The sequence below is a fragment of the Mus caroli genome, unplaced genomic scaffold (assembly GCF_978045245.1).
Source record: "Mus caroli unplaced genomic scaffold, Mus_caroli_1 scaffold_6, whole genome shotgun sequence".
NCBI lineage: Eukaryota > Metazoa > Chordata > Mammalia > Rodentia > Muridae > Mus > Mus caroli.
This window is the reverse complement of record NW_028227261.1, coordinates 110,593,450-110,735,260: the sequence shown is the minus strand read 5'-3', so window position 1 is coordinate 110,735,260 and position 141,811 is coordinate 110,593,450. Positions and strand designations below refer to the sequence as shown.

Sequence of the window (141,811 nt, the reverse complement as noted above, 5' to 3'; positions counted from 1 at the left end):
ACGCCAGTAGGATTTGCTGAAGGAGGCAGAGGCAGAAGGATCACAAGTTCGAGGCCAGCCTGGGCTACACATTTTTGCCAGGCAGTGGTGGCACATGCCTTTAACCCCAGCACTCGGGAGGCAGAGGCAGGCAGATTTCTGAGTTCGAGGCCACCCTGGTCTACAAAGTGAGTTCCAGGACAGCCAGGGCTACACAGAGAAACCCTGTCTCAAAAAAACAAAAAACAAAAAACAAACAAACAAACAAAAAAAAGATCAGTAGCTAATTCTGATGCTGAACCAGAGGGGACTTGTCTGGGGTAAGACTTATAGCTTGTCAGGAGATCTAGCCAGGGACTGGGGCTGGGATAATGATGCTGAGTGCTTAGTTAGACACACCTTTGCTTCCATTCAAACCTAAACCAAATGTTAGGATCCTCAGATGGACTGGGGGCCGGAGATCGGCATAGACTGCTTCCTTCTTCCCGGTGTGACCCACTGATTCAGTCTCCTTTTTTCTGTGATGCATGGGTGGGAATATCTTCCTTTCATCTTGGTCCGGGTGCTTCATCAATCTGTCAGCCTTGGACAGGGGACACAGTGGAGCAGCCAACACACAAGGCTGAGAACCTTCTGTTTTTTTTTTTTTTTTTAATTTTTAATATTTTTTATTACATATTTTCCTCAATTACATTTCCAATGCTATCCCCAAAGTTCCCCATAGCACCCCCCGAACCTTCCATTTTTATAGCATCCTGGACATTATACCCACGAGAAGAATTGATGCACCTCACCAGGCACTTCTGTTCTCTCTTCTCTTCTGGAGAGGCCGGGAGAGCCCCACAGCAAGCCCATGCTCGTAAGGAGGTCATTGCTGCTGGGACGTCCTTCTCCTGCTTTTCAGAGAGAAGACGTTGAGCAAAAAAGAAATAATCCCGGAGCCCACAGGTTAATCACACTAATAAAAACAACAACGAAGAAGCAGAGAGAACCACAGGCTCGTTTTTCTTGCTAGCTCATAATCAGAGCTCCAGTACTGACAGAGCCAGAACTGACAGGCTTCACAAGACAATGGTAACTCTATTTGCTTAGTGATGGTGGTGGGCAGGGCTTCCCTAAGCTGAGTATAGTCCGCTGAGCTACACCCCAAGGCCCGAAGTTCTTAAATTTTTTAAAGATTTATTTATTTATTTATTATGTAACTACACTGTAACTGTCTGTCCTCAGACACATCAGAAGAGGGCATCCAATCCCATTACAGATGGTTGTGAGCTACCATGTGGTTGATGGGATTTGAAATCAGGACCTCTGGGAGAGCAGTCAGTGCTCTTAACCACTGAGCCATCTCTCCGGCTCTCACTACAGTCCCGCTCACTCCGGCCCGGCTCAAAGTTCTTCAGTGAAACAAATCCAACAAAAATTGATGAAACTGGTTAGGAGCTGGAGTCAGGAGAATAAGGAGTCCAGGCCATCCTCAGCTACATGGCTAGTTTGACGTGAGCCCAGGCTAGATAACAAAACAGAAATTGGGTTAATCTCTTCTCTTGGTGTCTGATCTTTGTTAATGGCTTGTGTCTGGTCTCTGTCTGCTGGCTAAGGCATTACCTTCCTCTGCAGCCTCCCAGTTGCCCTTAGTAGAAATCAGCTTTAACGGCACTTCAGTCGATTTGGCACACTACCTGCATGCTGCTGGCAAAACCGGTGGACAGAGCACACGGCACACTAACCATAGACTGTACTGCCCAGAGGCAGGAATTTAGCCTAGCCAGATCTCCAGCCCGCTCACTCACCTTCTGGCGACACTTCTGCACATGGTGTACGTTCCCCCGATGTTTGTCCTTGCGGTTCCTCTGTGCTCAGATGTCTCCTTAGGGCCTTGCAGTTCTGGATCCTCTGAAATAGCTTTCTAGAGATTCTAGGTGTGACAGGGACTTTTCCTGGGTCATTTGACTATTCCCATCGGAATTTGTCGGCAAAATGGAACAGAGAATTGAACACAGAGTCGGAATCCCAACCCAGCACTAAAAGCTCGTTTAAGTCAGATGGGTACCAGTATCCACTCGACTCCTGCTTGGAAGTGCTAGGAGGCGGGAAGTATATTTGCTGGCCATGGAGAGGGGGAATGGCTGGGGGGGGGGGGTGCGTTTAGCTCTGCGCTAACCTACTGGATACATCTGAACTCCGTACTGCAGGGTCTGGCCAGATGTGGTGGTACAGACCTGACCTACAAATGGGAGGTACACGGAGACTCGTCTGACAAACAATAACCTAAAAGTAAAATGCATTTACATTCATAGAAATATGTACTGCTGGGGGGGGGGGTGTCACAGCACTAGGGAGGTAGAAGCAGGAAGATCAGAACTTTAAAATCATTCTCGGCTATGTAGGGCGCAAAGGTAAAGCCTCACTATTTAGACCAGGCCAATCTTAACCCACAGAGATCTGCTTGCTTCTGTTTCCCAAGTGCTAAGAGTAAAGGCATGAGCCACCATGTCTGGCCCAAATAAATGTATCTTTTAAATATATATGTATCCAGGGAGGGGGAGGCAAAGCGTCCTTGTAATCTGTGAATCATTAACTTTTTATGGTGAGAAAAATGTGTTTTGAATTAACCATGGGGTCTCCGTTTAGATGACGCCAACATGTGGGGGTGCTGGATCCAAACTCAGGTGGGGAATTTGGGTTGGTCTCAAAGGCAGTGGGGTTCAAGAGGATAGGTCCAAGTCGGGCAGCGGCACCACCCTGGGGCGGTTGGAGTTGGAGGGCCCGAAATTGTTCAGTTACAACCTGGGGACGCATAGCGGGACAGGGTCCTAAGAAGCTGCGGTTGGAGCATGGTGTCACTGGGAAGGGGAAGCAGAACTTTGGGGATCTGGGAGGGGGTGGTGTCGCCAAAGACTGAGTCTGGGAGGTTACCGACCCCTGGTGGCGCCGGAGGGAACCGTACCTCACCAGGCCTTCTCGAGGCGTCGGTCGCGCGGGAACCGTGGGGAACTACAGGGAAGGCGTGGACGCCCCTAGGTTTTGCGCGCGCACTTTCTGCTCTAGGAGACGAGGCACGCTCAGAACCAGCATCCGTATCCACATCTGGACCGCCCTAGCCAGCGGCGGAATCCCACCCGGCCAAATGAATTCTAGGGGTGGCCCCCCGCGTCTCCGCCTGCAGCTGCCTTTGCCTTATAAGGCGGGGCCGGGCGGCGCCGGGGGAGTGGCTGTGGCCGCCCCTGCCCCTCCCGGCCCCGGCCAGCTGCTGGGACCCCGCTAGCCAGCGCAGCGCAACGCAGCCGCAGCGGAGCGGAGGAGCGCACACAGCAGGCCATGGGCAAATCAGGTGAGCCACCCATATGGCTCGCCGGGGAGCGGGGATGACGCCTAGACCCTCGCCGTCACCCTGCCCCATCTGGGGCATGATCCCCTGGGAGCCCCTGGAAAGTCCCTGTCACTCTTGCTGCAATGCGGGATCCCTGGGTGCGGGATGGAGAGCGCGCATAGCAAAGTTCCGAGGAGCGGCTGTTCAACCAGGGGGTGGGGTGGGGTGGGTGGCGCGGAGGTAGCGGTAAGAACACCGGCTAGGAGAGAAAGAATGAGGGGAATGAGATGGAGGGTCCCTTTGGCTGCGAGCCAGGGATTGCGTCAGCGAGGGTTTCTAACCGCTGATGAGGATAGCTGAGTCTGCCAAGGCGTGGCTATGCTTTGTCTAGAGGAAGACAAAGTTACAGTGGGAAAAAAGACACCAAACCGTGGCAGCATCCCAGGCTGCGAAGCAACTAGTCTGGTTCCACCCAACTAAAGGCAGCTCTGAGACTCCTTTTCGTCTCTTTCTCGCTCACCTCCTGAGTCCCTTCCGTGCCAGGCTGGGTGCTGTGCAGAGCCGCTTCCCCTGTGATCTCTGCCCTGCTGCCGCCCACCCTCACTCCTGTGGCTGTAAAGTTTACGTTTCTGAAAAGCCGTTTTCCTGTCGCTCCCTGTTTTTGCCACCTTCCACCCCATTGTCAGGCCCTCTGGCCACTGACAGCACCCCCTCTGCCACACAGCTGCGTTGGCTGGCAGGCAGGCACTCAGGTCCTTTCCCCTCAGTGTCCGGTCCAGTCTTCACTACTCCCATCATCCAGCCTGAAACCCTCCCCATCCTTCTGTGTTCAACTCCTGTGCAGGGGGTCCCATCCATAATCTCTCCCTCCTCCTTCAGAGGGACAGCCCACACCCTGTGTCATTTGTTGTCACTCCTGCATAGATAAGGGACAGGTGGGCAATAGATCTTCTTGCCTCAGTTTCCTCCCTCGTGGGCATCAAGGTTTCCTATTTATTAGTACATCATTTCTGCCTCATGGGAGGCTCTCAAGCAGTGGCTCTCGACTTTGCTAGTGCTACAACCCTTTAATTCAGTTCCTCACCTTCTGGCGACCCGCCTTCCACCATAAACTTACATTGTTGCTACTTCATAACTGTAATTTTGATATTATTATGATTCGTAATATAAATATTATGTGATGTGTGGCCCCCAGGGGGCAGTCACCAACCCCAGAGGGTCGCAGCCCACAGGTTGACAACCACTCAGTGGAGTCAGTGGGCTGTCAGCCTCAGGTGAGGATGGCTGAGTCTCTTCATGGAGCTGTCTATCCTCCAGGACCTAGACTCAAGAGATGCATGGGGTGTGTGGTCTTTCGTGACCTGGTCCTAACTTGCTTTTCTTCCAAGTGACATGCCTGGCTTTCGATGCTGGACCTATTGATCATTTGCTATGTGATATTAAGCATATTTTTTCCTTCCTTCATGCCTCAGTTTACCCATCTGTACAAAGACAGTGTCCCATATGATCCTTTGTAATGGGAAAAAAAATGCCGTGTAATTAAAAGAGCAAAATGAAAGGGGGGGATGGGGCAAGTGATAGCTACCCTGGGAAAGCCTTATGAGAAATAGCCTACTTGAAAAATTAACTCCTCCAAAAAAAAAAAAAAAAAAAAAAAAAGACAAAAAGAGCCGGGCGTGGTGGCGCACGCCTTTAATCCCAGCACTCGGGAGGCAGAGGCAGGCGGATTTCTGAGTTAGAGGCCAGCCTGGTCTACAAAGTGAGCTCCAGGACAGCCAGGGCTATACAGAGAAACCCTGTCTCGTAAAAACCAAAAAAAAAAAAAAAAAAAGAAAGAAAAATTAACTCCTTCCTCTCCAGACTCATGAGTCGGCCCAGGGATTTTCTAAAGCTATGTTTCACTTGATTAATATTTATTGTTACTATTATTACTTTAAGACATGGTTTCACTATGTAACTCTGTCTAGCCTAAAACTCACTAGGGAGACCAAACTGCTCTCAAACTCAAAAAGAATCACCTGCCTCTGCCTCTCTGGTGCCGGGATTTAAAGATCACCCCTCCCTGCCCCAACCCACTCTAAAGCTACATAGTTTCCAGCTCCTGCTCTAAGATACACTTTCCTAGAATTGAGCATGTGGTGACATCCTGCTACTGCTCTCCCCCATTTCTCTCTGTGTCCCCTTCCTCTTACCCTCTGTCCTCTCTTCCAAACTGTGGGCCCCGTGTAGTGGAGGGACAGCCCGATCTTTAGGAACGTTCATTTGAGTTGTGAAATGAGTAAATGAAACTGATTGGGGAAGAGAGTCAGGAAGAGATGGGCCAGGGTCTGCAAGTGAAGGAGGGCTCAGGAAACAGGAAGCACAGGAGAGAGGCCTCATCTAGAGGCTCACCAAAGGAGCCTGAAGAAAGTGACCAGATCTAGAGGGTTTGGGGAAGTTCTGAGTTACTGGATAGGGGATGCAGGGTGCCACCGAAGAGGACAGGACCAGTGTGCAGCAGAGAAGAGGATCAGAAGGGGGAAGCTAGAGCTAGCAAGTGGAGAGATTGCCTCAATACAGACGACAGTACTGCAAGCACCTAGGGCCATGCTTCTTAAACTTTGTCTATTTGTGAAAGAAAGCCCTGCCCTGGATTGTTACACAGCTCCAGGTGTATGGGCTTAAACTAGCATAAAATCAAATGTTTACTGTTAACAGTTCATACGGAAATTCGTTTTATTACTGTGTGCGTTCTGTGTGTTCCTGGTGTCTTCCCCAGTCACTCTCTTCCTTTTCAGACAGGGTCTCCTTCTGAACCTGGGGCTGGCTGATTCAGATGGACTGGCTGGTGGTCCAACCCCAGAACCCCAGGATCTTCCTCCCTGCCTTTCTAGCTCTGGGATTATACAGGCATGGCTGATGTGCTCAGTTTTATGGTTTGGTTTTGGTTTTGTTGTTGTTTTTAAACAGGAATCCAAACTGAAATCACTATGCTTGTGTGGCAAGTATTTGCCAAAAGACACTTCCCCTGCTCTAAGAAATTTATTTCAAAAGTTCTTTAAAGACAGACAGGCACACACACACACACACATTTGAGACAGTCTCACTATGTAGCCTTGGCTGTGTAGGAAGGATAGGCTAGTCTCAACAAACTCATAGAGATCCACCTGCCTCAGCCTCCTGGGTGCTGATATTAAAGACATGTGATATCATATCATTTATCGTTGGAATTTCTGTCCTAACTCGAGCCAAAATCTGTTCACTGATTTGTTTGTTTATGTTGCTGGGAATTGAACACGGAAGTATTCTACCACTGACCTACATCCCTACATCTTCCGAGACTTTTGATTGCTCTCGACTGAGTAACTCAACAGCAATTTTTAAAATCAAGCATTCTTGGGCCCACAGGATGGGTCAGTGGGTAAAGGCGCTTGCCGCCAAGCCTGAGGACTTGAATTGGCCTGCATGGTAGACGGAGAGAGTCAACTCTCACAAGCTGTCCTCTGGTCTCTGAACACAGACCATGGTGCTCACACACAAAATCTGAAAGAAAGAAAAAAAAGACAAGGAGGAGAAAGAGGAGGAGGGAGGAAAGGAAGAGGAGGAAGAGGAAGAGGAGGAGGAGGAAAGAGAAAAAACTTAGCATTCTAATAAGATAGAATCCAAAGCCATACTAATTTGACTGAGAAATGACAGAAGAAAAGTGTTTTCAGTAATTAAACCATTGTGTTTCTATAAGAGCAGAACATTTCATGTGTGCAATAAAAACACGGATATCCATAACAAGTGAGCTACTAGGAGAAGTGCCTGGTGTGAAGACACGTACCTCTGAACCTCCTCAGAACTTAGGCTGCAGAGAGACGGCAGCACAACCTGGCTGATCACTAGCAGAAATACCTCAGAGCCGTTCTCATGCTTTTAAATCAAGTTTTGGCGGTTGTGCATCCAGAAATCTTTTACTGTTGCCAAAATGTTCACCACCTGTGCTTTCAGTGATGTGCACACCTAGGCTCTTACCCCACAGTTTACGCAGTTGTGGCCTAGGACAAGGATGGGAGCCATCGGGGAGGAGGAGGTCAGAGGCATGAGTCTGCTGCAAATGGTGCTGATGCAGGTTGCAGAGAAGAGGGAACAGGGAGCAGGAAGCAGGTTCTAGCTGGCAGAACCCAGTGTCACCCCTGCAGACCCCAGACTCGCTAGTATTCTAGTCCAGCCACACATGTCTGCCTCTTCTAAGTTCTCAAAAGACAAAGTGACTTTGCTGGATAACTCAGACCCAGTAAACCTTGTATACAAGTCCAACCTTAAAAATCCGGACCACCTGCCGGGCGTGGTGGCGCACACCTTTAATCCCAGCACTCGGGAGGCAGAGGCAGGCGGATTTCTGAGTTCGAGGCCAGCCTGGTCTACAAAGTGAGTTCCAGGACAGCCAGGGCTATACAGAGAAACCCTGTCTCGAAAAAACCAAAAAAAGAAAAAAAAAAAAAAAATCCGGACCACCTTCAGGGAGGTGGCTCTCAGAGATAAGGTTCAAACTCGGAGGGCTTGGGCCAGTGTTGGAAGATCTCAAGGTCCTACCCACAGCCCCATTCCCCTTCCTGGCCTTCAGTGTGCAACAGGTGTGCTGGCGCCTAAGAATGAGGTAGCTTTTTGCCTCAAATGATACTGATGTCCAATCATGCAGCTTCTTGTTGTATGATAGGCAGCAGGGTGAAGTATTTTACATTACTAACCTTTTAAATAACACAAAAGGCCATTATTGTCAATCTGTTATATAATGTCTGGACCAGTAAGTGTGTGTGTGTGTGTGTGTGTGTGTGTGTGTGTCTGCAGAGCCTAGCTTTTTGACTTCCAAACTCTGCTTCCATAGCACGCTGACCACATGCCCTCACCCCAGTCCCCATCCCAAATGGATTCCGGCTGTTGGGGGTCTCTCTCTCTCTCTCTCTCTCCCTCTCTCTCTCTCTCTCTCTGTCTCTCTGTCTCTCTCTGTCTCTCTCTGTCTCTCTGCCTCTCTCTCTCTCTGTCTCTCTCTCTCTCTCACACACACACACACACACACACACCCCAGAATCATCTCTAAGAATCTTGGTGTTCTAGACACTGGACTCTTAATACCAGAGAATACGCGAGCAGAAGAACAGGAATTTTCTACCAGGTGGGAGCCTAGGACCTATGCAGGGAGAGGCCATGTGGGCCAGGGCAGCCCCAGCAACTCCAGTTCAAACTTCTTTTTCCCCCTGCTTTGGGGCCATCTTGAAACTGCAGCTGTCATTTTCTAAGCACAGAGGAGAGCCTGGGGCCCATGGAGGCAGAGACTTGTCACTAGACCAGTGTTTATCAACCTGTGGGTCGCGACCCCCTTTGGAATGGAACAATCTTTTCACAGGGGTGTCTAAGATTATTGGAAAGCACAGATATTTACACTGCAGTTCTTAGCAGTAGCAAAATTACAGTTTTGCAACAAAACAAAGTAGCAACAAAGATAATTTTATGGTTGGGGGTCACCACACCATGAGGAACCTGATTAAAGATCACAGCATTGGGAAGGCTGAGAGCCACTGCTGTAGGCTGATCTTCATACTTGAGAAGCCTGAGCAGGCACTGCGGACCGACAGCTTCAGTCATTCAAGGACTGTGCATTTGGCGTCATCTTTCCAACAGCTCTGCTTGCAGAAGGACCTCACTCCGAGAAGTGGATTCCTTGCCCATGGGCCACAAAGAAACTCTTGGTTGCTTGTTCTCACCATCAAGAGGGGATATTGGCTGTGAAATAGCAAGTGAGGGCAGGAAAGGAGGGTGGGAAGGGTGTACTTACGTGGCTTTTACCCTGCCCGGCCTGCTGGGTCTGAGTGACCTGAGGCAATTCATATGCTGTCCCAGAGGTGACTTCTCCATCGGAAACAAGGACAGGGATCTAGTCCTGGTACTGTCTCTGTACCTGGTGGGAACAACTTATTCATTTGTCCGTCCACTCACTCAGTGAATTTCCAGGCTTGGAAGAACTCAAAGATTCCTTAAGAAAATTGTTTTCCCTCCAGTTATCGGCTTCCTACTCTTCTTGAAGATGCAAAACCAGTTCTTTCCGGAGCAATTTGCTTTTCAGCCTCTTGTCCAGAGGATGGAGGGACCTGTTCACATCTTTTGTGGGGAATCCGGAGAGGGGAGCAGAACAGGACAATGAAGCCTCGGAAGAGAGTACTGAGGGAAGATGCCCTCTGCCAAAGCATGGCGGGGGGGGGGGGTGCTGAGGACATCCCTCCACTTTCTGCAGGCCCCTAAAAGATCTTAAAGGACCTGGAGTGGCCCCACCCAGAACACCCAGTCTTGCAGCTGTCCTGCCACCGCCCTTTGTTCTATGCAGCCTCCATGGTCTCCTGCAGCCCCAAGATGGTGGAGGCCTCCCAGGCAGGCCTACCCAGCTCTGAGGAGACTCTCGAGAAATGTTCTTGTTTCTTCCCCCCTTCCTTCCTCATCTCTCCTGTGAGAGACTGGAGGCAGCTGCCAGTGTGGAATCCTTTCTCCTGTTGCTCACTTCAGTTGTCTCTCTGAAGCCTGAGCATCACTTAGGTGACATCTCTACCACTCCATGTGGTGACCGGTGGGCTACGGCTGAACTTTAGAACAGAGCTGATGGCTCCTGATGGCACCCCTGGACCAGCAAGGGAAATTGGGCCGGTTCCTTCCCTTGCAAAGCACATTCTTCTAGTCTAGTCACGAAGGTGGGTAGGGGAAGGATGCTCCAAGAGGTGGTGAGTGGTTAATGAGATCTCCATGGCTCAGTGGGAGACAAGCAAGAGAAAGCCTAAGCCCAGCCCAGGGCAGATGAGTCTGCCTGCCCCTCCTCTAGCTCCTTAGCAAAACTAAAAGTGGATCCCTGCCCTTCCCCCACCACGGGGCTGCTGAGGGCCCTCTCTGCCTGCCTGTGGGCGGGAGATTTTACTTTGACTTTATCTGTGTTCCTGGGTTTTTCTACAGAAGCAGGGTGTTCCCCTGGCTGGGTGTGGTCACCAGTGATAACTTGTCTCCGAAGACTCTTGCCCTGCTCAGAGTGAGAGGGGACTCCTAAGAGAACCCTAAGTGGCTGGAGGGGCCTCAGACTTCCAGCTAAGGGAACTGAGAGAGCCCTCCTCTCTGGAGACTTGGTGATCCCCTGCAGAGGCCCTGGCTGAGGGAGCCTGGCCCTGCTGGCTCCTGGCGCTGATCTTGTGTTGGTTCAGGAACTTTCACTTCTGTCCCTTGGAGCTTCCCCCATTCGGGAAGTGCATTGACCTAGTTTCTAAAGGCCTGATAGTCTCTGCTGAAGAGCCTGAAGGACCTACAGCACAACCTGCCCAGTACAGACTGACCCCAACCCCCAAACTGCTTTAATGTGGTTCCCTTTTTCCTGGGTCCCTAATAGCCTGGCCCTTTCTGCACCCTTGACCTCCCCCCTCCCCGACCCTCCCCTCCCCCCTACACCCCCTACCCCCATCCCTCCACCCCACCCCCCCGCCCCACCCCGACCCCCGTCTCCTGATCCCGAGACACTTTTCCAGGGAGCTCTCATGACAGCGCAAGTGTCACCGAGTCTCAAGTGTCTCTCAAGGTGTCCCACCAGACTTGCCCTGGCCTGTCTGAGACATGGAAACTGTAAGTTCAGGATGGCTCTGGCTGTGCCAGTTACTGAGACAGGGTGCCTTCCTCATTGTGACCATGTGGCTCATTCAAGCCCTTGTTTTTTTACCCTGCCTATTTACTGAAGGGCAGGGAAACTCATGAAGTTGTAGGTCAGTTCTCCATCTCTCTCAACCACATCCACGGAACTTGGAAAGGGATGGAGACTAACTTGCTTGGTCACTTGCCACTTTCCCGGGGGGTGGGGGGGGGGGAAGTCTCCTCTGTCTTCAGAAAGCTTTTCTCACAGTCCTGGCAGAAGCACATATTTCCTAAAGAGAGATACAGGTGTCAGATATCAGACTACTGGGACAGTGGACCCAAGGAACTGGAATGTCCCAGGAGTCTCCTGCTAGGGGAAGGAAAGGGCTGCAGCCCCAGTGCCAGCCACAGGGAGGGACTTGCCTTCCAGGAAGAGTCCTTACAACTTGAAAAGAGCTGACATGTGGCCCAACCTTGGGCAGAGCCACTTCCTTATACACACCTTGCCTGCCGTTTAAACCCAGACCTCAATGTGGCCACGTTGTCACCTTTCTCTGCTTCCTCACTATTCTCTTGGAATTCTGAAGACAGACATGGCTGTCATGGAGTACTGAAGATGGGGTGGACCCTCACTTCTCAGGGCTCCAGTAACATTTCCACTGGGAGAGAGGACCTTCTTAGTCCTGCCTGAACTGTCATCCCGCCCTGTCTACCCACTAATTCCAGCTTTGTCTGTAGGATCCCAGAATTCACCAGAGCACCCCCACCCACGGGCACCCTCCAGTCTCATCTCCAGGATAAAGAGTCCGGGGCATGCTTATTCTCACAGGATCCCACTTCTAGCCTCCTGCACACACTTCTGGCTCTCTCTTCTCTGCCTCTTGTGCAAGGCAGGGTGGAGCACCCTTGGCCTAGGGGCCTGCGGTTCTGGTTACCACATCTTCCCGCTGGCTCCTTAGCTCACTGCAAGAGACCCAACTTGTGACTTGTGTCCAGGAGTTGCCCTCCTTCCCATTACCCCACTCCCGCTTCGTGTCAGATGGATTCACACTGCCCGTGGAGCAGCTCCAAGATCTTTCCACTTTGCAAATTCTATACTTATTAAACACCTTAAGTTTCCTCTTACCTCAGGACACCTGATCTCTGTCTTTCTTCTCAAAAGGGTGTGGACCTTCTCTGGCCCCAGGATGTGAGGATTTCTGGTTGTGGCTCCACCCTCTGCACTGCTACCATGTTGCCTTCTCTTCACATCCCCACCCATTACCCCGAAACTCACAAATAGGTTCAGAGTCCCTTTCAACCCTGCCCCCGAAACTCACAAATAGGTCCAGAGTCCCTTTCAACCCTGCCCCACCACCTGCTCCTGAGACTGGATCTCCTACCCAGCCTTGTTGGACCCTAAAGCCCTCAAGGGCCATCTACTTCCTCTGTAACTTGTCAGAAAGTCCTAGGATGCCATGATCACCAACCATGCTCTAGCAGATGGGACCAGTCTGGTGCTCACTCATAGACCTGCCCTGCACCCCAGGTCTCCAGAGGGGCTTGGATTCATAAGTTCCCAAGGCTGTTCATGGTGTGTGATCTTATCCTGGCCATTTTGCTCCAGGTTCCTCTTGCATCATTACTAGTTTGCTTTACATGACCGTCACCATTCTCTGTCTGCGTCGTGGGGGACAGTGCTCAGGGAGCAGTTGAGTAGACTTGCGTTGGACTGAATTGATGATCAGTCCTCAGGTGCATTGTGCATCTGTGAGGAGTTGGTGGATGGGTAGGTGTTGGCGGTGGAGGAATGAATGTACAGATGCTGATGCTGGAAAGATGGAAAGCGGATGGATGCTTGGTGCATGGTGGTTTGTTGGAGGGACTGATGGATGGGTTGGGATAAGCGTTGAAGAGAGGAGAGATGCCGGAAGGATGGGGTTGCCTCAGATCGGAAGTGGTGTGGGTTTTGTCCACTCTTGACCTTCCAGTGCTCCATCCCCTGTTTCCCTAAGCCCAGTCCTCTGGATGTTAACTTTGCTGAATTCATAATTCAGGTGGGCACAGGCTCTTCCCTCTCCACAGCCTCACCCTGCTGATTCTGTCCTCCTTTCCTGTGACCACGGTGTCCTCTTCCCTAAACTCTCAGTCCATCCCTCAAGGCTGCTGCCATTGAGCCTCTTGGTTAGCACTATCTCATTCTCTCTCTCTCTCTCTCTCTCTCTCTCTCTCTCTCTCTCTCTCAGTCTCCTCTCTCTGTCTCTTCTCTCTCTCCTCTTTGTCTCTCTCTCTCTCTCCTTTCTCTGTCTCCTCTCTCTGGCTCTCTGACTCTATCTCTCCTCTCTCTCCTCCTTGTTTCTCTGTCTCTCTCTCTCCTCTCTCTCCCTCTCTCCTCTCTCTGTCTCTCTGACTCTTTCTTCTGTCTCCCCCGCCTCTCTCATTTGCTCTCCCTCTCTCTCTCCTGTCTGTGTCTCCCTGTCTCCCTTTCTCCATCCACCCATGCCTCTTGTATTTACTGGTCCAATACGGTACCACCCACTCTAGCTAAGCTCCTTCCTTCTCCCTGAGCTCCCAACCCCAGCTCTCCCCAGACTCCATTGGTCTAGTCTGAAATTATCCAGCCACCTTCAGACATTTTCCTCTAGCAATGTCTGACCAGCTCTGCTCCTTCCTCAATGCCCCTCAGCAGCCAGCAGCAGCTTTCTGAATCTGTGTAGTCCCCTGTTTTTGTTCAGTCGTCTCCCATGGCCTCAGATAAAGATTCAGGTCCCCATCACGGCCCAAAAGATCCTAATCTACAGAGCTCCAATCTGCAGAGGGTGATGGTGGTCACAGAGGCAGAATGAACACTGGTGTGGAACAGGACTGGTATGACCAGGATGAAGAGATAGGGAGGGGCCAGCTGTCTCTGTGTCCTGACGTGTGCCAACAGACCTCTGGTGGTCTCCCCTCTGCAATGAGCTGTTGTCTGTTCCTCTGTCATTCCAGCTTCCAAACAGTTTAATAACGAGGTCCTGAAGGCCCACAACGAGTACCGGGCCCAGCACGGTGTCCCGCCCCTGAAGCTTTGTAAGAAGCTCAACCGGGAAGCCCAGCAGTGAGTCCCCAGCAGCCATTGGCTCAGGCCCTTTGTGGAGCTGCTTCTGCAGTCATGAGGGCCCCTGGGTGGTTGAAGGGATGGATGGGGGTTCAGATATAGCTAGACGTAAGGACCCACTCTTTTGCTGGCCCAGGCAGGCCCCTTTGCTCAATTTTCTAAAAATGGGATGGTCGGGAGGCCCAGGCTATACAGGACCTGTGTTTCTGTTATCCCTCTGATGAACCCAGATAGGGAAGGAGGCTCAGCAGTACAAATCTCAGACGTTGGATGTTGGATGGTGTGTGTGTCAGGGATGGAGGTGGGGGTTTCCCCGGGCGGGGCCTGCTCTGAGGAGACACATTATGCAGGTATTCGGAGGCCCTGGCCAGCACGAGAATTCTCAAGCACAGTCCAGAGTCCAGTCGTGGCCAGTGTGGAGAGAACCTTGCGTGGGCGTCCTATGATCAGACAGGTAGGACACTCTCAGCTCCTCCCCACTCTGCTCTGCTAGATCTAAGATGAGGCCTCTGAGTGCTCCTCCTGGCACTGCCCTTCATGGTTCAATGATGGTGGAGCCACAGTCCCAGGAAGGGAAAGAAAACCCCTGAATTCTCTGCATCTGTTGCTGGGCTGACCTCAGTAGCTGGCCCACAGCCAGTAGGCTGGGAGCCTGAAGAGAGATGAGTCAGAGGAGACAGCTCGGGTGCAGAAGTCAGAGGCGCGGGCGCCGGAGACTACAGCATCTGTATCACTTCAGCCGGCTGTGGGCACCGGAGCGTCCTGTGCTTTGCTAAATTATTTATTTTTGCCCTGTAAATGTATTGCTTTCATAATCAGCAAGGAAAAAAAAAGAATTGAGCATTTTTTCTTTTCTTTAAAAAGAAAGAAAGAGAGAGAGAGAGGGAGAAGGAAGGAAGGAAGGAGAGAGAGAGAAGGAAAGAAAGAAAAGAAGAGAAGAGGAGAAGAGAAGAGAAGAGAAGAGAAGAGAAGAGAAGAGAAGAGAAGAGAAGAGAAGAGAAGAGAAGAGAAGAGAAGAGAAGAGAAGAGAAGAGAAGAGAAAAGAAATGATTTTTCTGCCCAGGGCCTGGGAGGGAGTGACCCCACCCCCACTGGACAGACATTCTTGAATCTCTATCTCCTGCAGCCCCGAGGTAGCTTTTTAGGAAAATAGTAAGAGCTGTCACTATCTCTGGGGCTTTCTCCAAAGCCCAGAAGAGAATGACTCCTTTCCCTCCCCAACCTCACATTCCTGGGAGCTCCCAAGGGGATTCCCCAAATGCCTGGCTTCCCTAGCATCATCCCCTCCCCCACCTGCCCCACCCCCACACCAGCTGTCCTCTCCCCCAAAGCTACGTGCCTGGAAGGCAGCTGATGGTGGGGCCTCTGAGCCTCTTCCTCAGCCTACAGACTCCCGGCCCAGGCTCAGCTTCTCCTGACTGGGAGAAGGGTGCTGGGTGGACGCAGACTTGATAGGATCCCCGGGGTGCTGCTCTATCCAGGCTGACCTTATGCTGGATCTCAGAGCATCATGATCAAGCCAGTTCTCTCTCTCTCTCTCTCTCTCTCTCTCTCTCTCTCTCTCTCTCTCTCTCTCTCTCTGACCCAAGTTTAAGTATCTCATAGTTACATGCTAGACTCTTTTGGAGAGTTTAGAATACTTCCCAACCCCTGGGTCTCTCCTCTAGAGAAATCAATACAACTGATCTCAAAACGGCCCAGGCCTCAGCTTTTTTTCATTGGCCACCAGGGTGACGTCTTGACATCCATGTCCTGATTGGAGCTATGGCTCTGAGATCAACAGATCCTAGGAGATGCCACGCTGACAGTGGATGCTCAAGATGGAGGCCCCTTGGCCTACTGGCTCAGCTCCCTTTATTCCTATGGGTATTTTAGAAATGGACCCCAGGTGGGATGAGGACAGGCTCCCAGAAATTCAAAACATGGCTAGAAGATCCTTGGGATTCACTGAGTCCAACCTTCTGCTGCAGAGGTCCAGAGCAGGGAACACCTTGTCTAGAATGCCACAGTGGCTCAGTGGCAGGATGTAGGCCACCTCATCTGCGGACTCTTGACCCCAGTGCTCAACCCACCCAGAGAAGGCACTGGGTGCCTTCTTCCTGAGTCCTCAGGACTCTGCAGGTACTCCCTAATGTTTCACCTCGCCAAGGCTTTGTCAGACATCCAATGTGGAATGGGGGTTGGGGGTTGGGGGAAGAAGCCAGAGGGAGGGGGTGTATAGATTTTATTGCTGAGCTCTTACGTGTCTTTTCTGTACAGGAAAGGATGTGGCTGATAGGTGGTACAGCGAAATCAAGAGCTACAACTTCCAGCAGCCTGGTTTCACCTCAGGGACTGGTGAGTGGAGGGGCCTGGGCTAAATGTCAGTCAACACGGTGGTCTGTCTCCCTTCAGAAAGTTCGCTCTTCCCCTCCTGCACTGCTTCAGCCGTCCTTCACTGGTTTAACCCTGCCCAGAACACAAAGCTTTCCCTTCCCATCACCTGCCCACCTCACCCCCCCACCACCACCATTCCAGACCTGTAGCCTTTCTTCATCCTGACCCCAGACACCACATCCCCAGGCAGCTCAAAGTTGGGTGTGTACCGGCAGTGTTTCCTTCTTGAGCTGATATTTGAGCATATATGACCAACCTGCTCATCCTGCCTCTGGTGTCTCTCCTGCCTCAGCTGCTCTCCTAGTTACTCTGCTGTGGCTCCCTGGGGACAATTCAGAAAGAGTCAGGCTTGTCTTCACCTCCCGCCTCTACAGACACACATGCACACACGCACACACAGACACAGACAGACAGACAGACACACACACACACACACACACTACTTCTCCCCATTTCTCAGGACTGGGGCTTCCCTTGCATCATGGGCTGTGGCTCAGGTGAGTCTAAGAAGATTCAGAAAAACGCAGGCTCTTGGCTCTGCTGTTTGTGTGTTGTGGGAACTTGAGTCATTCTTTTTACCCTATCCAAGGACATGGTGGGAACCTCTCTGGTGCTTCTGGGAGCTGTCGATTCAGAAACAGGGAAGATCACCTTTCTTATAGGCCGTGTGTGTGTGTGTGTGTGTGCTCACTCTCAAATGTGTATACAGATACATGTGTTTGTGCATGCAGATACACACGTGTGTGCTCATATAAATGCATGTGTGTCCACATGAAGATGCTCTGTGTGTGTCTGTGTCTGTGTGTGCGCATCTGCGTGTATGTGTGTATATACACGTGTATAGATACATGAGTGTGCATAAGGAGACCAGAGGTTGATGTCTAATGTCCTCCCCAGTTTCTCTCCACCTCATTTTTTGAGACAGGGCTTCTCGCTGCGTCTGGAGTTCTGCAATTTAACTAGACTGGCCAGCCAGTGAGCCCCATCCCTCCCCCACTCCACCCTTGAGGGAGCTGGGGAGGTTACAGAGATGCTGGGCAAACCTTTTTGCACCAGACTAAGGAAGAGCCCTTTCTCCAGCCCTGAGCAGCAAACATTTATCTTACTAAAGTCTGGCCAGCTTTTCTGGGCTCTGAGGTCCTTCTGCCCCGTTTGCTGCCCCCCACCCCTACCCCTTGTCTTTTCTCAGAAGTGACTCAGACCCCTCCTGAGCCCAGGACAGGCTAGGAAGGAATGTGTGTCTGACTCAAAACACCCGAGAAACTGAAAGGGGGAGTTTTCCTCCTCACTCCAACCCCTCCCCCATCATCCCATCTACTGTAGAGCCATCTGAGGCCTGCCACCCCCTGGAGAGTTTCTTCAGAGGCAGGAAATGACGTGTTCTTACTATTTCCTGTGGCTTACTGCTCACCCTGTCCAGGAAGGGTTCTTGCAACCTTAGGTGCAGATCTGGGACATTTCTGGTTCAGTTAGCGCCCCGCCCCCTCCTCCACCCCCGGGTTGCGAGGCTGAGGAGCAGCTAGCTGCTGCCTGAGCTTCAGATGGCAATGACCCTGCCACTGAGTGAGGAGGAGGGAACAGGGATTTCGGATGTGTGGGCAGAGCCTTGGCTCCTTTTAACAGTGTCCACAGACTTTCACTTCATAGCTTGCTTTTCCTGAGTGAGGTTCTTGACCAACCGGACACATGCTGGATTTTGGAGCTGCACATAGCGTTGCTTGATGGTTATTAAGTGACTGTATCCACACCAGCCTCCAATGGAGCTAAAAGCAGGGCTTTATTCTGCCCATTTAGCAAAGGAGAAGTCTGAGACCTACAAAGAGAAAGGCTTTTGTTGTATCTTCTGCTCATACCCAGTGCCCTTTCCATGGTCCCTGCACCAAGGGATGGTGCCTGCACCAAGGGATGGTGCCTGCACAATGCTGGGGACAAATGACACTCCACACCCGAGCCTTTGGTGTTGTGGAGCTGTGGCTTCAAGCCTTGAGGATTGCCAAGCCCACCCTGCATGAGTCTCTCAATTCCTGGCTTCTTGCTGCATTGTTTTCTGGGGGCTCCCCAACCTGAGCTTATATAGGTGAAAGGCCTTTGAGATACCTTATTATCTACTTGGACTAACAGCCCCTCCCTCAGTCAGCTTCTTGCAGTCTATCGAACTGTCCCTACTATTCTTTATAATTGCTTTGTTCTGTCCTATTTAAATGAGTAAATTTGTTGATTCTAAATGAGACATGACACGCTGTCTGAAAATGATGCAAGCTCATGGTTTCTTGTGTATCATCCTAAAGTTATCCTGAGTTTTATGTGTGTGTGTGTATGCGTGTGTGTGTGTGTATGCATGTGTGTGTGGTGTGTTTATGTGTGCATGAGTATGTGAGTGTGTGTGTATATATGTGTGTGTGTAGTGTTTGTGTATGTATGGGCATGTGTGTGTCTGTGTGTGTCCTCTTTTGCACTGTCAGAGATTGTCTATATCAGTATAGAAAGTTGTCTCATTCTTTCTTCTCTTTGTACACTATTACTTTGCAAGGATCTACTACTGTAGTTGGTTCAGTGTAGTTTTCAAAGGTATATTCTAGGAAATTCAGTTCACAGCCAGAAAGAGGATGTGATCCCTTTAAGGGGTTCAGACAAAGAAGAAAAGAAAAAGGAACTGTTGTTGGAAGTTAATATTAGAAACCAGTATGTTATCTGAGGTTGCTAAGGAAGTTGTGTCCCTTAATTCAGCTCTGAATACCGTAATGGGATTACCCTGTGCAGATGGAAACCTCACAGACTGCTCAGTGACCTCCCTTAAGGAGCAAAGTTGCACACACGTCATCGCTGATGAGCACTTTCTGTCCGGCCAGTTGCTTGGCAACCAGTGGATGATGGCTGCTTCCTCCTCCTTTGGGAAACAGAAAGATGGTCAATGGCCAAAGCCCGTGGCCATGGTTACTTTAGGAAGCCTGTGGGAGAAAGGGCTTGAGCCCTGGCCAAGAGTCAGCCAGGGAAGCAGGGGTGCCTGGCAAGGTTGCCCAGTGCCTGGAGCTGAGAGCCACAGCAGACCAACCACAGAAGACCAGGCCAGAAGGGCCTCTGTTCAGAATTGAAAACCAGAGTTTATAGAGCTGAGGTCAGTACAAGTTTAGAGATAAATAAAGATGTAGAGTCATACCTAGGCAGTCTTTCTTTTGAAAAAAATTAATCTTTGAGATAGGATTTCTTTGTATAGTTTAAGGAAGTTTGAAGTTGCTGTGTACTCCAGGTTAACCTGGAGCTAAGGTTTCACGATTTAAAAGTTATGGGCCTGTGAGCTGGTTCAGAGTCACTTGCCACTAAGATGACAACCTGAGTTTAGGTAGGAGGGGACTGACTCCTGAAGTTGTTCTCTGACCTTCACAGGGGTGCCAAGGCATGCATGTGCCCCCCACATACAAGTGCGCGCAAACACACACACACACACACACACACACACACATTCTTAGACAAATGTAATTTGTGTTTTGTTTTTGCTGTCGTTTTTCAAGACAGGGCTTCTCTTTGTAGCCCTGGCTGATCTGTAACTTGCTCTGTAGACCAGGCTAGCCTCAAACTCAGAGATCTGCTGGCCTCTGCCTCCCAAGTGCTGGAACTAAAGGCGTGTGCCACCAGGCCCATCAACAAATGTAATATTAAATTTAAAAACATTAAGCATGAACCAGGTATGGTGGCTTGGGGCTGTAAGACCAGCCCTTGGGAGAGTTAGGCAGGAGGATAGCCTCAGTCTTTGAACTCAAAGCCAGTGAGGTCCAAAGAGTAAGAAAGACCAGAAATCAGTGGGTAAGGATACAGCTCAGCTGGTAAAGTACACACCTAACATGCCTGAGGCCCTGGGTTCAATCCCCAGCACCACATGTGCTGGGTGTGGTGGTAGGGGTGCCTGTGTAACACACACACACACACACACACACACACACACACACACACACACACACACGAGGCCCTCAGTTTAATCCCCAGCATGGCATTAAAGCTGTATGCTGCTGACACGTCCTGTGATAGCAGAGGCGAGGCTGGATGATCAGGTCGTCAAGGGTATTCTCCCTATATATTGGATATGAGGCAGCCCTGACATACGGAGACCCTGACTTAAAAAAAAAAAAAAAAAAAAAAAACAGTGCCTGCCTTTCTAGGCCAACAGCATAACGTTTCCTTTTTCCCCATCTCTTTCTTGAATAGCAGCTGTATTTGCTGACTGTGACTCCCCCGGAGAGACCACGCCCAGGCTCGAATGTCTTGGATGCGTCTGGCTTCTTTCCTATGACTTTCTCTTTAGAAGCCTATGCTCTTGAGTATGCCTTGGTTTCTTCTAGACTCCTCCCTTTCCTGATTATCATACGTGCATAAGCCTAACTTAAAATATCTTTAATAAAAGAACAAGTTTCCTTTGCCGTGTGTGTGTGTGTGTGTGTGTGTGTGTGTGTGTGGGGTGTGTGTGTGTGTGTGTGTGTGTGTGTGTAGGGAGTCATAGGTGAAGGACAGTAGGAACAGAGAGTGAAAAAGATGGGGTGTGGTCAGGGTAGAGAGGGAGATGTTTGGTAAATGAAGGGGTGATTCTGTAAGGCTTATTTAAACAAATGTTACTCAGTCAGAGACCCAAGGGACGAGAATCTGTTGGCCAATGGAAGGCTCCCGAGGTTGGGAGTCTACAATGGTGGAGTGCTTACTGGGGTGCACAGTCTTGGGTTCAATTCTCAGTACTAAAAAACAGACAAGAACATCCAGACATAGGCTAATTGAGCAAGGGTTTATTCCCAACAGGATCTTCAGTCAGGAGCAGCCTGCTATGCTCAGGGAATGGAAGCACCAGGCCGAGGTATTAGCTTTCATTCCGGGTGCAACCAGCAATGAGTGTCCGGTTTTTACTTGAGGAAATTACATAGATAGGACTGGTGCCTCAGCATGATCTCTCTAATTCATTGACTTGCCGATTCATTTTTTTTTTTTTTTTTCACAGTGACAATGAATTAGAGAGGACAGAAGTGGATTCCAAGGACAGTCAGGAGATGTTGCTGTGTTCCAAGGGAGAAAGCTGAAGGAAACCAAGGTTTTGGAAGGACATAGGTTGGAGTTAGCGTTTAGACTTGAATTCCTCAGGAACTAGTGGTAGGTTATGGGGAATTTCTAAGAGGGAGAAGAACGCAGGCTCATCCCAGGAGCACGAGCACTAAGACGCTGTTGCTACAGAAGGGTCAGCAGAGGAGCAGATCTGGGGAACCACAGTCAAGAGTGAGGTTTGGATAGATTACATCTGTGAGTCACAGATGTAATGTGGAAATGTGTGGTGTTTGCTTTGGGAACCGAGACTGCAGATTTGAGCTGGAGAAATCCACCTGGGAGCCAGGAAAAGATGAGATTGGCTGAAGAATAGAGTGTAGCAAAAAGAAGAGCCTTAGACTGAGAAGGATTCAGAGGGAGTAAAACCAGGATGCAGGCTGGGGATGGAGGGGATGCTAAGAGTCTAGTGTCCCGGAACTCAGCGAGGGAGAAAGCTTGAAAAGGAAGGACATTGACTGTAGTAATGTTCCTGAGAGATCAAATAAGACACAGATAGAAAGAAAGAAAGAAAGAAAGAAAGAAAGAAAGAAAGAAAGAAAGAAAGAAAGAAAGAGACTAGAAAATAACAGAGGGATGTTTAAGAAGTTCAGCTTTGGGGGTCTGGAGAGACAGTTCAGCAGATAAAAATATTTGCTTCTGTTGCAGAGGACGCAGGTTCAGTTCCCAACCCCCATGTGATGGTTCACACCCACTCAGAACTCCAATTCCAGGGCGTGTGACACCTTCTTCTGACTTCCCAGGGAACCATAAACATTCCAGCAAAACATTCATACACGTAAAGTAAAATCTAAAAATCTGAAAGAGAGTTTCATTTAGGGGGCACTGTTTGGGGTGGGTGCCTGGTAAGCTGGTGTCATAGTTGCTGGGACCCCTGTGCTTTATCACAACCTCAGGAAGACTGGGAGAAAGTGTTGGGTCGGCTGCAGTCCGTGAGACTGATTGGCGGCGTGTGCTTTACAAATCCAATGTGTTCTGTTTCTTCCTCATGATCTGCATCTGCAAATGCCACATAGCCAGAGCTGGAGAAGAGAGCACAGGGCTTAGAGGGTCCCTTAAGCATCCTCTCCGGTTCTGTGGATTTCACCGGCTCCTCCCTCGTTTCCCACAGGGCACTTTACAGCTATGGTATGGAAGAATACCAAGAAGATAGGCGTGGGGAAGGCATCTGCGAGTGACGGGTCCTCCTTTGTGGTGGCTAGATACTTCCCAGCAGGGAATATTGTCAACCAGGGCTTCTTCGAAGAGAATGTCCCACCTCCAAAGAAGTAGCTCATGCCACCAAATGTGACGAGATGGGGATGCATATATGAAGTGCCTATAGAACCACAAAACGCCAGCGAGTGTCAGTCCCCGTGGGTGTGTGTATTTATGTGTTTACCTGTGAGCATCTCTCGTGACAGTTGCACCTGAGCTCCTTCTGACTGAAGGATGGCCATCCGAAACATTTGTCCAGAGGGTTAGCTAGACCACAATTGGGTAAGATTAGTTCTAAAATCTTTTTTCTGTTTTTGTTTTGTTTTTATTTTTGTTTTGTTTTGTTTTTTTTGTTTTGCTTTTATTTTTGTTTTGTTTTTTCAAGGCAGGGTTTCTGGGTGTAGCCTTGGCTGTCCTAGAATTTGCTCTGCAGACCAGGCTGGCAGAGATGCACCTCCCTGTGCCTGGTTTTTGTTGGTTTTGTTTTTGTTTTTTAAAGCAGATTTCATTTGAAACTTTCTTCCTTCTAATATCCATCCTTGGGCTTTGAAGATTCTGAATATTTGCCATTCTGAGAAGTGAGGTCTTTCCTAAGCCCTTCCTGCACTGTAATCTTCTTGTGGTAGATACTGAAGGGATCGACACGTCCTTTAGGTGTGACATAAAGCAGCTAGTGTTAGAAACATGTGGCCAGCTGCATTTCACAGGATCAGTGAGAACTCTCAGTCTCAGTTGGAAGACATGATATCATCCTGCATCCTCCAGGAATCTCTAATAGAATTGCCAAAGAACAAACGGAGATGGAAAAAAAGAGCCTTACATCCTTGAAGTTTTTCAACCTTTAAAGAGCAAATACCACAGCTACTAGCACCTCTCACACCTCACATGTGGGTTGTTTGTTTGTTTTTGTTTTTTGTTTTTAAGTTTCATTGCTCACAGCCCTACTCTGGCTTCTGGGGGGCGGGGCTAGGTCTGGAATGCAGCCCTGCACCCCAGTCATCTCAAGCCTCCCCTCTCCTTGTCTGGGCTCCTGGCCAAGGCCTTGGACTATGATGAAGTCAATAGAGCAGAGGTGAGGGTGAGCTTCACTTGGGGGCCCTGGAGGAAGCCCCAAAGCCTCTGTCCTTCCCCAACCCTGCAGGCGGTGACCACCCAGGCCTGTCCCCGGCAGCTGTGGCTACAGCTGCGTCTTGGCTTCCTCTCGGAATGTGTGACAAGCCCAAATGCTCCAGGGAGGAGGCCCAAACAAGGAGATTAGGAACGCTAATTTGATCCTGTGTTTTGCCTCAAACTATACACAGTTTCCTCTGAAAGAACTGATTTAACCAGGTCTGCCAGGGAGGGATCAAGCCAGAGGTTCAAAGGTGGATCCCTGAAATGGTGGTATCTCCTCCTGCAAGGAGATAAAAGGGTTGTTGGCCTAATGACAGCAAGGCTGGCTGGTCTTTGTTACACTGTGAACAGTCCCACACTGCTGCCACTTGGTTCATTCAGGGATAGCAACAAACAAATGAGACAATAAAATCCTTTCCTTTTTGTGTAACTTCTTCCTCTAATGCGATTCGTGCTTAGTTTATGGCTGAGGTGATCTGGGACTCTGAACCCATCTTGAGCCACTTCCTCCTCCCCAGTCCCTCCCCTGGGGACCACACTGCCTAAATAGCTACTTTAGGAAGCATGTGACCCAGTGGCTCACAGATGAGTAGACTGCCTGATCCGAGGGCATACCAGCGACAAGGAATGTGAGCTCAGACACGTGGAGAGAATTTACTGGCGGAACTGAAAACGTACCAATGGTGCGAGTTTAAAATAGAGGCCCAGCAAACCTAAGCTATATGTTCTGTAGTCCAGTTATTAATGGTAAAGGCAGGTGAGCCTAGAATCCTAGCTATTCGTAAGATGATGGGAAGTTCAAGGCCAGCCTGGACAACTTATTGAGAATCTGTCTGAAAGGAAGACCAAGAAGCTATACTGAGCTTCCTGCTTGTAATTCTGTATATCTTTGAAAATGCCCTAATTATCTTTAAGGGTTTGCAATACGATGATGTCAACCTATAAAAATTAGAATATTAGGGTCTCCTTCCCAGGAAAATCCCATAAATGGAAAATGCTGATCAGGGCAGGAGGAAAGTGGGAGACCGGGCAGGAGCCCTTTCCTGGCTGAACCAAGCAAACAGCCATTGAACTTCCTGCCCATCCCTAGGAGTACCAATGTCTGCATAGAACCAGGTGGCGGGAGCTGGCGTGAAGCCACTCTCGAAGCTGGCGTCTGTTCCACAGTTGGTTGGGACTAAGGAAAAAGCTGCTTTCCAGGACTGGAGAAGAGCCAGCGAGCAACGCTGGCTGAGCAGATGGGCACAAGCACACCCACCTTCCTTTGCAAATTCTGTCAGTCTCACAGAGTAGCCCTGGCTGTCCCAGCACTTGCTAGGTAGTGGACTAAGCTGACTCCAAACGGGCAATTCTCCTGCCCCAGGCTCATTCCTTCTTTAACTATAAAGAACATTTTATTAATCAGGCGTAGGGGTGCACACCTGTAGTTTCAGCACAGGCAGACACGGACAGTTCTCCATGAGTTCCAAGCCAGCCTGGGATACCTAACAAGTTCTAGAATAGGCAGGGCTACATAAAGAGACCCCGTGTTGTAGGTGTCTTATTACTGTGGTAAAACACCTTGACCAAAAGCAACCTAGGGAGGAAAGAGCCCTTGCATCTTACACTTCCCGTAACAGTCCCTCACCCAGGAGGGCAGGGCAGGAATTTAGAGGCAGGAACTCAAACAGTCGAGGGAGGAGTGCTGTTTACTGGCTGTCCAAGGATGACACCAGCGACATGAGCTTGGCCCTCCCCCACTGATCATGAGACAAGCAACACCTACCTCCCAGACTTGCATACAGGCCACTATGAGGTTATTTTTCTCAGCTAAGGTTCCTTCTTTCCAGATGCATCTCTAAACAAAACAAAACTACATATAGCGTGTGCAGGTGAGGGGACAACTTTGCCGGCTCTCCGTGTCCGACTACCTTTGTGTGGGTTCCAGGAGTTGAATTTGGGTGGTCAGGCTTGCTGGGCAGGCATTCTGCCTGCAGAGAGACCTCAGCAGCAGCTGTGCAAACACCTCTTTTGTTTGTTTGTTTTTTAATCTCAAGTAGTCCAGGCTGGCCTAGAATTTAAAGACTATGTATCTAAAGGGGACCTTGAACTTCCAATCATCCTGCTCCTATCTCTTGAGTGCTTGGATTAGAGGCATGTCTCACTATTCCAAGATGGCATGGTTCTCGGGATCCAACCTACCGCTCTGTGTGACAGGCAAGCATTCTACCCACTGAGCTTTGTCCCCAGCCCAGGTTAATGAGCTTTTACATTTTTAACTTTGAGACAGTCAGTCTACTATGTTGCCCCAGGCTGGCCTAAATTTAGGCCTTCCGCAATCTGAGACACATATGGACTACTGTACCCCCACTTTTTGTTTAATTTTAAGGTCTACACATGTGAAGCACCACACCCCAATTTTTGTTTTGTTTTAAGGTCTATGTTGCCCAGGCTGACCTGAAACTTTGGAGCTCAGAGTCCCTCCTGCTTCTGCCTGCCGAGTAACTTCTGCCTGCCTAGTAACCGGGTTCGGAGCTTTGAGTCTTGAGTTTGTTGAGGATGGGAGCTTTGCAACTGAGATCGGAAACTGTGGCAAATGATCTCCAGTTGAACAAGCCTCTTCCCTCCAGGCCTTAGTCAGGTCTGTCAGATCCTCCCAGACCTCCATGATCTCCAGCTGGAGGCATACGGTGAGTGAGCTCATGTCTGCCCTGGTGTTCTGGGATCTGATGACCTTCTGCTTCTGGTAAATGTCCCAGGAAGTGGGGTCTGACAGTCAGGATGCCACTGGATTCAAGCATCCTTATCAGACAGATTCACGATGCTTCCTCTGGCCAAGTGGCCCCTGTTTCTCAGGTCAGGAGCTGAAATTCCCTGAGAGAGAGAGAGAGAGAGAGAGAGAGAGAGAGAGAGAGAGAGAGAGAGAGAGAGAGAGAGAGACTAGGTAGTGGGGAATTGAGCTCAGCCACATGGGGAGTTCTCTGAAGTGGGGCTGGAACATAAATACTCCAAGCAGGGAGACAGAAGTTCTAACCACTTCTCAGGCATCACATCCAAAGAGACTATCTGCCCCGGAAATCGGGTATCAAGTGTGTAACTTCACTATTAAAGTATAATTGTTTAAAAAATAAACTTCAATTAATCCCAGCACCTTCGAGGCAGAGACAGGTAGATCTCTTGAGTTCAAGGCCAGCCTAGTTTACAGAGCGGTTCCAGGACAGCCAAGGCTACCCAGAGAAACCCTGTAACAAAAACAAACAAGCAAACAAACAAACTTTAAATTACCAAATTCCTAGATAAGGTAAAGGCTAGGTGTGGGATGGAAAGATGAATGAGAATCCAAGCCAGCAAGAGGGCTGGAGAGTGGTGGAGATGGAGCTGACAGTCTCTCTGGGAGGGGCATTCAGGAGGACCAGAAGGTCTGGAGTGAGGCTTGGAGCCCACAGTGGAGATCGGGGTCTGCAGTCAGGTCCTCCTGACCAGTACAAGTGACCATATGGCACGGTTCTTCCTAAGAGGTCCCAGGATGGCTTTGGTCATACACCATTGCCAGGCTCTGTCCACAGCTGTAAAATGAGAACAGGTGTGGGTCTGCCACACTGTGAGCCCCGGGTCCAGACGTGTGAGTTTCGGAGTCGCTCCTACACAAAGGAGCCCTAGGCGGGACAAAGCAGGCAGAAAGGGACACCCCCACCCCACACCCCACCCCCGGGGAGAGCGAGTTTCTTCTCTAAGCCATTGGAGAGGCTGAGCACGGAGGCGGCGTGCTTCTGGCCAGGAGGTGACCCTGCAGCGCCACCGTGCGGCCGAAGCAGGCTCCTACAACCCGTCGAGGGCTTCGGAGATGCCCACAGCTGCGGTTTTATCAACTAAGAAACAAGAGCTGGCATTTATTGGAACGTTTGCTGTAAGCTAAGCCCTGCGCCTGCTGCACTTTGAAGCGAGTATTCTCATCTCACAGAAGAGGAATCTGAGGCCTGAGTGAACTGGTCGCAGTAACTCGGAGTGGAGAGGCCGGATCAGGCACTTCCCAGCATTTTACTAGATACTTGGAAACCTGGAGCAGGGCGTTTCCAAGTCCTCCCATCTTCCTAGGGCTGGCCGGCCCCTCCATTTCTGCTCCAGTGTCACCCACTTCTCCATTCTTAATGAAAACGGTATTCTGACTACAGAGATCAGAAACCACAGGGTTTGTCTTCTCAGACGTCCAGGAACCTTGGTAGAAAAAGGGGCCTTCAGGGCCTAAGAATTGAACCATGAAAACTGTCTGGTCCCCATTTCCCGAAGGGGTGAAAGGGTTGTAACGCCCCACACTGCAGGAGTTCCAGGTTTGCTCTGCCTCTAACTGCCTCTGTGACAGGGGGAGTCCTTCCTCAGCAGGACTTCAGCCTTCTGGTTAAAAGGGAGGCTTCTAGATCATGGTGACCTCTCCTCCCACCCTAAATTTTCCCTCTCCACAGCTGCTCTCTGCCCCACCCAAACCAGTTCGAACATTCCCGGCGAAGCCCTGGACTGTGGCTTGAAAGGCCCGGGGGTGGGGGGCGGACACCGTGGCCCCATCCCAGAGCTTCCTCTGAAGCTCCGGGGAGAGAAAGGCCTAGGGGCGGGGAGGGGGCTACATTATGATGACCTCATCCATTCTATGACGTCACCCTCTCTCCCACGCCCACTCCTCTCTGGTCAGCTGCTCTGCAAACAACCATCAGTACAAACCCCAAAGGCCTGAAAAAGTCTGCCCTCCGGTACCTGCTACAGACCTTCTGTCTCGGCCAACAAGAAGCACCATGAAACTGGAATTCACAGAGAAAAACTACAACAGCTTTGTGCTGCAAAACCTGAACAAACAGAGGAAACGCAAAGAGTACTGGGACATGGCCCTGACTGTGGACCATCATGTCTTCTTCGCACATCGCAACGTGCTGGCTGCCGTCTCTCCACTAGTGAAAAGCCTCATCGCCAGCAACGACATGAAGACCACCGATGAACTCTACATCACCATTGACCCCAACTACCTGAGCCCAGCCACGGTGGACCAGCTCCTGGATTACTTCTACAGCGGCAAAGTGGTGATCTCAGAGCAGAACGTGGAGGAGCTGCTCCGGGGCGCGCAGTATTTCAATACCCCACGCCTTCGGATTCACTGCAATGACTTCCTTATTAAGTCCATTCGCCGCGTCAACTGCTTGCGCTACCTCTTCTTGGCTGAGCTGTTCGAGCTCAAAGAAGTATCAGACTTGGCCTACTCTGGCATTCGTGACAACTTCCACTTCTGGGCCAGTCCCGAGGGTTCTATGCACTTCATGCGCTGCCCACCCGTCATCTTCGGTCGCCTGCTCCGGGATGAAAACCTCCACGTGCTCAACGAGGACCAGGCTCTCAGTGCACTCATCAGTTGGGTGTACTTCCGGAAGGAGGAGCGGGAAAAATACTTCAAGAAGTTCTTCAATTACATCAATCTCAATGCGGTCTCCAACAAGACGCTGATGTTTGCCAGCAACAAGCTGATTGGCTTGGAGAACAACTCTGCCCATGCCACCTTGATCGAAAGTGTCCTGATGGACCGCAAGCAGGAGCGCCCGTGCAGCCTGCTGAGCTACCAGCGGAAAGGGGCCCTGCTTGACTCGGTGGTCATCCTGGGTGGCCAGAAGGCCCACGGTAAGTTCAACGATGGAGTGTTTGCCTATATCATCCAGGAGAACCTGTGGCTGAAGCTCTCAGAGATGCCGTACCGGGCAGCCGCGCTCAGTGCCACTGCTGCTGGCCGTTACATCTACATATCCGGTGGCACCACTGAGCAGATTTCAGGACTGAAGACAGCGTGGCGGTATGACATGGACGACAACTCCTGGACCAAGCTGCCTGACCTGCCCATTGGGCTTGTCTTCCACACCATGGTGACCTGCGGGGGAACAGTTTACTCAGTGGGTGGGAGCATTGCCCCACGCCGGTACGTCTCTAACATCTATCGCTATGATGAACGCAAGGAAGCCTGGTGCTTGGCGGGGAAGATGAGCATTCCTATGGACGGGACAGCAGTCATCACTAAGGGTGACCGGAACCTGTACATTGTCACTGGGCGATGCCTGGTGAAGGGCTACATCTCCCGGGTCGGTGTAGTGGACTGCTTTGACACCTGCACGGGGGAAGTGGTCCAGTGTATCACCTTCCCCATCGAATTCAACCACCGGCCCCTGCTCTCGTTCCATCAGGACAACATCCTCCGTGTACACAGCCACCGGCAGAGCGTGGAAATCAACTTACAGAAGATCAAGGCCAACAAGTCGACAACCTCAGTACCTCTGTTGCCCAACAGTTGTCCCTTGGATGTATCCCATGCTATCTGCTCCATTGGAGACAGCAAGGTCTTTGTATGTGGGGGCGTCACCACAGCCAGCGATGTCCAGACTAAGGACTACACCATCAATCCTAATGCTTACTTGCTGGACCAAAAGATAGGTGAATGGCAGACCCTTGCCTGCCCACCTGAGGCACTGGACTGTCCTGCCTGCTGTCTAGCCAAGCTGCCTTGCAAGATTCTTCAAAGAATTTAAACAACTTTTTAAGTGGGAGAATAAGTAAATGCATTATTATTCACAATTTAATGACGGAAAGCAAGGGAGGAATGTGGCTTTGGATTCCTTTTAGTGGGGGGGTCAATGCTTGGGGCTACCCATGTTCCTGATGGATAGGATAGGATTCAGGGTTAATGTCTCAGTGGAGGTAACTAGCAGAGATGGAGTCTCTGGTTGGTGGTCTACAGTGGGTAGATTAATTAATTAACTAATTAATTAATTTTGTTATCCCAGCACTGGAGGTCTCTAAACTGAGTCAGGAAAAAACAATCCTTGGTGGTTGTGGATTGAAGTTCCTCCCAGACTCTGGGCTAGGGGATGTTTGAGTGCCCCCCCCGCCCCCACCCGATCCCTGTACTCACCTCTCAGGGATCTGCTAGCATAGTAATCTCTGCTCAGAGTGGTGATGGCATGGGCTCTTCCAGCATGTGTTTGCTTCAGGTCTTCTTGGGAGACAGGAAATGACCTATCCTAAGCCCAGGAGAGTAGCCTTGTAGGCTGGGGAGGAAGGAGGTGCGTGGGCAAGTCCAGGGACAAGCAGGGTCGATGGCCTGTTGTATTTGTGTCACCTAGGGTGGTTTATGTCTCATCTGGGGGGAAGTTGAGGATTACTTACAATGGTCACTGCTTCTAGTTGGAGAGGTACACAGAGAACGTTCTCAGGAATGTGAGGTTTGAATCAGGGGTGGACAAGCTACAATAAAGGGAGAAGGGAGAAATCCAGGTTGGTAGTGGAGCGAAGCTGTAATGGGGATCAGGAGGTAAACTCGGGTACCAGCTCAAGAACCCACTAGCTTATCCTGGGTAAATTAACTTATATCTCTGTGCCTTCATTTCCTCTTCCGTAACAGAGATAGTGAGACCACCCAACTAATAGTTTAAGTGTGGAATGCCCAGGACAGATAGTCCCCTGCATACACTGTGCTGAGGACACACACACACACACACACACACACACACACACACACACGACTTCTGTCACAGGATCCTATTCTGTAGCTCAGACCCCTTGGGAACTCACTGTGTAGCTGAGACTGGCCCGGAAGGATGATCCCCTGCCTTTACCTAATGCCTCTTTTGTAGCTTCTAGTGCTGGGATCACAGGTGTGTGCTCCCACAGCCAACTCAGAATGACCCTGTTAAAGGATAAGCCTTGCTCCATCCAAAGATTCCCAAGATCCATTGCTTCAGGATGCCTCTGAAGGGTAAAACCAGGTGTCAAGAAGGTCCTCCTATAGAAACCAGTTACCAAAAGGATCCCCGGTCTTTTTCTAAATTTCTCCTTTAGATATCAGGTATAAAGTCTGGAATTCAAAATTGGAATATTTTGGTCCAAATTGTATTATTCAGAAATGCAATAGAATTGTTTTTTAAAAGCTTTATGAGAAATAATTTATACTCCCAAAATGGACTTATTTAAATATACAGCTTAGTGGGACACGTGGCTCCTGCCTATAATCTCAGCAGTCAAGATGAGCCAGGCTTACACAATGAGTCTCAGGCCTGGCTGGGCTGCAGGGGGAGTCCCTGATTCAGAAGGGGCTGAGGGCTGGAGAGACAGCTCAGTGGTTAAGAGCACTGGCTGCTCTTGCAGAGGATCCAAGCTCGATTCTCAGCACCTACATGGTGGCTAACAACCACCTGTAACTCCAGACCTAGGATCTGATTCCCTCCTTCTGGCTCCAATGGTCACTGCATATGATACACATGGTGCACAGACAGACACACGGACATGCAAGCAAAACACCAATAGGCATAAAACAAAACAAAAGCCCAGCAATTAATCAAAAGGTATGCAGCTTTCGGGGTTAGGGGTGCACACCTGTAAGGCCAGTGTTTCCTGGAGATGAGTGGATTGGAATTTCAAGGTCCTTCACAACAATTCCATAGCAAGTTTGAGGCCAGCCTGGACTGCATGGGGACCCTGTCTTAAGAAAAAAATAGCTTGGCACAGTGGTAAATGCTTTTTATCCCAGTCCTTGGGAATCAGAGGCAAGTAGATCTCTGAATTTGAGGCTAGCCTGGTGGTCTACATAGTTCTAAGCCATCTGAGATTACAAATAATATATATATTTTAAAAATATGCAACTGGGACTGGAGAGATGGCTCAGCGGTTAAGAGCACTAACTGCTCTTCCAGAGGTCCTGAGTTCAATTCCCAGCAACCACATGACGGTTCACAACCATCTGTAGGGGGAATCTGGTGCCCTCTTCTGGTGTGTCTGAAGAGAGCAATAGTGTACTCATATACATAAAAATAATAAAAATGAATCTTTTTTTTTTTAAGTATGCAACTAATATGGTTCTTAGTTCCTCACAGAGCCTTGCAATCACCATCGAAACTTTAGAATATAGTCTGTCTCAGAAAGAAACCCTGAGCCCTGGGCATCATGCCTCACACCTGTGGTCTAGCATCCCCAACACTGAGGCAAGAGTTTGCCAGGAGTTCAAGGCCATCCTGACCTACCTAATTCTAGGTTAGGTAGAGTGAGACTTTGTGTCAAATAACCACCCCCCAAAAGACCTGCCACTCTCACCTCTTTGCTGGGACTGCCAACCTCACCTCTTCAGCCCTAGGCAGCCACAGGTCTATTTTCTGTCATTCTGAATCTCCCTGTTTTGGACAGTTCACATATGAGATGTTCGTGTATCTGATCTGGCATCTCCGACTTAGTTTTGTGTTTTTGATGTTCATCCGTTATAAGGCATGCTATGCATCTTATACCATCATGGCTGATAAACATTGGATGATTTCTACTTTGAAATCATATGACTATAATGAATGATATTGACTTGAACATTACTATACACATTTTTATGACAGCTTATGTTCTCATTTCTGTTGGGTGAACACTGAGGAAGGTATGTCCAGGAATTCTGGGTCTAGGCAATTGAGGAAATGATGGACTTGATTCCCATAGCAACTGCTGTCATTTCCCACAGCAAGGATGAGGGCTCTGAGGGCTCGGGTCCCCTAGGCCTCTGCCCACACATACTGTCTGATTTGCATTTCTCTGATAGTTAAAGACAAAGAACAGGGCTGTCTCTGGCTACAGTGCCTGCCTTTGAATCCCTTTCCCTGTCTGCCACAATAGAAGAAGATGCCTTTGTCTTACTGCAATGTGTGAGTCAAGGCTTTGATATCCATGGGAGGCCTCCTCTTTTCAGAGGAGAAAGGGAGGAAGGGGAGGAGGAGAGGAGGGGAGGAGGGGAGGAGAGAGGGAGGGACTGGGAGCAGAGGAGGGAGGGGAAGCTGTGATTGGAATGTTAAAGGAAAGAATCAAAGACAATGAACACTTTTTCTTGAGTTTATTGGATGAAAGTTAATAAACTTACTTTTTCTGTACTTAACTGCTATCGGAGAAATTATTTCTATCAAAAGGGTTTTATCTGAGGCAGGATCTTGTTATGAAGTTGGTCTTGAACTCCCTACTTTTTGAGTGGCAAGAAAGGTTTAAAACAGGATAAAACAAAGATAACAGCTGAGACTGAGGCTGTAGTGTATCAGCTCAGACCACAGAATAATGAAGTCTGTCTGTCAGCCTCTGTTAGATTATCCCAGACTTGCTAAGAGTGTGTTATAAGCCAATCCTGGTGACGTACACACGCGCACTGTGGGAGTCATAGAGAGCCATCTTCAAGAGTCAGTTTCCTTCTTCCTCCATATGGGTCCCAGGAACCAGTTAAGTTGTCAGACTTGGCAAGCACCTGCTGAATTTAAGGTTAAAATCTCCAGTGATGGCCAGGCTGGACCTGTAATCCCAGACCTTGGGAAGTGGAGGCAAGACCATCAGGAGTCAGAGGTCATCCTTGGCTGTATAGGGAGTTCCAGGAAGGCCTAGCCTGCAGAATGAGATCCTGTAGACTGTGGTTTCCCAGGGCTGGGGGCGGGGGATGTTGAAGAAGCTACTGTCAGAGGGTATGATCTTCCTCTGGAGATGATGGGAATGTCCTAACAATTGTAACTGCACATCATTGGTGGGTTAAAAAAAAACAAACCCTTTGAATATATATGAAACATGTAAATCCTATCTCATTAAAACTGTTTAAGAATTATCATGGCTTCCATCTTGCTCATCCCCACTTGCCTCCCTCACTCTGAGGAAAGCCAAGTTCTGTGTTGTCTGACTCTTGTCCTGCCTCAGTGAAGTTTTCAAGAGCTGTGTCTCTGGTCAACAGCTTGACTTCAGCTTAAGGAGAGCTCCTGAGCCAAGCCACCTGGCTGTGCTCACCCAGAGCTCTGGCCTTAGAGACCACATACGATGATGTTTGTAAAGAAGAGTTCTGAGATGGTCGGTACACAGCAATAGACAACACAGGCTACCTATCCCTGTAAGGAATGTCTGTGTAAATTACATATCAGAGCTACTTGTTATAACTTTTCTGGCATATTATGTGCCTCTGCTAAAATGTAAGTGGAGATGTTGTGGGCTATCTAAGAGAGAAGATGGCTTGAACATGGGTTTAAGCCAGTAGCAAATCTCTATTAGCTGGCCAGCAACTACAATGGGTGTTCAGGATCACAGTGTAGCCCTGAGTCTTTCTCAGGGTGAGCTTTTAAACACAAAACCATGTTCTGGGTTGATATACTACAGTTAACAAGAGTAGTTAGCCAAACACAGAGCAACAGAAGCCAAAAGGCAAGGTTAACGCATTTAGAGACTTCCCCAGAACCATGAACTCTGATGGGTTAGGTAGGTCTTTGCTTTTACTCTGGCTGGTGGTTGTCTATGTGCTGAGTTTTACTGCCTGAATGGTGCTTCCATCATGGAGTCAGTTGGGCTAAGGTCTGGGGCCTACTAGTTACCTAATGAAAGTGGATCTAGGGCAAAAGGTTTTTATGGTTCTGGGATCAAATCCAGGACCTTGCAATGTATAAATTGCAATCTCTGGCCCCTACCACACACACACAAAATTAACAGTTAGAACCTTATAATCACAAATATTTTTTTTAAAAAAAGGATCAATAGATCATGGTGGTTAACACTGGTGATCCCAGCAATCAGGAAGCTGGGGCAGGAAAATGGGCTTGAGGTCAAGACCAACCTGGGCCATAGAGCTGAGATACTCTCAGACCACCAAAAAAAAAAAAGTGTGTGTGTGTGTGTGTGTGTGTGTGTGTATGTGTGTAGGATGGGTCAGTAACGGTCAAGTAAGGCACACAAACATTCTATTAAGACAGAATTCAGGGGCAATTACATGGCAGGAATCTTTGTTCTCAATTTAAATGATAGTCCAATTGTATCCTTTGACTGGAGGTAAAACTTTCTTCTAGGTGGTTTTCTTCTGACAAAGGGTAAGATCAACTTTTGCTGGTATCTGTACGTCTACGTGCACCTCATCATCAGAGAATGATGGCTTTCAGTCCATGCAGAAGGTCTCTGGGCAATCACTTCTCTGTTGTTAAACACTTTTTGAGCTACCTCCAGGAACTGGAATCTGTTTATACATTTAAATTTTTCTAACCTTGTTTTTTTTTCCTAATATCTGGAACCGACTGGGTGACAAAGGAAATCTTTTTAGCAGTTACCTGTAAACCTTCTAAAAAAGACCTAACAAAAGTTTCAAGTTTCAGACGTGGTCGGTGTTAGAAGAGAAAAATCCACTCTATTCAGGCTGCATCGTCCAGCAGCAAATCTTTCCACCTGGCCCTGGGGAGGTTTTCTTTATTTTCACAGAATGGTAGGTTTTGAGTTTTCCAATAATATGGATCATTGGTTGAAAAACAGACATAAATCACAAAAGATAAAGTAGGTCTTCCGCCTTCCCCCTTCCCTAGGGTTACTTAGAGCAGACGGAGGGGCAACGGTATGTGTGTATGCATGCATGTGCGCACACACACACTCCACTTCACTGGCAGGGGGCCTTGGATGAGAGGCCCAGCCCTCCCCACCTCCACAGGAACATGAGCAGGAGTCAAACAACAAACAAGCAAGTGTCCCCGCCCTGAGATTGGAACAGGTGCAAGTTTTTTGTATTTGTTTGTTTGTTTGGCTGGTTGGTTGGTTGGTTTCTCTGGGTGACCTGGCAGAGTCAAAAGGATTCGGGTCCCCAACAAGAGGAGGCACAGCTCTTAAGCCAATCACACCAGAGAAAGCCACTGGTCAATACAGGGAAACAGAACTAACAGAAATACATAGAAAGACACACAGAGACACACAGTAAAGACCACCATTGGTGGCCACGTTCATGTACCTGATCAGCTAGGGGAATCCAGTAGCATCTCACATGGGTCCTGGATGTGGGTCAGCAGCCACATCTAACCTCCCCTATGTCTCCAAATAGATGTCTTAACTAGACTTACCGCCAGAGGTGACAGACTTTGTAATTTGTTTCCTTTTGGGTGGATGTGTCAGACTTCTCAGGGTCAAGGTTGATCCTGGGGATCTGGAACATTCCAGGATCCTACCCTGGAGGAGTCCTTGGACCACTTTACTCTTCACCACTCCAAGGGCCTCTGAGACTCCCAGTATCTCTTGGGATCTTGGTGAGACCCTCCAGAAATGTTGTGTGGTATCCACCAGAGCAGACTGCTTAGACATGTATTTAAGCCAATAGAAAATCTGGCAACTACACTGGGTATTTGGGATTGAAGTGTAGTCCTGAGCCTTTCTCAGAGTGAGGTTTTTTTTTTTTTTTTTTTTTATAACAATTTATTTATTATATATGTAAGTACACTGTAACTGTCTTCAGACACACCAGAAGAGGGTGTCAGATCTCATTACAGATGGTTGTGAGCCACCATGTGATTGCTGGGATTTGAACTCAGGACCTTCTGAAGAGCAGTAAGTGCTCTTAACCGCTGAGCCATCTCTCCAGCCCTCAGGGTGAGATTTTAAGCATAAAAACAATGTTCTGGGTTGACATACTTCAGTTTGTTGGGGCTGAGGCATTGCCTCACAATCCATAGGACCACCCATCTCATTCAGACAGGGATAGCTTATTGAACATTCGCTCCAGGACCGATTGATCAGGGCTGCAGGACAGACTCAAGAGTTGGCTGTGACCCTAGGTCAAGATCCTATAGGGCTTTTAAGCCTTAAGTCCATAAACATCTGTGTCAAGTTATTCCACCAATCAGGATTTAGGAATAGGGGGTTTCCTTAGGGACTTGTCCTGCTCCCATTGGTTGGGGTATTCAACTGTGGCAGGGGACTTGCCTTGCCTAACATTCATGTCTTAACTTGCCAATCAGGATGTCAGTTACCCAAGGACATATTTCTTTCTGCCAACTAGGATGTCAGTACCCGGGAAGTCTTGGGAACTTAAACTTTATTTGACCCCTACTCAAAGTGGAAATCTTATTCCAAATAGCTTCTTATATTGGGGCAGGAGCTTCTCTTATGTTAGGGTCCATCCCAAGAGCAGCTTATAAAAGCAAAAACAATAAAAGCTCACACACAGGAGCAGGAAGTGCTGCTTGGTGGTTGGTTCAGGTCCAAGCTTATTGTGCTAACTCTACAAAGCAGATCTGACTTCTGCTGTGATTGGTTTCCAAGAACACCAAAGCACAGAATATAACAGAATATGCAGTCAACTTAGGCATGAGATAGTTTCCTAGTAATGGCGCAAAATGGTAGGCTAGACAGGCAACTGTTACCTAGGCCTTAACACGTTACCTAGGCCTTGACACACTTAACAAGAACAGTTAGCCAAAAGTGGAATTACATTGACCAAAAAAAAAAAAAAAAAAAAGGCGAGATTATTGCATTTAGAGACATTCCCAACTATGGACTTTGATGGATTGGGCCTTTGTTTTAGTTTTGGCAGGTGGTACTGTCTATGTGCTTTATTTTACAGCCTAACTGGAATTGCCATCATGGAATCAGATATGCTAAAGTCTGAGGTCTACTAAAGTCTGGGGCCCTGTTACAATGCCATAACCCCTTCTTATATCCTTAACTCTAAACCAAGAATGGTGTGTCTGAGTCTGCAAAGTTCTGTTGTTTGTTGGGGTTGGAACATGATCCCCATCTTCAATTACATCTGCATCAACTTCTGTTTTTGATGGTTTCCTTCACTGCTTAAGCTTTTCCTTAATTCCTGCTCACAGGTTGGAAACTTAGCTGGGTGGGATCTTGGCCTGAGGTCACCACTCCCTTTATTCCACTTAGCATCAGGCTTTTTTTTTTTTTTTTTTTTTAAGACATAATCTCTTTGCATCCTGGATTTATTTCCTGGTGTTCCTTTCCTCTTCAAGCTGCACACTTTGTATTTTTCCTTGTTCAGCTTCCTCCTTTCCATAATATACCTGTATAACAGTGATCACTAATAACCATATGACACAGTCAATACTAGGCTGTCTTGAGATCTCACCTGCCAATGCTATTAAGCAAAAACTCTTCACTTTAGTCTCAGACAGATTTCTTTGGTACAAAAAAATCCGCATATTTCTCCAAAATATCTCAAAGCCATTTACTAATATTCTTTTCCTCTGAAGCCTCTTGAGCTGGGCCATCATAATCTACATTGCTCTCAACACTACTGTTGTCCTCTACATTCATACTAGTATGGCCATTAAGCACTGCTTAAGGCATTCATCCACTTTCCTAATCTAAAGTCCCAAAGTCCACATTCCACCAAAAAGCAGCATGATCAGTCCTGTCACAGCAATACCCCACTCCTGGTACTAACTTCTCTCTTGGCCAATGTTCCAGTGCTTTGAGGAGACACCATGACTGTAACAACTCTTATAAAGAGAAGCATTTAATTAGGTTCTACTTTCAGTTTCAGAGGTTTAGCCACCACCTCATAGAAGAAAATTTGCCTAACCTAAAGGAGATGCTCACCATACAAGAAGCATACCGAACACTAAATAGACAGGATCCAAAAATAAATTCTCCATAACACATTATAATAAGATAACTAAACATTCAATATAAAGAAAGTATATTAAGAGCTGCAATGGAAAAAGACCAAGTAACATATAAAGGTAGACCCACTATTTTATTAACACCTGATTTCTCAATGGAGACTCTAAAAGCCACAGGGGCTAGAAAGATGTTCTTCGAACTCTAAGAGACCATAGATGGTAGCCCAGACTGCTATACCCAGCAAAACTATCAATCAATAGAGAACAATAAAGCCAAATTTAAGTTGTATCTGTCTACCAATCCAGCTCTACAGAAACCACAAGAAGGAAAATTTCAATCTGAAGAGTTAACAACAACCAAGAAAATACAAAGAATACATAACCCCAGGCCAACAAATCAAAAGAGGAAAAAAAATCCACACCATAACAACAAAATAGTAATAGGATCAATAAACAGTGCTCACTGGTAATTTTCAACATCAGTGGTCTTAATTCCTCCAATAAAATGACACAGACTAACTGATTGGATACAAAACCAGATCTTTCTCCTATATTTAAGAAACATACTGTCTTAGTCAGGGTTTCTATTCCTGCATAAACATCATGACCAAGAAGCAAGTTGGGGAGGAAAGGGTTTATTCGGCTTACACTTCCATACTGCTGTTCATCACCAAAGGAAGTCAGGACTGGAACTCAAGCAGGTCAGAAAGCAGGAGCTGATGCAGAGGCCATGGAGGGATGTTCTTTACTGGCTTGCCTCCCCTGGCTTACTCAGCCTACTCTCTTATAGAACCCAAGACTACCAGCCCAGGGATGGTCCCACCCACAGGGGCCTTTCCCCCTTGATCACTAATTGAGAAAATGCCTTACAGTTGGATCTCATGGAGGCATTTCCTCAACTGAAGCTCCTTTCTCTGTGATAACTCAGCTGTGTCAAGTTGACACAAAAATAGCCAGTACAATTGACCCCTTGTCAACTTGACACACAAACACATCACTAGTAAGCCTCAACCCTTACATTCTTATTCATCCCCAAGATCTAAATAACTTTAAAAGTCCCACAGTCTTTACATATTCTTAAAATTTCAATCTCTTTAAAATATCCATCTCTTTTAAAATCCAAAGTCTTTTTACAATTAAAAGTCTCTTAACTGTGGGCTCCACTAAAACAGTTTCTTCCTTCAAGAGGGAAAATATTAGGGCACAGTCACAATCAAAGCAAAAATCAATCTTCAACCGTCCAACATCTGGGATCCAACTCACGATCTTCTGGGCTCCTCCAAGGGCTTGGGTCACTTCTCCAGCCATGCCCTTTGTAGCACACACGTCGTCCTCTGGGCTCCAGATGCCTGTACTCCACTGCTGCTGCTGCTCTTGGTGGTCATCTCGTGGTACTGGCATCTCCAAAACACTGCGTGACCCCTTCAGTCCTGGGCCTTCAATTACAACTGGGGCTGCACCTTCACCAATGGCCTTCCATGGCCTCTCACAGTGCCGAGCCTGAGCTGCTGTGTGACCCCTTCATGCCTTCAAAACCAGTGCCACCTGGGTGACCCTTACACATTACCAAGTCCCACTGCAGAAGGAGTACAACCTTGCCTATCTCTGGAACACAGCCTCTTTGTGCTTTCAGAAAACACTTCCCAGAAGATGTCACCTCAACGATGCTGGTCTCTTCTTAATCACCGCTAATTTCTTAGCTCCAGCTAACCAGCATCAATAGTCCCAGTAATGCAAAGTTTTTGCTTTAGTAGTTCTGGTATCTTGTTAATCACAGCTGATTCTTCAGCCCCAGCTAACCAGAACTACAAAATCTTCACAATAAAAACAGCAATGGCCCTGAAGAGAGTCTTTAATTTTCCCTCTGAAATTTCACAAACCAGGCCTCCATCTTCTGCACTGTTCTCAGCATTATCTTCCAAGCTCCTACACAACATCTGACAGAGCTCTTAACAACGAATGGATCTTCAAGCCCAAAGTTCCAAAGTCCTTCCACAGTCCTCCCCAAAACATGGTCAGGTTGTCACAGGAATACCCCACTCTGCTGGTACCAATTTGTCTTAGTCAGGGTTTCTATTCCTGCATAAACATCATGACCAAGAAGCAAGTTGGGGAGGAAAGGGTTTATTCGGCTTACACTTCCATACTGCTGTTCATCACCAAAGGAAGTCAGGACTGGAACTCAAGCAGGTCAGAAAGCAGGAGCTGATGCAGAGGCCATGGAGGGATGTTCTTTACTGGCTTGCCTCCCCTGGCTTACTCAGCCTACTCTCTTATAGAACCCAAGACTACCAGCCCAGGGATGGTCCCACCCACAGGGGCCTTTCCCCCTTGATCACTAATTGAGAAAATGCCTTACAGTTGGATCTCATGGAGGCATTTCCTCAACTGAAGCTCCTTTCTCTGTGATAACTCAGCTGTGTCAAGTTGACACAAAAATAGCCAGTACACATACTTTAACATCAGAGATAGACATCATCTCAGAGTGCAAATGAAAAAGTTATTCCAAACAAATGAACCCAGGAAACAAGCTGGTGTAGTTATTTTAATATCTGAAAAAATAGCCTTCAAGCCAAAACTAATCAGAAGATGCAGGGAAAGACACTATATACTCATCAAAGGGAAATCCACCAAGAGGACATTTCAGCTCTAAACATCTATACACCAAACACAAGGAGTTCCTAAAAGAAACACTACTATAACTAAGATCACAGTATTGACCCTCACACAGTGATAGAGTGAGAATGCAATACCCCACTCTCTCAAAAACAGACAGATCATTCAGACAAAAACTAAGTAGAGAAATGCTGGTGTTAATTAATGCCATAATCCAAATGAAACTAGAAGACACTTACAGAACATTTAACTCAATACAAATAACTCAATATACGTTCTTCTCAGCATATCATAGAACTTTCTCTAAAACTGACCATTTACTTGGACACAAAACAAGTATTTTTTGTTTGTTTGTTTGTTTGTTTTTTGTTTTTTCGAGACAGGGTTTCTCTGTGTAACCCTGGCTGTCCTGGAACTCACTTTGTAGACCAGGCTGGCCTCGAACTCAGAAATCCACCTGCCTCTGCCTCCCAAGTGCTGGGATTAAAGGTGTGCGCCACCACGACAAAACAAGTCTTAACAGATACAAGAAAATTGAAATAATACCCTGAATCCCACCTGACCACCATGGATTAAAGCTGAATAACAGCAACAAAAGTTGTTTGGTTTTTTGTTTGTTTGTTGCTTGTTTGTTTTTGAGACAGGATTTCTCTGGGTAACAGTCCATCTTTTAGACCAGGCTGACCTCAAACTCACAGAATCTGCCTTTCTCTGTTTCCTGAATGCTGGGATTAAAGATGTGTGCTATCATTCCTGGATAGCAACAACATCAAATTTAAAAACTCTTGGAAGTTGAACAACTCACTGAATTAAAAAATGGATTAACCCATAAATTAAGAAGGAAACGAAAAACTTTTTAGAATCAACCTAAAATATAAAAATAAAATCACAACACAAACAAATGAAGGTGATTCTAAGAGGCAAGTTCATAGCACAAGTGCCTACATAAAGAAAATTAAGAGATCTCTATAGTAACAACATAATGTCACACCTGAAAGTCCTAGAACAAAACGAATAAATAACACCCAGTAGATGGTAAAAAATGATAGAACTCTGGGCTGAAATCAATAAAATAAAAACAAACTTTTTTTTTTTTTTTTTTTTTTTACATAGACTCAATGAAATGAGTTGATTTTTTTTTTTTTTTTTCCCGAGACAGGGCTTCTCTGTATAGCCCTGGCTGTCCTGGAACTCTGTACACTTTGTAGACCAGGCTGGCCTCGAACTCAGAAATCTGCCTGCCTCTGCCTCCTGAGTGCTGGGATTAAAGGTTTATGCCACCATACCCGTCAAGAGTTGATTATTTGAGAAAATCAGTAATACTTATAAACCTTCAGCCAAATTAACTAAAAGGTAGAGAAAAAAAGATTCAAATTAATAAAATTAGAAACAAAAAGAGGACAGAGGAAATCCAGAGAATCATAAAGACATACTTTAAAAATCTGTATTACACCAAACTAGAAAACCTAAAAGAAATGGATAATTTTCTTGATATATATCACCTACAAAAGTTAAGTCCAGATCAGATAAGCAATCTAAACAGACACATAATCCCAGGAAAATAGAAGCAGTAACTAAAAGTCTCCCAAAGAACAGCAACAAAAAATAAAACAAGGGGGCCTGCAACGTCGGCCTGAATGAGGGGGACGCAACGGAGGCATGTTGGAGCCCCTGCCGTCGCGATGACCCGCGGTAACCAGCGAGAGCTCGCCCGCCAGAAGAACATGAAGAAGCAGAGCGACTCGGTTAAGGGAAAGCGCCGAGATGATGGGCTTTCTGCTGCCGCCCGCAAGCAGAGGGACTCGGAGATCATGCAGCAGAAGCAGAAAAAGGCAAACGAGAAGGAGGAACCCAAGTAGCCTTGTGGCTTCGTGTCCAACCCTCTTGCCCTCCGCCTGTGTGCCTGGAGCCAGTCCCACCATGCTCGAGTTTCTTCCTGTAGTGCTCACAGGTCCCAGCACCGATGGCATTCCCTTTGCCCTGAGTCTGCAGCGGGTTCCTTTTGTGTTTCCTTCCCCTCCCTCTGGGCCACTCCTGGGGGTGAGGGGGTTACCCCTTCCCAGTGTTTTTTATTCCTGTGGGGCACACCCCAAAGTATTAAAAGTAGCTTTGTAATTAAAAATAAATAAATAAATAAATAAAACAAAACAAAAAATTCAGGGCCAGATGGACTCAGTGCAAAATTCTACCAGCACCTCAAGAAATAATTAATGTCAATACTTCCCAAAGTATGTCGCAAAAGAAAGACAGAAGAAGCACCATCTAATTTTTAAATGAGGCATAATTACCCTGATACCTAAACCACACAAAGACCCAACCCCCCCAAAAAAAAATACAAACCAATTTCCCTAATACACATAAAGAACTAACCAAAAAGAAAATTACAAACTAATTTCCCTGATGAACATACAGGCAAAGTTCTCAATAAAATACTTGCAAACAAAATTCAAGAACACCTCAAAAATTTCACCCACCATGATCAAGTAGGCCTCATGCAAGAGGTGAAGGGATTATTCAACATTTGTACAAAATAAATAAAACCCACCATATAAACAGACTAAAGAAAAAAACCTCATTGCAGAGAAGGCCTATGACAAAATCCAATATCTTTCCACGATAAAAGTTCTCGAGAGGGGCTGGAGAGATGGCTCAGTGGTTAAGAGCACTGACTGCTCTTCCTAAGGTCCTGAGTTCAAATCCCAGCAACCACATGGTGGCTCACAACCATCCATAATGAGATCTGATGCCCTTTTCTGGTGTGTCTGAAGACAGCTACAGTGTACTTAGATATAATAATAAATAAATCTTAAAAAAAAAAAAAAGTTCTCGAGAGATTAGGCATCAAAGAGACATACCTTAACATAATAGAGGTGATTTACAGCAAGCCTGTAGCCAGCATTAATTTAAGATGAAATAGACTCAAAGCATTTCTCCTAAAATTAGGAACAAGACAAGGTCATCTGTTCTCGCCATACCTATTCAATATAGTACTTGAAGTATTTCCAGCTAAAGCAATAAGACAACTGAAAGAGATCAGGGGATACAACTAGGAAAGGAAGAAGCCAAAGTATCTTTGAATTCCACCTAAAAATTCTACCAGGAAATGTCGTCTACAGCTGAAGAACACTTTCAGCAAAGTAGCAGAATACAAAACTTACACGCAAAACCCAATCTCTTTCCTATATACAAAGGTCAAATGGACTGAGAAAGAGACCAGGGAAACAGAATCTTTCTCAATAATTAAAAAAATATATATTTTAGGGCAACGAAACAGAATCTTTCTCAATAATTAAAAAAATATATATTTTAGGGCAACTCTAACCAAGCAAATGAAAGACTTGTGTAACAAAAACTTTAAGACATTGAAAAAAGGAATTGAAAAGGATATCAGAAGATGGAAAGATCTCCCATGCTCATGGATTGGTAGGCTTAATATAGTGAAAATGGTCATCCTATCAAAAGCAACCTACAGATTTAATGCAATTCTCACCAAAAGTCCAACACAATTCTTCACAGACAACTTTTCTCAGGATGATTTCCAGCTTCATATGGGAACACACAAATACACAGGATGGTTAAAATAATCCTGGATGATGAAAGAACTGCTGGAGGCCGCAGCATCCTCAGTCTCAAGTTGGACTACAGCGCTATGGTCGTACAAACAAAGCAGGGTGGGCACAAAAACAAGCATGATGAACAGTGGAATCAAACTAAAGACCCAGACCTAAAGGTACAGACCCATGAACACCTGATTTTTTTTTTTTTTTTAACACCTGATTTTTAACAGACCCAGAAATACTCACTGGAAAAAAGACAGCATCTTCAACAAAAGGTGCTGGTTAAACTGGATGTCTGCATGTAGAAGAATGCAAAGTGATTTGTGTCATGTCTATCATCGAGGACCTCAACACAAGGCCAGATACCCTAAACTCGATAGACGACAAAATGGGAAACTCTATTGAACTCATTGGCACAGGAAAAAGACTTCCTGAGCAGGAACATCATTAACACAGGCGTTGAGATCAACAATTGATGAATGGAACCTTATGAAACCGAAAGCTTCCGTAAGGCAGAGGACACTGTCATTTGGACAAAGAATTAGGCACAGAATGGAAAACGATCTTTACCAGTTACACATCTGACAGAAGGCTAAAACCAAAATATGTAAAGAATTTAACAATTTCTACCCCCAAACACAACCACCTCTCCCTGAAAATCAAGACGACAAATAACCCAATTAAAAACGGGGCACAGAATAAATACCGTCTCCAAAAGATGAAACATAAATAGCATCTTTAATTTCTTTAAAATTAAATATTCAACATCCTTAGTCATCTGGGAAATGCAAATCAAAACTACTTTGAGATTTCATCTCGCACCAGTAAGAATAGCCAAGATCAATAAAGCAAATAACAGCTCACGGCGGTGAGGATATTGGGTAAAGAAACTCTCACCTACTGATGGTGAGTGTTGGAATAATTTTTTTGTATACTGTGTGAAGGTGTGTTTCTGTCCTCTTTCATCTGCCTAAAGCATTCTCTGATTGGCTTTAATAAAGATCTGAGAGCCAATAGCTGGGCAGGAAGTAGAAGGCGGAACTTCCTGGTAGAGAGACAGGGACTGTGGGAAGACTCATGCGGGAGGATCCGTGTGTTGCAGAGTTGGAAGGATTACGTGCTAGGTCCGAGAGAGAGGTAAAGGCCACGTGACAGATGTAGATAGAATAAACGGGCTAATTTAAGTTAGACAAGGTAGTTGGGAGATACCCAACTATAATGCCTGTGGGTCGCAACCCTCTTGAGGTTGTTGAATGACCCTTTTTACACGGGTTGCCTAAGATCATCAGAAAATGCAAATATTTATATTACAATTCATAACAGGATCAAAATTTCAGCTACGAAGTAGCAATGAAAAGAAGTTTACGGTTGGGTGTACCACAGCGTGAGGAACTGTATTAAAGAGTCGCAGAATTAGCAAAGTTGAGGACCACTGTCCCACAGAGGCACTTGCTCAGCCGTGTTCGTTGCTGTTCTACTCATGATAGCCAGCATCACAGGGTAGTTGGTGATTGTACATTGACATCCTGTGTGTTAGCAAAACAGGAAAGCCTACAAAGGTACAGCATCTGTGAGATGCAGTTGTGTCTGGAAGAGATGCAGTTTGGGTGTGCCTCTACAGGCCTAGATAGATAAGAATGCTAAAGAATTGAAAGTTCCCGCCCATTTCAGGGCAAATTGCTTGGGTGAGGTCTGTGGTCTTTGCTCTATGACCTGAAGCAAAGTCAGCTGGATGGCCTTGAGCTGTTCCACTGTACAGGTGAAATGGTTTGGCCCCCACTGACTTGGCTTGGAGCCACCACCACCACCATGTCCGTGACTCTGCTCAGCCTGGCCAGGGTGTAAGGAGGAGCTAGAGACTTCTTTTTATAGCAATGGACCTTTGAGAGAGCTCTGCTCACTTGGACTTTTGGGTTCTCTCTCTTTTTGGCTTGGCTTCATAGAAGGAGATCCAGGTAAGGTAGGGATTCGTTCTTTGGACTAGCAGGAACCTCAGAGAACCAGCTGGCAGGACATAGGTGAAACGGGATTCTAGGAAAGAACTAAGGAGCCCTCTTGGGTTTGGAGGAGCTCAAGAGAAAGATAGATTAGCTCAGTAGAATGACACAAATAGAAAGATTTCTAAGGAGCTAGCAGTTTATTGTAGACTCAGGCTTGTAAATAGATCTTTTGTAGTTAAGAAAGTAAAGTTACCTTGCTGAGCTAGTGGGGTCTTACCACAGCTCCTGCCTCCAGTGTTTTTATAGGTATAAATATTAGGTAAATTTAAAAAGATAATTATTACAAGCCAGAAATTGGAAACACCCTTGATGCCTGTGTTAGTCAGGGTTTCTATTGCTGTGAAGAGACACCATGGCCAGGGCAATTCTTATAATAAAAATGTTTAATTGGGGCTGCCTTACAGTTCAGAGGTTTAGCCCATTATCATCATAGTGAAAAGCATGGCAGCACCCAGGCAGGCATGGTGCTGGAGAGCTGGCTGAGTGTTCTACACCTGAATTTGAAGGCAGCAGGAAGAGACAATGAGCCACTAAGCCTGGCTTGAGCTTCTGAGACTTCAAAGCCTGCCCCCTCAGTTAACCACTTCCTCTGAAAATGCCACACCTACTCCAACAAGGCCACACCTCTCAATAGACCCAGTCCCTAGGAGCCTATGGGGCTATTTTCTCTGCCTGCCTGCCTGCCTGCCTTCCTTCCTTCCTTCCTTTCTTTTTCTCTCTCTCTTTTTCTTTCTTTTTTCCTCTCTCGAGCTCAGTCCAATGGTTGGCTTTGAGTTTCTGCCTCTGTCTTTGTCAAGCACTGGCAGAACCTCTCAGGAGTCAGCCATATCAGTCTCCCATCCGCAAGCACTTCCCAGCATCCACAATGAAGTCTGGGTTTGGTGGTTGTATATGGGATGGGTCCCCAGGTGGGGCAGTCTCTGGATGCCCTTTCTTTCAGTCTCTGCTCCACACTTTGTCTCCATATTTCCTCCTGTGAGTATTTTGTTCACCCTTCTTTTTTTTTTTTTTTAAATTAATTTTTTTTATTTATTATATGTAAGTACACTGTAGCTGTCTTCAGACACTCCAGAAGAGGGTGCCAGATCTCGTTACGGATGGTTGTGAGCCACCATGTGGTTGCTGGGATTTGAACTCTGAACCTTCGGAAGAGCAGTCGGGTGCTCTTGCCCACTGAGCCATCTCACCAGCCCCTTGTTCACCCTTCTAAAAAGCACTGAAGCATCCACACTTTAGTCTTCCTTCTTAGGTGTCATGTGGTCTGTGAATTGAATCTTGGATATTCCAAACTTTTGGGTTAATATCCACTTATCAGTGTGTGCATACCGTGTTTGTTCTTTTATGACTGAGTTACCTCACTCAGGATCATATTTTCTAGTTCCATCCATTTGCCTAAGAATTTCATAAAGTCATTTTTAATAGCTGAGTAGTATTCCATTGTGTAAATGTAACACATTTTCTGTATCCATTAATCTGTTGAGGGACATCTGAGTTGATTCCACCTTCTGGCTATTATAAATATGGTGGCAATGAACATAGTGGAGCATGCATCCTTATTACATGTTGGAACATCTTCTGGGTATATGCCATCCTTATTACATGTTGGAACATCTTCTGGGTATATGCCCAGGAGTGTTATAGGTGGGTGTTCAGGTAGTACTATGTCTATGGGGCCATTTTCAAACTACCACGATGCCCATCAATACATGAATGGATCAGGAAAATGTGGTATATTTACATGATGGCATATTATTCAGTTGTTGAAATCATGAGATTTTTCAGGTGAATGAATAGAAGTAGAAAAAAATCATCTTGAGTGAAGAAATGGAAAATTCAAAAATCAAATATGGTATTGAGATGCTTTGAGTGAGCATAACCTATGTTTGTATGTTTAGTTCCCAGCTGATGAATCGTTTAGGAAGGATTAGGAGGTGTGGCCTCCTTGTAGAAAGTGTGTAACTGGGGATGGACTTTGAGGTTTCAGAAGCGTACACCAGGCCTAGTGTCTCTCTCCTTGTCTGTCTGCTGCCTGTGTGTGGATCAGGATGTGAAGCTCCCAGCTACTGCTCCAGCGCCATGCCAGTCTGCTCCCTGTCCATGGTAAATATGAACTAACCCTCCGAAACTGTAAGCAAGCCTTTAACTAAATGCTTCTTTTTGTAAGTCACCTTGGTCATGGTGCCTCTTCACAGCAATAGAACAGTAACTAAACCAGGTGTGTATTCTTTTATAGGTGGATATTACTGTTAAGCCTTTCAATAGGCAGGTTACTATATGAACAACTATGGAGGTTAATATGCAGTGAGGAACTAGAGGGGAGGGAAGTAGTCCCCAAGGAGGGGGAAATAGAATACATAGAGAAAAACAGCGGAGAGGAGGCTGGAACAGATTAAGTGGAGAGAGGAGGAAGATTGGGTAAGGAAGTATAGGGAGGGAGAACTAACAGTGGGCCATTTGAATGGGTCATGGAACCTATTATAGTAGACGCTTCTGAAATAGCGTCCATTGTACTGGAAGGCACTCTATACTCTACCAGAGGAACAAGGTAATCACCAACTCAGCTACAAACCCCTTTACCGACATTGGTGACTCTCTTGCATGGTACACTGGTACAACAGTGGCATGGATGTTTTTGGAGTAACCAACCACCAGCCAATTGGATCTAAGGCCCACACCATGAGAAAGAACCCATAGTCTATCATAATCTCTAAAAGTTCAAAGTCTCTTCTGAGATTCGTGCAATCTCTTAACTGTAATTCCCTATAAAATTAAAATAAAAAAGCAGATCACACACTTCCAACATTACAGGATATACATTACCATGCCAAAACATCATAATTAGGAAATACTGGGCTAAAACAAGACCAGCTGAGTAAACCCCAAACTCTGCATCTCCATGTCTGATATCCAACTCCTTTCAGCTTTGTTGACTGCAACACAATTCTTTCTCTTGGGCTCGTTCTACTCCTTGTTAACAACTTTCCTCAGCAGCTATCCCATGGCTTTGGCATCTCAAACAACTTAGGGTCTCCAAGGCAACTTCAGTTTCACAGCTTCTCGTTCTAATGTCTGGAATCCACACATGCTCTTCTGGAGCCCTGCAAAGGGCTTGGGTCACTTCTCCAGTTCTGCCCTCTGTAGAAGTCTAGGATCAGGTTGATCCACTTCACTGCTGCTGCTGTTCTTGATAATCATCCCATGGTATTGGGGTCTTCATATATACTGGGTTCTTCCACTGCAATTAGGCTGCACTTTCACTAATAGCCCCTTGTGATGGTTTGTATATTCTTGGACCAGGGAGTGGCACCATTTGGAGGTGTGGCCTTGTTGGAATAGGTGCCTGGTTGGAGTAGGTGTGTCACTGTGGGTGTGGCTTAAGACTCTCACCCCAGTTGCCTGGAAGTCAGTCTTCCACTAGCAGCCTTTGGATGAACATAGAACTCTCAGCTCCGCCTATGCCATGCTTGCCTGGATACTGCCATGTTCCCACCTTGATGATAATGGACTGAACCTCTGACCCTGTAAGCCAGCCCCAATTAAATGTTGTTTTTTTAATAAGACTTGCCTTGGTCATGGTGTCTGTTCACAGCAGTAAAACCCTAACTAAGAAAGAAGTTGGTACTGGGAGTGGGGTATTGCTGTGATAGGCCTGACCATGCTTTTATTTGAAAGAATGTGGATTTTTGGACTTTGGATTTGGAACTCAATGGAATGCTCTAAATGGGGCTTAATGGGTCATCCTAGTAGGAATATGGAAGACTTTGTTGCTGGGAGTAATTTGAACTGTGTTGACCTGGCCCAAGAGATTTCAAAGGAGAAGAATTTCAGTATGTGGCATAAAGACTGTTTTTGTGGTATTTTGGTGAAGAATGTGGCTACTTTTTACCCTTGTCTGAAAAGTCTGCCTGAGGCTAAGGTGAAGAGACTTGGATTAATTGCATTGGCAAAGGAAATTTCAAAAAGCCCAGCAGAGACTTTGTTCTCTGGTTAAATCTCACAAAGAGAAGTTTGAACAAGCATAGCAAGCTTAGAAAGGCAAAATATAAAATATATGGTTCGAGTATTAAAGGCATACCAGGAAGTGAAATGGAACAAAATCCTGTGTTCTAGAAAATAACAGATTAAGGGAGTGGGACCTTGGGGCAAGACCCTACCCAGCTGAATTTAGAACCAGGCATGGTGGTGCACACCTTTAATCCCACGAGACAGGCATGCTGATCTCTGCATTCAAGGTCAATCTACAGAGCAAGAACCAGGATAGCGAAGCTTAGGCAGTGAAGGATTTAGAAAACATAAAGCTAGTGATAATGTAATAGTACAAGGGGATCATGTTCTAGTTCCTGTAAGCAGCAGAACTCGGCAGCTTCAGCCATGTGGCTCTGGCTCTAGAGTTAAGAATGGAAGGAACTACTGGACAAATGATGCTGGTTATCTGGAGCTAAGACATTAGCAATGATTAAGAAGAAACCAGCATCACTGAGTTGAAATCTGGGAGTTGTTTTCTGGGAGCACAAAGAAGCTGTGTTCCAGAGATAGCCAAGGTTGTACCTCATGCTGCAGCTGAACTTGGTAATGTGTAAGAGTCACCCAGGTGGTACTGGTTTTGAAGGCATGAAGGTGTCATGAAGAACAGCTGAGGCTTAGCACTGTGAGAGGCCAGGGAAGGCCATTGGAGAAGGTGTAGCCTCAGCTGTAGTTGATGGCCCAGGACTGAAGGGGTCAGGCAAAGGATTTGAGGCTTGGCACCATGAAGAGAGCCTATGAGAGGCTATTGGTGAAGCCTTGTTGGAGTGGAACACCCCAGTGTATTGGAGATGTCAGTACCATGGGATGATCACCAAGAACAGCAGCCGTAGTGGAGTGGATCAACCTGAGCTTAGAGTGCTACAGAGGGCAGAGCTGGAGAAGTGATGCCAGCCCTTAGGAGGAGCCCAAAAGATCAAGTGGAATCCAGACACTGAAACAAGATGCTGTAACATTGAAATTGCCTCGGAGACTCAAAGATATTAAAAGATGCTAGAGCCATGGGACACATGCTGAGGAAAGCTGCTAACAGGGAGTGGAACTAGTCCAGGAGAAAGCAGTTTGTTGCAGTCAACAAGATGAAAAAGGAATGGAGATCTGAAGACTGCTTTGACATCAGCCATGGAGATGCAGAGTTTGGAGTTTGCCCAGCTGGTTTCCTGCCTTGCTTTGGAGATTACAGTTAATTAGTTGAGTGAATCTCAGAAGAGACCTTGAACTTTGGACTTTTAACATTGTTGAGACTGCTATAGACTATGAAGACTTTGAAAGTTGGACTAAGTGCATTTGCATTTATGCTATGTTTAAGTATGGCCCCCATAGACTCATGTTTTTGAACAAATCTATGAGGGCCAGGGAGTGGAATGTGATGGTTTGTATATTCTTGGACCAGGGAGTGGCACCATTTGGAGGTGTGGCCTTGTTGGAATAGGTGTGACCTGGTTGGAATGGGTGTGTCACTGTGGGTGTGGCTTAAGACTCTCATCCCAGTTGCCTGGAAGTCAGTCTTCCACCAGCAGCTTTTGGATGAAGACATAGAACTCTCAGCTCCTCCTACGCCAGGCCTGCCTGGATACTGCCATGCTCCCACCTTGATGATAATGGACTGAACCTCTGACCCTGTAAACCAGCCCCAATTAAATGTTGTTTTTAATAAGACTTGCCTTGGTCATGGTGTCTGTTCACAGCAGTAGACACCCCTCATAGGTTCTCTTCATGGTGCTGAAGCCTTACTTCTTTGCATGACCCCTTCAGTCCTAGGCCTTCACCTGCCACTGAGTCTACATCTTCACCAATGGCACTTCCTGATCCCAAATAGTGGGTTAAATGTGTTGATCTGGATCAAAATTGTGTGTCATCCCATCTCAATATCCGGATCAAGGCATGTTGTCTTCCTGCTTGAAGATCTGGATTGCAGGTGCACCCTCCATTTCTAGACTGGAGTTCATTCCAGATATAGCCAAGTTGATAATTGGGAATACCCATCACAATCCATCCCTCGTCAACTTGACACACCATCATATCTCCTTATGTCCAAGTAAAAACAATAATCAGGTTATAATGATACCTAACATGATATAACTCCCTCATTCAATGCGAATGCATAGTAAATTTAGATTAGGTGGCAATGTCCCTTTTTCAACATTCTTTTCACAAGATGGAAGCTTAGCTGGATGGGATCTTGCCCCAAAGTCACCACTCTCTTAATTTCACTTAGTATCTTTAATTTGTTTATCTACTTGAACACAAGATTTAGCTCCATTCCACTCCTTTAATCCTTGAATCATACATTTTGTATTTTCCCTTTCTAAGTTTGCTACACTTGATCAAAATGTTCTTCATAAGAGGGAACCACAGGGCAGAGTCTATAGCAGGCTTTTTTTTTTTTTTTTTTTTTTTTTGAGACTTCCTTTGTCAATGCAATTAATCTGAATCTTTTTGCCTTAGCATCAGGCAGACTCTGCAGACACGGGCAAAAAGCAGCTACAGTCTTCACCAAAATATCAAAGAACAGTCTCTAGGCCCCATATTAAGATTCTTCTCCACTGAAACCTCTTTAGCCAGACCCCCACAGTTCAAGTCATCCTCAGCACCCCGTCTTCATGCTTCTGCTAGAATCGCCCAAGAAGCCCCGCTTAAAGCCACTGCTTTCCAAAATCCACGCTCCTCCAAACAAAAGCACAGTCAGGCCTATCACAGCAACACCCGAGTCCCTGGTACCAACTCCTTAGTTAAGGTTTCCATTGCTGTGAAGAGACAGCATGTCCAAGGCAGCTCTTATAAAGGAAAACATCTCCTTGGGATTCGCTTACAGTTTCCGAAGTTCAGTCTGGGAAGCACGGCAGCATCCAGAAAGTGGTCCTGGAGAACGAGTTGAGAGTTCTATGTCTTTGGAGATTTTTTTTCTTATACTGCTTTGTTTGGTTATGCTTTGGGTTTTGTTTGTTTTCTTATTTTCTTTTTTTAACCTTACTGGTCTTTTGCTTGTATAGTAAGGTTTCCAATTTTGAGTTTTTATGGGTTTTCTCTCTCTCTCTGTTTTCCTTGTGCTCTTAGTTTAAATTTTATTAATCTGTTCATTTTATTCTTGTTTATCTTCATTTTCCAGGGTTTTTTTTAGACTTACTATGTACACAGTGTTTTGCCTACACTTCAGAAGAGGGAACCAAATCTCACATTACAGATGGTTGTGAGTGAGCCACCATGTGGTTGCTGGGATTTGAACTCAGGACATCTGGAAAGACAGCCAGTGCTCTTAACCACTGAGCCATCTCCCCAGGCCTGTCCTATTTGTTTTTTGGGTTTTTTTTTTTTTGTTTTTTTTTTTAAGAGAGTGAGAAAGGAATGGAGTTTGAAGGGTGGGGAGATGGGAAAGATCTGGGAGATGAGGAAAGGGAACCATAATTGAAATACAAAATTGAAATAGTATGAAAATAACTATATTTGATTAAAAATGTAGAAAGAGGGGTGCATTACAGATTTGCCTAACAGAAGCATTTTCTCATTCTCCAAATGACTCTAGCTTGTGTCAAGCTGATATAAAATGCGTCAGCACAGCAGCCGGAGTCGTCTCTCCCTGGGGCCTTCTCATGGAGGTCTCTACTCGTTTCACAGGGACGGTCCAGAGATGACTGAGGAAAATCTTCATACATCATTACCTTCTTTGTTTTGGTTTTTGGACATCATCTGCGCCAGTATCTGCCTTTTCTAAGTAGACCACACTGGCCTCAAACTCATGTCTTGGTTTGTTTATTTATTTATTTATTTTAGGGTTTGTCCTAGTTAGGGTTTCTATTGCTGCGATGAAACACCATGACCAAAATGCAAGTTGGGGCGGAAAGGGTTTATCTGGCTTATGCTTCCACATTGCTGTTTATCATTGAAGGAAGTCAGGACAGGAATTCAAACGCTGCAGAATCCTGGAGGCAGGAGCTGATGCAGAAGCCATGGAGGTAGACAGGGTAGGGATGCTGCTTGCTGGACTTGCTTCCCCTGGCTTGTTCAGCCTGCTTTATAATAGAATCCAGGACCACCAGCTGACAGGCCCTCCCCCATCAATCACTTATTAAGAAAATGCCTTACAGCGGGATCTTATGTAGGCATTTTCTCAATTGAGGTTCCCCCCTTTCAGGTAACTCTAGCTCGTGTCAAGTTGAGAGAAAAAGACTAGCCGGCATGCTCCTGCTTCTGCCTCCAGACTGCTGGCTTTACAAACGGGCATTAACTTTTCCCAAACTTTTCTATAAATTGTTTTTACACTCATCTTGTGTGTACTGTGTTGTCTGTGTGTGCAACAGCATATTTGATTATGCCATGGTAGCCAACTCAGGTCATCAGGCCTGCAAACAACATTTTTACCTGCTAAGCCATGTTGCCAGCCTTCTAAACTTATTACAGTCTGTGCTTAGGATGGTTTTTACAAGGCCAGTGGAGTTCACTGGTAGAGAGCTTTGCCTTCTGCCCCCATTCAACAAAACAAAAGTAGTTTATGTAGTTACTTAAAAAGTAACAAACAAACAAAAAAACAAAACCAACCAAAGATATGTGTATTAAAACACACAGGACTGGCAAGATGGATGGATAAAGGTGCCTGTCACCATGCCTGGTTACTCAAGTTCCACCCAAGGGACTCACATGGTAGAACTGCCTCCCAACAAGTTGGTCTCTGATCTACACACACATTTTTAAGTAACTATAACTAAAAGAAAAAATAGAACTCACATTTTTACCGTCCTTACTATTTCTGAAGGCATCTTTGACCCAAAGGTTGGTTGGTTGATTGGTTGCTTAACGGGGGTTTCTACGTGATGCCCAAGCTGGCCTCCAACTACTAGGTTCAAGTAGTAAAGTGACCTTTGTTTTTTGTTTGTTTCTTTCTTTTTAGGGTGGTAACATTAAATGGTAACTGCACTTCTCTTGGTCTATGCACCCATAAATTTTTTCAATCATCCAGGAGGGAGGCAATGCAAGATTCTTCTACCAGCTTTCCAAGCGAAGTGGTTGTATGTTGAGTAGTCGGAAAGAGCTCACGTCCCTGATGCCCACAAACGGCTGTTCCCCATCACTCCAGCTCCTGATGCTCGGCGACTCCCAGCTTCCCCTAGGGTGGCACTTCCGCTGGCTCTTCTGCTCCCAGTCACGAGTTGTCCCCCAGGGCTCCTCCCCTTTGCCAGCTGATTGGGCAGCTCCCGTCTTCTGATTGGCTGTTCTTTTTGTGGCTCACCAACCCAACCGGATATAGAAGCAGGGTTTCCGCTTCCACCTTCTCCCTCTTCTCGCTCGTCCTCCCGTAGCAGCCGCCAGCACAGTGTCGGCTGCTGGGCGGGGTGTCGGCGGATCGGTCGGTTGGTTTCGGCTTCGGCGTCGCTGCGGTTGAGTTGGGCTGTCATGGCTGAGTTGGATCCATTCGGCGCTCCCGCCGGTGCGCCCGGTGGCCCCGCTCTAGGAAACGGGGTGGCGGGCGCCGGCGAGGAAGACCCGGCCGCGGCCTTCTTGGCGCAGCAAGAGAGTGAGATTGCGGGCATCGAGAACGACGAGGCCTTCGCCATCCTGGACGGCGGCGCCCCCGGGCCGCAGGCACACGGCGAGCCGCCGGGAGGTCCGGGTGAGAGGGCAGCGGCGTTCGGGCGGGAGGACTTGTGGGCACACTCGGGTCGGTGCTCTTACGCGGAACTTGGGCTTCTGGCTGAAGCTTTAGAAGCGCAAAGAGGAAGTGAGACCCCGTCTGGGTCATTGCACGGACCTCCGCTGCTGCAGACTGCCGGCTTCTGAGTGCTGCTGGGCCGGGGCGGAGGGGAGCGCAGATGCACCGACTGTCAGGATCCGGGTCTGTTCTGTCCAACTTTTCACCAAGCACTTGCTGTGCTTGAAGCCTGGTCTCTGAAGCTGCCGCATTGGCGCAGTTTGGCCAGACTTAGAAACATGGCTGAGTCCACTCGGAAATAATTGCTTATTAGGAAAAAGTAAGAATAGTATAAACTTTGGGACACACGTGCAAACAAAAATGTCAATGTAGTTCAGCAGTTAAAGATGTGTAAAACTTTGGATTGTGGGGAGGAAGATAAGGAGTTCATAGAAGATGGGCTGGCTGCGGAGAAAGAAGCTGACCCAGAAGGATAGGTGTTACATTACAAGCATTGCATACATTGTTGAGGGTAGGACTCCTGGCGCTATTCTTTGGAAACAGCTTTGGAAGGAATTAATTGTCTCAGGAAAAGGCAGGGATAGCCCCCTAAGGAGGGGGAGGAGGGGAAGATGAATGTGTAGTGCAGTGTGGGCCTTTCCACAGCAGAGCTCAAGCAAAAGAGACGGGATAGGATGACAGTTTGGCCTTTGGATGGCTTCCTTGTTTGATGCTCAGGATTGTGGTGTGGGAGGAAAGATGGCGTGGAAAAGGCCATTCAGTAGTGAAGGAAGTAGGATATAGCTAGAGAGAGACAATGGCTTTCCATTTACAAGGAAAAAAGCTTGGCACTGTGGACCATCATGCACTTAGGTATTTGGGACATTGGTGCCAGAGGTTCACCACCAGCCTAAGTAACATAGGGGGAACCCTTCACCAAAAATGCAACTTAAAAATATTAAATGGCAGTCTCCGGGCGAGTAAGAATATCTCTACCCTCTGTGACTGTGAGGCAGGTGACCGATGACAGCAAACAGCATGGAGACAGTGAGTGGTGCAGCCTTAGGCTCCCGTGCACCACAGTAATGCTTTGAGTGTATTTGAGGCCAGAGATCACAAATGGCCATTTTAAGCAGGCAGAATATTTTGGGACAGACTTGCTCCTACTTTGCAGCCTCTGGGTTTGTTTATTTAACAAAACCACCCCCCCCCAAAAAAAAAAAAAAACAACCCAGGACATTATGCTAACTCCTAGACAAATCATGCCCCAGCCAGAGCTTCTATGGGAGCCTGTACTGTACCCCAGGTTTGCAGTTTGCAGCAAGCTGCTTGGACAGAACTGGGCCATAACCTAGAGCCGACGTTGACTTTAAGCGGCAGAGGCTGTTTTCTTTGAGTGGGCATTTGCATGAGAACTCCTGAAATTTGCTTTTTAGCCCTATAGAGTCCTTCCTTCATTTAATAGGAAACTGAGTCCTAGAGAGTCATGACTTGGTGAAGAAAACAGCTTTGCCCCGACTCTCCCCTCCCTCAGACTGTGTATACCTCGTTCTGTTGCAGATGTTTTAGCAGGGTGTGCTTGGATGGAAGAAAGGCTTTGTGGGTGTGTCGGGAAGGCAAGAATTGGGAGAAGTAGCGTCCATAGAAGAGTCTATCATTCTACGGGCAGTGTTGTATGTGTTCAGTGTCACATTTGGATCGTGTAAGTGTCTGGTCTATAGTAGGTGCTCATGTGTTTGACAAATAAGTAGGCAGAAAGAGCCCTGCTAGGCAGTTGGGAGGATAAAATGGAGAGGCTGCACAGTTGTGCCTTATTTTTTCAGCAAAGGGAAGGAAAGGGGTGGTTGCTGACTTAGTTCCTGGGAAAGACGTTTTTATGAACTAAGCATTTAACGACTTAATGCCAGCTCCTGACAGTGTGTTGAGGGCAGTAATAGTGTAATCTCAGCACTTCCTTTTGGGAGTTGAAAACTTTCATACTCAACACAGTAGTGGTTGGGATTCAGGCTATCCGGCTGCTTGAGGGTGAGTTTAGGCAATTTATGTAACGACCGTCACGGCCTAGCCTGCTTTCTTCTCTGTTAAGGTACATAATATATACCACACGGTGTTTTAGGATCACATTAATTTGTCTGTGATTGCTTACTGGTGTGTAGTAAGCAGTCAGTGAATTTTAGCTACTGTTTTTCTGGAAGTAGGAAGAGGCGTTAAAAGGCTTGAAGACGGGCTGGAGAGATGGCTCAGCGGTTAAGAGCACCGACTGTTCTTCTAAAGGTCCTGAGTTCAAATCCCAGCAACCACATGGTGGGTCACAACCATCTGTAATGAGATCTGGTGCCCTCTTCTGGTGTGTCTGAAGACAGCTATAGTGTACTTAACAATAAATAAATAAGTCTTTTTTTAAAAAGGCTTGAAGGCTTTGGGGTATACCGAATAAATTGAAAGAGTAGGTGGGAGCTCTGCTTCATGTACTTTCCAGAGGGACAGATTAAAAAAAAAAAAAAAAAAAAAAAAGACGTAAACTTGCTCCCTCTGCAGGGAAAATGCCCACAGGAGATGCCCACAGGTTAAACAGAAGACTGGGCCAAGACATATGTTTTGGGATAGGTAACCAACCCAGTGAAGTGGCTGGGGTAGTCATGAAGAACAGATGGTTAGGAAGGAGGCGGGGCAAGTCAGATATTGAAAACTATCCCTCAGTGGTGGGGGCTGGAGGAGAGGCTATAGAAAGTGTTTATTGGTGGACGACAGAGCATGTGGTCACAAGGCACGGTGTTTCTGACAAGCCGAGAGAGATGAATTAAAGGTTGTTTTCTGGAGGGAGATTAATTTTATTGGTAGAAATGGAAGAAAGAAATTAAAGAGTGTTACACATGATATTTAAATATGCTGTGCATTTACTGCATCCAAACACTCCGTATACCTCTGGATCCATGCAGCATCCGCCAGCGAGGCCGAGGTGTCGCAGGTTTCGGATGAGACCTGATTACTGTGCAAGCTAAGCTGTGTTCTAAGCTAATCCTCGGCTCAGCTAGGATGCAGCCCTAGGTCTGCCTGACTTCACTTGCTGACATAAACATAAGATTAAAGTCGTCTTGCTCCATGGAAACTTTACTCTGCCCTTGGTTATTTTCTTCTTGCGGGGATGGGGTGGTGGTTTGAGACAGGGTCTGTTCCTGTAGTCCTGGAACTTGCTATAAATAAGGCTGGCAGAACTCAAATCACCTGCTTCTGTCTCCGAAGTTCTGGGGCTAAAGCATGTGCTGCTCTGCTTGACGTGGCCTTTGTGGCTTTCTGGACTTCCCTTTTTGGTTTTTTGAGAGAGTTTCTCTGTATAGCCCTGGCTGTACTGGAACTCACTCTGAAGATCAGGCTGGCCTCGAACTCACAGAGATCTGCCTGCCCACCTCTGCCTCCCAAGGGCTGGGATTAAAGGTGTGCCCCACTCTGCCTGCCTTCTTTCTGGACTTCTTAAGATGCCTGAGAAAGTTTTCTGCATCTTTGGTGTTAGTGGAGTTGTCTTAAATCAAAGTCCATAGATATAATTCCTTTGTTTCTGTAGACTGTTCTTTGACTTGGGTCATCTGATTGATGTAAGAATGAGAAGACTATCGAGATGGCTCAGGGGTTAAGATCACTAGCTGCAGTTCCTAGCATCACATGGTAGCTGGAACTCCAGTTTCTGGGGATCTGATTACCTCTTCTTGTCTTTGCAGGCAATGTATACACGGTGGCATGCACATACATACAGGCAAAGCACCCATACGCATTCATAAGTCTTTAGAATGTCAGAATAATGTAATATCTAGTAAAGAGCTCAAAGCATGTGCCGGGCCAGGATGACTCCTCAGACCCAAAGGGCAGGCTGCCAGTAGTTTAGGAGTATGGGGTGTGCAGTGCTCTGGTTTTATTAGAGAGTAGTGGCCAAAGTCTTCTTTTGGCGCTGTCCCTAGGCTGAACTATATTAAGTGTGCTCGCTGTAATCCATTAACCATACTGTAGGGCTGGTCAGGCCAGCCATCGGAGGCTCTGGGCTTGAAAAGTATCTCGCTTTTCTACCTTACACAAAAACAGATTCCAGGTGAGACAGATTTTTTTTTTTTTTTTTTTTTTTTTTTTTTGGTTTTTCGAGACAGGGTTTCTCTGTGTAGCCCTGGCTATCCTGGAACTCACTCTGTAGACCAGGCTGGCCTCGAACTCAGAAATCCGCCTGCCTCTGCCTCCCAAGTGCTGGGATTAAAGGCGTGCGCCACCACACCCGGCGAGACAGATATTTTTTAAAGTACCAGCAGAAGGCCAGTGAGATGGCTCAGTGGGCGAAAGCCCCCCACCCCCCCCAAACCTGATGGCTTAAATAAAGTGTAATTAGTTCGTCCTTCCTTCCTTCCTTCCTTCCTTCTTTCCTTCCTTCCTCCGAGACAGAGTTTCTCTGTATAACCCTGGCTGTCCTGGAACTCACTTTGTAGACCAGGCTGGCCTCGAACTCAGAAATCTGCCTGCCTCTGCCTCCCGAGTGCTGGGATAAAGGCATGCGCCACCATGCCCTGCGTATAATTAGTTTTAAAAGAAAAAAAGATACTGTTGTGGGATAGCCTGTGCAGAAGCCACAGAGTAACAGTTGGTAACATTTGCAGACAAATTGAATTGAAACTCTCAGGGTTAAATGTCATAAACCAAGTTGAAAACCAATATGGGGTGTTGGGATGTAGCTCAATTGGTAGAGTGCTTGCTTAATATGCATGAAGCCCTGGGTTCAATTCCCAGTACCATGTAAACTGTCTTATACGGTGGTGTAGGCCTGTATTCCCAGCACTTGGGAAGGGAGGCAGAGTATTACAAGTTTGAGGTCATTCTCACCAACATGATGTTTTTCCATGATGTTTGAAGACAGCCTGGGCTACAGTGAAAGCCTGTGTCAATTAAGCACGCGTGCGCAAATGATGAACGTAGGAGATGGCTCAAACCCTGCACAAGCGAGACCCTGAGTTAGATTCCCAAGTACTCATGTGAAATCTGGCTGCTGTGGTAGATGCCTGTAAGCCCAGAGTTGAGAGGAGACAGGATCCCTGGTGCTTGCTGGCCAACCAGCAGACCATGTCTTTAAAAATAAGGTTGAAGTCACTTGGGGGAAGATATCCAATGAGAACCCCTGAGCTCCACGTGCATGCACAGGTGCACAGAGAGGCGCCTGGGGAGGGAGGTGAACAAAATGGGGAAATACTTGCAGTATTATAGATTTATTAATAAAGAGAATTTCGAGATCAGAAGACAGTAAAGACAGGCAGATCTCAGACAGTTGAATAAAGAAGAAAGTCAGATGTCAGACGCCTTGTTGTCTCACTTGGAAGAGGAACCTTCAAAGTCATACATACCCTGTGGCCTGGCAATTCTTCAACAAGAAATTCATCAAAGGACTACACCAGCCAGATACTTTTATTCACTGTTAGGAACCTTTGTTAGAATTATTAGGCTATATGCCACCTACCTTTAGTTTCTTTCTGTATGGTTCAGCCTGGAATTTGCCCAGGCTGGCCTCACAACCCTTGATCTCCTGCCTCAGCTTCTGAGTGCTGGCACTACAGGCATGTATGAACACAGATAGTTCATATCCACACCCTGGCCCCTGTGTGTGTGCAGGTCAGAGCAAGCTTGCAGGAGTCCTGTTCTACTGTTTGGGTCACAGGGAGTGGACTCAGGGTGTCAGGCAATTTTTTTTTAATTGTGTATATGAGCGTTTTGCCTGTGTGCATGTTTCTGCACCATTAGGGTGCCTGGTACCCATGGAGACAGAAGGAGAGCATTGGATCTCCTAGAACTGGAGTTACAGATGGTTTTAAGCTGCCCTGTGGGTGCTGGGAATCAAACCTGCATCCTCAGAGGGCCTCCAGTGCTCTTACACTGTGCCATCTTTCCGGCTCCCTTCCCCCACCAAAGTATTTTGCCTTTTGATCCTAGGGCCTCTCTGAGGCATGCAGGCTAGGTAGGCTGTCTTGCCATTGAGCTATGCTCTAGCACTGCTGTCACTTCTTACAGGCTATTCAGTAGCTCCTAGTTGCTGCAGCACACAATATTGTATTCTCGTATATAATCCTTAATCCTTAAGTAGCCCTGATTGACTTGCTGAAATCTTATGTCTTACAGATGCTGTTGACGGAGTGATGAATGGTGAATACTACCAGGTACAGAGTGCTCTTAACTATATTAAATAACAGTAAACTAGAGCCTTAACTGTGATTTGAACTGACTGACCTAAAAGAGACCCCAGCGCTGGTGCACTGTCTGCCAGAGTAGGCAGTGGGTGGCAGTGGTGGTAAGAGCTTTTTGAAAAAAAATTAGAATTTGAAACGATGATCATCAGCCTCAATTTAAGCACTATGTGCCCTATGCCATATCCAGCACTATAGAAGTCACTGGGAACAGTGTGGGCCTGGCTGTCCTGGGATTCACTAGGAGACCAGGCTAGGCTGCCTCACAGTTTAACTTGCCTCTGCCTCACAGTTTAACTTGCCTCTGCCTCCTGAGAGCTGGGATCCACCACTAAGCCTGGCTTTAACTTTAACGCTCTTTCTTTTTGTTAGAGTCTAATAAGGTCAAGCTGGTAATAAACGCCAGTTGGCCACATAGTATAATTCTCAAATCAGTTTGCAGCTATGAGGTTTTGTCAATGTGTTATTAGGTCTCAAGTCTTTACTCACTACAGAAAAGCATCCCTGCCCTCTGACTCATGGTCGTCTGCAGTTTTTGATCCTTCCCTGATTTGACTATAGTTGCTATACATTTTCTTTTGAATTCTTTCTTAAAATGTACCGTTTGGTTAGATGGCATTCAGTGACTGTCTCCTGCATGGTACAATGTCACTTGAAGCCTTAGGCTCTAGGCTTGGCTTTGTTACTTTGAAGGTAGCGCATATCTCTGTCGAGTGAGGAGAGAGACCGATCGCAGTGTCCTACTGTGTCCCTTACACATCCAGCCTCAGCTTTCCTGTCACCCACTTGTGTCCCACTTTTTAACAGATAGCAGCTAGTCTGCCTCCCTTCTGAGAGTGCAAGGACCCAGCTCGGTGATGCTGTAATGCAGGGAGCGCTGGTGGCTTGTCGGGTTCTCCTGTTGCGTTAAGAGTCCTCCTTTAACATTTTACACAGCCTCGCTATGTGACCTGTTCTACTCTCAGGAAGAACATTTCAGAAAGGACCGGGGTACTGATAGAGTGTGTAATTGTTTTGTGTTAAGGAGAGCAATGGTCCAACAGACAGTTACGCAGCCATTTCAGAAGTGGATCGATTGCAATCAGAGCCTGAAAGTATCCGTAAGTGGAGAGAAGAGCAAACAGAGCGCCTGGAAGCCCTCGGTAAGGAATCCCTTTTTGCCTTCGGGTGTCTGTTTTCAGTAGAGTAGCTGACCTGGCCTGTATTCTCATCCCTCGGAAGCGTGCATCAGCCCTAGTGTTTCTGATCGGTCTTGAGGAGGTTTTATTTTTCAGACTAAAGGTCGCAAGACCACTGGCAAGGCTATACTTCATCATAGGCTATTGCATGAAGAACACAGGAGTATAGGGAAGTGTCTTCTCTAGGAAGAGCCCTGGATTTGAGGTGAAAGGCTCAGTTCAAGATTCCACTTTGCTGACTGTGGGGGCACCTGGTTCCCATCTTTCATTCTGTCATCATCTGAGAGGAAGTCAGTGTTACTGACCTAGAGCTGAGTGCTGTTATAAGGGTATATGGGAACTTGAAGTACTGTTCATTTGAGCGACACTGATGGTTCATTTGTCATTTAAAAGATGAATCTAATGTTAGGAAATGTGTTCGTAACTTTGCATTGCTGTGACATCATAGTGGAGAGACTCAACTTAAGGAAGAAGGTTTGATTTGGCTCATAGTTTCAGAAAAGGGCTCCTGGCTCTATGATTTTTAGGTCTGACAAGATAGAAACATCCTGGCAGAACAGACAAAGGACATTGTTACCTCAAGGCAGATAGGAAACAGAGGACCCAGGGGCTAAGGACGTCATTTACCTTCAGAAGGACTCTCAGCAGCCACCACTTCATACAAGCTCCCCTTTGTCTGTTACCACATCTCCCAGTGGTCCATTCTGTTGTGAATCAGCCATGGATCTACCCATCAATTAGGTTGGATCTCTTGTAGTCTAGTCACTTCCCAACAAATAGCACAGTGAGCTTTTTTTTTTTTTTTTTAAGGTTTATAGTTAAATTTATGTGTATGAATGTTTTAGCAGCATGTATGTCTGTCATGTGTCTGGTACCTGCAGAGGTCAGAAGAGAGTGTGGGATCCCCTGCACCTGGAGGTATGGATGCTTGTGAGCCATTATGTGGATGCTGGTCTTCTAAAGTCCTGAATCTTTTCTCAAGCTCCCTACATGAGTCTTTTAGGGGGTCCTAGCCTATCGTATCCAAATCATAACAGGAATCCTGGACTTCTTTTCTTAGCCTGACTGTTCCTATAAGGTAAGGGTTTTTTTTGCATTAAAAAAAATATTTATTTTTATTTTATGTGCATTGATGGTTTTTGACTGCATGTATGTCTGTGTGAGGGTGTCAGATCCCCTGGGACAGGAGTTACAGACAGTTGTGAGCTGCCATGTGGGTATTGGGAATTGAACCCAGGTCCTCTGGAAGAGCAGCCAGGGCTCCTAGCTGCTGAGCCCTCTCTCCAGCTCCCTTTTGCATTTTTGTGAGTAAAGGTATTGAGGATTATAAGTAGATTGTTTGAAGCACACAGCTAAGAAGTGGTAAAAACAAATGTGAGTTTGTCTGCTGTGCTTCGGGATCCACATCCATCCCACCAGCCACACTGCTTCCTAAGTGCATCCGTGTGCATGGCCATCTCGCCGGGCGGGCCAGGCCCTGCTTTGGCATCAGCTTCTGGTAGAATTGTATACCTTAATGTCACCTATTCTTTCAAGATGAGGGAAGCCTGCTGTGACAGTGTGAGGAGGTGACCAATAGCATCTCTTTGTAGTCCTGCCTGCCTTGGCCTGCTGAGTGCTGAGAGTAAAGGCGTATGCTACAGTGCCAGCTCTTAATAGCTTTCATTTAGTTAGAGTGTGCATCTCTATGTGTGGGCTTCATTTATTTTTAGATTTGTTTATTATATTTTGTGTGCCTTAGTGTTTTGTTTACATACACACACCAGTGGTGCCTGGTGCCTTCAGAGGCCAGAAGAGGGTTTGAGATGCCTTGGAACCAATATAGATGGTTGAGAGCCACCATGTGGGTGCTAAGAACCTAACCTGGGTGCTCTGTAAGAGCAACAAATGCTCCTAACTGCTGGGGCCTCTCCATCATCCCTGTGTGGTGTATAGAGAGATGTGCACATCCTCCTTCTGTTTTGGCTGGTTAGTTCTAACATACAGGTGTAACTCCTACAAGTAGTGAAGTTTTCATGTACTTATGCCAGTATTCTCCCAGACTCTACCTGATGAAACATGGCTCCTTAGGTTTCAGATGGGGTAACTGACTCCTAGAAGTAGGGAGAGACCTTGTCCAAATAACCTAGCCAGTCAGTGCCAGACCTTTTATCCCTAGTTTCAAAACAGAGTGACCCTGAATAGCAGTAACTAAATGTCTCTTCCTAGGTAGAGATGCTTGGTATCTATGCCTTTGGCCAGTTTGTTTGTGGTAATACACAGTATAGTAGCCCTGACCGTATGTGGGTACTCAAGTACTTGCACCTGAATTCAGAAGCTGAGTTTTAAGCTTTGCTTATGTTTAGTAAGCTTACACTCCAGTGGCCACGTGTGGCTGGAAGCTCCTGTATTGGAGAGCGTCCTTGCACACAGGATGACAGGGCTTAGCAGCTGTGCTTGTTTGCTTGCTCTTTGTCTGTCTTTAGTGACGGCTTGGAGGCAGAGTTTGTCTCCCAGAAAGAGTACATTTTGGTGGTAGGAAACGTCTTCTTTCTTTTTTTTAACCACCAAGTTTGTGTTTGGAGCAACTCTTTGAAGAATTTTCCTAACCAGGGCTCCCTCACCCAGCTCCACCACAGAGTCTCCTAGTGTAGCCCTATTTGGCCTGAGATTTGTTGTGCATACCAAACTGGCTTTAAACTTAACAGCTTCCTGGGCACAGAGATTACAGATACGCATCCCCAGTCCCAACTCAAGATGGCCACTTCAGGGAAAGTCGAACATTTGGTCTTGTATTGCAGTCAGTGTTTGTTGGCAGTTGGGGTTTCACCCTTTTTTTTTTTTTTTTCTGTAAGAACTGAGAGAGCACGCGCCGGTGGCCGTGGTCTCAGATGGCTCCTATAAGGAGTGGTGAGGCTGGCTGCCTGGGGAGGAAGGCTCCCCCGTCAGTGTGCCTCGCTCTCAGGAGGCTCCTTCCTTCCCGCTCCAGCTCGTGCTGTTAGAGCTGTGTCCCATCAGGCTGAACAGTAAGGACTCTCAGTTACTTCTGCTAGCACATAGTGAATCTGTAAGCCAGCAGACAGACAGGCAGCCTGGGTTTTATACTGCATACACTGTTACTTACAGATGATTGCCCATTTTACTTCAGTTAGACTGATCCTAACATTTAATGAAAAATACATACGCTGGCTATGGTGATACCCCCTCTAGTAATTGGGAAACATACAAGTTTGAGGCCAGTTTGAGCTATACAGCAAGTCCATTTTGGGCCATGTAATGAAACTTGAGATAAGAAAGACTTTTTTTTTTTTTTTTTTTTTTTTAAAGACACGGTCTCTATTGTGTATCTCTTGTTTCTCTGGCTGTCCTGGAACTTGATACTTAGATCAGACTGCCTCAAATTTACAGAGAACCATCTGCCTCTGCCTACTAGTTCTGGGACTAAAGGTGTGTGCTGTCATGCCTAGCCCTAACAAAAAATAACTTTAATGATTGTTAGAATACATAGAATATAGTCTAATCAAAAGGCAATTAAAGTTTTAAACATTTCAAGGTTCTACTGTGGAACCCAGGATTGGGCTTGGGTCATCAGGCTTGCATGGCAAGTGCTTCTACCACAGGGCCATCTTGTCAGCCACAAAAGGGCTGCGATTGGGAGGTAGTCCACTTTGATTTGGGTTTGGTAGTAGGTTTTATTTCATTGAAGCTCATGTGGCCTCCTCAACTTTGAGAATCGATAGTTTATCCTCTGCCCCGTGTGTGTCATGGACAAGACCATCAGAAATCCTCTGCCAGTGTGTCAGACGCTTTAGTGGAAACCCCACGTAGACGGGTCTCATGTGAGCGCCAGGCCGTTTTCGCTGAGTTAAACAACAGAGGAGAGTCTGTAACATCAGGACACTTGAAGGCGACTCCCACGGGTGCCCAGGAACGCTCTTGCTTCTTCAGACCAGTCTTTACTTGATGCCACCCCGCTTTCACTCTCCGTCTTCAAGATGCTAATTACAGGGTGGGCTGCCTCTGCATTCCTGGTGGCCTTGATGGTTATATAATCATGTGGTTATTTCCAGGCTCGCCTACTGAGGGAAGTCAAGTATGAGCTTGAGAGCAGACCAGGTCTTTGTTCTCCCCTTATCCAGGGCAAGTTCACTCAACTTTTTGAGGTTTTTTTTCCCCTCCCTCACTGCTGAAAATGAACCTAAAATGTGTCTTCTTGGGAGTATTGTAAAGATTGAAATATATGTAAATCACAGGCCACAGAGGATGCCCTGAGAGCATGTCTGACTGTTAGAGTGACTCGCGGTGCCGCTGGCATGATCATGCATCCCTACCTTTGTGACGGGTGATCTTCAACCAAACCTTCACATGGGAGTTGGAAAGATGGCTTGGAAGTTAAGAGCACTGGCTGCTCCTGCAGAGGACCCAGGCTGAGTTTCTAGCACCCACAGAGCAGCTCACAACTGTCTGTAACTCCATCTCACAGGTTCTCATGCCTCTGGCCTCTGGGACCTGCATATGTGCCTGATTGTGTATGAGTGTATGTACACACACCAAAAAAAATAGTTTCCAAAGGAGAAATGTTTGAGAATCCAGGCTAGCAAACCTACATATGTGACTTTTCTGAACCTGCAGTCTTGAGCCTTTCGGCGATTGTTAAACAGTGATCCTGTGTCCTTGGCCCCTGCAGCTCCCTCCATCCCTGTTTTCTTTCCATTAGCTCTGACTTGTGAGTCATTTCTACCTCTGCTAATTTTACTGTTAGTTTCCTGCCTCGCACAAGAGTTTCCACCGTATTTATAGTTAGGGGAGTAACTTTGTGTTGTTTAAAAATGTGAGTGGTTACATTAGGGGTGTGGACCATGTTCATTTCTAGAAGAGTTAGGCGCATCTGTTGATTCGTGGGAGAGTACTTGCCCAGCATGCTCACAGTCCTGAAGTCAGTCTCCAGCAATACAAACCAGGGCATAGTCATATATTTCTGTAGACTAGCATTCAGAGGGGGAAGCAAGAGGCAGAAGTTCAAGGTTTTCACCAGTGTCATAGGTTTAGGGTCATCCTGGGCTACATGAAACACTGGCTCAGAAAAAGGAAAAAGTTGTATGTGTGCCTGTGCACCATGTTTGGAGTACCTATAGAGGCCAGAAGAGGGTATTGGACCCCCTGGAGCTGGACTTAATGATGGTTGTAAGCTTCCGTGGGATGTGGGTGCTGGGGATGGAACCCTGGCCCTCTGAAAGAGGAGCCACTGCTCTTAACTCATGAGCTACCTCCCATCACTTTTTCCCTGGCATATACATATATGCTCAGACATTCTGATAGCTCTGTAAATTCAGTAGGACCAAAACATTACACGTTGAAATGAACTTACTTCTGCTTTCCCTCAGTTGTATTCCTCTCTCTCTCTCTGTCTCTTACAAGATGCCAATTCTCGGAAGCAAGAAGCGGAGTGGAAAGAAAAGGCGATAAAGGAGCTGGAAGAGTGGTACGCGAGGCAGGATGAGCAGCTACAGAAGACAAAGGCAAACAACAGGTTGGACCTTTCTCTGAAACTGAGTCAGATCCATTTGAGAACCCAGTCCAGGTTCCTGGCTGTGCCTGCCTTCTTAGAAAGGCCTTGGGGATCTGGAAGAAACTGCTAGAAACAGAGGCTGCAAGTCTTCTGGGTCTTGTGAGCAAAATTCAACTTGGATTGAGTTTGGCTCTTAAACTGGGCCTGGTTTCATCAACTGTAATGGCAAGATCTGGGAAGGTAGGCCCTGGAGCCCTGAGATGAAAGGTCGGCTGCAGAGGCTCCTTACTTGGGAGAGAATTACAGACTAAGTATACAGATCCCCTAAATGTAGCCCTGCCCTCCTAAAGAGGCTTTCTGAAGTCCGTTCTTAGCATGGACATGCTCTGTAATTAGGTAGTTCAGGATGTCCCAGCATGGACTGCAGGATTAAGGCTTCACCGACGACTGCCTGTGCTTAGGAAGCTCTGGGCTCATAAACATGCTTTTTAAAAGAAGGGCTGGAGAGATGGTTCAGCAGTTAAGAGCACTGACTGCTCTTTCTGAGGTCTTGGGTTCAATTCCCAGCAACCACATAGTGGCTCATAACCATCTGTAATACAATCCAATGCCCTCTTCTAGTGTGTCTGAAGGTAGCTACAGTGTGCTCTTACACACACACACACATTACACTTACTGAAAGTTAATGCTGCGGGGAGAGAATACCCCTTCTCCTATCATTACCAAACAGTAGCTGTGGTGTGCACTCATTTCTTGGAGGTAGCCTAGGGAGATACTCAGAGTATAGCTCCCTGCCACAGGCAGATTAACTTTCTGCTGGATTCAGAGCCACCCACCTTTTACCACGTAGGAGGCATGCCACTCATTTCATTGTTTAAAAAAAAAAGACAAAAACAGAGCCCAAGGCAGACTGGGCCTTAGGTTATTCACTGTGGGCTGGGTCTGGCATTTCGGGGGCAGCTCTTAGAAGGAGATCTGTCAGAAAATATAGCCAGCTGCTGCCATTGTGAAACAACTGTGACAGAATAAGTGGGTTCTTGTTAAGACAGGCCTTTAAAACTCCCCGTGTTTCTTGATCATCTTTGACATTGTCCTTTGATGCCAAGCCTAGGCCTCTCAACCTGGACATTTCTCTGAGGGGTGTATTCTAAGACGGTGCCTTTCAGGTTCCATTTGAGTAAGGTGGGAAGGACTTTGGTCAGGGTCAATTGCCATCCGGCCACCCAGAGCCTCTGTGCTGATGTGAAGTGTGAAATGTGAAATGCCAGGCTCCTCCGTTCTTGCCACCTCTAGATGATTCCCCTTCAGGATCAGGTGTGGCTCTGCAGTAAAGAACAATGTTGCAGTGGGGAGTACACCCCAGCAAAAGTGCCTCAGCACCGCTCCACTCTGGAGGCCCTGGGGCAAGTCCACTAATTCTTCCTGCATCGAGTCCCATGGCTTCAGCAACTTGACAAATAGACCTTCAAGCTTAATAATGAAGACATTGGGGACAGGCTTTCTATTGCACAAGTTTGTGCTTACTCCCTTTATTTAAAGGAATACCCCATTGTCTATTAGAGGAACTTAACCTTAGAGGGTGAGGTTCTGAGCATGTAGTCAGATTGCAGTACTTTAGTTTACTCGGAATTGTAGAATGTGGAGTTGCCTGACCCTCCCTAGTTTCTGATTTGGTTTTTCGAGACAGGGTTTTTCTGTGTATCCCTGGCTGTCCTGGAACTCAACTCTGTAGACCAGGCTGGCCTCGAACTCAGAAATCAGCCTGCCTCTGCCTCCCAGGTTCTGGGGTTAAAGGTGTGCATCACCACTGCCTGACCTCCCTAGTTTCAGAGAGAGGAGATTTCTTATGGAGTGTTAACACATGGATGTCGGAAACCTGCTGAGTCTGCCTTAGAAAAGCTGCTCACAGCTCAGGTCTGCGTGCATAAGGTTAGGGGATGCTAACCACCACCCCCACATCCTAGCACAGAAGATACCTTTTCTACTCTTTAGTCCTGTAGATTTTGTTTTTTGTTTTTGTTGTTTTATTTTTGAGACAGTCTTTTCTGTGTAATCCTGGTGGCTGGCATCAAATTCAGAGAGATCCTCCTGCCTCTGCCTCCCAAGTGCTGGAATTAAAGGCCTGTACCACCACTGCCTGCCTTCCAGTGATTTCTTTAGAGGATGGTGGTTAGGAGAATTTATAAATCATTTGAGGTGCTAGGAATGAAGTTCTGTGATGCAGGACTTTGTGTTAAATCCTCAAAATGACACAGGGAAGGAGGGGTATCAGCCAAGCCATGGGTGGTACCACACTACTATAATCAGATGCTCTGAAGGTTGAGACAGAAAGGAGGCTAACCTGGAACATAGAGACCTATTCTGAAATAAAACAAAACCCCTCACCACTTGGGAGCACATCCAGGCCAGGTCCTCCTGAGTGAGGTGAGGAGGAGTCAGCAGAAGGGTAGGGGCATCGTGGTGGTGGTGTTTGGTTCCCATGTAGCCGGTACTGTGTTGTCTATGCCAAACCTTATCTTTTACCCCAAGTTAGGGCCTACCTGTTATTGCACCAGAGCGTGAGTCATTCAGTTGTGGCCTATGAGAAAGAATTCCCTTTTCAGAGACTCAGAACGGTGGAAGTCTCCTGCAGTTCATCCTTGGGGGACAACTCTACAACATTTCCCTTCCCAAGCAAGAAGAGAAGCATTCCCCTTGTTAGAGGCCTCTCGTGTTAGGACTTTCAGCTCTAACCAAAACCATTTAAGGAATTAAGTCCATTATTCTTAGCAGTGGTAGACTTCCTTTTCCATGCCCACTGTAGAGCTATTTATAGAATGGAGTTCTGAATTGTTATTTTAGGCCTTTGGTCAGGCATTCCTCTCCCCGGTTCAGGCTTCCCTGAGCCCTGACAGGTGCTGATTCCACGTCAGCCTTACCCTGGGAGGAGAGCAGACAGGTGGGGCGCCTGTGCACTAGTGTCTCTAATTTTGTCCTTCAGAGGCCCTGCTTGTCTTAGAGACAAGCTCTTTATTCTTGGGGCCAATAGTTAAGAGGCAGGGCCTCACCAAGGCCTTTGTTGTGAAGTGATGCCCTGAGGGGAGGCAGGAGACCTTTCTTCTCCCCCAGTGAGAGCACAGCAGCATAAATGGATTAGGCTAAGCCTTCTGTAAACTAAAGGGATTAGGGTGTAGAGCTGCCTGCCCTTCTGTGCCTCCCACGCGCCTGACTGACTCACCCGCAGCTTGAGTCCCTGAGTTACAACCAGGCTGCTCCTTTTGCTTTCTTTCCATCTCCACAGATCTATCCTCTGTGTAGAGAATTAGGAAAGAATGAAGGGTATGTGTGTATTTTAAAAGTAAACTAAAACCTCTGGAGGTCTAGTTCAGTTAGTCGATTGCATGGCCTGTGTGAGGCCCTGGGCTTGGTCCGCAGCACTGCCTGAAGGGGATCCTCACGATCCCAGCATTCCTAAGATTGGGGGCGAGAGGTAGGAGACCTAGAACATCAAGGGCATCCTCAGTTACCTGTCAAGTTTAAGGCTAGCCTGGGCTACATGAGGCCTCGTATCAAAATGAAATAAATAGAAACTAGGATATATGTTACTAGAATTTGCTTTCAGATAAATGTGTGTGTAAGCTGATGAGTGACCTGATTGTCCTTTAAATGGCCTTCCAGCCAATGTCTGCCTCCTCAATTTTGGGAGGCCAGGACTACAAAGTGAGATCCTGTCTCACAAAACAAAATTTTCCTGTTTTGTTTTTTGTTGTTGTTTGTTTGTTTTTTGTTTTTTTAAATCCTAAAACAATATAGCAAAGGACAAGCGGAGACTTGGCAGGGTTATTCCCAGTGTGCCTGTGCCCTGGTTAGTCACATCCTGCACCTCCCCGCCCCACCCCTCCCGCCCCGAGTATATAAGGACTTGGTGAGGTCAGGATTTTAAGCTACACTTTGTCAAAAGCCCAGACTGGCATGTGTCTAGAAACTGTCCTGGCTTCCTGAGCAGACACGGAACCCTGGGGCCCAAACTAGCTTCCATTTCCCCAGAGCACTTACCCCAGCCTCTTCTACGTCTAAGGCCGGCACTGTGCAACGGCCAGGGGTTTTTTATTCCACCAAACAAGTGTGGGAAAGCAGTGGTTGGGTCCAAGATTTGGGATTAAATCTTTGGGGCTGTGCCCATCTGTTGGCTGGTAGTAGTCATACCCAGTGATAATTCCTGAGGCTGGCAGAAAGTCAGCATGGCACCCTGAGCTGGCAAACGTTAGTGTATAGTGAGGAAAACTAGTGTATAGTGAGGAAAGGCACTGCGATCCACACTGCCACTGGGTGACCAAGTCTTCATCGCTGAGCCTCAGTCACCTTGCCTGGGAGGAGGGCGAGGACACCGTCAGCCACGGTGCTGACTAACGGTTGCCGTGTGTGGAATGGCATGTAGCCCATAACAGAGTGCTTACTAAAGGGTGTCGCCGGTGAAGCCCCAAGCTGACGCTGCAGTGCTCTCCTGTGGCGGGCACCAGGCAGGCCAGTTTCCAAGATGCCCCTCTCTGTGCACTGGAGTGCCCACCGCTGGAAGGCCCTGGGTCTGACGGAGCCCGGGAGCAGCTCCCCGGGGGCTGTCAGGTGCAATACTGTGGGGTTTAGATGTTTCTGCTTCTCAATGTTCTCTCTTTTTTCCTGCCTGCTTGCCTGCCTTTGGACTTCTTGCTGTCTAGGGTGGCAGACGAAGCTTTCTACAAACAACCCTTCGCTGACCTGATTGGTTATGTGTATGTTGCAAAACTAATTCCTTTTCTTGTTTTGATTCTTTCTGCTTAGAGTTAATGCTCCTTTTTGTCACGAGTTGCTTTGCTTTTTAAATCTTTCACATTGGCTCTGTGGGGCTGCTTGAGAGTTGATAAGCTAGATATGACCGCTGTTAATCTTGCACAACTGTCACCCCCTGCTCTCCCTGTGGCCATTTGCATACTGGAGGTCCTGGAGGGAAGCAAGCTTCCATGGTCTCTCTGGGAAGGGTTTCTTTTGGGCTTAGGTGGGTCTGACCATTTGCTGGTGCTGCCAGCTTCCAGGCCCTGCTGCCTGCCTGTCTGCCCCTACGGAGCCGGCGGTGACCTAAGATGTTGGGGCCATGGTCTGCAGCACCATATTACCAGAGTCAGAGCCGGGGCGCAGGAGGTGGAGGCTCTGCCTTGCCAATTCCTGATCCGTAAAGAACGTGAAGTGTCACTCACTCAGGCAGCGTGGGTATCTGACACTGTTTCCCTGGTCTTAGATAGCAGAAATTGCTATTTTAGTGGCTAGCTTCTGGTGCCCTGTCCTCTTGCCCAGCACAGAGCCTCCCTAGTGAAGTCAAGATACTCAGAACTGTCCAGTAAACTACTGCAGTTTTCTCCCCCAGAAAGGTACTTTCTCTAGCAAAGCTTTTTTGTTTTTAGTAAAGATCCTTGTTAGTGAACATAGTATTGCCGAGGACTGGGAATAGTCCTGTTTCCTTCTTATGACAGAACTAGGAGGGAAAAGGAACAGCTACTTGGGGAAGGTGGTAGACAGAGTCTCTTGGGGCCCATGACCCTGGGATGGCCACCTCATTAGACAGCAGAGCTGGGTTTCCTGGGCCCCAGGTGACTTTGCAGTGAAACTTGTGAAATGCTGGACTTACAGGTGGTAACTTTTGGAAGTTACCTTTGGGCTGTTGTTCCAGCCAGTTAGTTCCCACAGGGCGGGCTGATCCCCATGAGAAAGACTGTTGGAGTGGCATCCTGCCAAAAAGCAGCTCACATTAGCTCTCCTGCCAGGGTCTTCCCTGAGTGGCTCCAGACACCTGACTGGAGAGAAAATGGCAGACTGTTGGCTAAGCTGGTGAATGTCCTAACAACCCCTTCCAGAAGTTGACTTTTACACATTCTCTGGAGTAGAGAAATGGAGACTGGAAAAGTTGAGTCTGGGCTTGCTGGACAGCAGGGTGGCCCGCCAAAGGCAGCTGCACGCTCCCAGGCCAAGAAAGACTGGCAAGGGCATGTCTAGCTTACTGACCATCTGCATTGAGCCATTCTCATTTTCTATATCTGACCTAAAGTTTCTCCTGTTTCTTTTCTTCTCTTCACCTTTAAGCACAAACATAAGCCATCCTTGCTACAGCCTAGAACAGTTAAGTAAACCTTTCTCACTGCCCTAACTGTGTGTGCCATGAAGTCGCAGTGTTGTAGTGGCTCTGGGCTTCAGCAGTGTTTGCCACGGCCATCCCTGTGATAGTGCCACCCTCTGTCCCCACAGACCGGTCATCTCCATTGCTTTTGCTTTGCCCGTGATGCTTGTTGGAGTAGCTGAAGTCCATCGTGTCTTTCCCACTTCTCCCACGTGCCTTTGGGCTGTTGTTCCAGCCAGTTAGTTCCCACAGGGCGGGCTGATCCCCATGAGAAAGACTGTTGGAGTGGCATCCTGCCAAAAAGCAGCTCACATTAGCTCTCCTGCCAGGGTCTTCCCTGAGTGGCTCCAGACACCTGACTGGAGAGAAAATGGCAGACTGTTGGCTAAGCTGGTGAATGTCCTAACAACCCCTTCCAGAATGGCTTCAGTGTGGTGCCTGCTAGCATGGGTGCTTGGTCTTGAATACCTTCTGCTCTGCCCTGTTTCTCTCCAGCCTTAGGAGTGAGTTTGAGGCTATGATGCAGTGACCCGAGGGCTTTTTAGAAGTCTTAATTCCCTTGAACCTCAGTATGGCCCAGCACAAGCTACTCTGCAAGCCCTTGATCAGCTTGCTGCTTAGTTCTTGTTCAGAAAAGCAGTTTGTAGTTGGCCAAGGAGTTGCTTTTTCATGCTCTGATGAGCAAAGCCAGTCATAGAGAGAGACCAAGCCCTGAACCTAACCTGTACCCGCCATTTCACACAGCAGCCTGGGTGCCTGTATCTAGGAGAGCTGGCCACATCTGCCCTTGCTTCTGACCTGAGCTAGGGGCCAATGCTCTCTGGAAAACCAGAATGCCACTAAGTCAGAAGTCACTTACTTTGTAGCAAGTTATAGCAAGACAGCCACCAGATTGCTCGAAGGCTTTTGTTTTGTTTTGTTTTGTTTTTACATTAAACCAACATGTTGTATTATTGCTTCCAGGGCAGCAGAAGAAGCCTTTGTAAACGACATTGACGAGTCATCCCCGGGCACTGAGTGGGAGCGGGTGGCCCGCCTGTGTGACTTTAACCCCAAGTCCAGCAAACAGGCCAAAGATGTCTCTCGCATGCGCTCAGTCCTCATCTCCCTGAAGCAGGCCCCCCTGGTGCACTGAAGAGCCACCCTGTGGAAACACTACGTCTACAATATCTTAATCCTACTCAGTGAAGCTGTTCACGTAATTGGATTAATTATGTTGAGTTCTTTTGGACCAAACCTTTTGTCTTTAGAGTTGATCATTGTTTGTGATTGCATGTTTCCTTCAACTGTGTTCTCCCTGGCATTCAGAGACGAGAGAGGAAGAGGAAGGGAGAGAAGCTCCCGACAGTAGCCTCAACCTGTGCTTTTGTGCATTATTCTGAGAATAAATTTCTGTTTCAAACAATGTATACATGAAGCATCTTTAATTGATCTGAAAATGGTCTTGCAGCTTGGGGCAGGCTTAAAAGGGTGAGCGATTCTCATTGATTTCTGGGGCTGAGAAGGCACAGCCACCGAGTGCCCACCGCTCTGAACTATAGGAACTCCATATTTCTGGTGCTTGGCGGTCGGGATACTAGAGAGTGAACTTAGGGTCTTGGGTGCCGTGCGTGGAACCTGCTGTCACAGCCCGTCAGCCACCCTCTTTACCTTCTGAAGTAGGGGTCACATTTAAGAACCAAGGTTCTTGGCCCTTGGTTTTGGTACTGGCTACATGCCGTTTCTGGGGTTTGCTTAGATATGTGACAGTTTTAAATTTTGATATTATCCAGATGAAATAAACTAGAGGACAAAGTGATGGCTGTGAGTTCCAAGGCTAGATCATAAAGGGCAGCACAGCTGGCGTGTTTAAGCTCTGCCTGTAACCCCGAGCCACTTTTCAGGCTCTTCTGCTCTGAAGCCACCGTGTATCAAGGAAACACAAGCTCGCCCAGAGACCACCTGAGAGACCTTCGTGTCAGCTCTAGGACGTGCACAGTGCTAGGAGCAAAGGCTCTCCCAACTTGTGACTCAGACGTCATGGATGGAGTTGCTGATGTTTTAGAATCCTTCGTGTCTTTTGTTGTGCAGCATTGACAGTTCTTGCTTAGCCACATATAGCTTCATGAGGTGACAGAATGAGGGAAGAGGGTGGCCACGATGGCACACACCTTTCATCCCAGGACTGGTGAAGCAGAGGCAAGTGGATCTCTTGAGTTTGAAGCCAGCCTGGTCTACAGAGTGAGTGAGTTCCAAGACCACTAAGGCTGCACAGTGAGACCCTGCCTTTAAAAAAGAGGAAGGTAGTCACTGGCTCACTGAGTGTTCAACATCTAGTTTTGAGCTTCCTTCTTGGGCCTACCTTTTCTCTGTGTCAAATACTAAATGCTATCTGGGTGTGATGGCTGGCGCCTTTAACCCTAGCACTTAGGAGGCAGAGGCAGGTGGGTTTTCAAGTTCGAGGCCAGCCTGGTCTACAGAGTGAGTTCCAGGACAGCCAGGGCTATACAGAGAAACCCTGTCTCGAAAAACAAAACAAAAATACTAAATACTAGCTTAATAATGGTCCTTTATAATAGCTCCTTTTCCCTTGGTTCAGAAAGCAGTGGCACTTGATAACATAAATTAGATAATGATAAAGCAGGGCCACAAATACAGAGCTCTTTTGGGAAAAGAAATGATTTTATGATTTTGGCAGAGGTGATGGTAAGCACACTCTAAGGGTGGTAAGACTTGGACAAGGAAATGTATCTTTTCTTTTAAAATTGGTTCAGAATTGCAATAAAAAATATTTATTCAAATTGAGACAGTTTTGCCATATATATTTTGTCAGAATACTTTACACTTTCCACAGATTTGATTAAAACCAGGATTTGGTTTTCAGTTTGGTATTATCCTTTCAAATACATGGCTCACAGCGTGGTAGCAGTGCAGCTGTTTGGTTGCCGTGATTACAGGGTAACCCACTGGTGAGTGATAACCCCTTCGTGGGCATCCTTTGCTCCAGGCCTGGATAATAACCAGACCCAGGTGATGATTGACGGCAGCAGTTCTCATCCTGTGGGTCGTCGCCCTTTTGTGGGGTTGGAAGACCCTTTTCACGGGCATATATCATATCCTGCATATCACATATGTACATTATGATTCATTACAGTAGAAGTACAGTTAGCAAAATAGCAAAGTAATTTTCTGGTTGTGGGTCACCACAACATGAGTTGTATTAATAAATGCGAGGAACTATAGTAAAGGATTATAGCATTAGGAAGGCTGAGAACCACTGGTTGAAGGGCTGCATAGAACCAGCCCAAGACCGCTAAGTATGTAGGTGACAGCAAAGCTGGAGGGCTGAACCTCTAAGCCCTTTGACACTCACGGCCCCGTAGGTATGAAGCTGCAGGGTTTGGAGTTTGCCCTGCTGAGTTCTCCCTGCCTCTTTCCCACTGTGTCCCTAATTCCTTCCGTGCCCCATTCTTCATGCCTCTAGTCCCATGCTTCCACTGGTCTCTTTGGAAGCAAAATGTATACTCTGCCATTGTGGGTTTACCAGGACGTTGTCATTGAGAGATCCCCTTACGTCTCAGAAGAAACTTAGTGCTTAGTATGGAGACTGTTAGGCTACAGGGACTTTAATGGTGGACTGACTGACTGCTTTGCGTGGCGGTATGTCCATGAGTTTATGGGAGTCAGGAGTGGATGCAGTTTGAATGGGAATGTTTCTGTAGGCTCAGGTATGTCGGTATGTGCTCCTCAGTGGTGCTGTTTGCTGGTGCAGTCTGGGTGAGTCCATGGCCTGCCCCATTTCCATTCACTTCCCCTGCTGTTGGCTTGTAGTTGAAGACGTGGTTTCTCAAGCTCCCTGCCCTGGCTTCCTGTTCCTGTGCCTTCCCTGCCTTTATGAATCCTCTAGAGCTGTAAGCTAATGAAACTCTCCCGTCTGTAAGTTGCCTTGGTCACTTTCCTCACAGCAGCAGAAGATAACTGATACACGGGCACTGGTGGGTGCTTACTCCAGGGTACAGTTGGTAGGCAGAACTTAGGACTTTTATATTTTGTCATCCAAGAAAAAGCAGATTTTAAGCTGGGTGTGGTGATTGTTTATAATCCCAGTACTCTGGAAGCTGGGACAGGAGGATGGCTGTAAGTTTAAGATGAACCAAGCGAGATTACAGAGTGAGGCAAGCAAGATTCTGTCTCAAAAACAAACACATCAAAAAGACTAATAATTTAGTCCAAATCCAGATCCATGGCTCTGAGGCTTAGGTGTCACACAGTACACGTAAATGCGAATGCTGACATTCTGGGACACAGAGAGCAGTGAAAGGCTTTCCTTCCAGAAGCTCTGAGTCCTGCCTGCCTGCCTGCAATCTCTGGGAAGATAAGGACAGCCACTAAGGCCGTCATAACTTGGACCCCAGTCTAAAGTATCTCATAAACTCCTCAAGTAAAGCATCTCTCAGCAGACACAGGGGTGTGGTGACACATCTGTCCTGTCCCGGGGTGCAGTGACACATCTGTCCAGTCTCTTGACTGTGGTGGCTACTTAACAGGAGTATGCCTTCTTGAAAAGTTGTGAAATGTATTACGTTATGTTGCTAAAAAAAAAAAAAAAAAAAAATCAAAGTGAGTGGGCATTTCTGGTGAGCTTGTCTTCTGTTGTGTGACAGGCTCTCTCTGTGGTCTGAGGAAGGACGAGTAACCTAAGCCTTCCCATGATGCCAGCATCCCGAGGTCTATGAGGAGTCCTAAGTCTTCTGGATCAGGTGCTATTGCTCCTTTTGGTGCAGGAAGTGTCCCTGGAACCCACAGCAGGGTTTGCAGCGAGATGAGCCTATCAGAGCAGCCTTGGCGAAAGCTCATGGGGAAAGTGGATTTGAAAGGTGTGATACTATTCTTGGTTGTCAACTTGATTACATCTGGAATTAACTAAAGCCTAAGAGGCTGGGTACACCTGGGAGGGATTTTTAATTAAATCCTTTGAAGTAGGAAGGTCCACTTTTAATCCACATCTTTTGAGGTGGGAAAATCCACCTTTAATGGGGGCCAGCCACACCTTTCGGTGACAGCTTCTGTAAAGTACAAGGAAGAAGGAAGCAATTGCTATTGCCTGGTTGCCCTTGCTTTCCATTCACGGTTATTAAAGCCTGCTGCACGATTCTGACGTGTACTGAAGACCAGCTGAGATATCCAGCCTCAGGCACTGAACAGGACTCTTGGGCTGTCCCTTGCAAGACAGCCACTGTTGGACTAGCTGAACCACAGCCTGTGAGCCATTCTGATAATCCCTTTTATATAGAGAGATTCTGGTATTTCTGGGATCAGATATCAGGTTTGCCTTTTGAAAAATAAGCTTTATTGGTATGTGTGTGGAGAGGAGTATGTACATCTGAGTGCAGCTGCCCCGGGCAGAGGGGCATTGGGTCCCCTGGAGCTTGGCTTCCAGGCAGCTGAGCTGCCTGACATGGGTGCTGGGGACTGGCAGGAGCAGTGCAGGCTCTTAACCACTGAGCTATCTCAACAACCCTCCCCCCCAAATTTGCCTTCGCAGAAACACTGATCTAGAAGAGCATGGTTCCACTAAGCAGCTCCTGAGTCTCTGTCCGTGTCCGTTCCCGGGAGGCCTAGTGGATCCTGCGCGTTGTGTAGTCCAGAACCATGCTGGCTGCGCCAAGCAGGGCCGGGTCCACCAAGTCTGAGACCACCACGTCCACATCCTGCACGGAGGACAAGGCTTGCTGGCGGATGACGTCCTTCACGATGTGGATGTAGTGACTGGCCAGGACTCCAGACAGGATCACCAGGGAAGGATTCATAGTGTGGAGGATGTTCACAACCCCAAGTCCCAAAGCAGTTCCAGCTGCAGGAGGGTAAAAGCAGAGACATTTCCAGGAAACTTTACATCAAACTCCAGGAAGTGCTACATTTAAAAAGCTGTTTGTGAAGGCCAGGTGTGATAGCCCCCAACTTTAGTCCTCAAGAGACAGGTAGGTGGATCTCTTTTTTTGTTGTTTGTTTGTTTGTTTGTTTGTTTTTTGTTTTTGTTTTTTTGAGACAAGGTTTTTCTGTGTAGCCCTGGCTGTCCTGGAACTCACTCTGTAGACCAGGCTGGCCTCAAACTCAGAAATCCGCCTGCCTCTATCTCCCAAGTGCTGGGATTAAAGGCGTGCACCACCACCGCCCAGTTTGAGACAGACTCTTAACTGTGTGATCCAGCTAAGCCTCCAACTCAGCGTTCCTCGTCTTGCCTATAAGGTCATAGCTGGCTTTTTGCTTTGCTTTGAGACAGGAGTCTCATGACAGGGCTCAGAATTACTGGAATTCTGCCTCAGCCTCCTGAGAAGCCTGTATGAGAGTTTCCTGTGTGAGAGTGTCCTGTGTGAGAGAGAGTGTCCTGTGTGAGAGAGTGTCCTGTGTGAGAGAGTGTCCTGTGTGAGAGAGTGTCCTGTGTGAGAGTGTCCTGTGTGAGAGTGTCCTGTGTGAGAGTGTCCTGTGTGAGAGTGTCCTGTGAGAGAGTGTCCTGTGTGAGAGTGTCCTGTGAGAGAGAGTGTCCTGTGTGAGAGTGTCCTGTGTGAGAGTGTCCTGTGTGAGAGTGTCCTGTGAGAGAGAGTGTCCTGTGTGAGAGTGTCCTGTGTGAGAGAGTGTCCTGTGTGAGAGAGTGTCCTGTGTGAGAGTGTCCTGTGTGAGAGAGTGTCCTGTGTGAGAGTGTCCTGTGTGAGAGAGTGTCCTGTGTGAGAGTGTCCTGTGTGAGAGAGTGTCCTGTGTGAGAGTGTCCTGTGTGAGAGAGTGTCCTGTGTGAGAGAGTGTCCTGTGTGAGAGTGTCCTGTGTGAGAGTGTCCTGTGTGAGAGTGTCCTGTGTGAGAGTGTCCTGTGAGAGAGTGTCCTGTGTGAGAGTGTCCTGTGTGAGAGAGTGTCCTGTGTGAGAGTGTCCTGTGTGAGAGTGTCCTGTGTGAGAGAGTGTCCTGTGTGAGAGAGTGTCCTGTGTGAGAGTGTCCTGTGTAAGAGTGTCCTGTGTGAGAGTGTCCTGTGAGAGAGTGTCCTGTGTGAGAGAGTGTCCTGTGTGAGAGAGTGTCCTGTGTGAGAGTGTCCTGTGTGAGAGTGTCCTGTGTAAGAGTGTCCTGTGTGAGAGTGTCCTGTGTGAGAGAGTGTCCTGTGTGAGAGAGTGTCCTGTGTGAAAGAGAGTGTCCTGTGTGAGAGTGTCCTGTGTGAGAGTGTCCTGTGTGAGAGTGTCCTGTGTGAGAGTGTCCTGTGTGAGAGAGTGTCCTGTGTGAGAGTGTCCTGTGTGAGAGAGTGTCCTGTGTGAGAGTGTCCTGTGTGAGAGAGTCCTGTGTGAGAGAGTGTCCTGTGTGAGAGTGTCCTGTGTGAGAGTGTCCTGTGTGAGAGTGTCCTGTGTGAGAGTGTCCTGTGTGAGAGAGTGTCCTGTGTGAGAGTGTCCTGTGTGAAAGAGTGTCCTGTGTGAGAGAGTGTCCTGTGTGAGAGTGTCCTGTGTAAGAGTGTCCTGTGTGAGAGTGTCCTGTGTGAGAGAGTGTCCTGTGTGAGAGTGTCCTGTGTGAGAGAGTGTCCTGTGTGAGAGTGTCCTGTGTGAGAGTGTCCTGTGTGAGAGAGTGTCCTGTGTGAGAGTGTCCTGTGTGAGAGAGTGTCCTGTGTGAGAGTGTCCTGTGTGAGAGTGTCCTGTGTGAGAGTGTCCTGTGTGAGAGAGTGTCCTGTGTGAGAGTGTCCTGTGTGAGAGTGTCCTATGTGAGAGTGTCCTGTGTGAGAGAGTGTCCTGTGTGAGAGTGTCCTGTGTGAGAGAGTGTCCTGTGTGAGAGTGTCCTGTGTGAGAGTGTCCTGTGTGAGAGTGTCCTGTGTGAGAGAGTGTCCTGTGTGTGAGAGTGTCCTGTGTGAGAGTGTCCTGTGTGAGAGAGTGTCCTGTGTGAGAGTGTCCTGTGTGAGAGAGTGTCCTGTGTGAGAGAGTGTCCTGTGTGTGAGAGTGTCCTGTGTGAGAGTGTCCTGTGTGAGAGAGTGTCCTGTGTGAGAGTGTCCTGTGTGAGAGAGTGTCCTGTGTGAGAGAGTGTCCTGTGTGAGAGAGTGTCCTGTGTGAGAGAGTGTCCTGTGTGAGAGAGTGTCCTGTGTGAGAGAGTGTCCTGTGAGAGAGTGTCCTGTGTGAGAGAGTGTCCTGTGTGAGAGTGTCCTGTGTGAGAGAGTCCTGTGTGAGAGTGTCCTGTGTGAGAGAGTGTCCTGTGTGAGAGTGTCCTGTGTGAGAGAGTGTCCTGTGTGAGAGTGTCCTGTGTGAGAGAGTGTCCTGTGTGAGAGTGTCCTGTGTGAGAGAGTGTCCTGTGTGAGAGTGTCCTGTGTGAAAGAGAGTGTCCTGTGTGAGAGTGTCCTGTGTGAAAGAGAGTGTCCTGTGTGAGAGTGTCCTGTGTGAGAGAGTGTCCTGTGTGAGAGAGTCCTGTGAGAGAGTGTCCTGTGTGAGAGAGTGTCCTGTGTGAGAGTGTCCTGTGTGTGAAAGTGTCCTGTGTGAGAGAGTGTCCTGTGTGAAAGAGAGTGTCCTGTGTGAGAGTGTCCTGTGTGAGAGTGTCCTGTGTGAGAGAGTGTCCTGTGTGAGAGTGTCCTGTGTGAGAGAGTGTCCTGTGTGAGAGTGTCCTGTGTGAGAGAGTGTCCTGTGTGAGAGTGTCCTGTGTGAGAGAGTGTCCTGTGTGAGAGTGTCCTGTGAGAGAGTGTCCTGTGTGAGAGTGTCCTGTGTGAGAGAGTGTCCTGTGTGAGAGTGTCCTGTGTGAGAGTGTCCTGTGTGAGAGTGTCCTGTGTGAGAGAGTGTCCTGTGTGAGAGAGTGTCCTGTGTGAGAGTGTCCTGTGTGAGAGAGTGTCCTGTGTGTGAGAGTGTCCTGTGTGAGAGAGTGTCCTGTGTGAGAGAGTGTCCTGTGTGAGAGTGTCCTGTGTGAGAGTGTCCTGTGTGTGAGAGTGTCCTGTGTGAGAGAGTGTCCTGTGTGTGAGAGTGTCCTGTGTGAGAGAGTGTCCTGTGTGAGAGTGTCCTGTGTGAGAGAGTGTCCTGTGTGAGAGTGTCCTGTGTGTGAGAGTGTCCTGTGTGAGAGAGTGTCCTGTGTGAGAGTGTCCTGTGTGAGAGAGTGTCCTGTGTGAGAGTGTCCTGTGTGAGAGAGTGTCCTGTGTGAGAGAGTGTCCTGTGTGAGAGTGTCCTGTGTGAGAGTGTCCTGTGTGAGAGTGTCCTGTGTGAGAGAGTGTCCTGTGTGAGAGAGTGTCCTGTGTGAGAGTGTCCTGTGTGAGAGAGTGTCCTGTGTGAGAGAGTGTCCTGTGTGAGAGTGTCCTGTGTGAGAGTGTCCTGTGTGAGAGAGTGTCCTGTGTGAGAGAGTGTCCTGTGTGAGAGAGTGTCCTGTGTGAGAGTGTCCTGTGTGAGAGTGTCCTGTGTGAGAGTGTCCTGTGTGAGAGTGTCCTGTGTGAGAGAGTGTCCTGTGTGAGAGTGTCCTGTGTGAGAGTGTCCTGTGAGAGAGTGTCCTGTGTGAGAGTGTCCTGTGTGAGAGAGAGTGTCCTGTGTGAGAGAGTGTCCTGTGTGAGAGTGTCCTGTGTGAGAGTGTCCTGTGTGAGAGAGTGTCCTGTGTGAGAGTGTCCTGTGTGAGAGTGTCCTGACTTATTCTCCTGCTGGAGACAGTTCTCATTCTGTAGCCTAGGCTGGTCTTGAACTCACCTAATCACGCAAGCTGCTACCTTGATTTCTAGAGCTGATGTTCTGTCTTCCCTAGGCCTCTCAGCTACCATATCTTTCTTTCCCATTTCTTTCTCGGTGTCAGCACAGGCAACAAAGGACACCCCATCCGAGAGAAAAGGGGAATGGGAGTCTAGCTTAGTGGCGGAGTGCTTCCCAGAATGTACAAGGCCCTGCGTTTATTCTGAGCACTGCAAAAATAAACAAAACTTTGTATACATTGTAAGGTATGACCTTAATTATGTGACCTTATGAGAAGCTAGAAGGACATCCTAACAGTTGGTGACTGAGTGGGAAAACTTGGTAGTTTTCTGGGCTCACCTGTTCGTAAGATGCTCTGGGCCTTCACGTTGCCCAGCTTGGCAGCCTGGATGAGATGGAGGGCACCCACAGCTTCATCTTTTGGTACTGACATCCCTTCCACCAAGAGCAGGTCCTCTGAGCAAACAGGAAGAACAGTCAGGAATGAGCAGCTCCGAGGGGCCTCGGCCACATACCTGTACTCACTGGCAGCAGCTTGAAGCAGCGAGGCCTCCTCACAGTGACAGAGCCACTTGTCATGTGACGATACCCACTCATTGCCCAAGCCTCTGTTGCCCTCTTGCCAGCACTTCTGATCTTAGCTACATGGAAGCTAAGGACAGCTCCCTACCTGCCCTTTTATCTGCCCCCCTCCCGCCCCCTCTTCCTTCTCTGCCCCAGCTCTGAGGTGGTCTACCACAGTAAGGCTCAAGGCTAGGGTGACAGCCTGGCCAGCTCTCACTCACATCTGTCCCAGCAGTCACTGCTAGCTGCACAGGCCTGCCCATTCTGTAAGGTTCTCTTTTCTACAAGACTGGGATAATAAAAACTAGAATTATTTAAGGAATTAGACAGTGGACGTGGATTATATACAAAGCTGGCACTACTAAGTGCTAAATAAACAGTAGAGGCGGGGTCTCTAATGGAACCTAGAAGTCACCAGTCCCTGCAAGTCCCAGGGACCCTCCTTCTGGGATTGCAGATGTGTACCAACGTACCAGGTATGATACTTAGCAAAGCCCTCATGCTTAAGAGGCAAACGCTTTACAGACCGAGCCATCTCCCCAGTCCCAAAAGTGGACACTACTGTCTCTATCCTGGAAGAACTCCTTTGCCATCCTCGCTTCTTCCCTAATTCATACACTCCCTGAAGCTCAGCCCCAGGGTGATGCCCGACATTCCCTCCTTTCCCTGTATGGAGGGCAGGGAGGGAACTCTGTGTCCCCTGTACAGGTCCCCACTGCCTTGACCACTGCTCTCCGTGCGTGCGGCACTGAAACAGAAGGTGCTCACTGTTTATTTCTTCACTAAGACAGACGGACATGGAGTCTGGGTTCTGTGCACACTGATGGCTGACAAATAAAACTGAAAGGACTTCCCTGCTGTCGTGGGTGGTAGGCCCTGTGCACCTCCCCCAGGCAAGGACAAGTTTAAATCTGGATCAGGACCAAAGATGCCCTAAGCATCAGAATGAGGGAAATGAAGAGTTAGTTCAAAACCATGGCTTCCATGTCAGCTCTCCGTAATTTCTACTCCCGTGTCCTTGTCTGCCATTCGGTCAGTTACTTCCACAGGTGACAGATACCAACCATCGTGGAGTTTCTTTGCTTCCCTCTGCAAGGCCATTCCAGAGGCGTACGCTTCGATGCACCCATGGCTTCCACAGGAGCAGTCAGGACCGTCCAGGGACACCACGAGATGGCCGAGCTCCGCTGCACAGAAGGAGCTGCCGTGGATCAGCTCGTGCTGGTGGATGATCCCCCCACCGATCCCTGCGGGGAGATGAGGCACTGAGGGCACAGCACCACTGAAACAGGACCCCAGGCTGCAGCAGTGCCATCTGTTCAGGAAGTGCCTGCTTCTCTAGATGGCTGAGGCTCACTGCACACTGAACCTGTATTAGTGCCACTCGAGAAGGCAGTGTTTGAAGCACATCTTCTGAGGTCTCGCTTTCCATCAGCTGGCTCACTATGACTTCAAGCAGCACACTTGGTGATGGCAGACAGACGGTCCCTCACACACACACACACACACACACACACACACACACACACACACTGCCTGCTCTATGCTCTGGAGGGAGATGTGCTAGCAGACTGGTGCAGTGGGACGGGAGCCAGCAGGGAGCACGCCACTCCAGACAGTGCCGTGGGAAGCTTCCCCTGGGTCCTGGGAGACTGTGGCCCTTACTTGGGACTTGGATGTCACACCCTTTGGTGGCTCCACTCACTCTGCCTCTCTGCCCCCTCCCTCCAGCTTCTTAGGACCACCTGCACAAGACAAGTGCAGGGCTCTGCTTCAGGGAAGGCCAGGTAAGACAACCTGTCTAATTGTGTTATAGTGCCTGATTCCAGAAGCCCAGAACATGGACTATGACCCTGGGGCCATGTCTGAAATTCTACCATTCTAAAACAACAAAGACAAGCAGCTGTCCTATGTGGAGTACGAATGCATTAACCCTCTCATTAAGGAGTTAGACATTTTACCTTAGAAACTCCCATTGTTAAAAGCAATCTATTTTTTTAACTTTAAATTTTATGTGTATGAGTTTTTTCTGTATGTATCTAAGAACAACACGTGCCTGGCTAGGAGCTAGAAGAGTGTATTGGATGCCCTGGGACTGGAGTTACAGATGGTCAGGAGCCACTGAAGGAGGGTGGAATAATACAAAATGTCAGAGCTATGTAGCCTGGCTGACCTGGAAATGGCAGCAATCCTCCTGCCTCTGCTTCTCTAGTGCTGGGATTCAGGCATGAGCCACCATGCCTGGCCAAATTCTTTTTTCTTTCTCTTCTTGGTGATACTGGGGGTGGAGCTCAGGGCTTCACATGTGGTGGGCACAAGCTCCTACCATTGACCTATCTGCTTGAAAAAGGGCTGTGTAGACGTGACCTGTGGTGGTACATCACCTTCACAGTCTAGTGTAGGGCAAGTGAAGGCTAGGGCACAGCTGTCAGTGCCCCACTGAGAGCTGGGTCCAGTTCTGGCACACCCTGAAGAACCTCTTCTTCCCATCTCACCTGTCCCCGTGATGAGCGTCACGAAGTTCTCCTGTCCTTTTCCTTGGCCAAACTTCCTCTCTGCCATGGCGGCACAGTTGCCGTCATTGTCCACCCACACGGGGAGATGCAGGGTGTCGGAGAGGGGTGTCCTGAGGTCCACGGAGTTCCATTCCTGGATCAGCTTGGTTGAATGCAGCACAACTCCTTCCTGGGGATTCACGCGGCCACCTGTGGAGATGCCTGAGCTCCACCCCAGACAGGAAAACAGTTTTGATTGCCCATTTTAGGAACACCTGCCAACATACATGAATTCATCCATCTTGAACGATACCAAGAACTGCAAGGAATCAGACAGTTCTGCGTGAAATCCACAGTGCCCGAGGACCCACAGACCATCCCAGCTTCTCCCCAACGCTCGCTGCCATCTGAGGCATGTGTGGGGTCCATGGAGAACCTGGAACCCAGCCACAGGCAGACTCTGGCCCGAGGTTTCCTGGATCTGTAGTTTAAAATCTCACCTACTCCCAGAATTCTGCAATTGAGTTTCACAGCTTCCGCGGCGGCTTCCACACACATCTGCAGGATTAAACTAATCCTTTCTTCATAGGTTTTAGGGTTGAACTGAGTGTACTTCTTAACGATTTCACCCTATAAGAGCAAGAGAGAAGAGACAAAATGCGGGGCTGTCTTGGTGGCCGAGCTAAGGAGCATACTCCTGTAAATATTAGCCTCTCTGGTGACAATCAGCCCTTGAGAAGAAGGTGCTGAGACAGAAGTGACTGCGTGTGGAGGGCCTTTCCCTGAGATGAGCCTAAGTAATTTCCTGGGAACCCATCCCAATACAAGGCTGCTGAGACAATGGCCGCTCCACAGCCATTGGGGAAACTCTCTTAGGCTTCTGGTCGATGGCAGGCGATCTACACCTAGTTCATTAAAAGGTCCTAAGTCCTCTTTCCAGGTTGATACAATCATCAAGTTTCACTACTGAGGCAATAAATAGTTACCCTAATGTTTGCATTTAATCATCTACTGGAGGTCATTAACGGTATGCATACACAACTCAGGACAAATTCCCCTGTGGACTGGCACATCACCACGTCTTAGAGAATTTCGTCCTGATTTAACACAAAGCAGAGACAGCCCCTCTTAACTAGTCCTGGTGTTCTAGGGCTTTGCTTTGTTTTTTATTTATTTATTTTTTTGTTTTTTTGTTTTATTCACCTCAAGTGTGTATTATTTTGTTTCAGAATAATGTTATTTTAAAATCCCAATAATGTATGATAATTTTATGAAACTGTAAGATCCAATTGAAATGTTGACTATAATTATGTTAAATTTATAAGCCAATCTGTGAGATGCTGACATTTAGAAAATACTCAGCCCTTTCAGCAAGGATGCTTTCTCAGGCCTTTGGCACAATTTAAGAATTTTATTTATGTAAGTCACAGTTTTATGGTTTTGATTATTCTTAGGAATCTGGGTTGTTCCGAATTGGTAGACTTTTCCCTTCATGTTCTTTTGTATTAATGGATTTTTACATATCAAATACAAGGATTAAAGCTGTTTATCATTAAAAATAAATCTATGTCGGGCGTGGTGGTGCACGCCTTTGATCCCAGCACTCAGGAGGCAGAGGCAAGGGGATTTCTGAGTTCGAGGCCAGCCTGGTCTACAAAATGAGTTCCAGGACAGCCAGGGCTACACAGAGAAACCCTGTCTCGGGGTGGGGAGGGGGAGGAAAAAAAATCTACAGGAGTTATTATGTGAGAGAAATGGCTTAGCATAACTATGGTGTCCCCAGAGTCAAACTAAGGAGTCTACCAGTGGCAGGAGTCAGACACCTGGAGTCTTACAACACCTGAGTGATGTTAATGTTTGACAGATACATTAGTCATTGACGGACATTCACATAAAGGGTCCCAAGATCCTTGTCACAAATTCATTTAAATCATTATCCAGAAATTTTCTGATACATATTAATCATAATATCCAGCCATTTACTGGATCACCCTATACAATCCAGTTCATTTCTTCACATGACTCATACATAATGTTGTTTGCTATGTATAATCTCCAATTTTGCTGTCCCTTGCTTTATTCCTTACAGGACAGAAGCCACTCTTAATTTCAATTGAAATTTCGCCTCTAAAAAAGGTCACTTATATTTGATGTGTAAAAGTCCATTAATACAAAAGAATATGAAGGGAAAAGGCTATCAATCAGAGCAACCCAGAGTCCTAAGAATAAGCAAAACCACATTGTTGGTCACTAATAAAAACCCTATGTTAGGAGAATAATTTATTACTTTTTCTTAAATTATAGGAAGGTTTCTTTTGCTTCTCTTGAGATAGCCATGGTATGTTTCGCTTTGCTTTGGCCGTGTGTGGTACTCTGTCAAGATCAGGCTATGAAACCATGAACTGGATACCTGTCCAGCTGACCGCTCCCTGGAAGCGGCGTGTTTCTTCAGCTGTGGGGACTCCCAGCAGGTGGGCAAGTGCTCACTGGACTTCATATCAAGGTGTCTTCAACTCAGTCCTCCAGTGGCAAAGCCCTCTCTTAAAGGGGCCTCCCCACTGCCAACTCAAGATTGACTGCTTTGGGTTCCCTAACAGTTTACTTCTTCAAAATGTTTATCTTGTGTTTTGGGTTTTTTTTTTTTTTTTTTTTTGATACAAGGTCTCACACTGTGGCCCAGGCTGCCCTCAACCTTTTGGGAATCCTGCTGCCTCAGCTTCCTAAGTCCTGGGATTATAAACATTGGCTACCACACCAGCTTGAAATGTTACGAATTGGTAGACTGCACGAGATGCGCGTTGTGAGGGGTCTGACAGCACCATGGGCAAATGCCGGCACACGCCAGTGCGCTTCCTCCTTCTGCCTTCCACGCACACATTTTAAGGATCAGCCACTCAGGAGAGATGTAAAGTTGAGTGTCGTGCAGTGAGCTTACCTTCATGCTAACTATTGCCACCCTCAGGTTTGTCCCTCCAAGATCAACAGCCAAGGCACTCAGAGTCTCGAGGATGTGGTCAATGTCTTGAGAGATGTTCTCCTTTACGGGGGGGAAGCAGAATTTCTTCTGTAGTGGCTCTTGAAGGTCAATGGATTTGAGAAACTTTAAAATCCTTGGAACAGCATTTCCATCCCCATATATCTTTGAGCTGCAATATCCAAAAAAGTCAGTTCAGTGGTATTGCCACACAGGCAATACCAAGGTCATTGAAATCGCAGTTTTCAGGGAGAAATAATTTGCTCTTTTAAAATAACCTCTCTGGGCTGGGGAACTACCCAGTGGTATAGCACTTCCCTGGCAGCACTTCCCTGGCAGGCCCCAAGTTCAGTCTGTTGCATCACAAAGCAATAAAACAATATCCCCAAATTAGTGTGTGTGTGTGTGTGTGTGTGTTTTAAAATGTGATACATATGATAAGTCACTCCATGAACTTATTTTCTGTCAATTAAAACATAAACTAAAGCTGGCATTATGACACACACCTTTAATTCCAGCACTTGGGTGGTAGAGGCAGAAGACCTCTCAGAGTCTGAGGCCAGCCTAGCTTCTTACCTAGTAAGTTCTAGGACAGCCAGTGCTGCATAAGAGAGAGACCCTGTCTCAAAACACAGAGATAAAAAGAAAACAAGTCTACAAATCCTAACGACACAGAGCTAAATCCAGAAACAGCTGGGCCTTTGACAACGTTGTAATTTAGTACCTGAATTTGGGGCTTTCTGCCTTGATTTGGGTTTTTGCTATTTTAGAAGTTTTGGTTTTTTAAAAGATTTATTTATTTATTTATTTATTTATTACATGTAAGTACACTGTCGCTGTCTTCAGACACTCCAGAAGAGGGCATCAGATCTCATTACAGATGATTGTGAGCCACCATGTGGTTGCTGGGATTTGAACTCAGGACCTTCAGAAGAGCAGTCAGTGCTCTTACCCACTGAGCCATCTCTCTAGCCCCTATTTTAGAAGTTTTAATCTTTACATTTCTGAGAAATTACCAAATTGAAATAAAAAGGAGGGCAGCCAAAATTAAAGGAAATCAGATACATCGTTTTCTAGTATGTAGTCAAATTGTACCAGTGAAACCCACTGTAGAGTAGTACTATTGTAATTAGCGGAGTCAAATTGTAAACGTTCTCCACTGGAACCTGAGCAGAGACCTGGAGCTGGACATCTGTCTTTCCAGCTGCTAGGGTGTCTGTCTTTCCAGCTGCTAGGGTGTGCTAACGAAGAAGGAAAGGTCTGTTAAGATGGTTAAACGGTGATGGTGCCTGGGGCAGCTCCCCCTTTAATTACTCCAAAATGAAAGGCTCTGTACTCACCAAGGGTACTGTTTGCCGAACTGGAGGTGTAGTGCTTGCAATATTTTATCTTGGGTGTCAGCATCCCTGACATGAAGAACATTCTCCCCTAAATGAAAACAGGGACATTACAATGACTTGTAGTTTGACTGTCCAGAGAAAGACCAACAGCAGTGTGCTGTGTTCACACAAACAGTAGTGTGCCAGATTCAACTCACTCGTAAACCCAGCAGATAACAAAACACTCTTGGCAAGACTGCCCTGCAGCGGACAAGATCTTTATCCTCAAAGAAAACAAACCACAGCTTTGTTCATTTAATGAGATCAGATAGATCGATGTGTGTTTGATTTTGGCTTAGAGACAAGGTCTTACTGTGTAGACCTGGCTGGCTTCTAACTTGTGGCTCTCCCATGTTTCTCCCTATGCGCTAAGATCACAGGCGTGTGTCACCACACATGGCTTGTTTTGTTGTTTTGGGGTTTAGGTTTGTTTTTTGGAAGTCTTGCTCTACAGCCTAGGTTGGCCTCAAACTTGGGACCCTCCTATCTCATACTCGTGAGATAACATGCACCACCGTGCCTGGTTAGGGTGAATTAATCCAACACTGGCAAACTGTTCGCCTAAATATCTCCCAAGTCTATTCTCAACTAGCCAGACTAGCCAGTCAGTCAGTAGGCAGTCAGGGCTGGCCAGCCAGCTGTCAGGCAGGCACTTTCTCTCTCTCCATCTCTCAGCCATGAGAGAGTAAACATCACAGATGGCCAGGTTTTCAACAGGCTTGGCTAAGAGGGGTAGAAGAGGGGTGGCTGGAGAGAAGCAAGGGGCCGAAGGAGGGCGTGGTTTTGTTTTCCAAAACAGGAGAGCCTAAGCACGTTCAAATGGTGAAGTTAAGCACACATGGAAGAGAATGGTTAACTGATGGGCAGGTAGGTCCCATGAGAGGCAGGAGAGGTAGGGATTTTGAGTGTAGGTAAGAGGCTGAGCAGAAGATATGCAGGAAACAGATTCGTCTCTGAGACCCTGGCCCCACTGAGAGCAGATTAGAAGGCAAGGGGACCCAATGGGGCACGTAAATGTAGTACATGTAAGCACGCTGACAGGAACTACAGAGACCACGCTGTCAAACCCACCTCCAGGGTTCTGGGACTGCAGGTGTGTGCGACCAGGTCGGAACCACCGTACCCAGCTCCCTTCACCTCTTAGTTGGTCTCACAGCTGCCCTCAGCACCATGTCCTGGAAACTAATGCTATACCACAGTCTCCTGCTTTTCCTATGGCATCACTGGCAGTTTCTTTTTGGTTCCTTTCTGTCCTTGTATGTCACTAAATGTTGAAGAGTTTCAAGGTTGGTCTGGGCTGCATTTTCTGCCTTATTAAGACATTCTTAATGGGTAATGTCATTGGTTCCTTGGTTTTAAATAGCATCTATAGCATAGGGTCATTATCCTTAATATACTTTTTTATCCTGATGGAAGTTTTATCTAGGAATCTGTGTTCTCCCGAAGAACTATTCTTCAGCTTCCCTTGCAGCTAGATGCAGCCTGGGATGACTAGGTTCTGAGGGATGTGGGAGGACATATTTACAACTTTTAAGGCAATTGCCCCTTCCTTTCCTTCCTCCAAATGGATAAATATAGACAAAACAAAAAAAGGCTAAAATACCCACTAAGAACATAGGCTGATTCTGACAGCTGTGGAGCTGCCACACTGGGAGGAAAAAAAATCCAACTTCCTGCTATAGGGGGTCTCTGTCTCAGCAAGTGAACAGATTTCTACTACATCAGCTTTAACCACCAGTTCTCAGCTTTATCTCCAACTCTACATGGCCCTAGTACAGCCTAGGCCCTTGTCTTCTCTGCTTCGATGATCTAATTGGCATCAAGTGACGATGGCCACAAGGAAACCCTTAATTCTGCTCCTTCCCCAGCTGTGCCTTCCCCAGTGTCCCCATGTTATGGAAGTACACCCCACTCTCAGTTCAAACACAAGTGTGGCCCTTTATCCTCTCCTCCCTCTGCAGTTCACACGCACCAGTGAGCCCAGTAACAACCCCAATCTAACTCTTCTGTCTTTAACACACCACTGTGTTAGTGTGGGTTACTCTTGCTGTGATGAAACGCCAGGGCCTGGGGAGGGAAGGGTTTGCTTGGCTTATGCTTCCACATCACTATCCATCATCAAAGGACGTCAGGACAGGGACTCAAACAGGGCAGGAACCTGGAGGCAGGAGCTGATGCAGAGGCCATGAAGGGGCGCTGCTAACTGGCTTTCTCATCATGGCTTGCTCAGCCTTTCTTATGGAATCCAGGACCACCAGCCCAGGGATGGTCCTCCCCCATCAATCTCTAATTAAGAAAACGCTCTGCAGGCCTGCCTGATCTGATGGAGACATTTTCTTACTTGAGAAAACTAAGAAATTAAGAAAATTTCTTACTTCTCTCATGACTTTAGTGTGTACCAACGCTGACATAAAACCCTCCAGCACAGTCAGCCTAAGCCGCTGTCGCTGTCCCTCTGCGCAGAGGACACAACACTGTCCCCTTCCTCCACATCACACCTACCTACCTTCCCCATAAGCTCCTGGAGCGATTTTTCCAAATGCAAGTCATGCGGTATCATCCCCTGCCAACGGCTTCCCATATACTTACAAGTTCTGATTGGTTGGATTTGTTTTATTTTATTACTTATTATTTGGTTAGTTTGGTCAATGTAACTTAAGCTGACATTTATCTGGGTAGAGGTGGCCTCAGTTGAGGAACTGCCTTTGTAGATTAACCTATGGGCAAGTCTGGGGAACATTTTCTTGATTGATGATTGATGTGGAAGGGCCCAGCCTACTGTGGGCGGTGCCATCCTTGGGCAAGTGGTCCTAGGGTGTGTGTGTGTGTGTGTGTGTGTGTGTGTGTGTGTGTGCAAACTGATCAATCCATAAGGAGCAAGCCAGTAGGCAGTTTGCCTCCACAGCCTCTGCTTCAGTTCTTGCCTCCAGATTCCCTTTGTGATGAACTATAAGCTGTAAGAGGAAACGAACCCTTTCCTTCCCAAGTGTTTGCCACAGCAAAAGAAAACGAACTAGGACATCAATATTTTAGCTCATAAAAGTCTGTCTCGGTTGTGTATGGTGGTGCATGCCTTTAACTGCAGCACTTGGGAGACAGAAGCAAGTGGGTTACTGAATCTGAGGTCAGGCTGGTCTACTTAGCAAGTTCCTAAAAGCCAGGGCGACATAAAGAGACCTAGAGGGAGAAAGAGGGTCTCTCCATGTAGTGTTGGCTGTCCTGGAGCTTGCTATATAGCCTAGGCTGGTCTCAGCTCACGGAGATCCTCCTGCCTCTGCCTCCTGAGTGCTGGCATTAAAGGTGTGCACTGCCAAACCCAGCTCTTGTTTATAGTCAGACTGACCATTCTGTTTCCTCAATAACAGGACCGTTCTTGCCTTTCATGCTTGACCTGGGCTGTTCGTCTGCTTCAGTCAGATTCCCATTTAAGCTGACCACAGCTTAAAGTGTCAACTTTCAAAGAGGCCTTCCTTTAATGTATCCCATCCCATTATCTTGCATTACAGTCCACATGGTACCTAGAAATCCTAGTAGTTTCCTTTGGGGCTGTGTATTTATCTTCCCTTCACCACTAAAATGTCAGTTATATAAGACCTCAGCACTTGGCAGTCCCTACAAACTATCATGAAGTTCTGTTGGGTCTGCCCATCTTTCTGAGCTCTGATTCAGAAAGCCATCATGTTCCCTTTTCCTTCTTTTCTGTTTCTTTCTTCCCTCCTTTCTTTGGGATGCTAACAGAGCCACAGCACACTTTTTTTCCCTGGTAATTTGGGCTTCCTTACTCCCTTACTTCTAAAGCATTCCTCCCACCTCGAGGCTCTGAGTGATCTTGTGTTTTCTTCCTCAAGGCACGAGATCACATAGCACGGGTTGGCCCCGAGCTTGTATGTAGCCAAGGACAGCCTTGAACTTCTGACCCTTCTGCCTTTATGTCCCAAGTGCTAGGATTTCAGGTGTGCACCATCATGCCTCAGTGCTGGGGACTGAGGGCGGGACTTCAGGCATTCTGGGTAAGCACCAGGCATTCTGGGTAAGCACCAGGCATGCTGGGTAAGCACCACCAGCTGCCCTATGTCCTGAGCTCCTTAGTCTGGCACTGCAATATCCCAGGGCTGCACACATGGTAAGTGTTTACTCCATTTTTAAACAACAAATCTGAAAGAATTTCCATCTTGGGCTTCTATTTTCCCTAGGAAACAGGAAGCAAAGTAATGATGCAAAGATGATAGAAACAGAGCAGCGAAGAAGGGGTGGGAGGAAGGGTGGCTGGGCTGTGGCGGCTGCGTTGGGGCTAATCTCCATTAATAACATGCGTTTTCCCATTGACTACAGACGCACACTTGCATGCACCCAGCATTTAGAACTTGACTAATACTAATAGTGTGCACAGCTCAGTTGGCATGTGCATTAACAATCTCACTTACACTTTCATTATGCAGGACTGCCATACTCTAAGGACTGACTGAAGCACACCATGCAAGCTCAGAAGACAGACTAGCAAACATGCAAGACACAGTCACTCAGTCTGTTGTAAATAAGGCTAACATCCATAATTAAGGGCCATTTAGCTCAGGCCAGGCATGGTGGAGCACACCTTTACCAGCCTGGTCTACAGAGCAAGACCAGGACAGCCAGGGCTATTACACAGAGAAACCCTGTCTCAAAAACAAACTAACTAACCACTTAGCTCTAATTCATTTTACAAAGCAATAAAAATGCTAGTAGATCTATAAAAGTGGTGATCACATGCCTTACTGTGGATATTATGCTACAACTTGTCGGTCACGTACCTTGCCTACTTGTTCACAAAAGCATGTGGCCAGACGTACCTACAGACCTTAACATCCTATGACAGACGCCTGCTCACCCATGCGCCCTGATGCTCTAGTCACAACAGGTAGGACATGGACACAACCTACAAGTCCTCTGACTGATGAATGGATAAATCATGAAATGTGCAGGGAAACAGATGGGACTGGAAAATACCAAATGAGGTAACTCACACGTAAAGACAGAAAAGCTGTGTGCTCTCTGATTTGCGGATTTAGCTTGGAATAAGCACAGAAGCCAGGAAAGTAGAAAGGGCCCAGGGGAGAGGGGGATGGTATGACCCAGGTTCTGTGGGGGGGGGGGGGGGAAGGGAGATGGGGGGGATGCTTTAGAGTTCTGGAGGGAAAGTAATACAGAGGGAGAGGGAAGAAGAAGAGATAAATAACATCAAGAATGTTTGGGGAAACCCCAGGAAAATGCATAATTGTATAAGATTACTTTAAGTAGAATTATGGCACACAAGGTAATAAAAATGTTGTCTGCCTCCCCCCACCCCTACACACACACACACACACACACACACACACAAAGGGCACAGACTATCTAACAAAACCCCCAGTGCTAAGAATGGGGAACCAGGTTAAGAGCACTGGCTGTTCTTCCAAAGGTCCTGAGTTCAACTCCCAGCAACCACATGGTGGCTCACAACCATCTGCAATAGGATCCAATACCCTCTTCTGGTGTGTCTGAAGACAGCGATAGCGTATGTGTACTCACATGCATAAAATCAATCAATCTTAAAAAGGGGGTGGGGACCTTCCTTTGAATTGTTGGTTAGGGGGTCAAAGGATCCCTAAACAATATAGGCCATTGCCATTGTCCCTGGTTGTGTTCTAGAGCTGGAACACAAAGATTGCTGGATGAGCCAGCACACAGGACACTGGACTTGGCGTGAGCTGGAGCTGACCTAGGAGCCCCCTCCCTGAGGACCAGCTCTCAAAGTATCAGAAGGTGCCATGTGAGCGGCCAAGGGAGAAAAGCAGTTAGCAGTCCTACCTGGCTGTGAAGCCCACAGACCACAGTGACTGCCTGGCAAGTTATCCCAGGGGTGCAATAGTGGCATTTTTCTTGGGGTAACCAGAAGTTGTGCGACTGGACTTCAGGCCACTCACCAGGATGGATTCATAGCTAGTCAGTACTAGCTATGTCAGTAAACTAAGTCAGCTAGCCATAGCTGGAGAGGTCACAGAACCTGCGGGAGAACTTACTACCACCATTCTCCTAAACCAATATAACTTCTAGCTACACTCTCAGTGACTATCCTTACACCCACAGAAACGTGCAGCTCTTACCCCTCGTTAAAGAACCTCCTTTTTACATTCATCTATTACAGATATTCATACCTGCTCCACATGCAGGGACTGAAGTACATCTCTAAAACAACCCTACACTTAAGGCACAGACATGAGTGTAGAAAGATTTGAAAAGGCAGAGGACCAGGACCCCTATTTTAAACAGTGTCTTCTAGACTTGACAGGGAAGTAGTACCCACGAAATCTCAACAATATGGCTGCCTAAACATGACCAGCTGACACAACAGTGTGGATGGGGACTTCACAAGGCCTAACCCCAAACAGGAGACATACAGGCCATCAGTGCTTAGTGAGGGGATAAGCAGGTCTCCTACAGACTATCCTAGCCCAAGTGGTCCACCCTAAACACATGTGCAACAAGCAACAGAAATGGATTCAGTAGGGGTGTGTGTGTGTGAAGCAATAAGAAGTCATGCATTTGAGAAGGAGTTGGGGGGAAACAGGAGGAGTTTGAGAGGGAGGAGGAGTAGACATGTGTGAATGTAAATACATTACTCACATATGAAGTTCTCAAAAAAAAAAGAAAAACAAAACAAAACCAAAAGCCCAGTAAACATAAAGAATGTGGCCAGTGTCCGCCCATCCCAGAGAGAGCAAAGCTGGTCGGCTAAGATACAGGCAAAGGTAGGTACCGGTTTCTCTTCCTATCTGCCTTGTGCCCAGGTTGATCACGGGTGTTCCGAAAGCTCCAACCTCTCGCACGCCGCAGCTGCTATTCCCAATCATGCAGCCAGCGTGGGCGACCAGCTGTATGAACTGGTCAAACGGGACGTGCTTGACTGCACGGAAATTAGGATGATGCTCGATGCCCTTCTTCCGCATCACTCGAACCATCTCCTTGCTGCCTGTGAAGTGATCACATCGCATGATGAAACACAACCGTTTAATCAATGAGACAAAGACATAACTTCTTAGTGATGCGTGCAGCCCTAATCCTCCTACCAGTTACTAGGAAAGCAGTCACGTGGCCATTCATCTTCCCCTGTCTTGTGCTGGGATTTTCATGAGCAGCTCTCTGCATCTCATCCAGAGCTGATACAGTAGCAGGTGGGGGTTTCAATTAGAACTTAGCAAGTAAGTATATTTTGTTTATACCTCTGTATAAACTTTTGGCACAATTAAGAGGCTAAAACAAGCCAGCAGTTTCTAAGCAGGCAGGGCATAGGCTCCATACAGAAGCCGGTTAGAGCGGCTTTGCCTGACTTCGCTCACATTTTCCCAGACCCCCACCTTGGTGAACTAAACTCTAAGGCAATATGGATAGGGTCCAGTACCACAACTGGTATTTTATTGTAAAATGCACCACTTTAAAATACTTTAAAGCTATGAGGAAAAAAAACCAAACAATACTTAATGATCTCCACTCCCTTGTCTTTGTCTTTTTCCACTCTTGTGCGTGGGCGCGCACACACGTGCGTGCATGCAACACTGGCTCTGGTGTCATGTTCACCAGTGGATAGAAGCCGTCCGCCCACCAGAAGCTGTGCGTGTGTCTCTTCTTCTTTTAAACTCTATGTGGCAAGATAGGCAAGTGGGCTCAGGGTCCAATGCCCTGCAAGATGGCAGGCCACTTTCCTAACATACCACCCCCCACCTGCAATTATTGGAGAACATGGCACTCCAGGAGGTCCTGATATTCCAAGGCTCCACTTTGGTGTCAAGCCTAAGCCACATGCACTAATCTACGTCTCCCCCAGAGCCCACCACGGGCAAACTGCAGGCCTACTTGGGCACTAAGCCAGATACTAACAAAGGTCTCTGTTGCTTCATAGACAGCAGAGGCACATGTGGGGACCTGACCTAAGTAATTTTCCTTTAAATTGGAATGCTTTTTTCTTTGAGTCATTGTCCCAAGGGAGCCTTCCCCTCAGCCTCCTAAGTAGCTGTGACTACAGAGTCACACCACACTATCTCAGGGTCCAATTTAATTTTAGCAGAAGGAAATTATCTCTAATTCTAAAGTGAACACATTCAGGAAAGTCACTACAACAGAACACATCATTTGGAGCTAAGCGGATAGATTATAATTACTTAGAACTTAAAGAGTCCAAAAGAACCATAAAGGTTTTGAAATACTGCTATATTGCCTGATCAAAACCTGGCTTGAGTCTTGTTTCTTCAAGCACAAAAGATTCTTCTGGGGCTGGAGAGATGGCTCAGCAGTTAAGAGCACTGACTACTCTTCCAAAGGTCTTGAGTTCGATTCCCAGCAACCACATGATGGCTCACAACCATCTGTAATGGGATCTCTCTGACCTATTCGGTGTGTCCGAAGGTATCAATGGTATACTCATATACATAAAATAAATAAATAGATCTTTTAAAAAAGGAAAGAAAAGATTCTTCTGGAGTAGAAGGTAATGTCTTAGCATTTCAAAGAAAAGGTCTAACTTGTGTTACGAAAAGAACCCAAAGAGTTCTATAGTGAGTAATGTTCACACCAGTATCTGAAAATCACTTAGGGTCAGGCCCTGATTTCACCTCCGTCTTTTATATGTCAGACCCCCATCAGCTTGCCTACGATCTTGGTTAGCCCCAAAGTTCATGGCTCTCAGGTATGTGGTCATACACAGCAGCCTGAAGATGGACTGGCTGGGGACTCCAGATCCAAACTACCTAAGCTAAAGATCACTCTTTGAAGCATAGCTGACATAAATAGGAAAGAAAACAATAATTAATAACAAAGTCATCTTACTGAAGCCAGTGGCATCAATACTTGCCAAAAGACACTCTTCACCCTGACGTCTAAGGTTTACGTCTCACAGGCCTCAGTTTCTTCTCAGTGGACACAGGAGGGAAAAGACTAAATATGAGAGCAAACTGTACACCGGCGAGATCCTTTAAAAGGTATTTATTTCCTACTGTTTCCACTGGACTTGACAAAAATATCAAACATCTTGATCTACAGCAAGATAGGTGACCTTTGACTAGAATGCATTTCTGAAGAGCCTTTAATAATAAGATCCAAGGAAAGGTGACAGGCAAGAAAAGAGGCGACAGAGGTTAAGGTTTGAAAAGGTAGAGGGCGCAATCTCATCTTCAGGCTCCATTACCTGCATCGATATTTGGAAACAGAACTAGGGTCCTCTTGTTAAACGAGATCAGGGCATCCAGTGTTAGCTCAAACATCTTTATGGAATGCTTAATGTCAGTGGTCACGGGATGCTGCAGGGCAACAATGTAATCCTTACATTTTACATCATCGCCTGTTGAAAGAAAGGAACCACAGTGCTTCGTTAGTCAGGACTCTTGTTGGTGCTGCTGCTGTTCGTTTTTGAGGCGGAGTCTCACTATAGAGAGTGTGGCTGGCCTGGAACCCATTTTCAAAGGTGAAGAGGGAGCCAGCTGCTCCCATTATGGCTACCGGGTAACCTCAGTACTGGTACCGTAATCGATAGGGAAATACCATGTCCAGTTCTATCAACCCACAGTCACGCCACGTGGCGCTGTGATGTGAAGAAGCTCATTCCTGACTGGTAAACAGAGGAATGCTGTCAGCCTTCACCCTGGTGGCCAAGGTACTGGTAATCACCCTCACAGTGGTATCCAGGGCACCAATGTCTATGCAGATGATATGCTCCAAAGGATACCAGCTCCTCTTCATTATGTTGTCTACCTATTACCTTGAAAGCATACAGAAAGCAAGACTCCAATCTCTCCTCAGAGGGCGTTCTTTGAAAGGGAGAGGGTCATCTCACCCTAGGAGTCTGGGAATTAAAGCCAGCGCTCACTAATCAGGTAGTGGCTACGTGAGCCCTGAGGGCTGGGATGCTAGCATCCGACACATGGATGGGGAGGGAGGGAGTAAGCAGAGGACTCGGGAAAGACTTCAGCAGTTCCCTCCATGAGAGGTCTCTACTTCTCACAGACCTTCTACTTTGAGTGTAATTTTTTAAACTTTGTTATTATTACTAGTGGGAGGTCGTGGGCATGCTATGGCATGCACAGGGTGACTTTCAGTTAGTTCCCTTCCACCATTTAGGTCCCAGAAACCAAACTCAGGCTTGGGTCAGGTGTCTTACCAGCTAAGCCATCTCACCCCCCTGGACTGTTTGGTTTTGTTTTGACACAGGGTCTCCTGTGTTCAGGCTAGCTTTGCACTCAATATAGCCAAAGAGAACCTTGAATTCCTCCCAAGTGCTAGGATTACAGGCATGTGGCACTGTACCTGGCTAGGGGCTGTTTGCTTGTTTGCCAGTTTGTTTTTGAGGCAGGGTCTCACTATGTAGTGGTGGCTGACCTGGAACACATTTCCCTTTCAAAGAAAGCCCTCTTTCTTCTGAGAAAGAAAGCTCAAGCCACTGAAACAAAACTATCTATTCCTGGCATTGAAGTCTGATATTTACTTTGTGATGTCTCTCACTTTTCAGAGTTTAATCTATCTTTTTGACCTTGCTAATATTTCATTGGGATCATATTAATGTTCAGGTTATAAAGCTGTATGTTGTAAGTGACCTGTTCAACTTATTTTCCTATAAGCACAGTGAAAACAAGAGAAGCCGTTAGCGGAGAAGTAAAACGTGGTATTTGTACAAAATGCATTGTTACCAGATTGACAGTTCTGTTCACTGTCTTGTGTTTTCTTCTTCCCTGGTTTAAAAAACAAAACAAGGGGCTGGGTGTCGTGTGCACACTTGTAAGCCCCACACGTGTGAAGATGGGGCAGGAATGCCACAAGTTCAAGATTAGCCTGGGCCGTGCAATGAATGCAAGGATAGCCAGAGCTATAGAGCAAAGCTCTGTTTAAAAATAAATAAATATAAAACTAAAAATCCAGGTTTTGCTCTTTCTATAATGGTCAAATAGGGCTCAAAGTCTGAATTACAATCTTAACGCACTGTTTCTTCATTTAAAAAATTAGCATTCTTTTGTGGGCATGATGTGGGGTGGTGTGCATGTACTGCATACACATGGGGGTCAGAGGGCAATTGTGTGGACTCCGTTCTCTTCCCAGCTTTATATGGGCTGTCAGGAAGGCTCTGTCAGGAGGCCACAGACTTTACCACTGAGCTTGCTCTCTCCCTGGCCCGCAACTCTCACTTTCTAACTGTCACTTTTTACTCATTGCTGTTTTTCAGTGGTGTATTTTTATAATAGTGCAAAAGCTGATGGCGTGACCAGGGTGGAGTGAGGAGCGTGGCCTCAAACCCCATGAGACGGAGAGGAGAGACACACGCGGGCCCACCAGCACTATCACCTACCCAAGGACAGGCGTGTAAGAAGGGATTAGCTTAACCATGAGACAGCCCAACCCCTTTCCTGCTTTAGTATGCCTACATTAAGAACAGAGCTAATTTGGGCCTGTCAAGAGGCTCAGTGGAGAATGTGCCTCTGCTGGCCCTGACGACTGGAGCCTGAGCTCGGGGCCCACGAGGTGAGGGGGCTGACTCCCACAGTGTCCTTTGACCTCTCGGTATACTGTGGCACACACGCACATAGACACACACAAAATAAGCTTAAAAATAGACAAAAGAAACACTTTATTTCTTTGGTTATGCAATTACCAATTTCCATTCTTTAACTTCATTGTTCAACAGATCTGTTTCCCATAAAAAGTTCTAAATAGACCATTATTCCTTATCTCCCAACACAGTATTTTCACTGTAGATTTGGTTTTCTGCTTTGTTTTGTTTTCACTGTATAGCACTGGCTTTCCTGGAACTCACTCTGTAGACCAGGCTGGCCTCGAACTCAGAGACCGTGTGTTGATATTAAAGGTGTGAGCCACCACTGTCCGGCAGGGTTATTATTCTTACTATTAAGTAACTTTTCAGACTTGAAGGCTTATTTATGAAGACCACAGAATCCAGTACCACACCTGCCACTGTGTAATAACCAATGCCCCTTAAACTGCTTGGCGTAAGCATGAGGACCAGGGTTCAGATCCCTAGGACCCATATTTAAAACAAAAACGAAAACAACAAAAAAACAAACAAAACCCCGCAGGTTTGATTCAGGCATGGTGGCACACACCTTTCATCCTAGGACTTGGAAAGGAAGTAGGGCAAGGAGGAGCTCCGTGAGTTCAAGGCTGGCCTAGTTTATATAGCAAATTCCAGGCCAGGTAGGGCTGCACAGGAAACCCTGCCTCAAAAGCAAAACAAAACCAAAAACAACCAAAGCCTGAAAAACCCAAAACTAAAAAAGCAGGTAGTGTTTGCCCGTTATCGCAGCTGCAGCTGCGGGAAGACAAGAAACTCAGGGGCGGGTGTGGGTTGCCCAGCCAGTTTGGCCAAATCAGCAGCTGCAGTTTCAGTGAGAGTCCATGTTTCAAATCATAAGCAATAGAGAAAAACACTGAGTGTAACCTCTGGCCTCCACACACACGTGCACACTTGCATGAGCATATACCACATGCACACACACAGGGAAAACAACAACTGTCCATTATAATAAAAAATCAAAGGCAGAAAACATCAAAGTACCCTAACCTCACATTGGAAAAGAATATATAAAGAACTAGGTTTACACACTTTCTAGCCTTCCCACTATAGCTTGTACAGAAATGACATCATATTACACAATGTTATAGCTTACACCCAACCTATACGCCTGTGTACACATGTGCACGCCTATGTACATGTGGAGGTCAGGGGGCAACACTGGCTGTCTTCTTCAATTGTACTCCACCTTATTCCTGAGACAGTCTCTCTTACCAAATCAGGAGCTTACCAATTAAGCTAGATGGCCGGGACAAGGGCGCAGCACCACAGCTGGCTTTTTTATGTGTGTTCTTAGAGATCCGACTCAGGTCTTCATGCTTGTAAGCCAAACCTCTGACCCAGTGAGTCATCTCCTTGTCCTTTTCCCCATTTGTTGACAAAGTAAGAGCTGTGCCCATGGACAGGTATGGTATCTATCGTGTGTGTGCAATCCTAGCACTTAGGAAGTAGATGCAGGAGGGAAAAAAAGATGTTGATGATGGGGGAGGGCTGGAGAGATGGCACAGCAGTTAAGATCTCTGACTGCTCTTCCAGATGTCCTGAGTTCAATTCCCAGCAACCACAGAGTGGCTCACAACCATCTGTAATGGGATCTGATGCCCATTTCTGGTGTGTCTGAAGATAGCGACAGTGTAGTCATATATATTAAAATAATTAATTAATTAAGGAAAGAAAAGAAAAACAAAACAAAACAAACAAAACCAGCAGAAGGCCATCGGGTTAGGTGCTCACGTCTGCTGACCTGAGTTCAACCCCTAGGTCACACTGTGGAAGAACACACTGACTTAGGGCTGTCCTTAGACCTCTGTATATATGCACATCATGATTTGAACACATACACATGTGCAAATGCACACACAATAATAAAATTAATTTTTAAGAACTACCCGTATGAATATCATTTACTAAAATACTAAAGTATTTTAAATACTTAAGGAGTAAAAGCACTCCATGTACAACATTTAAAATTCAATCCAGCATGTCTATTTTATAGATAAACTTGGAGGTAAATATACAATGCAAGGCAAGAACTATGACGTAAAAGTCTTAGCTCTCTGGCTGCTAATAAAATACTGTGTCCATGTGTTTCCAGAGAGATTGAAATATGCCCAATACTTTGTGGCAAAACAACCATTAACCTGAATAAAGTTTGGATACATACCTAGCCACATCCGAATGATGCTCATATAGTCTTTGTTCTTGGCTGAGAGCAGTTTGTCATAGGAAGGGCAGCCTGCCAACAGGATGCGGTCGTGGTCCTCGCACATGGAGATCAGGTGCTGCTCTGCACTTCTGGTGCAGCACACATGGTAGTGAGCCAGTTTTGTTATGGCATGTCTGATAGAGTCATCAATGGTCCCGCTGACCTCTCCTCCTTCAATGTGAAGGATGCGGATGTTCATCAAGGCGGCAGACGTAGCCAGAGCAAGGGCGTCAAATCGGTCTCCGTGAACAATCATGATGTCGGGCTTCAGGCGATTGAGGACGTCCGGTAGCTTCACGAGCGCCAGGCCTACCGACTCTACCATGGCCGCTTCATCTTCCCCTCTAACAATCGTGTGAAGCCTGGTGTTAATGTCAAAGTCATCTTGCTCGATCATGCGGTATGTGTTTCTAAACAGGAGCAACAAGACGGGACACCATGTTCTTATATAAGAAAGCAACAATGCTAACCCTGAAGTGAGATACTTGCTTACATTCTTCTTGCTGAAACAAGTAGTTACTTTGAAGTATAAGCTGTAAATAGTGAGCAAAGACCATAACTGCATTTATTCAGGATTCACATTGTCACATAAAAAGCCAGTGGCTGTCGCTCAGATCAAGAGAAAGTCTTCCCTGGAACGCTCAGCTGTGTGGCTCCGGGGCAGCACCAGGAGGGGGGAATTTTCTTTTGAGGGCAGAACGAAGTTCAACTTTTAATAATGGTCAGGCCTTTTACTTTTTTATTACTCATCTGCTTTTTTTTTTTTTTTCAAGAATCAATTGGCATCTTAATAGGGGGGAAAGTTTCCAAAACACAGGGGTTTGGGTTTTTTTTAGAGAATTAATTAATTAATAAAACAAAAAGCAGGGTACCAGGATGCCTGGTATGGCAGTATACTATACATTTCTTTTAACTTTTAAAATGATTTCTTTAGTTAGTATGCAAGAAAGCAATGGGGTCACCATGACACTTTACACACAACATCATTATACTGTGTTCTTATGCTACCTCCACCCCCACTCCTTGGTAGTCCCTTCTGCTTTCACATCACACGGAGTCTACGGCCCTCTCCTGTCCCCTCTCTTCGGCCTACCGTCTACTCTCATATCTGTGCATATAACAAATACATGCTTATATATTAATTCAAATCTATGTTCTATATGGGAAAGGAAACAGGCCGTCTGTCTTTTCAAACCTGGCTCATTTTACTTTATGTAATTCTCGGCAGTTCCCTCCATTTTTCTGAGTCATAGCTTCATTTTTTTATGGCTGGATAAAATGACACTGTGTATCTGAGCCGCATTTCCTTCAGCCATCCCTCTGCTGGTCAGCACCCAGACTGGCTCCACACCTTGGCTGTTGTGTACCGTGTGTACATGTGTGCTATGATAAGCAGGGGTATGCACGAGCCTGTAATGTGCTGACCAGATTCTTTTGAGAAGTACAGCAGCAAACATTTCTACTTGCCTTTCTGTGATCGAGTGAGGGATAGTTTCCCATGTCCCCACACCCGTGTGTTTGTGTGTGTGTGTGTGTGTGTGTGTGTGTGTGTGTGTGTGTGAAAGAGAGAGAGAGAGAGAGAGCGAGCCCAGGGCCTCCTAAGTAAGTACCAATGCTAAGTAAGTACCACACTATATCGTGAGCCCTAGTTTTATTTTTCATTTTGAGATAAGGTCTCACTAAGATGTCTAAGCAAGCCTGAACTTAACATCCTCCTACATAAGCTTGAGAGTCGGCGGGATTATAGGCCTGCAGCACTCCAGTCATCCAGTATTTAAAATTACTTTTATAGAGCTTTTAAGGGGTAACTGGGAGAAATAAGCTCATACGAGCTCTTCTGACACTCCTACAAACTGCACTTGTTTTTCTAATTTGAGTTGAATATTTACTCCTAATATCTCCCAGTAATGGCAGCACTACAGGCTGTAAACTTACTTCTTATGGTGGGAGAAAGTGATCCACAGAGCATCCCTTTAGCTCTGTAGTCTGTTATGTATGTTATGACTTATCCATAGGTCAGTTTCCACACTAGCACTAGGTTCTGGGCTGGCAGGGGCTTCATTCGCTTCATTTACTCTCACATTCAACTCTGGACAATGTTTTTAGATTTGCTAATTTTCTTTCACGTGTGTGAGTCTTCTGCCTGAGTGCCTGTCTCACATGTGTGAGCGGTGCCCGGTGCCTGAGTCTGGGTTCTCTCCAAGGGCGACAAGCGCTCCTAACTGCTGAGTCATGGTGCCAGCTCCCCATTCAAGTCTTAGAGAGTATAAGAATGCCAACTGAAAACAACCCTGAGAGGAAGTCCTTATAATTCCACTGTAAATCAAAAGTGTCACAAACTGAAACTGCATTCGGGCACTTTTGGAAGTCCACACCTGCCTGCTATCACAACGTTTGGAAAGCAGAAGCAGGAGGCCTGCTGTGAGCTGGGACAGGCCTGGTCCACACCAGCTTTAAGCCAGGCATGCTACATAATGAGCATCTCAAGGCAAACAGACACAGCAAAAAGAAACTGCAGTCTATACGCCTATTCTACCAGACACCATGGCTTAGAAACAGCCTGGCAGAATGGTCAGGTGAGCTGGGTGTGCCTCAGCACCCTGAGTTATTACTGCATACTACTAGCCCAGGAAAAATCCAAATTCAAACTCTAACGCACAGTGTCTACTGAATTCCTATCCCTTCAGCTTAATTATAATAAAGCTAAAATATCCTTAAACTGAACCGACATAAATCTGGGACTGTGCAAGTTGAAATAGAAAGCAGCTTATTTTTGTGGCTGATTTATTGTCGTTTTAAAGATGTTATCCCGTGAGTGGGTACAGGCACCGTGTGTGTGTGTGTGTGTGTGTGTGTGTGTGTGCGCGCACACACTCGTTCGCACGCACTGTCCCCTCCCACCCTGTGTAGGCCCCAGGAGTCAAACTCAGGTCATCAGGCTTTAGAGGAGCCGTCTCCCCAGCCAGCCCACACTGTTCCAGTGTCTTGTGAAAGTAAGTTATACAAAGCAGGCATAGGAATGTGTACCTAAGTCCCACCTACTTGGGAATGGAGGCAGACGGCAGTTAAGTCCTAGACTTGGGAATCAGTCAGCAACAAAACCTGAGGAAAACAAAAGGCCAGCATGGTGATCCATCCCCCTACTTGGGAGGCAGAGACAGGAGGATCACCGCAAGTTCAAGTCTAGCCTGGGCTACCTAGTAATTTCCAGGTTAGCCTAAGCTACATAGATAGATTCTGTGTATAAATTAATTAATTTATTTATTAAACAAAAATGAGCTAGGCATGGTGACACATGTCTGTAATTTCAGAACAAGGTCATTCTTGGCTACATACAGAGTTTGATGCCTGTCTGGGCTAAAAGAAACCGTCTCACAAATTGAAACAAAAATCTCCCTAAAACGAAAACTAAAAAAAAATAAAATAAAATCTGTAAAATGTATTCTCATAGTTTAAGCCTGAGAAGGTACAAGAAGGTGATGTGAAGTCCCTCACAGTCTTGTCTGCACGTTATTCAGCTCCTCCTCGCGTTAGAAGGTACCAAGCACGCACTACCCCTTAGTACTAGCTGGGTTTCCTACTCTCAGTCTCACCAGCAAATACTACCTTTCGACCTCAGGTGCTGCGGCTACCTCCCCTTCCTGGAGCGCCTCCTTCCTGCCAGCCTTCCTGCCTACTGAGACTTTCACCTCCAGCTCGCACTATGTCCTACCAATCAAGTGCACTGTCTTAGGAAGCCAGAATTCATTTCAAGTGGAAAAGAAGACTGTCCATGGGAGCTCCCATAAGCTTGCTCCCTGCTCCTCACTGTCCTCTCACAGCAGGCTGCCACGTGGAGACTGGAGACAGGCGGAGGTCTGCTTACTGTTCTCCATGTGCAGCCGCGCAGCTCCAGCAGTCTTTGGAGGCTGCAAGGCCATTTCACACCACAAGGGCGCACTAGATGCACACGGAGGGCAGAGCCAAGGCTCCTTTCTGGTTTCTCCATGCAGGGCTCTCTCAGATTACCCTTCAGTTTTCAAATAGCCCCTGCATATGGTGCAAACCTTAATGTCACACCCATAATACCAATGATCTTGGTAACAGGACATTTTAATTTGCCTCAAAATAGGTTAGATTTTTGTATATCTTGTTTCATTTATACTATACATGCAATTAACCTGTAAACCAGTGTTGGTTTCTGTTGTTTGTTTGTTTGGAGACAGGGTCTTACTGTGAAGCCCTTTACTGGACTAAAACTCACTAAGTAGTCTGGGCAGGCCTCAAACTCAAAGCAATCCTCCTGCCTCTGCTTCTCAAGTAGACATGCACCACTACACTCATTGCCCTCGAAACTCACTAGACACATTGGGGTGAAGTAAAGGGTGCTAGTGGTGAAGCACGTGTTTAGCATGCTTGAGGCTTTGGGCTCAAACCCCAACACCAAAATTATGCCTTGAAGCCATGTTATTATAGTCCAACTTATATATATATATATATGTACATATATATACACACAACACACACACGTATATATACACACACACACACACACATTTATGGTATTTCTTCTGAGTGCAGTAATGTTTCCACTGTTGGTTATCAAGTATCTACTAAACAGCATCACTGTGACAGGCTTCACTGCCATGTTGGTTTCACGCAATTTTGTAACTGAAGCCGCCAACTCTGGGATGCTTCCCAAGTTCTCCGAGGTTCACAGAGACTAGGGAGGAACTATCTGACAGGAGGTCCACAAGCCTACCAAACCCAAGCTCCCCAGGGCACACCATCGCGGGGAAAAGCAAGGAAGCACTCGGCTCACCCATAGTCGTCAATCAGGTGGGAGCCGAGCACCACCACGTCCAGCTCGAAGAACTCAGGCTCCGTCTTGATGCCGAACATGATCGGGGCCAGTTTGGAGTAGTCAGCTCGGTTGCAGGTGGCCACGCAAACCCGGAGCTTTCGGTTGTTCCCGTTCTTCTCCATGGCCTGCTTCTTTGTACTCGAGAGTTTCTTAAAATAGAGTTCCTAATGATACAAAAAATAAGTTCTTGTTTATAACTGGAATTACCACTAGGTAGAAAAGCGGCGTTTTCAGTTGCTTGGCTTGTAACCTTTGTTCCCCTGTGCCGCTCTGCATAACACTCTTGTTGGTGTGTGATGATGAAATTCCAGCAGGCTGACCTAGCTCCACCCCTTTCTCTCACTGGCACACCAAAACACAATGTTCTTTCAAAGGATAAATAAATATCAGCTCTTTGATTATTAGTTTAAAACTGTGTACTAGAAATTAAAAAAAAATACTTAGTATACCCGCAAGTGAGCCCAGCAAAGTTGACTGTTAGAAAGCCTGGGTAGATGCCTCCCACGTGCTGGGATTAAAGGTGTGCCCCACCACTGCCTCCCGCCCAACCCCCAAGTTCACATCTTTAAAGAGCATGTCTTTGCCCTCACACTTCCCAGTCCCTTGGGAAGATAAGGATGCTTAGGAAAGTCGGCCTCTAAGACCCCACCTGTACCAGCATGCTGGGCCTCGAGGTCGACTCCAAATGCCCACATACGGCTCTGCCAGGCATCCCCAAGCCACCTGGAAGCCAACTTCCCAACCTGAACTGATTTTCTGCTGCAAACCTGTTTTTCCATTTGTTCTCTAACTCAGTTAGGGACCACTCATCCAAATGCCCTGATACCTTACTGCTTCCATTCCTCACCAGTCCCTCCTAAGCCCTGTTAATCACCCTTGAGTGTTCAGTCTGTCTCATCCTCTGACCCCCACCAGCCTTTCCCTTAAAGCAGTCTCTCGTCTTGAGTCTGAGACCGTGGTCAGTGGTGGGTCTGCCTCTAGTCCTGCCTTCTCCCACAGACTTTTAAAGTAACGCTCCCAACTTCACAGATCTGATTGTCACACCAACCAGCATGCCTCACGAATGGGATAGAATCCAAACTGCTAATCTGGACCTCACCCAGTCTTTTAAACCTCTCTCTCTCCTACTTTACCAACTGTCAAAGCTTCGGCATATGAGAAAGCCTGTGGACTCACTAGTGGCTCTATGCCATTCATAGATCTAAGCACCTCTGCCGAAAACTTCCTCTTGCCTGGACTCCTACTCAGGCTCCAAAAGTCAGCCAAGTGTCACCTCTTCTGGAAAGGTTCACATAAACCCCAGGTCCTTCTCACCCCATCCCTTACGGACACCACCTTCCTCTTGGCACTGAGGCCCTACCACATACACAAAAACCCTTTAGTGTAACTAACTCCTCTGCTCACCTATCTTCCTGTCCACCCTCATGCCACACCCTTCATCCACAAAGTCAAAAATTAGAACAAGAGATGCTTGGTCTTTGTGGAATTTGTCTCTACTTGTCACATGCCATGTAATCCCAGAACTCAGAAGGCTGGGCTGAAGGCTCTGAAGCTCTTGAGTTGACAGTCAGTCTAGTGAGGCATGACATGAGGAAGGGGAGGGGAGGGGAGGGGAGGGGAGGGGAGGGGAGGGGAGGGGAGGGGAGGGGAGGGGAGGGGAGGGGAGGGTTTTGTTCTATGGAACACTTTAAAAGTCCCATTAGTGATGCTAAGGTTTTTCTCACGGACTCTGAGCTTACTGCTTAGGTTTGAGGAAGTACATCAATATTCGGAACTTGAATTAAGAATCCAGACAGCCTTGGTGAGACTGTGATAGGAGTCGTACTGTCCTCTGAGGCTCACTAGAGAAGCCCTTCGGGAGACTTCTGCAGTGAGTACCTCATCTAAAACAACTAACTGTTCCTGTCCTTCAGTGTGGAGCTCCCCGACCATGCAAACTCCCAGCATGAAGCACAATACCAGTAAAGGCCGATTCTGCCCAATCAAAGGCTCTGGTAAGTTGCCAAATGAGTATCCTGCAAAGAGGCCAAAGCACTACTCACGCTTTAAAAACAAAACTATTCTTTCATATCCGCCGTCTTAAGTGCTCTTGCACAGAATCCTCCCTCCACTGACCAACTGTGGGCTGGCTGAACTGTTGGTGCCGTTTAATTCGCTGGGTGAGGCAAAGCAAATGATTGGCAGCTGGTCGGTTTCTATTTCTTTTTCACAACAGTGAACTTTCTATCTGCTGGTGGTTTGTGTTTGCCGGGTTATGCTGAACTATTCTAACCCAAGTAAATCAGCGGTATAAACTATAAAAACACAAGTGTCCTTTTTAATTTTTTTTAAGTCAAAGCTTTTTAGGAAAATAAATAAATCTTAGAACCTTTTAAGGAGAACTACTTATTTTTAAAAAAGTATTTATTTTTATTATTTAATCCTTTTTTTTTTAACAGTTCAGACTTCATACCCTTCCTGGTCTGCCCCCAGGCCACTCCCCATCCCATACCTCCTCTCCGCTAAGAGGAGTATTTCTTGAATTTTAAAAACTAGTTATTTCAGAGGAAGAGGAGGGTGGATCTGGGGGGAGCGGGAGGGAAAACTGCCCCTGGAATGTAATGTCTGAGAGAATAAAAACATTTAAAAAATAAAAATATATACACACAACTAATTATTTCAAACTAGATATGGTGTGGCACACCTTTAATCCCAGCACTTAGGAGGCAGAGGCAGGCAGATCTCTAGGAGTTCCAGACCAGCCTGGTCTACATGCAAGTTCCAGGCCAGCCAGAGTCCTGTAGAAAGACCCTGTTCCAGTAAATAAATAAGCAGATGAAGAAGTCACCACACACCTAAGAACAGAGTGTGCCAGGCTGAGCTCTCAGCCACGCGGCTCTTCCTAGTGGCTCCGGTCAGTCAGCCACGTGGCTCTTCCTAGTGGCTCTCGGCACCAGTTTGGTTTCCTTTACTTTCTTTTCTTTTCCATTTTCTCTCCTCTCCTTATCCTCACCATTTGTTATTTGGGCTTATTTATGGGTTTTTGGTTTTGTTCTTCTGTTTTGTTTTGCTTTTTGAGTTCTATGTAGCCCTCCCTGGCTGGCCCAGCCTGACACTCATTACATAACAACCCAACTCAACAATCCTCTTGTCTAAGCCTCCAGAATGCAGGAATTATAGGAATGCACCATCTTTATTTATAAATATATATGTGTGTGATGTGTATTATGCAATTGAAAACATTTTACAAACTGTTGCTACATTCTTTATTCTTTAAATATTATGTTTCTGAATTAAATAGGAACATTGAAAAATTTAAAGGCAATGGAAATATCAAACCAAAGGTACAATATCAGTTTTACGATAAGTGAAGGGCTATGAGAGCCATGAAAGTACTCTCTCAGTACTCTCTCAGTACTCTCTCAGTACTGAAGGAACAGTACTTCCTGAGTCTTCGGCTGCCTGGGGCTCTGCACAGAAAACGGAGACAGGCACGGAGAACAGTCTCTCTCTTGACTTGGGAACTGACACTGGGGAAGGGGGCCCAAGACACACAGACCCCAACCATTGTGCTTTCACAAACAGGAGCAACAAAAATCAGAAACTTGACCAAATTGTTATTTGTTCTGCGTGAAATATTCCTAAAGGGACTTTTGTTTTGTATTTTTTGAGACAGGGTCTCTCTACATAGCCTTAGCTGTCCTGGGATTTCTTTTTCCCCACAGACCATGCTGGCCTCAAAATCCCTGCCTCTGCTTCCTGAGTGCAGGGATTAAAGCCTTGAACCACTCAAGACACATTTTATGGAGCAGATAGTGAGCAGCATCTTCATGGTCACTATGAGATGCAGAATGTGACAGAGCGGACTTAAACCATTTGAAGGGAATTTAGGTTTCATAAAGCACAAGGCAAAGCAATTAAAACTTGCTTCTTTACATAGTGGAATGTTAACCAAAAATGAAAATTGATCAACTGTATCTATATTTGCCAGTGGATACTGTGTATCCCCATACAAAAGTCTGAGGTCTCAAACACTGCAAAATGCAAACGGCTTTATTCACGGGAGCCAGTGAAATGGCTGGCTGAGTGGGTAAAAGCGGAGGCAAGTTCCAGCATCAGGCCACTGGAGAGTCAGAAATGGGGTTCAGACAGTCAAGGAGCACAGGGGCACGCTTCTGTAAGATTTGGTATGAGTGACAGGAACACAACAGCAAACACTCAAGCAAACAAAACAGCAGAAAGGAAAGGCCGCCCAGGGCAAATGCTTGGACCGGAGGACCAGACAATTAGGGAAATGGGAGAACGCAGGGGTCTTATAAAATGCCCAACCCAGAGTCCACCTGCCAGAACTCCCAAGTCCGGGGGCCCATCCCATCCCACCAGGAGCTGTCAGCTTGCTTCAATAGAGCTTTTTACTTCACTTTCTCTGCCTTTGAGTCGTCTATCAATTCTATGCCTGTCTCACACACAGAACCACCTCACCAGCACTCCGCTAAGCTTTCACCTTCTTGGAGACAGGCTCTCTGTGGTCTTCCCGCCCCCTCGCAAGGTCCCAAGGCTTCCGGATTGCTGGGATTACAGCTGCTCGAATTATAGGACAGGTTTTTCTGGGTTCGGAGCACCCAAACTCAAGTCAAGTTTGAAGCGCCACACCAGCTGCTGCTGCTAACTCCCCAGCTCCGAGAAATGGCAATGCTCACAAACTACATTCAACTCAATTGTGCTTTTTATAAAAAAGCTGCAAAAGGATAAGTGAATGTCCCAACCACGAGAAAGTATAAGCAAACTTGTGCAAGCAGTCACCAGCAGAGAAACAACAGTAAAGTAAACGTTTGCTAAGTGCTTCCTCCAGCACTGGGCTAACACGGCGTTAGACGCGTTATTCAATTCTCATTTTCTCTACTATACAGACAGGGACACTGAGGTGTAGAAAAAAAAATCCACTTGATCTAAATCACAGTTAGTTAATGACTGATAGAACTTCAATTCAAATCCAAGTCTAGATGACCCTCCTACACGCAGGTCACTGCCGCACACACCCTCTACCTTGTGAGTATATTCCACAAACATCCACGGGTGCAAACCTTTCCGGAGAACTTGAGACACTCCTTTCTTTCACTCAGAGCGGATGGAACTCACCGCAATAAAAAGGGAAGGGCTGCACAGAGTTCTCAGAACCCTGCTGCCCAGCTATAATAATTCAGTTTGATGTTCCTTCAGAGCTCCCACAGTCTGGCTAAACCATTATCTTTACGGTTAAACCATTCCCCGCCGCCACACCACTCCTATCGAGATGCAAAGCCGATCTATCCCTTGCTCTAACAATTTTACAAGCCTGTTCAAGGACGGATATAAACGTCTATCAAATTTCCAAGGACGCCGTGAGTCCAGACGGTCAGAATTGGGCAAGCCTCCAAGACGTCCCTCGATGCAAACCCTCTCCCCACCTAGGCAGTGCTGGATCCCTGCAGCTATCTCACGCCTCCGCCCAGGGACCCAGGGCCGTGCCGCCTGCTGCGAGCACGGATGGGCTGGAGCCTGGCCAGGCCTACCTCTGCAAGCCCCGGTCCCCATTCACCCGCACGCTGAGCCTGACAGCTCCGGGATCCCACACCGGAGCAACGCACCGGGCGGGAGAGGCGCCCTGCCGCGCAGAACCCGGACGCCCAGCGCGAGGCCCACAGCTGCAGCAGAGGTGCCGGAGCCTGGCACGATGCTCGTGAGTCACCGACTGACTCGTGGCCTCCGCCGGGTTAGTTCCCTCCGGCGCCACCTCGGCACTTGGCAGGCTCGCGTCCAGCGGGTCCACAGGGCAGGCCCCGGCAAGCGCACCCCGTGGCTTCCGCTACCCGGCGCCGCTCGACGACTCGGCGCTCGACCCAGCCCCAGCCATTGCTTCTGCATTCGCAACGCACACCCCAGCTCCCGCGGAGCGCTGAACGGTCGATCGCTCCGGCTCCGCCTGCAACCGGTCCCAGCCCCTCCTTGGCGTATTTCTGTTGGTCAGTCGTGTGGCGCACCTTCCGCTGTCGTGTCGCCTCTGGTAGTGGCATCCACTCAGTTTGCTGACCCTTATTCTCGCCTGAGGGTATTCTCTCCTCTGGCAGAGCCCACAGTTAAGCCCGAGGTCTTCCACGAGATGGTTGTTTTAGCTTTGCACCCAAGCTGAGAGCCATCTCGTGGACCAAACTCCAAGGCAACCAACTCAGTGCCCGTAGTCCTAGAGTGCATCCTGGAATTTAAGCTTTGCCACCCCTGCCACGAGGCTCTGGCTGAGTGCAGCGTGACAATACACATACTAGTCAGCTCTGAGTTGCCTGTCACTCCAGGGATCTAGGCAATTCTATTACCGAATTTGGGCCTCACAGTTTGTGCCCTAGAAGCCAAATTCTGTGTCACCTGTCCTCCATAAGTTAATGAGAACAAACAAAGTTACTAGTAAAAAAAAAAAAAAAAAAAAAAAAAAAGCACAAAACGGAGGTTAAATCAACGTAGCCATGTTGGGAAGAGGGACAAAGATATCAAAAGACATATCCCCTGGGTCCATTTTGGGACCTCAGATTTTAGGTTAAAATATATAGAGTTCGAGATGTGCACATCTAAGCGGTCCAGGTCAAGCTGTAGCCCACCTGTCACTGTCTGGACTCTAACTTCCCCAGCAAAGTGGCAGTAACAAATTATCAGTCCCGTGTGAAGTCTCTTTTCAGCACCAGAATTCGGTCTTTTCCTTCTCTGAGTATGAGATTCTTGGGGGAAATTTCAGGGTTTTTTTGAGTCCATAGTTTCAATAGTCTGATAGATTGAGATACTCAGACATCTCTAGAATATCTGCTAGACTAATTGCAGATCCAAGACCCAGGAAGGTGGGGAGGGCCCTGTGCTGCTAGCTCCTGATGAAGGTTGGTTCTGTTTTTTTTTTTTTTTTAAGATTTTATTTTAGCTTATTTTTATCATGTATACGGGGCTGGGGGGGGGCAAGAGGATGTGTACACATTAGAGTGCACATGTCAAAGTCCAGAAGAGGGTAACAGATACCCTGGAGCTGGAGTTAGAGGTGGTGGTGAACCTCCTGACATGGGTGACATTGCCCACAGCTAGGTGCAAGAGAATGAGAAGCTAGACAGTATTCTGAACAACTCAGCTGCACCTGTGTCTCAAACAACAACAAAAAGTCACAAGTGAAACTTTCAAATCTACTTTTTTAGGTTTTTGGTTTTTTTTTTTTTTTTTGAGACAGGATCTTACACTGTACCTAGCAGAAACTGGCAGGGGATTGACTGTGTAGCCCAGACTGGTCTCAAGCCATGTCAGTCCTCCTGCCTCAGCTTCCATTGGGGGTTCTTGCTATAAGCTAAATGTGAACCCCATCAGACTTTTACAGCTTGTGGTCTATCTCAGTCAAGGATGAAGCTCTGGTTTGCATGGTATTAGTGTAGCCATGTTGGATCCTGCAAGGGTCACCTCATCATGAAAGGACAGACAATGAGTGGTTTTGTACACTGAGGTGACATTGTCTACCTTTCTGTCTGAGATCAGCAACCATCGATTTGTAAGTTGACCAAGTCACCATTCATGTATGCTCTGATAACACATCAATTTCCAACGCATTTCACATCATACATTTTTTTCTAAATACCATCTGAGCTGCTGGGTAGAGAATGGATTTGAATGGATTTGCTAGGAGTCGAGAGTTGGTTCCAGTGAAAATTCCACTGAAATAGATATGCAATTCATCTGGATGTAAAACTCATGAGACTTATTATTGACGGGTTATGAGTAAGAAATAAAGGGTGACTATATTTATAGCTTCCTAGCACTGATAGCAAAGCGCTATTGCTCTTTTATCTTCTGTACCTTCCGCTTCCAGAGGTTGGGGTGAGCACAGAATTTGGGGGAACCAACATACAGGCAGTAGCAGAGTATCTGCTCTTTGGAGGCTGAAGGAGAGAAGTCATTTCCTCACCCTTTCCTCGTGGAGTCTGACGACACTCCTTGGCTTGTGAATATTCTCACAGCAAGACTTCCTGGCTGTACCTCTCCTGCCTTCCTTTCACCTACAGAGACCCTTAGAATATTAAATTTGTGCCTAACTAGTAGCACAGGATAATCTTACGGGCACAAAATACTTGATCACATCTGCACAATCTGTCTCCAAAAGAAGGGGTATGGATATTTCAAAAAGCCGTTTATTCAGCCTGCCGTGAGGGGTACAGAGCCATGGAAGATGGAACGTATCTGGCTTTTAAAGTCACATGCTACATCGTTACATAGGCAGTGTGGAAAGAAAGTTACGACAAACTAACTTCAAGAACAATGTTTAGCTGAGCCTAGCACTTGAGAGGCTGAGGCAGGCTGAGTGTCATGTTTGAAGTTAGTCTGGGTTATATAGAGAGACCTCATCTCATGAAAAAGACAAAACGAAGTAACACACATATACACACAAGCCACACACACCTCACATGCACACACACACACAGTGTTTGACAGGCAAGGTGGCTAAGCAGGTAAGTAAAGGCACTTGCAACCAAACCCGATCTGATCCCCAGGCCCCACATGGTTGTGGAAAGAGAAGACTGATTCCCACAGTCGTTCTCTGAACACTGTGACACATGTTCACATGTGAACACACATAAATAAAATATTCTAAAATTTTTTAGGATAAAATATTTAATTTTTATTTATCACGAAATCTAAAAATAAAAATCAGGAATAAAAAGGGGGGCAAAACAACAGACACTAAGGGCATCCAAAGAATCATCAGGTCATACTTTAAAAAAATACTTTACTCCACAAAATTGAAAAATCTGAAAGAAATGGATAATTTTCTCTATAGATACCACTTCTCAAAGTTAAATCAAGATCACACAAACAATTTAAATAGACCTATAACAACTAGTAAAGTAGAAGTAGTCATTCAAAATCTTCCAACCAAAAAAATGACCAGGGCCAGATGGTTTTAGTGCAGAATTCTACTAGATTTCTCCAAAAAGAGCTAACACCAATACTCCTCAAATTACTCCACAAAATAGAAACAGAAGGAACATTGCCACATTCGTTGTATGAGGCCACAATCACCTGATATCAAAACCACACAAAAATTCAACAAAGAGAATTAGAGACAAATTTTTCTCATGAACATTGATACAAAAATACTCAATAAACTACTTGCAAATAGAATCCAAGAACACATAGAAAAGAATAATCACCATGATCAAGTAGATTTTTATCCTAGAGATGCAAGTGTTGTTTCATACAAAAATCTGTCCGTGCAATCCATCACACAAACAAACGGAAAGAAAAAAACAAACCTCATGATCCTCTCATTAGATACTGAAGATGCTGTCTACAAAATCCAACACGACTTAATGGAAAAAGGCTTAAAGAGATTAGGGATAAAAGGGACGGACCTAAACATAATAAAGGCAATTTACAGCAAGCAAATAGGCAAGATCACATTAAATGAAGAGAAATTAAAAGCAACTCCACTAAAATCAGGAATAAGATGAGGCTGTCCACTTTCTCCATGTCTACACAATACAGTACTTGAAGTTCTAGCCAGAGCAACAGCAGGAGAACTGAAGGAGATCTAGGGGATACAAATTAGAAAAGAAGAAATCAAGGCATCGCTATTTGCAGGTGGTATGATGGTATAAGTGACCCCCAAGAGTCTACCGAACTCCTACAGCTGATAAGCACCCTCAGCAAAGTGGCTGGATACAAAATTAGCTTTAAAAAATCAGTAGCCCTCCTTTATAAAAATGATAAATGGGCCGAGTAGGAAATCAGGAAAACACCACAATAGCCACAAATAAAATACCCACAGACACAGACGTTACATCAGAGACGGGGCAGGTGGAGCATGAGGAGAGAATCCAGTGTCTGGCTTCTCTAGGATCCTGAACAGCTTTCTGGCTTTAGTCTATTTAGAAGTTGGATTTATTTCCCCCGTTTTCTGGGTGTTTTTTTTGCAATGCTAGTCCTCTGCCACTATACCATCGTCTTGGCTCGGCTGTCAATCCATTTTTATCATTACAATAAATCCTCTTTTTCTTCAGACGCCTTTCCCTTGCTACCATGCAACCAGAAGATACAACAAAGCTGAAAGTCAGGGAGAACCCCCAAATTCATCATGTTGGTCCCCAACTCCAAGTCACTGCGGATGGCTGCCTGGAAAACTATGTTGACCGTGCCCTAGGACTGAATTTGTGTGTCTGCCATGTCGACAGAGGGGCCCAAAGGGAGCCAGAGATGGCAGCATATATATTCTCTGTCACTGCTTCGAGTCATGAAAAAGACAAAAAGACAATCAAGGAGAGAGGGGCAGGGGAGAGTGAGAAGGGAGAGGGGAGAGGGGGAGGGGGAGAGGGAGAGGGGGGAAAGGGGGATAGAGGGAGGGGAAGGGGAGAGGGGGGAGAGGGGGTAGATCAAGAGGGGGGAGGCGGAGGGAGAGGAGGAGGGGGAAAGGAAGAGGGAAAGGGAAAGGGAGGGGAAGGGGGAGGGGGAGTGAGGAGGGGAGGGGGGAGGGGGAGAGGGAATATGAATCAAATCAGCTGGACATGGTGGCTTAGGACTATCAGGAATCCCAGCCCTCAGGAAGAATCAACATGGGTTTGGGGCCAGCCTGGGCTACAGTGAGCAACCAATTACTATATCCATCTGGATGTTCACACACAGTAAGCATCCTTTATTGAGTTGTTCTCACTCATAATACTGTTGATTGACAGAGAGTCTAGAGTGTGTAGGGAAAAGCGTGTTCTACACTCTGGTGCTTCTAACCTCCTCATGAAGTAGGATAAGATACAAAAAGACCAAATAGTGGAAGCTGACTTGTTGATATATTTCGAGAAGCACTTACAGCACTGCTTGTACGGCCTATCACCAAGCATGGCGTCACTTGTGACCTGGAACAGTGGGTCGGTTGCTCTTCACCTGACCAGTCTTGCTCGCTCACCTCAGCTTGTGGCGTTCAAGTAGAAACTGAGAACACAAGCAGAAGCCAGTCCTGGCCCTTTCAGGAGCTGCCCTGGCTTTAGTCCACCATGACACCTCCTCTCTTCTGCTCTCACTGCTGTCAGAGTGCTTGTTCTAGAAAGGTTCCTGCAGCACTCCGAACACAGAATGGCAATTACCGCACTAAGTTTGCCTTATGTGGCTGCCTTACACAGGGAAGCGAGGTTTTTTTTTTTTTTTTTTTTTTTTGCCCTAGGAAAACCATAAGGATTGAGATTGCATTGTCTGACCATGTAGCCTTCTCTGGAAAGTTCCAGATTAGTCAGGGGTTGCCTAAAACAAAGTGGAACAACGTGAACAGCACTTGAGAGTGACCTCTGACCTCTAGACACAGTTACACACACACACTCACACACACACACACAAGATTACATTGGCTGAAAGAATTCAGAACCATCCAAAAGAGTTCGAGTCAACTTCAGTTTAAGGTTAAAAGATAGGTTGACAAAAGACTGGTTAAGGTACTAAGTGCAAGGGGATCCTTTTTGAAATCCATGTTTCAGAGCCATTGAATGATTCTTCGTAGCTGCAGTTACTAGTCAGCATGCTCTTCAGTGGTCTGTGATGACAAGGTGGCTCTGTGCTAGTACTGCCAACTACAGAAGAGACAGGCATAGTACAGAAGACATGCAGAAGTGCAATGCTGCTGTGTTGCTTCTGTAGAGTAGTCTCCTTTATTGGGGTTTTACAATGTTGCTTTCACAGTGGACTAGGAAGACAAACTGTTTTATCATCTAGAAGTTAGAGAAATAATGTAAGCCAGGAAGCACTCAGCCACCCCTGGCTAATAAAAGTTCAGGAACTGGCACAATTTCTGGAAAAGTGTGTGTGTGTTGGGGGTGGAGTAGGGGGAGGGACTAGTTTGCCTTTAACTTTGACTCTGCAATAAAAACTTGGGTCAACATAATTGTTCTCTAAAATAAAGTCTCACTGAAAGTTATACAAGTTTGTTCCATTGAACTTCCTGGTACTTAGCTATAGTCAACACTCAACCAACAACGAACCTTCAGAGAAACTTCCTGAGTTCCTGACAGAGGCTGAGGAGATAATCTGCTGTTGGTCCACGACTCCTGGTCGAGGATTCACCGTGTTTGTTGTATAAATGCCACATGTTAATCCATTGTGCGACTGGAGTGCCCTAGCCATATGTGTTAGTAAGCATACAGCTAAGGATGAAGGAGCGGCGCTATGGGTCTTGCTGTGTAGTCCTGGTTGACCTCAACTCTGTTACCCAACTCGCCATCGAACTTGCAGCCCTTTCACCTCTGTCCTTGGATGCTGGGATCACAAGAATGTGATACTGTGCCTAGTGGTTCAAGTGGGCTGTTTAATATCGGCATGAAACTGGATATAGTGGTTCGTTCCTGGAGGAACCCCTGAGTCCAGGAGACTCACCCGGGCCATATCGTTAAGACTCCATCTCAAATGAAACAACGCTGCGTGGAAGCTTAAGTCATATCCAATATGCACAGTAACATCTCTAAAGCCTTGGCATGAACATAGGCCTCAACCTCACCCTTCTGTGTCTTCCATGCCCTGCCCCCCCTGCCCCCCGGAGAGCATCAATCCTGTGCTTCCAATCATTTCTTTCATCTCTTTTCTTCTTCCTCTTTGCCTCTGGTCCTGGGCCTGAGTGTGAGCACTGTGGTGATTGTGCCTCCACTCTTCATGGTCTTCTCTATGCTCTGTCTTCAGAACTGCTTTTATTCTTAAGCTTTCCATTTTGAGTTCCATGTAGATAAAGCCTTGTATATAGCATCTCCTCTTCTCTCCCCTCCCCTCTCTTCCCCTCCCCTCCCCTCCCCTCCCCTCCCCTCTCCTTTTCTCTTCTCTTCCCTCCTTCCCCCTTCTTCCCTCCGCTCCTCTCCCCTCCCCTTCTTCCCCTCCTCCCCTCCCCTCCCCTCCCCTCCCCTCCCTGCTCCTCCCCTCCCCTCCCCTCTCCTCTCCCCTGCCCCTTCCTCTCTCTAGCATTCCATGGACCCCAGGCTAGCCTCATGCTCACCTGATAGCAGAGGACAACTTTGAAAATGTAATCCCCCTGCCTCAACTCCCCAGTGCTAGGAGTTACAGGGGTGCTTCCCCATGCTCAGGTTAATGTGGTGCTGGGGACTGAGCGGGCCTTTGTGAAGCTAGACAAGCACTCTACCGACTGAGCTCCATGCCCAGCCTCAGTTCCTCTGCCCTGAACACTTTCTTCACTGCTTCCCATGTTTGTGTTGAACATTTGCAAGACCAAGCCTTGTCTTTGATTCTTGTGCCTTACTTGAATTTCAAATCCTATCTGTTCTGAAACCTAATCTGAATTCTCCATGCAAAAACAATCCTCCCTCCACCGAATTTCTTTAGCACTTGGTTTGAGTGCCCATTTCATGTTTGTTAGCTACTGGGTGTTTTTAAATGGATACTTTTTTAAAAATTAGATATTTTCTTTATTTACATTTCAAATGTTATACCCTTCCCAGTTTCCTTTTTTTTTGTTGTGTTTTTTTGTTGTTTTTCGAGACAGGGTTTCTCTGTGTAGCCCTGGCTGTCCTGGAACTCACTTTGTAGACCAGGCTGGCCTCGAACTCAGAAATCCGCCTGCCTCTGCCTCCCGAGTGCTGGGATTAAAGGCGTGCGCCACCACCGCCCTGCTCAGTTTCCACCACCGCCCTGCTCAGTTTCCTCTTTAAATGGATACTCTTTTAAAAATTAGATATTTTCTTTATTTACATTTCAAATGTTATCCCCTTCCCAGTTTCCTCTCCAAAAATCCCCTTTCCCCTCCCCTCTCTCCTTGCTCCCCAACCCACCCACTCCTGCTTCCTGGCCCTGGCATTCCCCTACACTGGGACATGGAACCTTCACAAGACCAAGGGCCTCTCCTCCCATTGATGCATATGTACAGACCATCCTCTGGCACATATGCAGCTAAAGATACCCACTATGTGTTTTCTTTGATTGGTGGGTTTAGTCCCAGGGAGCTCTGGGGGGTACTGGTTAGTTCATATTGATGATCCTCCTATAGGGCTGCAAACCCCTTCAGCTCCTTGGGTTCTTTCTCTAGCTCCTTCATTGGGGACCCAATGGATATGTTTATAATGGCAAACATTACGGTTAACATTCTGTGAACCCATGACATAGTTCTTTAATTAGATTTTAAATTCCTTTAAGTTAGTTACCCACTAAGCCATCTAGCTGGCCCCACAATACTCTTCATTACTGAGCTTTTATAATGATCAAGTATGAAAAATAGTAATAAGCTGGAAGAACAAGGAGGAATCCAGTGTTGCTATAAGATAGGTTAACTTTGGTGTATGCATAAAAGGCCAGGTCAGCAAGGGCCGTGCATGGTATCACACTAAAAAAAGTCAGACATGCTCCTCTCTGTATTTGAGATGGCATTTGGAGTTATGGGTGGTGGGTTGGGAACAGGAGGGACTAGAGGAAAATAATACTTCCAAGTGATGGTATCAGGTATTAAGAAAGAGAATCCTGCCAGACATGATGTCACACGCTCGTGATGACAGCACTTGAGAAACTGACACAGGAAGATTGTGATGAGTTCCAGTATAGGGTGAGATCCTGACTCAGGAGAGCAGGAAGTGGGAAGGAAAGACGAGAGAGAGGAAGAGGTGAATCCTGACAATGGAATCAAGAGAATGTGGAGACAGAACAGAGAGAAGCAGATGGTAGAAGCCAAAGCTCCTGCTTCAGTACCTGAACCCGAGGAGAGACGGGTGGGAGGAACTGTAGATGGGAACACGGTGGGTGCTCTAACTTTGGTTTTGATGAATCTGTGGAATCTTAGGACATTTTCATGAGGTTAAGGATGTAGAGGCAAGCATAGGTGAGAAATACAGACTTGCTCTCAGGCCTGAGGGTGTTCAATCCCCCAGTGTAGGGGAATTGGTTTTTTGTTTGTTTGTTTGTTTTGTTTTGTTTTTTTAAGATACTGTTTACTCTAAGTCCAAGGCACCAGTATCTTTTTTGTTTTTGTTTGTTATTGCCTTTTTCCAGCCAAGTTTCCCACATTTGGGGAAATCTTGGAGTACAATTGGCAAACCTCGTTCTGAGAAAGCCGTCTTCACCACCATGGCATCTCCCCTGCGGGGTAAATGTCCGACTATACTTTATACCATCCCCGTTCTTTCTCCTGACTCCTAGTTAGTGTTACTTGTGGTCAACTCTTTTTATAAAATAGGTTTCTATACTTGTAAGTCCCACATCCATGGATGTAAAGAGTTATCAGTAGGAATGTTCAGAACAGATGTGTGGTGCTGAGTGCTGTTAGTGATTTAGAGGAGATTTAAGTATACAGGAAATGTGTGAAGGTTATCGCTATGTAAAAATACCCTCGTTTTCTGAAAGGGATTTGAATATCCACAGGTTTTCGATACCTTTGAGGCTTTCTGGAACCAATCCCCCTGTGGATACCAAAGGTTGACTGTTGCTGTTTGTTATATATTTTACTGCCTGGGCCTCAGACAACTAGACTCAAACATTATGAAATTGAATTAAATAAGGTGGAAAGTTCTGTGGAAATGGATGCCTCACTCTGTGAAGCTTTTCTGGACGTGAGCCTCTTTTTAACTCACACTCGCTCCTCCCACCTCTTTCTAACTCATGCTGGCTCCTTCCACGGCCAGCGAGCCTCTAACTCACTCATGCTCACTCCTTCCACCAGCCCAAACACCTGCTTTCTTTTCCCTCTAGTGTCTCTTCATTTGACATTTTCTTTACAGTACAGTTTATGGAACTTTTTTTTTTCCTTTTTGAGACAGAGTGCCATACAGGCCTGAAACTCACTACAGAGTCAAGGATGACTTAAACATCAGTCCTCCTGCCTCTACCTCCTAAGTGCTGGGGACTGCGACCACAACACCCAAGCCTCTGCCTCACTCTGGAAACATTCCACTTCCTGGGCTTCCAGGACCCTTGCCTTCCCATCTATCTCTGCCTCAAATCCTGGGCAAAAGTTGGCTCCCAGGATTATGCATCCACTTCCCTAGACATGTCAATTTAATATTCAGACTTGACCTCATCTGCGCAAGTGGCTTAGCCATCATTTAAAATGATTCCAAATCTGAAAGTCGAACTGGGGCTTCCTCCTCCAGGCTCCTACAGGCTCCTCCAGACTCACTCGCTAACCAGATGTTTACACGGACAGCTCCCTTTGTCCCGGACACCTCAAGTCAGACTGGCCCAAATAAAGATCTCTTTGACCTCATAAACCTGGGCGTTCGCCTCAACCACAGCTCCCGGTGGACAGCATTATAGTCTATCCAATAACCTGAGGGACACATTCGGTTCCTCTCTGCCCTTTATCCCTCATATTCTGTAGGCCATAAAACTTTAGGAGACTTAAAAATATGCAGCGCAATTGCTCAGAGTTACTTTTGTCCTTGTAAGTACAATAACCTCTGCACGCTAGATCTCACAGACGCCCCGAGGAGGAAAAGAAAACAACAGCTTAGTTTTAGCCAGAAGCTCAAAAAGTCTAAACTTGAATTTAACTGCTAAACAGTAAAAATAATACATTTTCACCGCCGGGTGGTGGTGGCACATGCCTTTAATCCCAGCACTTGGGAGGCAGAGGCAGGCGGATTTCTGAGTTCAAGGCCAGCCTGGTCTACAAAGTGAGTTCCAGGACAGCCAGGGTTATACAGAGAAACCCTGTCTTGAAAAACCAAAAAAAAAAAAAATACATTTCACTGAAGGCAAATAGAAATTGGGCCTCGGTGATACAGTGAGCTGTAGACTGGGAGGGGAGACAGCTGAGCTCACCACTGACCTAAATAGTACTGGAATGAACCGCACCACCTAACTAAAGAAGTTCTTTTGAAAAACTTTTTTTCTGATTTCTTTTTTTTTTTTTTTTTTTTTTTTTTTTTTTAGTTTTTTTCGAGACAGGGTTTCTCTGTATAGCCCTGGCTGTCCTGGAACTCACTTTGTAGACCAGGCTGTCCTCGAACTCAGAAATCCGCCTGCCTCTGCCTCCCAAGTGCTGGGATTAAAGGCGTGCACCACCACCGCCCGGCCTGATTTCTTTACTTAAACAAAACAAAACAGAACTGGCACCTATTCATAGGCAGAGAAACAAGCTTCATAAAGACCACTGTTTCCAGCTGGCCCACCCCTCCCACACCCTCTTCCTTCCTCTTCCCCCTGTTCCTGTCTGTCTCTTGCCTTCCCCTGACAAATTCTTAGAAGTGTTCCTTAACTGTGGGTGATCAGCAGTCACACTGAAACATATGATTTAAGTGTGCCCTGGAGCATAGAGCTGCTGGTATACTTCAATCAAAGTTTAGCTTAATTTACCACATATTAATATACTATATGGTGTGTTGATCTAAATATTGATAAACATGGCAATTTTGACTTAGATACTAATTAACACAGAGAAATAGCCCCCACCACCACCACACACACACCAATATGATCACTCACTAACTCAGCTGAGGCGGGTATCAATTAAGGCAGGTCTATGTGTCATGTTCCAAAAACAAAATGAAGTTACAGCAGACAGACACTGTACCTTCGGGAAAGAAATGGTTTTTATGAAGTGAAGAATTCAAAAAGCAAAACCAAACCCCCTTCTCATCTGACGAGAGCCAAAGAATTGGAGAGGAAAGAGTTAGTTTTTACCTCTCCGTTTGGAAACTCTAAGAACTCAGGATGATGACAGCGAGGCTACCCAAAGCTGTACAGTGACTAACCGTACAGCACAGCGACGAGCCAGAGTGAGCAAGAGGAAAGACTTTTAAGAAATAGTAGATGGGACAGATTTAAAGCTAAGCTCCCTTCCTGCTTTTGATGACCTTTGTCTCTGACAGCAAAGGCACAGTGCTCGAGGGTACCTAGGGGTTACTCACATGAGGTCCTGCGTAGCTTTGCTCCCTGTGGAGATGCGCGCGTGTTTCCATCCTGTGGCACAGCCGTTTCCTGAGGTGTGGTCAGACTCCCTGAGCGAGCTGCCTGCCGTCTGGCCTCTGGTTTAGCTGCCACGAAGTGGTCATTAGTAAGCACCTGCGGTCCAGACTAACTCTCAAGCCCCGCCTCTTTGAAAGGGAGGGAGAGTGGCTCTGAATTCTTCCTGTGTGCCTGGACATTAGTTTTTAAGTAGGAGGACAGCTGGCACCTGAGGGCCACTTCCCTGTTCTCGATAGATGACTGAACTGGGTGATTTTCTTTTCAATAAAAAAAGTTTCTTCTGAGTCTCTGAATGCTCACCGGACAGATGCTACAACGAGAGTCTCCACTGCCTTTCCCATTCTGTTTTCACACAGGTAATTTCAGAACGTCTGCCGATACATTCCTCTGAACAAAGCAACGAAGTTGTGAAGACTTAGTAGGAGTCCTTAGCAACCACAAACTTCTCCGTGTTTAGAAACCTCAGCTTCATTAGACTGCAGGAAAATCAAATCACATTCATCTAAGCTGTTAGGACAGAAAATATGCTTCCGCATACAAAGAATGCACTTTTATGTTTTCAGTGTCCAGGGACCCCCAAAGGGATCCCAGCTAACGATCTGCTTGGTATAAATACAACCCTCTGTTTCAGTGGTGAGGGATCATCTCCATGGTCTCCTACTGCGTGTGCTCAGCCTTATGCCCCACTGGAGGCGATTTATAACTAAATGTCAGTGCCTTGCTGGGTGCAGTAGCACCCAGTAGTCTCTCAGCATTCCACCGTGGGAAGTGGACCTTGAGTTCCAGGTCATCCTGGAAACAGTCTGAGCCGGCTAATTTTATGTCAGCCTTACCTAGGCGAGAGTCTTCTGATAGGAGGAAACCCCAGTAGAGAAAATGGTTTCCCTTGTGATTCTCTGGACTTCATCAGTGCCTGCTGTTTTATGCCCCCCTCTTTCTTTCTTTCTTTCTTTCTTTCTTTCTTTCTTTCTTTCTTTCTTTCTTTCTTTCTTTCTTTCTTCTATTTTTCTTTTCTTTTTTCTCCTCCTCCTCTTCCTCCTCCTCCAGATGTATTTATGTATGTGAGTACACTGCAGCTATCTTCAGACACACCAGAAGAGGGCATCAGATCTCATTATGGATGGTTGTGAGCCACCATGTGGTTGCTGGGAATTGAACTGGGGTGCTCTTAACCTCTGAGCCATCTCCCCAGCCCTTATGCCCCCTTTTTCATCTCCAACTTAAACTTGGAGTTTTCTCACTCCACCTTTTAGTTAATTTGGTTAAGGATTTGTCAACTTAACGATTTTTTTTGTTGTTTTATTGTTTTTTCTTAAATTTGTTTGGGTTTTGTTTGTTTGTTTGTTTGTTTGTTTGTTTGGTTGGTTGGTTTTACTGTTCAGGCCTGAGTTTGATTATTTCTTGCCTTCTACTCCCTTTGAGTGTTATTTCTTCTTTTTGTTCTAGAACTTTCAGGTGTGCTATCAAGTTGCTAGTATGAGGGTTCCCCCCCGCCACCTCCTTAAATGCAAGCCCTTTGTGCTCTCAGCTTGCCTCTGACTCACCCTTGTCATGTCCCATAAGTTTCTGTATGCTGTGTATTCATTTTCATTCACTTCCCCAAAGTCTTCCATTTCTTTCCTAATTTGTCTTAACCCCCTTTGTAAATCCATTAGTGAGTTGTTCCATTTCCATGAGATTGTAAGCGTTCTTTCTGTTGCTGGTGAGATCCAGCTTTACTTGTGGTGGTCAGATGGGATGCAGGGCGTTATTTCCATTTCCTTGTCTCCGTTGAGACTTGTTTTGTGACCAAGTATGTGGTCAGTTTTGGAGAAAGTTCTGTGAGGCTCTGAGAAGGTCTATTCTGTGTTTGGGTGGAATGTTTTGTAGATGCCTGTTAGGCCCATTTGGTTTATAACGTCTGTTAGCAACAGCATCTTTCTTCTTAGTTTTTGTCTGGATGACCTGTCTGTTGGTGAGAATGGGGTAAAGTCTCCCACTAGCAGTATGTGAAGTTCAATTTGTGATGTAAGCTGTATTAATATGTCTTTCTAGGAATCAGTTGCCCTTGTATTTGATACAGCATAGATGTTAAGAATGGAAGTGTCATCTTCGTGGCTTTTTCCTTTGCTGAGTATGTCGTTTCCTTCCCTGTCTCTTCTGATTTAGTTTTGGTTTGAAGCCTATTTCGTCAGACATTAAAATGGCTACACCAGCTGTTTAGTATGTCTTTCTGATTTGAATATTGTTTTTTTAATCCTTTCACCCCCGGGGTTATGTCTCTCCTTGATGTTAAGGTGTTTCTTGGATGCAGCAGAAGGATGGATCCTATTGTTAGTCTGTGTCTTTTTATTGGGGAATCAAGACCATTGGTGTTGAGAATTCTCAATGAACAGTGTTAGTTGATTTCCATTATTTTGTTGTGGTGATGTCCCCTACCCCCAATTTGGTGGTCTGTGATTATTCCTTGTGGTTTTGGGGGGGCTGGTTAACCTTTTTAAGTTGGAGTTTTCCTTCCGTGGGGCTGAATTTGTAATTAGATACTGCTTAAATTTGGTTTTATCACGAAGCGTCTTATTTTCTCCATTTATTGTGACTGCAAGTTTTGTTGAGTATAACAGTCCGTGTGGTCTCTTCTGTCCAGGCCCTTCTGGCTCTTAGAGTCTCCATTGTAAAGTCAGATGTTAGCAGAATGGCTCTGCCCTTTATGTGTTTGGTCTTTTCCTTGAATCTTTTACTATTCCTTCTTTGCTCTAAATGTCTAGTGTTTTGATTATTTGTGCTGAGAAGAGGTTCTTTTCTGGTCCATTTAATTTGGTGTTCTGTGTGCTTCCTGTACCTTGACAGGCATGTCCTTAGAAGGCTAAGAAATGCTCGTCTGTAATTCTGTTAAAAATAGTTTCTGTGCCTTTGACCTGGAATTTTTTTTCCTTCTATTCCTGTTATTTGTATATTTGGCCTTTTTATAGATTTCCTGGGTGTTTTGTGCCAGAAATTTTTGTTTGTTTGTTTGTTTTTGTTTTTATTGGATATTTTCTTTATTTACATTTCAAATGTTATCCCCTTTCCTGGTTTCCCCTCTGAAAAACACCCTCCCCCTATCCTCTCCCGCCTCCCCCTGCTCACCAACCCACCCACTCCTGCTTCCTGGCCCTGGTATTCTCCCACACTGGGGCACAGAGCCTTCACAGGACAAAGGGCCTCTCCTCCTATGATGCCTGACTAGGCCATCCTCTGCTGCATATGCAGCTGGAGCCATGAGTACCACCATGTGTACTCTTTGGCTGGTGGTTTAGTCCCTGGGAGCTCTGGGGGTACTGGTTAGTTCATATCGTTGTTCCTCCTATGGGGCTGCAAACCCCTTCAGCTCCTAGGTTCTTTCTCGAGTTCCTTCGTTGGGGACCCCGTGCTCAATCCAATGGATGACTGTGAACACCTACTTCTGTATGTGTAAGGCACTGGCAGAGCCTTTCAGGAGGCAGCTATGTCAGGCTTCTGTCAGCAAGCGCTTGTTGGCATCCACAAGTGTCTGGGTTTGGTGATTATAAATGGGATGGATCTCCAGGTGAGTCAGTCTCTAGATGGTCATTTCTCCAGTCTCCACTCCACACTTTGTCTCTGTAACTCCTTTGTTTGTTTGTTTTTGAGTCAGGGTTTCTCCGTGTAGCCCTGGCTGACCTGGAACTCACTCTATAGACCAGGCTGGCCTCCAACTCACAAAGATCCTCCTGCCTCTGCCTCCCGAGAGCCCTGGGATTAAAGGGTTGCACCACCACCGCATGGCCCTGCCTGGATTCCTTTAGAGTTAACATATTCTTTGACTAAGGTATCCATTTCTTCTATCATGTCTTCTATGCCTGAGATTCTCTCTTGCATCTCTTGTATTCTGATGATGAGGCTTGCTTCTGACATTCTTGCTCGAGTCTTTACATTTTTTTTTTTAATTTCCAGATTCCCCTCAGTTTATTTTTGTTTTTGTTTTTATTCTATTTCCACTTTCAAGTCTTGAACTGTTTTATTCATTTCCTTCCACTGTTTGTGTCTTCACAGATTTCTTTAAGGAATGTATTCATTTCCTCTTTAAGGGCCTCCATCATTTTCCTAAAGGCTGTTTTCAAGGCCTTGTGCTGTGCTTCAGCTGTGTGGTATTTCTCAGGGTCTACTGTAGCAGCGTTGCTGGGTTCTGGTGTAGACATATTGCCCTGGCTGTTATTGGTTGTGTTTTTATGGTGGCACTTAGGCATCTGGGTTTGGGATGATTGTAATTCTGAGTGCTGATATCTGGTCTTGTCCTTCTAGGATCAGTGTTCATTCCTTGGCTTCTGTTGCCCTCTCTGGATTTTAGGTGTGTGGCTACTGTGGGTTGCCTGGTAGAGAGTGATGCTCTGTCAGGTATTGCCACTGGGGCTTTTTTAAAGATGATTCTTGGTACTGGGAGCTGACATTTTGGGGTAATGGTCTAGAAGGGAGTGCACAGGATTCATGGGGGAGTTAAACAGAGTACACCTCCAAGGTCTACTGATTTCCTTGGGAATGGGGGCCAAGAGGGAGGAAGACTACAGTCTGGAGTCTGCTATTGAGCCGGGAAGACACTAGGAGATTGGATCTGATGGAGAGGGAGTAGAGTAAGGGTCTGAAAACTGGCTCCACTGCTTCCTAGGCTACTGTGGCCCACAGGTTCCCCTGGGATGCTTGTGGGAGTTGAAGGCAAAGGGATGGGGTGGTGAGGAGGCTGGAGGAAGATCGCCATGGTCCTCTCAGGAGCTGGGGGCAGAGAGAAAAGGGAAGCCACAGCAGGTGGCCTGCTACAGAGCTGAGGGGAGGCTGTGGGATTGGATTTGGAGCAGAGGAAGGAGAATGGGGGGTCTGAAGACGGCCTACCTGCTTCCCTAGCCAGCAGGTTCTCTGGAGTCCCAGCAATGTATCTTAAGAATAATCCCCGATGGTCAAGTGACCTCCATTGTTCAACCATCAGGATGTCCATTTTAGAAAAACCTCTTTATATTATCTATTGTATTAACAACAACAACAACAACAACTAAGTTAGTTAACTTTTGAAAATGTATATCTGATTTTAAAAGCATACAACTAACAAAAATCCCAATCTTAACCCAATCTTAATTCAATAAGAAAAACGATTGGAATCTACATCACATTTGTGGAAACATAAGAACATAGGTGATTCTCAAAGGCCCTGCCCAGCTTTAAAGAATGAACAACTGCCTGGCAAATATAGAAGTGGATGCTCACAGTCATCTATTGGATGGAACAAAGGACCCCTAATGAAGGAGCTAGAGAAAGTACCCAAGGAGCTAAAGGGGTCTGTAACCCTATAGGAGGATCAACAATATGAACTAACCAGTACACCCCCAGAGCTGTGTCTCTAGTTGCATATGTACCAGAGGATGGCTAGTTGGCAATCATTAGGAGGAGAGGCTCTTGGTCTTGTGAAAATCATATGCCCCAGTATAGGGGAACGCCAGGGCCAGGAAGCAGGAGTGGGTGGGTTGGGGAGCAGGGCTGGGGAAGGGTATAGGGGACTTTTGGGATAGCATTTGAAATGTAAATGAAGAAAATATCTAATAAAACAAACAAACAAACAAACAAAAAGCAACATTTTAAATCAGACTTTTCTGTTGAAATCAATGTTTAGGTAAACTTTACTCTAGATTAGGAAACACAACTTCATCGTTCTGTATCTTTTCTTATACAAACAAAGGTATACCTCAGCCAGGCATGGAAGCACATGCCTGAATCCCCAGCACTTGGGAGGCAGAGGGAAGAGGCTCACCCAGGGCCAACCTGGTCTATATAGTGAGTTCCAGACAAGCAAGGGATACGAGGCATGATACGAGGCATACGTAGTGTGACTGTCTTAAAGCAAAGCACAAAGGATAGGCCTACGCTTCTTCTGTCAATCAAATAACATTTGTACTTCCACGGGCAGGGTTAGCCCTGGCCTTGCTCTCAGTGACTTGTGTTTTCCACAGTAAAAATCAACAACCGAAACTGCACTTTGGAAAGGGGCTTTGCAATTGGCTCCGAGTCTAATAGCCTAAGGGAGTGTGCATCTTGTACTCTGCAGAAGAAACAGATACTAAGCAGACTTCTAGAGCCCTGGGGCACATCATGCTTTCAAAGAGGCAAGAGGACAGGAAATCTCTGAGCTGACAGCGAGCTTGGATTTCTAGGTGCTTCCATACTGCAGAGTGCTGACTTGGGTAAATGCTCAACAAATGCTCTCTGACTTGAAAGACAGTGACAGTGAGTGTCTTAATTAGGGTTTCATTGCTGTGAAGAGACACCATGACCATAGCAACCCTTTTACAAAGGACAGCATTTAATTGTGGCTTGCTTACAGGTTCAGAGGTTCAGTTAATTATCATTACAGCAGGAAGCATGGCAGCATCCAGGCAGGCATAGCGCTGGAATTGCTGAGAGTTCTCCCTTGTTCTGAAGGCAGCTAGGAGAAGACTGGCTCCCACATGGTTAGGAGAAGGGTCTCATTGCCCACCCTCACAGTGACACACTTCTTTCAAAAAGGCCACACCTCCTAATAGACCAAGCATATTTAAACCACCACAGTGTGTCCGGCTTATGAGTGTGTCTGAGCCAGCTTATGGCTTTATGGGCCCAGAAGACAGAATCGGGGCTCATCTTTGAAGACCTGCAGCTAGAATAATAGAGAAGCCAGAACTGGGGTGCTGGCAAGTGAGAAATGCTGGCCAACGCTGGCGGGCAGGACCCGGGCTCCTTTGGCAGAGCAGGATTTGGGCAGGAGGTTTCAGACTAGAGGTGAGGTGTTCAGAAGTGACCCCTCCTGCCCTTGACATATACGCATATGTCATACGCCCACACAAGCCCAGGGTGTGACTAGCCAGGGTAGGGTGGTGAGGGAGATGAGCCACTGGTGTCTCCCAGGTGTGTCAGCTTCCTCCGTAACATTATTCAACCAAAAAGTAGAACAAAAGCTTATTCTCACACTCCTGATTTCCAAAGCCCCAAACTAAAATGTCAACAGATCTGTGCTCCCTTTGCAGAGTCTAGGAGACACCTTCTGTTTGGCTCTTCTAGCTTCTGGTGGCCGCCATAGACCTTCTTTGGCTTATGTGACATGCCCATGTCTCCCCAGCCTCACCTGGGCACCCTAAAAGCTTTCTTCTCTTCGATATGGGCCTCTGTGTGGCTCTTATGAGGGCACTAGTACTGGATTTAGGAACTATGTAGGTAGTTAGATTTGTTCCTTTTCTCACTGAGGTGACAAACACCTGACCACTTAGAGCAACGTGAAGAAGTGTTTGCCCTGGTTCACAGTTCGTCGTGGTGGGGGAGCCATGGCAGCAGGAGTTTGAGGCAGCTTGGTCAAGTTGCATCTGCAATGGGAAGCGAGGTAAATGCTGGTCCTCTGCTCATTCTTGCCTGAGTTATTGAGTCTGAGTCTCCAACCCATGGAATGGCACTGTCTGTAGTTAGAATGGATCTTCCCATCCCAGCCCAGTCTAGAAACCTTCATGGGCAAGCTCAAAACTTATCTCCTAGGTGATGCTAGGTCCTGATAAGTTGACAGTTGGTATTCACCACGGCAATAAATGGGGGCTAATCCCATGCTCCTTCGAGTCTGTGAACATTTTTTTTTCAGATTATATAATACTCAAAGATTTATAGACCTATCTGTTGGTAAGTGTGGAAATTTAATACGTTAGTTTGACTGGACTACCATACCCAAAATTTTGTAATCTGGGGGCTACTAGGGACTGAACTCAGGGTTGTAGACTTTCTAGACATTTATTGTATTATTGAGACAAACCCTAACTCACACTATTTGCTCAGATGTTATTCTAGGTGGTTTCCTGAGAGTGTTTGGGGATGCCATTTACATTTATAGGGATGGGCACTTACAGTAGGTTGCGCAGTCAGTCCAGGCCTGAATACAAGGAAATTCTGACCTTTCCCACGCAGGAAGGAGTCTGTCAGAACATTTCATATTCATCTACAATGTAAACACTTCCTGAATCTCTGACCTAATTGCCTTTGAATTTGAACTACAAGTTTTTCTGGAATCTAAATGGCCTGCCACCTTCACCCGTCAGGCTTCAGACTCAACAGCCACTATGATCAACTTCTTAGGATAAGTCTTTTTGTGTGTCCTGAACAACCTAGGCTGTGGCCATCTCCGGGGGCCTCTGTTGTTGCTTTTTGTTTGTTTGTTTTTTGCCAGAGCTTTAATTCTTCATGTTGTCTATCAGAGGGAAAGCTTCCGTGGGAAGACTCCTTTATCAAAGCCCCACAGTGGCTTATCAGACAAACTCACAGCTGATATCACTGAGCTAAGAAGCTTGCACGGAAGCCCCACCTCCCTCCCTCCCTTCGGGGAGCACAGCACCCTCATGTCGGCTCACACACACACACACACACACACACACACACAGACTGAACCTGTACAGAGTGTATTCCCAGGCTCGGCGCTTGACTTTCCTTCCTTTCCACATAGACAGATGGATGATGGTGATCCGGGCCTTCCCATCTGCCTGTACTAAACATTATCTGTGAGTTTTAATGTTTCTTATCTCTCTCTTGAAATCCATCTCAGATCAGTTCTTCTATCTGTATTTTATTTATTTATCTATTCATTTCTTTTCTATTGAGATGCCTTCTCAGGTAGCCCAGACTGACTTGGAACTCACTAAGTAGCCAAGGCTGGCCTTGACTTTCTGGCTCTCTTCGTGCTCCCTCCCCTGTGCTGTGATACTGTAGAGGGTTGCCACTGGCAGAACACAGTCCAAGAATGGAGTGGTGTGAAGAGAATTGTGAGTGCTCGAGAGAAAACGCCAAGGAAACAGGACAAGGGCTCTGAATAAAGTTGGCTGTTGCATGAAGGTTTTCAGGCTTCCTGCTCCCAGGTTCTGCCTCCTTCAGAGGTGAACATGCCACCTGCCCAGTTTTATGTAGTTGAAACCTGACTCCGTGCATGAAAACACCCTACCAATTGAGCTGTGTCTCCAGCCCTTATATCAAAAACCAACCAACAAACAAACAAACAAACTGGCCTAGCAAAATGGCTCATTAAGTAAAGATGTTGCTGCCAAACCTGATCACCCGAATTCAGCTCCTGGGACCCCCATGTCAGAAGGTACAGCCAATCCCCCACTTGAGGCTGGAACTCTGCTCTGCGGCTTGTTTGCCTCCATGTGGAAGGAGCAGAGGCATTAGAGGAGCCAAGCGCGGTCTGTGCAGTATTATAACTAATATTAAAATAATCCTCTGTTCTTCTTCATCTAACTCTTCCTGAAAGAAAAATGACTGACAATGAAAATATTGTCCTCTGACCCCCACGTATGTACAATGGCATGTGTGTGCCCACAGACACACACACACACACACACACACACACACACACACACACACACAACTGTAATTAAACATTTTAAAACTTAGTTCTAGGGCTGGAGAAATGGCTCAGTGGTTAAAAGCAGTCAGTGGTCCTGAATTCAAATCCCAGGAACCACATGGTGGCTCACAACCACCCATAATGAGATCTGACGCCCTGTTCTGGTGTATCTGAAGACAGCTTCAGTGTACTTACATATAATAAATAAATAAATCTTAAAAAAAAACTTAGTTCTACCCAATAACGTTTATGAAATCATGTTTAATATGATAATTTTCCAGTCAAGAGTAGATTCATTTGGCTACTCATTCAAGACAGAAAATGTCTGTGCTTAGAGAGATCAAGAGATTAGTTATGTACATTTTTCCTAGAAAAATTATAACAAATACATTGATAGCCATCCAGCGTATGTGCGGCATGATTGTTTGGGTTTTCTTTTAAAGATTTATTTTATGTATATGAGTACACTGTAGCTGTCTTCAGACACACCAGGAGAGAGTATCAGATCCCATTACAGATGGTTCCCATGTGGTTGCTGGGAATTGAACTCAGGACCTCTGGAAGAGCAGCCAGTGCTCTTAACCTCTGAGCCATCTCTCCAGCCAATGATTGTTTTTTATAATTGTATTTTGCCTGTGAAAGAGATCTGCATGCTCGCGTGCAGACACACATAGGCCATGGCACAAACGTGGAGGCCAGAGGATGACTCTGAAGGGCCACTTCTCTCCTTCCATTGTGAGGTACAGATACTGAGCTCAAGTTGTCAGGCTTGTGTGGCAAGTGCCTTCACTGCTGGGCCGTCCGCAGCCCCAGCATGCCCCTTGTGTTAGTCAGCAGCCTGGCTTTAAGTTCTGTTTGTTTTACTTGTTTTGTTTTGTGAGTCAGATTCTCTCTGTGTAGCCCAGACAGGTGAGAAACTTGCTATATAGCCTGGGCTGGCATTGAATTCACGATGCCCCTGCCTCGCAGGTACCACGATTATAGATACATACCACCATGCTCAGCTTGTTAGAAGCCCCTTAGCACCCAGGCTAAGCTCCAAGCCCCTGTATTCCTACAGAAAGGAAGACTGGCAGCTGAGGGAGCCATGAGAGGGCTCCTCCATTTTGGGCTGGAACTCTGCTTTCCTCTTTGCCTCCATATAGAAGGGAGCAATGAAGTTAGAGGGGCTAGGCCAAGTGGGGCCTGTGCAGTAGCATAACTAATATTAAAACAATCATCTCTTCTTGTTTCCTCATCTAATTCTTCCTGAAAGAAAAATGACTGAAGATGAAATACATTTGAGCCCTCTGAATAACCCCAACCCCCTGCATGGATGCATGTGTGCATGTGAATGCACACACATCTCCCCCTGCATGGATGCATGTGTGCATGTGAATGCACACACATCTCCCCCTCCCTGCGTGTGTGTGCGTGTGTGTGTGTGTGTGTGCGCGTGTGCGTGTTCTTTCTGTCCCTTCAGGTCCTTTTTCCATGCAGCTCACTGATTCAGTTCTTGGAAAGGCTGGCAAGCTAGTCACCTTGACCATTGTTTTATTCCTCACACCTTGCCCCTCTTAACACTGTCACGGGCGTCCAGGCTCATGGATGAGTCTTCAAAGCACTTGGAGGTAGCAGTGACCGCAAGGACAACTACAGTGGTAGTTATTTCAGTTGTCAAGTTGATGGGATTCAGCGTCACTATGGAAGCAGCCCTCTGAGCATGTCTGCGAGGGCGTTTCTAGGTTAGCTCAGTCCAGGTGGGAAGATGCCCACTGGCTGCTGGTGGTGCCATTCTGAGGGCCGGGGTCTCGAACTGAAACAAAGGAGAAAGCAAGCTGGACCCTACCATTCGCCTCTCCCTCCCGCCTGTCTGCAGACACAGTGCGCCCAGCTGCCTGACGCTTTAACTGTAATGGACCAGTTGCTTTAGCTAGGGGTTTCCTCTCAGGGACAGGAAAAGTCACTGCTACACCATCTTTGGACTAAACTTTGATGGGCCTGCAGCTTTATCAAATCCTGTAACTCACGCTCTGCTTTAACTAACAGAATGGCTCCGCATTTGGTATGACTTCCCAAGCCTCCTCCTGGCTGGGACTTACCTCTGTCTGTCCCTTTTTTGGGGGATGGGTGTGGAAGGGGGTTGAGACAGGGTTTCTCTGTGTAGCCCTGGATGTCCTGGAAATCACTCTGTAGAGAAGGTTGGCCTCGAACTCAGAAATCAGCCTGCCTCTGCCTCCCAGGTGCTGGGACTAAAGGCCACCACTGTCCGGCTGTCCCTTTCTTTGTTCTTTACATAGTCAAGGCTTTTCTCTCAGGGCCTTCCTTCTGTGCGCTAGCACGGCCTCCTGTGGCAAAAAAAAAAAAAAAAAACAAGTCCACCAACCCAAACCAGCTCTCTCCACCATGCCAACTACCCTTCTTCCCCCTTGTGGGCACCATCTCTTTCCCTCCCCTCCCAGCACCCACATGGCGAGCAGCTCCCTCAGGCTCAGCACTTGCCAGCTCCTCAGTCCTGAAGTTTTCCAATCTGAGCTGTCCAGACTATAGCCTCGTCTACCTCTGTAGCTTGTTACCCTCTGACCCTCCTTTAACTGTGGCCCCAGATAGTTTAACCCACTCTCTCCAAGGCTGTTCCTGACGCGTCTTCTCTCTCTGCCCTTGTGAGGTCATGGGGCCGTGTCCTCTGGCCTTCTTTCCTATCATCGAGTCTCAGAGAAGCCCACGTGTGCTGTCCTGTGTCTCAGCAGTGTGACTGTCACCTGTCTTCTCAGTAGAGGCACAGTGACATGATTCATCTCCAGCTCCTCTCGGAGTCCAGAGCTCAGACTAGATAGATATATGGCAATCCTCATGATGAGGCTTCTGGGTAAGTCAGGGAGAGCAGTTTAGGTCTTCAGCAGGAAGTGTGACGGTGGAGCCAGTGTCTCAGAAGAACAAAGAGATGTT

General features: G+C 46.7%; 4 protein-coding genes and 1 pseudogene across 11 annotated transcripts; 4 read left to right on the top strand and 1 right to left on the bottom strand.

Annotated features, from left to right (window-relative positions):
- The first annotated feature begins 3,231 nt into the window (after positions 1 to 3,231).
- Glipr2 (GLI pathogenesis related 2) lies at positions 3,232 to 24,149 on the top strand. Its single transcript, XM_021159441.3, has 5 exons — positions 3,232 to 3,310; positions 13,874 to 13,982; positions 14,333 to 14,436; positions 16,242 to 16,319; positions 22,546 to 24,149. The coding sequence occupies exons 1-5, from the start codon at positions 3,298 to 3,300 to the stop codon at positions 22,704 to 22,706; spliced, it is 465 nt and encodes a 154-aa protein (XP_021015100.1). The 5' UTR covers positions 3,232 to 3,297; the 3' UTR covers positions 22,707 to 24,149.
- A 4,236-nt stretch (positions 24,150 to 28,385) lies between these two features.
- Ccin (calicin) lies at positions 28,386 to 30,337 on the top strand. Its single transcript, XM_021160423.2, has one exon. The coding sequence runs from the start codon at positions 28,508 to 28,510 to the stop codon at positions 30,272 to 30,274; it is 1,767 nt and encodes a 588-aa protein (XP_021016082.1). The 5' UTR covers positions 28,386 to 28,507; the 3' UTR covers positions 30,275 to 30,337.
- Positions 30,338 to 43,360: 13,023 nt separating this feature from the next.
- Positions 43,361 to 43,728, top strand: LOC110293288 (small EDRK-rich factor 2 pseudogene; annotated as a pseudogene).
- A 12,824-nt stretch (positions 43,729 to 56,552) lies between these two features.
- Clta (clathrin light chain A) lies at positions 56,553 to 77,330 on the top strand. Of its 4 annotated transcripts, XM_085839335.1 has the most exons (7): positions 56,553 to 56,907; positions 63,067 to 63,104; positions 64,156 to 64,273; positions 69,707 to 69,818; positions 74,492 to 74,545; positions 75,888 to 75,923; positions 76,885 to 77,330. In XM_085839335.1, the coding sequence occupies exons 1-7, from the start codon at positions 56,691 to 56,693 to the stop codon at positions 77,054 to 77,056; spliced, it is 747 nt and encodes a 248-aa protein (XP_085695461.1). In that variant the 5' UTR covers positions 56,553 to 56,690; the 3' UTR covers positions 77,057 to 77,330. The 4 variants fall into 4 exon arrangements, with proteins under 4 accessions (XP_085695461.1, XP_029331798.1, XP_085695462.1 ...); XM_029475938.2 differs by lacking the exon at positions 75,888 to 75,923; XM_085839336.1 differs by lacking the exon at positions 74,492 to 74,545 and having other exon boundaries at positions 56,554 to 56,907.
- Positions 77,331 to 81,227: 3,897 nt separating this feature from the next.
- Positions 81,228 to 129,539, bottom strand: Gne (glucosamine (UDP-N-acetyl)-2-epimerase/N-acetylmannosamine kinase). Of its 5 annotated transcripts, none has more exons than XM_021159946.3 (12): positions 129,459 to 129,539; positions 111,574 to 111,779; positions 106,731 to 107,182; positions 102,179 to 102,331; positions 99,758 to 99,970; positions 92,944 to 93,031; positions 91,565 to 91,775; positions 89,130 to 89,259; positions 88,630 to 88,851; positions 87,199 to 87,381; positions 85,910 to 86,026; positions 81,228 to 81,754 (listed from the first exon to the last, which is right to left on the bottom strand). In XM_021159946.3, exons 1-12 carry the CDS (start codon positions 129,507 to 129,509, stop codon positions 81,519 to 81,521), a joined length of 2,262 nt encoding a protein of 753 aa, XP_021015605.1. In that variant the 5' UTR covers positions 129,510 to 129,539; the 3' UTR covers positions 81,228 to 81,518. The 5 variants fall into 5 exon arrangements, with proteins under 5 accessions (XP_021015605.1, XP_021015607.1, XP_021015610.1 ...); XM_021159948.3 differs by lacking the exon at positions 129,459 to 129,539 and adding an exon at positions 117,147 to 117,476; XM_021159951.3 differs by lacking the exon at positions 129,459 to 129,539 and adding an exon at positions 117,222 to 117,475.
- Between the last annotated feature and the right edge of the window lie 12,272 nt (positions 129,540 to 141,811).

Bases quoted from the DNA above. Each gene is read 5' to 3' on its own strand.
- Glipr2 (XM_021159441.3), top strand. The intron at 13,983-14,332 runs GTGAGTCCCCAG...CACATTATGCAG, and splicing joins CTCAACCGGGAAGCCCAGCA to GTATTCGGAGGCCCTGGCCA. The intron at 16,320-22,545 runs GTGAGTGGAGGG...CGTTTCCCACAG, and splicing joins TGGTTTCACCTCAGGGACTG to GGCACTTTACAGCTATGGTA.
- Ccin (XM_021160423.2), top strand. From the start codon at position 28,508: ATGAAACTGGAATTCACAGAGAAAAACTACAACAGCTTTGTGCTGCAA.
- Clta (XM_085839335.1), top strand. From the start codon at position 56,691: ATGGCTGAGTTGGATCCATTCGGCGCTCCCGCCGGTGCGCCCGGTGGC. The intron at 69,819-74,491 runs GTTGGACCTTTC...CTTGCTGTCTAG, and splicing joins AAGACAAAGGCAAACAACAG to GGTGGCAGACGAAGCTTTCT. The intron at 74,546-75,887 runs GTATGTTGCAAA...TTCACCTTTAAG, and splicing joins GCTGACCTGATTGGTTATGT to CACAAACATAAGCCATCCTT.
- Gne (XM_021159946.3), bottom strand. From the start codon at position 129,509: ATGGAAACACGCGCGCATCTCCACAGGGAGCAAAGCTACGCAGGACCT. The intron at 93,032-99,757 runs GTACCTACCTTT...GTTTTCATTTAG, and splicing joins GCAGATAGGAAGAGAAACCG to GGGAGAATGTTCTTCATGTC. The intron at 86,027-87,198 runs GTTGGTATCTGT...CTGTTTGCTCAG, and splicing joins AGCAAAGAAACTCCACGATG to AGGACCTGCTCTTGGTGGAA.